This window comes from Amia ocellicauda, chromosome 12, assembly GCF_036373705.1.
Source record: "Amia ocellicauda isolate fAmiCal2 chromosome 12, fAmiCal2.hap1, whole genome shotgun sequence".
Lineage (NCBI taxonomy): Eukaryota > Metazoa > Chordata > Actinopteri > Amiiformes > Amiidae > Amia > Amia ocellicauda.
In genome coordinates, this window is record NC_089861.1 from 22,744,696 (window position 1) to 22,887,270 (window position 142,575).

The 142,575-nt window shown below is 40.6% G+C and overlaps 5 protein-coding genes and 1 long non-coding RNA gene across 8 annotated transcripts; 5 read left to right on the forward strand and 1 right to left on the reverse strand.

Annotated features, from left to right (window-relative positions):
• Positions 1-14,360: 14,360 nt before the first annotated feature.
• Positions 14,361-17,067, forward strand: LOC136764108 (osteoclast stimulatory transmembrane protein). The gene is made up of 2 exons (XM_066717929.1): positions 14,361-15,353; positions 15,855-17,067. The coding sequence occupies exons 1-2, from the start codon at positions 14,385-14,387 to the stop codon at positions 16,269-16,271; spliced, it is 1,386 nt and encodes a 461-aa protein (XP_066574026.1). The 5' UTR covers positions 14,361-14,384; the 3' UTR covers positions 16,272-17,067.
• A 7,179-nt stretch (positions 17,068-24,246) lies between these two features.
• LOC136764576 (cytosolic phospholipase A2 gamma-like) lies at positions 24,247-40,641 on the forward strand. Of its 2 annotated transcripts, none has more exons than XM_066718753.1 (15): positions 24,247-24,286; positions 25,080-25,108; positions 27,371-27,513; positions 27,762-27,960; positions 28,301-28,412; positions 28,696-28,836; positions 29,822-29,887; positions 30,547-30,618; positions 31,746-31,853; positions 32,274-32,393; positions 32,697-32,744; positions 34,492-34,587; positions 34,996-35,150; positions 37,342-37,510; positions 40,013-40,641. In XM_066718753.1, exons 3-15 carry the CDS (start codon positions 27,422-27,424, stop codon positions 40,189-40,191), a joined length of 1,557 nt encoding a protein of 518 aa, XP_066574850.1. In that variant the 5' UTR covers positions 24,247-24,286; positions 25,080-25,108; positions 27,371-27,421; the 3' UTR covers positions 40,192-40,641. The 2 variants fall into 2 exon arrangements, with proteins under 2 accessions (XP_066574850.1, XP_066574849.1); XM_066718752.1 differs by lacking the exon at positions 24,247-24,286 and adding an exon at positions 24,631-24,893.
• A 6,732-nt stretch (positions 40,642-47,373) lies between these two features.
• LOC136764109 (cytosolic phospholipase A2 gamma-like) lies at positions 47,374-54,172 on the forward strand. Its single transcript, XM_066717930.1, has 3 exons — positions 47,374-47,479; positions 50,416-50,584; positions 53,534-54,172. Exons 2-3 carry the CDS (start codon positions 50,536-50,538, stop codon positions 53,710-53,712), a joined length of 228 nt encoding a protein of 75 aa, XP_066574027.1. The 5' UTR covers positions 47,374-47,479; positions 50,416-50,535; the 3' UTR covers positions 53,713-54,172.
• A 454-nt stretch (positions 54,173-54,626) lies between these two features.
• On the reverse strand, positions 54,627-72,506 carry LOC136764578 (uncharacterized). The gene is made up of 3 exons (XR_010821212.1): positions 72,438-72,506; positions 60,200-60,246; positions 54,627-56,172 (listed from the first exon to the last, which is right to left on the reverse strand). It is a non-coding gene; the product is annotated as an uncharacterized LOC136764578 (long non-coding RNA).
• LOC136764577 (cytosolic phospholipase A2 gamma) lies at positions 60,790-83,624 on the forward strand. Its single transcript, XM_066718754.1, has 16 exons — positions 60,790-60,855; positions 61,763-61,791; positions 62,945-63,056; positions 63,697-63,839; positions 64,088-64,286; positions 64,627-64,738; positions 65,028-65,168; positions 65,979-66,044; positions 66,816-66,887; positions 69,170-69,277; positions 69,698-69,817; positions 70,121-70,168; positions 71,890-71,991; positions 72,394-72,548; positions 80,029-80,197; positions 82,644-83,624. The coding sequence occupies exons 2-16, from the start codon at positions 61,769-61,771 to the stop codon at positions 82,820-82,822; spliced, it is 1,749 nt and encodes a 582-aa protein (XP_066574851.1). The 5' UTR covers positions 60,790-60,855; positions 61,763-61,768; the 3' UTR covers positions 82,823-83,624.
• Positions 83,625-98,622: 14,998 nt separating this feature from the next.
• On the forward strand, positions 98,623-140,057 carry LOC136764579 (bifunctional epoxide hydrolase 2). Of its 2 annotated transcripts, none has more exons than XM_066718755.1 (19): positions 98,623-98,830; positions 102,763-102,847; positions 107,557-107,716; positions 120,442-120,632; positions 121,078-121,200; positions 121,744-121,818; positions 122,213-122,308; positions 124,557-124,635; positions 126,572-126,606; positions 127,417-127,443; positions 129,302-129,387; positions 130,234-130,345; positions 131,195-131,269; positions 131,687-131,732; positions 132,169-132,271; positions 134,001-134,070; positions 135,359-135,439; positions 135,755-135,813; positions 138,959-140,057. In XM_066718755.1, exons 1-19 carry the CDS (start codon positions 98,727-98,729, stop codon positions 139,041-139,043), a joined length of 1,692 nt encoding a protein of 563 aa, XP_066574852.1. In that variant the 5' UTR covers positions 98,623-98,726; the 3' UTR covers positions 139,044-140,057. The 2 variants fall into 2 exon arrangements, with proteins under 2 accessions (XP_066574852.1, XP_066574853.1); XM_066718756.1 differs by having other exon boundaries at positions 102,790-102,847.
• Positions 140,058-142,575: the final 2,518 nt, after the last annotated feature.

Sequence of the window (142,575 nt, forward strand, 5' to 3'; positions counted from 1 at the left end):
ATTTTTAAATCAATTTTTAAAAACAATCAATTGTTAATAAAAGGTTAAAAGATATCGGACTCAGGCTCCAGCAGGGGGAGATGGCCGTCTCCGGAGGTGGGTCCCATCACGGGATCCTGAGCTCCCCCAGATCTTGTAGGTGCCAGTTCTTGAAGGCTTCCTCCTTGCCCCTCTGATGGACCTCCAGATCGACGTAGTCCCTTACTAGTACCATGCCCCTCTGCACAATAACAACTGGGTCCAGCTCCTGCTTGTTGAACAAACAGATGTTCCGTCCCTCCCACAGGGCCTGTTTCACTGCACAGACGACACGCCACCAGCACCTCAAGGCAGGAGATGTCTATCCTTTAGCTGGTCCATAGAGGATCTGCTGGGCGGTTGCCCGCACAGGAATGGCAAACCTGCTGAGGAACGGAAAAAACAGGAGCCAGACCCTGTGAGCGGAGGGACAATCCCTAAAGATATGAGCCTCCGTCTCCCTTCCCAGGCAACCCTTGTAGGGGCAGATGTCAAAAGGGGCCAGGCCCCTTCTGTGCATGAACACTCGGGTGGGGAGACACCGACTCACAGCCATCCAGGAGACATCTTTCTGCGTGTTTGTGCGGCAAACCTGCGAAGCGTTAGCCCAGATAAACCGGCAGGTTTCGGGAGGGAAATCTTCTATCCAGCTGGTCTCCGACTTTATGGAGGCCCACTTCTAGCGCAAAGGCTCGGAGCGCCCTGTAGAACGGCGGGGGATCCCATGAGTGCGGCCTGGTGTTATCCATGGTGCAGAGGCCGAATGGTCTCAGGCTGCTGGCAAAATAAAAGCGGTTCATGAAACTCACTTTCTTGCCAGCAGCCTGGATGTTCTTGACCACATATGCCAGCCCCTGCGCCTTTATAAGCCGCACAACGTCCGGGACCCCACTGCCTCAATCCAGGGTACACTTCACCATCTGGACTCTTTTCAGCCTCTCCATTTTGCTCCCCCAGACAAACCGAAATATAATTCTGGTCACTAATTTTGCAACGACCTTGTCTGGGGGGAAGATCATAGACAAGTATCGGGAAGAGGATGGCCTTTACGACCAGCACCTTACCAGCCATTGTCAAGGTCCTTGTGCTCCAGCCGTGGATCTTCCTTTGAACTTTGGATAAGGCTTCCTCCCAGCTCCAGGTGCCCATGTTGGTCCCGTCAATCGTGATCCCCAGAATCTTGATGGATGGCTTCACAGGGAACATGGTCGGCGGGCCCCGGCCGACAGGCCATGCCTTTGAGAGGTAGACCTAGCTCTTGGCCTTATTGACAGCGGCCCCCCTCACCCTGCAGAAGCCGTCCAGCAGTTCCTCAACCCTGGCCACGGACAGCAAGTTCGTGCAGACCACGGCCGCGTCGTCCATATAGGCCAGGGCTTTCAGTTGCTCTGCGCTGGAACCCGGGAGATGGAAACCTGTCACCCGGATGTCTCGGCAGATCGCCTGCATGAACGGCTCCAAACAGAGGACGTACAGCAGGGCCGACAGGGGGCAACCCTGTCGAACCCCCGACCTGACCGGAAATGGTGGCGGTTCATGAGGACCCTGCTGCTTAGGCCGCTGTAAATGATCTTAACCCACTTCCTCAGGCCAAGAGCGAGACCCATCCTCTCCATAACAAGCTGCAGGTATTCGTGGCCCACTCTATTGAAGGATTTCTCCTGGTCCAGGCTGATTAGGACCAGGGGAAGCCTTCTCTCGTTCGAGTAGGCCATGACATCCCTGAGCAGTATGGCATTGTCGGCCGCCGATCTCCCCTGGGCACCGCAGACCTGGTCGGGACCCACGACTTGAGGGAGTGGCCGCTGCAGCCGGAGCGTCAGCGCTTTGGCCAGTATCTTGTAGTCGGTGCACAGGAGGCTGACCGGCTGCCAGTTTCTCAGATCCTTCTGATCTCCCTTCTTATGAAGAAGAGAGAGGATACTCCTCTTCATAGAAGGGGCCAGTCTACTCTCTCTGTACATCGACCCCAAGACCTGAGCCAGATCTTCCTTAAGCACCTCCCAAAAGGTCTTATAGAATTCAGCAGGGATCCCATCGGGACCCGGTGTCCTTCCAGAGTTAAGACTCTTTATCACCTGGGAGAGTTCAGTGGTGGTGATATCTGGATCCTCCTCCGCCTCCTCGTCCCCCTCGTTGCGGGACTCCAACAGGGACAGAAAGTGATGGATCAGATGGAACAGCTCTTTATTAAAGTGTTTGCTCAAGTGCTCTTAAAAGAACAGCAGTGAACTGACACAGACAGGGAGGAAAACAAGAGGGGCGGTAGTGGACTCCTACCTCCTGGACCAGGGTGCTGCTACCTGACCTCCTTGAGGAGTTGAGAGCTACCTGGGACCATCCGGCAACAGCCCCCACCCTAACCAGGAGATGGGAGGCTTATGCCAGGACCCAGGGCACGGCAGAAGCGGGCTTGGTGGAGTTTCCGTGTGTGAATTCCACCATAGCCTCCGCTGTCCATGGAGCCACGTGACCTGACCTGCCCCAACAGGCAGTTGACTACTCCCTTCAATTTCAGGCATGTCCACCTTCCTTACAGGGCGTGGTGTGGACGTGAGTGAGGGATCTGTTGCAGTGTGCGGCAGTGCCCCCGCCGGGGGGATTTTATTCCCCATACTTCCTTGTGCCCAAGAAAGTGCATGGATGTTGTGTTAGCCCCCTTGCATTGTCAGGGGGTCCGCATCCTCAGCTATCTAGACGACTGGCTGGTTTGTTCTCACTCGAGGGAGCAGGTTCAGGAACACACAAACCTGATTTTAGGCCGCTTCTCCTCATTGGACCTTCGGGTCAATCGAGAGAAGAGCTGCCTGATGCCAACTCAGCAGGCACAGTTCCTTGGACTGCACCTCGATTCCGTTGCCATGCTCACCACGCAGCCATCACCGCATCTCATGTCCAGATTGATGGCGATCCCCCTGGGTCTCATTTCCTGGCTGTGCAGTTTTTAAAGGGAGCTCGATGGCTGCGGCCTCCTCGCACCCCTTCACTGCCCACATGGCGTCTTGATGTAGTGCTGTATGCACTTTCCCAAGCCCCATTTGAGCCACTGAACTCAACTGAGCTGAAGCTGGTATCACTTAAGACTGTGTTTTTGCTGGCAATCACCTCTGCATAATGCGTGAGCGAATTACACGCCCTGTCCGTACACCCATCGTGTGTCCGTTTTGCGGGAGATGGCTCCTGGGTCATGCTACTGCCTAACCCTGCGTTCCTTCCGAAAGTGCTGTCTCCATTCCATCTCAACAGGCCTATTGAGTTGATGGCTTTTCATCCTCCTCCCTTTGCTTCAGAGCAAGAGAGTCGGATTCACCTGCTCTGCCCTGTGCGGGCCCTCAGGTGCTATTCGGAACGCACTAAGGACATTCGGCGCTCAGACCAACTGTTTGTGTCTTATGGAGCGTGGACACAGGGCCAGGCGCTTTCAAAACAGCGCCTCTCGCATTGGATTGTGGACACCATTACCATGGTCTTCGAGTCCACCGGGCCCCCGGTGCCTGAATACCTGGTGGCCCACTCGACTCGAGGCGTTGCCACATCTTGGGCCCTTTTTCAAGGCGCTCCCTCGGCAGACATTTGTGTGGCTGCAGCTTGGGCCTCGCCGCTTACATTTGCCTGGTTCTACAGGTTGGACATGACGGGACCGGTCCCTTCCATTGGGAACCCGGTGTTGGCTGCAGTCGAGCTCCAGTTGCCTACGGGCTCTGGCTCCTGCCTTTTCCCTCTCCCAGTCTGCCCCTGTTAAGTGCATCCTGAGGGAGCTAGTGAACCGTGTCATCCCTTCCACTGGACTAGTCCAGTCGAGCACCCAAGCGAGCTGCTCCTGGATTTACAGACAGCCCTGTCAATGTGTTCCCAGGGTCTGTCATGCGGCCTACAGGCACGTTGTCTTATGAGGCCGTCCTGTATATAGTTTGTTCATTATACATTGTGTCGCGGTGGTGCATGCGTCTGGCCTGTTTAACGTGTTAAACAGCAGGACTGTGGCTCTGTCTGACCTGTGCAGCATGGAGCTCACTGCCGCTGTTTCCAGCTGATGGTGCTCAAGTTTCGCTGCCTCACTGTATATATAGTTCCTTGGTCAGCAGGTCTGTGGCCCGCTCTGGCTGTGTGTGCCATGGAGCAGGGGACCGCTGCTGTTGTCCTCCAGCGGAGGGCGCTTGAGTTTCTCCAGTGCCCCGTTGTGTACATAGTTAATTTATTCACACGGTAAGAGCTGTAGTTGCCCTGGGCTAGCTGCGCTATACGGCAGGTGTCAGCTGCTCCTGTGTTCCATGTGTGGTGCATGAGCTGGCTCCTGCGCCCCGTGATATATATAGTTTGTTTGTCACGACATGGTCAAGCTGGTGTGGCCTTGCTCCTAGCTGTGCTGTCCTAGCTGTGCTATTGGAGCAAGCGGCCACTGCTATGACGTCCCACATGTGGTGCATGAGCAGGCTCCTGCGCCCCGTGGTGTATAAATATATACAAAATCTATTTGTTATCACTCTTCCACTCTGTACTATTTAGTTGAGTTGGATGCTCCTGTGCTGCGTGCTGGCGAGCATGAAGGTCTTGCTGTCACGCGATATGTACATATTGTATATTGTTGTTAAGCTCGGCTACACTGTTGACTAGCCAGCTTTGTATTCTGTTGTTTTTTCATTGGGTCTGGGCCTCGCTACTACAGGATCAGGGATCCACTGCCATGATATGCGCGGAGGCTGCACAAGGTGCTTGATTGCCTGCACCAGATATTGTGCAAGTAGATTCGGCCTCGCTCCTAGCTGCAGTAGTAGAGCAGCCGGCCTTGCTCTTGTAAGCGGAGAGCGTAACAGTTGACCTCTGTAGCCCCGCCTTGTACATGCTGATTGCAGACAGTTCCCGGTAGATCATGACTATGGTCCTCGCTCTTGGGTGGCTCAGGTGTGGCCCTATGGGACCCCTGAGGTTACTGTCTGGAGCTGTGTTGCCGAGGCCCCTAGCGGTCACCTCGGGGAAGGCTCCCTTATCAGCTCGCTGCCTCCTCCCTTGCGATGGCTTGGTTATTCAGTAACCCCTTCCCCTTGGGCAGTGCTTCCGACTTTAAAGATAACGATAGGTTGCATATGCAACCCCAGTTATCTGAAAAAGGAAGCACTGCCCAAGGGTTGCAAGGTCGCGCGGAAGTCCTGGCTCCCAGCAAAAGAGGACGAACCTGCGCTGACGTCATGTTTTATAGAACAGGATGTGGGAAGGAACCTGTTCTGAGTGACGAGCACAGGGGCCAATGGCAGCTTTGATAAAGTGACGTTTCAATTGGGTTCCTACGGCAGTGCGCAGAAACCCCCTACCCCTTGGGCAGTGCTTCCTTTTTCAGATAACCGGGGTTGATAACCTATCGTTTGTTTGGCTATAAAGCTGATTGAAGTTCACCATAAAGAAACACTGTGTGCAAATCCCACTATTGATAAACATGCATGGACATACACATTGATTGGTGAATTGATGTTAAGGACAGAGATCCAGGAAGAATGAGAACCTCACTGTATTAACTGTCCCGCCATCCATCTTTCACTCTTCCTCTTACTCCCATCTCTCTCTCTCTCTCTCTCTTTCTCTCTCTGGTCCTGCAGACCATCAAGCCACAGAGTACTGTAAGAAGAACAACATTCCTTTCCCAGACATCCCAGCGGTGAGTGAGGAGGAGAAGGCCTGTCCCTCAGACTGCTACATCTACAGCGGGGATGACACGCCCACTGTGATGCACTTCCCTCTCTTCAACAAGGCCAACTGTGGAGGTGAGTCCCCTTCTCTGATACAAGGACACGTTTACTGATCAGTTCCTTATCCCTAGTTGTAATGACTTAGTACAATGTTTAAGAAACCAAACAGATTGGGAATGCGGAAGGCCACTAAGAAAACAAGACTCTGTTTCACCACCTTCCACTTGCTAGCGACTTGTATTGTACCTTCATATTGGGTGAATACTGTGCATCTTGAAATATTTTTGATTAATTCTAATGTCTCAAGCTCCTGTTGAAAAGAGAAACAGAAAAAATAATGTACATTTCAGAGTTATATACTGTGTTACTACACCCTCTTAAGCATTATTTGGCAGTGTTACGCGCAGCTCCTGTGCGTAAAAGTTACACTGTATTCCTACAATGTGCACATCATTTGAAAGCTTATTCTCTGGTTATGGATTTCATTGCACATAGGCTTGCTTTGTTCAGAACAACCTAACAATTAATCCAGTAAATATTATTTGATTTTCTATCAAACACAGAGAAGTTCAGATCAAATTATGTAAAATTGTTGTGTATTAGTACACTGTAAACAGAGTTTTCCACCTTGACATTTTGAGCTCTCTATGGGTGTGTGTTGCTTTTACCAAAGCGATGGTCTTGTTTTGATCAGTAGACTGTCTGGTTCCAGAATATGTCTTAATTGTCAATATTTTCTGAGAATTTGTATTCCTACTCAGACCAAATATCCCCCCAACCCCCATTTCAGAATGCGGAAGGGAAGGGGTATAAGCTTTCACAACAGTGAAGAATACACATGGGATTTAAGAGAAGCACATGGATCTGGTGCCCTTTTAAGGCGTTAAATTTTGTTAAACAAAATGATTCCATTAATTCTTTTATATTTCCAATTGTTTGTTTTTTCTCTGTTTTCATTTCAAAGTACATTGAGACATTAAACTGTGTGAATTTTTTGGTGTTCTAAAACTTTTGACCGGTAGTGTATATATAATAATAGTATGTTAATTATATTATAATTATAATCATTAATAATATAATATAAATTAATTAATGTGTTTACTAGAATTATAAGGCATGTGCTAGTTATTTTGTGTTGCATATATGGACAGCGTACTATTTGTTTTTACTGCAATCACATTATGAATATATAAGAAATAATGATCTGAAAAATAGAATATTACATTTGGTTATTACCTCAGTATTTCTAAAACCTCTTACTAGCGAAGCCCTGTGTGGGCTGTTTTTTTCATTGAGGAAATAAAATGGTTAATTATACATTTCTCTTTTTTTTCATATCCAAAACAATGTTCATCATTATTTTGTGAGTGATATTAATGCAATGGAGTGCTAGGTTGGAACAAAAACCAGGAGAAACAGGATGGGTTTGAGACACGCTGATACACAGTTACTACACTGTTGATTATTAATTCAATTAACAAATGAGGTACTGGGGTGGAATGAAAAACAGCAGACCCATGTGCCTCTCAGGATCAGGGGTCAGTTTCAGGATAACTTGATATAAACTCAGGATTTTCCGTCTCCAAAGCGAGTTTAAAGTTCAGCCAGCTATGTTACCAGGGCGACATGTCCAACATCTCAGACCTGTCTGAATATATATAATCTGCCCAATTAAATGAGAGCCAACACACCCCCAGCAATGACGTGTGTTCTTAGCAGATCCATTAGCTTTTCGTTGAGGGAGAATTCATAGATATTAAAGATTATACAGATGATTATTTATTTGAGCATTACAGGTCCAGTCGGCAAGGAATTATTTATCTAGTTGATCTATTAGGACTGAACATCACTAATGCCACCTGCCGCAGTCAAGCATTGATTCAGATCCACTGTCTATTATATTAGCAAATCTGCAGTGTGCAACGTTGATCGCAAATTTGTATATATTATTCTTTGTAAGTTAATTGCTTAATTGCCCCTCCCCCTGTTTATTCCCACCATTTATTTGAATTCAATACCCTTTGAGTTTTTGACAATAAGTATTGTTGTGGGAATAAAGTGTTAAAACATTGTGAGGGGGATATATTCATATCAGATCCAGTTGCTCCTGGTCGTTGTGGATGCCTGCTCAAAGTGGCCAGAAGTATTTCTTATGAACATCATCACTGCGCCACACAAAACTGATGTCCTACGGAGCCTTTTTGCCAGAACAGGTTTTCCAGAACAACTGGTGAGCGATAATGGACCTCAGTTTATGGCAGAGGAGTTCCAGACTTTCTTGAGAAAGAACAGCATTAGACACATCACTTCAGCTCCATACCACCCTGCCACAAATGGCTTGGCTGAAAATTTGTACAACCGCTCAAACAAGCACTTTGGGCGACGTCATCAAAAGCAGGCTCTTTGCAACATAAACTTATGTTATGGCACAGAACAACAGAGGGGAGCAGATGTGGATCTTCGCTACTCGACGAAAGAACAATACAAAAACAAAACGTTGAACCACCAGTTGACATAGGTCCTCCGATTGCCACCCAAGAACAGACAGTGGTCCCAGAGACCCACTACCCGCAACGCCTGCATAAATCACCACAGAGACTGCCATGTAGATAGTTATCAATAAAAAAAAATAAAAAAAAAATAATAATAAAAACCTGTCAACACACCTGAGAATTATATTAATGAGGTCACACATTAGTTGTGAATACCTGAGTGTTTCAAATCTAGAAGGGAGGAATTGTTATGGTGAATCTGCTGATGTAAACTGTGGAAGATCAATCATCTTCAATCAGGTTGGAACGTTAGTTGCAATGCCTTTAATACTCGCAGCGTGGAGAGGAACAGTGAATCAAGAAGATGACAAAGTCGCTCTGCCTTCATTTTAACAGTCAGAGCTTTTATACACAGAAATCAAAGAGCTGGTTATAATCAGAAAGTCATTACTATGTTATCTTAAAAGTTAGCTAAGCAGAATATATATCATTATAGGACAGAGTTCACAGATCAACACATGGATTAGGGAACAAGGCACTTAAATCATACTGTTTGCCTCCAAGATTATCAGCGTAAATAACAAACCGAAATCAAGCTTCCTTCTGGCCTGACCTTCTAGCTTGACCTTATCTTTCTTAAGTATACAAGACAGAAAAACAGGTATTAGAAAATAATTTCTAACTTTCCTTCCACAAAACTGATGTTAATTATATGTATTAATTGAATTCGTGTCTCTGTGTGCTCAATTAATAATAGAGTAAGTTGCAGTACTAACACAACAGTAAACAAGATCAAACCCAGTACATATTCCAACAGCCTAGAAATAATATGGACGGCTAAATGGTATTGAACACCGCCATGTTTCGGGGTCATTGACATTGATGCAATTAAAAAAACATAAACTTAAGAATTTAACTTATTTGGAATTGTTTGCCAGTCTTCTTCACTTTGCAGACACAGCATTAGTAGCTTCATTCAATATAATGTTCTTTCCATAATAACCGCTGAAATAAGCAGCACACACTTTTGCCATAGCCATATGATAGTTTCATCGCCATTGTCTGTCCTTTCATATCTAAATGTGAATGTTCACTTTTCCTCGATGAGCAATGTCAGATTTATGATTACGACTAATTAAATCCGAGATAAGTTCTTATTTTCTTAAGGGTTGGAAGAACGTAAAATCCCGGATATCAGTTAGCGTGTTAGCTCAATCCAGGATAATTTAATATATCGTCCTTAATTTTTCCAATGTGGCAGAACCTTTAAATGCCCTTAAGAAAAAAGGAAAGAAGTTCAATTGGACTTCATGATGTCAACAAGCTTTTGATGTGAAAGCTTATTTTGTGACTTCTCCAATTTTGGGACATGTACATTTTCAGCTTCCTTTTGTTGTATATACAGATGACTGTGTTGTGGTCCTGAGAGCTGTGCTTGCGCAACCGAAGGGGTTGGCTTGTGAAGAAGTTGAGGTTTATGCGAGTTTCACACTACATTCAGCTGAAGGAAGTTACCACAGAAAGAATGTGTGCCTGTGGGTGGGTGCAGGGGGTGTTTAGAAGTTAGTGAGTCAGTTTCTCTATTTTAGAGAATCCCAAACTGCCAGTAAACAATTTTTCACTGTTCAGTACTTTTGTTGATTTGCCGTTTTGTTAATAAAAACACCAACAAACTTTTCTATAAATTATCAAGGTACATTTAGTTGTCTCCAAAAATACAAAATTGCACCGTGATGCACCAGAAGCATAAGACCATATACAGTACTGTGCAAAAGTTTTAGGCAGGTGTGAAAAAATGCTGTAAAGTAAGAATGCTGTAAAGAAAGTAGACATGTTAATAGATTATATTTATCAATTAACTAAATGCAAAGTGAGTGAACAGAAGAAAAATCTACAACAAATCAATATTTGGTGTCACCACCCTTTGCCTTCAAAACAGCATCAATTCATCTCGGTACACTTGAACAAAGTCAGGTATTTTGTAGTCATATAGTCAAGTGTATGATTAAACAATTATACCAAACAGGTGCTAATGATCCTTGCAAGTTTGGGGCTGCATTTCTGCAAATGGAGTTGGGGATTTGGTCAGAATTAATGGTCTCCTCAATGCTTAGAAGTAGAGGTCTTCATGGGTCCAAAGATATGTGCCCAAACCCGAATAGAGACCCGTAAATGTGCTACCCGGACCCGACCCGGACCCGACTATTATTTGAAATCTGGACCCGGATCTCGCCAACGCCAATAATGCACTTCAGTTTACGTCATCTGTCAAACAGCAATATGGCGGAATAAGTCCCGCCTTCTAAATATAAGAGCCAATCGTCAATTGATAAAGTCATCGCGTCACTCAGGTATTACACACAATGTTAAACAGACCCGGGACCCGAAGTACAAGAATGGGATCCTGGGTTGGGTGCCGGGTCCTCGGGTTCCGGTGGACCCGTGAAGACCTCAACTGAGAAGTACAGGCAGATACTTATCCATCATACAATACCATCAGGGAGGCATCTGATTGGCCCCAAATGTATCCTGCAGCAACAACCCCAAACATACAGCGCAAGTCACACAAGGAGTCTTGGAAGTGATGGTATGGCCCCCACAGAGCCCTGATCTCAACATCATCGAGTCTGTCTGGGATTACATGAAGAGAGAGAAGCAACTGAGGCTGCCTAAATCCACAGAAGAACTGTGGTTAGTTCTTCAAGATGTTTGGGCCAACCTACCTGCTGAGTTCCTTCAAAAACTGTGTGCAAGTGTACCTAGAAGAATTGATGCTGTTTGAAGGCAAAGAGTGGTCACACCAAATATGGATTTGATGTAGATGTTTCTTCTGTTCACTCACTTTGCATTTTGTTAATTGATAAATATAATCTATTAACATGTCTGTTTTTGAAAGCATTCTTATTTTAACAGCATTTTTCCACACCTGCCTAAAACTTTTGCAGAATACTGTATATATAGTATACCGTAACAAACCTTTGTTACAGGGGGCTACAAATTAATACAATAAGTAGTGTTCTGCTGCCATCACCTTTGTTCACCCGGGGGGGTCCGGAAAAAAATAATAATTGTAGGAAAGGAGGGGAATTTCACACCACAAAGGACACCGAGAGCGTCAAGTCGTATTAAATATTTATTATCTCGAGAAGTCAAATATTAAAATCCAAGCCAAACATTCGGACTGATGTAAAGATCTCAGTTTCAGGAAGGAGAAGACAATCACCCAAGTACATTCCCAAACCAAGAAAAGCATATTACATCAAAATGTCATCCAACAGATGCATAATAAAACAAATGCAATAATCACCCATACAAATAACCAAAATGCACACTAACCAAGCAAGATACAGAAAATAAAAAGCCACAACAAATCAATATAAAAACAAACCCCACCACAGTCTGGATGTGTCTGCTCCTTCCTGATCGGCGCACAACTCAATACTCTATAAATAGTAGAAGTTTTAAAATAGACAATACAAATAAACAATTAAGAATATTAAATGTGCTGGTTACTATTTCATAATCTAAAAATGGAAATGCTACCCTGGAGTCTACCCCTTTATCAATCCCTTTGTAAATGTCTCAAAACGAGCACCTGTGGCCCCGTCTTCACCGTTGCCCGTAATTTTAAAGTGCATCAGTAATTGTGTCCAGCTGTCCCAATGTTAATCAAGCACTTAAGGGGTTCAAAGTCCATTACACCATCCCCCTATGAAAGAAGAAACACGTCCTCGGGTTCAAGAGCTGGAAAGCAATCCAAAAATCCATGCAGGAAAGATGTGTTTACAATATCAAAGTCACTGCACCACCTCCTCCCAGTACATTGTATTTCAAAAGTTGGATCCACAAACATAATCCCATTGCCAACCAGGAGGACGACACAACCGTTAGTTGTCCCCACGGCTGGAGTATTTCCTGTTCCCCCATATTCCCAGGAGAGGAAAAGGGAGATTAATTTAGTTCAGGTACCAGATCGACAACTGATGGAACGACTCCCCCTGGCATTCTGCTGGGGGTCCAATTCAAAGTCCATTACAATACTATATATTATGTATTCATTATATCCTATATTATATATTATATTGAATATTGAATATTATATATACACATAAATATTACATATATTATATTATATTATAGTACTATTTATGTAAGGGTCTCACATAACATATGTATGGATCACTTGGTGTCTTCATCCATGGACGCTCTGAACCCTAAGCGCTTCGATGCCCACCGGGCTCAACTGCTGAAATAACAAAGAAATAACATGTAATGAACACTGGAAATTGACTCTGTCTTCCTGGCCACATGATGAGCACCAATGGAGCACAATGAAAGAACAATCGCCAGAGATATTAACATATTTTGGGATACCCTGAAGGACAATACTACTTCAAGAAGCAGTAGTTTCTTCAAAATATCTACTGGGACCATGGAATGAGAACTCTGCCTCTAAAAGATCAAACGTATAACAAGGAAATAAAGCCTCAGAAGTGGTAGAAACTGCTGTGTTTACAGAATCTGATCAAGAGGGCTTACTTTGTGATTAACATGTCCAAAATGTATTTTTATATCTAACGCAATTTTATGGAATTAATGTAACATGATCATGTTTCATTAAAGAGGGCAACTGTTGGGGTAGAATTGCCCCCTATGTGTTGTATATACCCACTGTATAATACTACCTCACTTTTTTGTCTGTATAATGCTGAATGTCTCTATGATACTGCTTTATTAGCACGCCTCGGGACAAGGGGGAGCCGAAATTTGTAACCTCTGCAGAAATAACACACTCACGCAAATCTGTGTTTCTGTGTAAGTTTAGAACTTGAACCCACAGCTTTCCAATCGACTCTATTCTGGAAATGTCAAACCACAACTCACTATATTTTGAGGAACAACTCAGAGCTGACTACAAGATACATGCTGCTTTTCTGAACAACCAGCAATAAGATCGAGTCTCACCTCATCTACTGCTAGGAAAACCGTGCAGATATGTCAACAGAAACTCTCGTGTTTCGTCCCTGTGTTAGGAATCTTGATAACAGACACATGCCATGTCTGCCTAGCAACTAGATCTGTAATATGTCCTGCTCCGGAACTCTTGGCAACCAGACTTCTGACATGTATAAAAGTGTGTACTGTTGCAAAAATGAACTGAAGCGAAAAGAAGTTCGTGAAGTTCGTGTCCGTGAGTTTCCTTCCCGAGCTCATATCCTGCGGAGGATCCACATTCCTGCACTGATGGCACTGGGTTAGCCTAGTCCAGGGAGCTCGAAGGGTTCACTTCTCCATGAAGTGTTTGTATCTTAACACCCAGGATATTCTGTGGTATGACCCTTCCATGGCAACTGTGCTATAAATCGGCAACCTGGTGCAAAATTTGCATAGTGAATATTACATAACAATTATGACAACTGTGTCATTATAAAACTGCCTTTGGGAACTCCTTAGTCATTGCTGAACTGTTCTTAGTCTATCTGTGAACTGCAAAGAAAATGGAGCGATTTCACAAATCCTTGTACGTACCATTCAGAGGAATTAGATTTTCTTATTAATCTGTTTGTCTTTTAGTGTCATTCGATATTATAAATGTCAATTGATCAAATGTGAAAGTGGAAGTCAGGGTGTTTTTTATGTAGCTGGATTGAAAAATTAATCTTAAAGGATGCTGTTAAGATGCTGTTTTCTCTTTAGCTGGTACTACAATATTATTTTAAGATTGTGTGTGTGTATATGTATGTGTTTATATACAGCATATATATATGTGTGTGTGTGTGCATGTGTCTGTGTCTGTGTTTATATGACTATTATATTAAATATGGAACTCCTCATTGTCTGGATAGATAGGATGTTATACAAAGTATGTAATATTATAAATGTTGTAATATATTAGCCTATACCTTGTTTTTGTATGATATAATATACAATTTTTGGATGCTATTTTGTAATCAGTGGAAATTATCTCAAAGGCTGAATTTAATATGGCATGCATCAGTTATTGGCACTTTTGTTACTGTACTGTTTGTGCCCATGAGAAATAAACACATGAATAAATACTTAATTTCATGTCATATTGATCAAGTTGCAAAAAATTGCTGTAGACTTTCACAGGAGGGGAAAAAATAAGCCTTTCCCCCATCTGTCTTGCAGGGAGATATTCCTCAGAAAAGTGAAGAGATATGGAACTGTTATGTGGGATGTTTATTCTAAACCCACTCCGTCAAACCTAAAGGAGGTCCTTGTCCTTTTTTTTATTTGCCTGTGTTTTGCATTGACAGCTGGGGGGCTACTTTACTCATGGATGATTTTTAAATTACATTACGAAGAACTCCCATCTAGAATTGTAGCTGGCTGTGTGTGCTTCAGTATCGTTCTGCTTATCTTCCTGGTCCATCCGGTTCGATGCATGTTCACTATCATGATACCCACCCTGGGCACCAAGCAAGGCCTGAAGATTATCATTTCGGCTGCTCTGGTGTTTTCGATCACTAGATGTGCCGCACATGTGGCCTTAAATATGGACATGATTGCTGACATAGTCAAATGTTCCACTCTGCAACCCATTGAAAAAATTCTGAATTCAACGACCCTAGTGAATTCTGCCCTTGATAACATTGTCAATGTTCTCAATAGAGTCCCAGCCATCATAAAGAAGGAGAAGCACTTAAACTTGGCCCAGAACTTAGATGTCTCCCAGCTGACACGTACCTTGGTGGAGCTTTCCACCAATGTCAGAAGAGACTTCTCTGTGATGGAAAACTTTCTGTGGAAAGTTTCAAGTGTCGTGGACAAGATCATTGGTGCGATTTTCATTCTCTATCTGGTTGGAGGTTCAGCTTGGTATTTAGCGAGCTACCTCACAGACCTGAAATTTGACAATATTTATATCTCTCAGAGCCTGTTGGAGCTAGCTAAGGCACGAGGTCAAACTGATATCCCATCATATGATAAAATAAAGTTGGTGAGAACAACTGGCTGGAAAATGACTCGGCAGGAGATGAAGAGAACCTTGTGGGGTATCATGATGCTAGTGCCTTATGTATTGATATCTGTGATGTTAATAGGAATGGACTATTTCATTTACTTCGTCTTGGAAGAAACTTTGAGCTGGACAGCAGGCATTCAAGAATCAATCTTCAGCTTTGAAACTGACCTTGAAGTAAGTGTTTATTATTTAATTTATTTTATTGATAACATTTTTATTTTATCTGCAAAATATCTTGGCACAATGTAAGGACACATACTGTGTGCAAAGGATTGCTTAGTATGGCTAATACAAGTTCTTTTGAAATTTAGTTCTAAAATGTTTTGAAAGATTTATGCCAGCCACTATAAAATCAGGCTTCTGGGTGTTCCTTTTATTATTTTATTTTAAACAAATAGAGACCTTGTCTGTATCGCTTTAAATTTGCATCTGCACAGTAGTATTAATAATCTCAAAGTATAGTGCTTTTACTAAAGGTTATTTCCATGTTATTAGCAAAAGATCAGTTGTTCTAATATACAAATGCTTTCTAAATGATTAATTCAGTATAAATAGCTTCATTAATATACATTTATAAATTGCAGTTTTAATTGTAGCCTGGAGCAAAGGTAGTAGCTTTGGATGAAGTCAAATACATTTCTGCAACTAACTGACACACCTCCATTTCATTTGCAGTTGAAGTATCACATTGATATAGTGGATGCATTACAGCCTGTGGCCGATGTTTTTGGTGCTAAGATAAACATCCAAACATACAAGGACAAAAAAGAGTACAGAATCTCTCATATGGATACCTTCTGTGTGGAGAAATCCATTTTGCACAGTTACACTGTAGGTAATTGCCCCATAGACCATTGCATTGTAGATTGTGGATCTGTAGGCTGTCGCACTGCAGACAATTACACTGAAGTTTTGTACCCTGTATCAGTAACAGTGGGGTTCCTGTATCTCATTGCCTTCATCATGGTACTGGGGCAGGTGTATGCCAGACGACTTTGCCGCAAAATCGCGGCTTCCTTTTTCAGGAAGCAAGAGGAGGAGCGTGTTGCCTACCTGTTTGAGGAGATTGTGGTGAGAAATTACCAGAAATAAGAAGTCAGCCTGTGAGTTCTCCAGTGTAGTGTAGGCGAACTGTGAAAATGTTATCACAGAATGTTTAGCAATTTTTGCCTTTTCTATTTTGTGAACGTTGTTGCTTATAATTTGGTTGATGTGCATTTTGGCCTAGTATCCCACTTAAGCATCCACATTGTGTCCTGCTGCAATCCAGTGGGTAAAACATGCAATAGTACACAAAATGAAGAGAATACTAAGGTGATAGAGGGATGTACATGGGTGAATTTGTACAATGTGATGTATAGTGTGTGACCTCACACACCAGTAATGCACTGGATTTAACTAGATTTATTCCTCAATCTTGAAGTGCTGCTTTTCTTTTTTTTTAACTTAAAAATGCATAATATTGTGCCTGCCATAGAAAATGATTGTATTATTAAAGAGCTTATATGCAATGAACTTGGATATTTGTTTAAATATCCTCTCTGAGACCCATTTCCTTTTGTCTGTGAAGAACTGCATTTCATTCCCAGGGTTCAACCCTGATACCTAGAAGATCAGGGTCTGATAAGCACCAGTTTTCACCAGCAATTTGGGCTCGATACATCATACAAGCCCCATTTATCCATATATGGGTCTTCCTTAGCAGTTATCAGGTAGAAACTGAGTGTCCACTCATCACGGGACAGACATGTAGGCCTGTTATCTTTCTCTCCTGTCTGGTCTATCTATGTAAAAGTGCTTATACTTTGTAACTTCTCTAAGACTGTTCTTGAGATTGGCTCTTGGACATCTTCCGTGCAGCCACTCGTAATAAATTAATTTTGATTCATGTGTCTCTCTCTCTCTCTGTTTGTAATGCATATATTTACATTTACTGTATATTCAGAATATATGGTGAGGTTGAATTTCTACCTGGTTCATTTAGAATCTGGACTAATTAGGACTATGAATGGCTAGCAACCTCTCCCTCAGCCTCTGAAGATATCTTCATTCAGGTCATGGTGTTAAGGCTGTGAAAATAGTATATATACATTTTGTGTAGAGAAACATTTATCAGTTTCTGTATTTGATGAGCACCTCATTATTTTGTATATATGTATTTTTTGCTTTCATTAGCAATCTGAAGTTATCACTATATACAAGCTTTTTTTTCTCTCTTCTTTCTGTAGCAATGTATGTTGAAATAAGCAAAAAAAAAAACATTTCCCGTTTCACTGAACATGTTCTTAGCTTAATGTTTTTCACTATCAATCTCACAAGTTTTGGGATTTGAAACAAACAAACAAACAGAACAACTTCCACAGGTGAGATCTTCCAAAACAATTCTAGGCACCAAATGAGTAATACCACCGAGCTACTGGCTATGTTGCCGTTGTTCCTGGGACAACAAAAAATGTTCCAGGATTAACAACTCCTTAACCAATCAAAATTTAAGATTACTAAAGCCTTGCAGTTGTGATGTCACATCAGAGACTCCTCCTCATTTTTAAAAATGAAGCAGCAGTTTTGCAAAAGATGCTGCAGCCCTGCAAAAGGTGGTAAAGTAATTTAATTTTTTTTTTTTAATCTGAAATGTTCATCTGAAATTAAGCAACACATTAAAGGTTTATTGTGCAAAGTTTGACATTACAACTCAAGCTATTCAACAAAGCTGTCTTATAAACTAAATAAATCCCATAATACTGCAATTTCTCTATGGTAAAATACTGAATATACTCAACATTTGAAAGAAAAATATAAGTGCAATAGAAAGTGCAAACATACAGTGCAGTTCAAGGCATAAAACATTACAAATTCAAATTTACACAAATGTATACAATATATGAGGTCTTACATCCTGTATTGTAAGAGCTGAGAGCTCAAAATAATGATACAAGTACAAGAAACACAAGTAGGCAAGTAGTATGATAAAACGTTGTAAAGTACTATCCTACAGGAGAGTAAAGGACTAAAATACGTACTAAAATAAAGTACTGTCTGAAAAGATGTGTCTTGAGTAAGCGCCGGAAGGAGGTCAGAGACTCTACTGTTTTGACTTCAGTGGGAAGGTCGTTCCACCACTTAGGGGCCAGGGATGAGAAGGAACGGCTCTGAAGGAAGGGGAGTGAAGAGGAGGCAGAGTTAGTCTTCTGCCAATCTAGAGTCTGGTGGGAGGCAAAGGCGGAGATGAAGTCGGCCTTGTTGGAAGCTGAGTGGCAGTTCCACAGGCCTCCAGAGAGGGGAATAGATGGGAGGGAGGAGGAGGGGAGAGGCAGGGAGATGAGGTTAGAGGGGTTAGGGAAGCAATGGCATGCAGGTAAACGTGGCCTTTGTAAACGTGGCCCTTCAGAAGAGGGGCACTGAGGCTGCTGGCGCTGGCTGTTGGCACAGAGGACAGGAGGGCAGATAAATACTCCACCTGTAGCTAATTAGAACAGTACACACCTGTGTTGCGATGAATGACACAAGGCTGTCGGGATGGCACAATTCCTCCCAGGCGGACTGCTAATAGTACAATTTATAGCTGCTTTGAATCTGAATACAGATAAGGACCATGCCAGACACATGCACAGATCAATATCTTGCAACAATACTAAATAATAACAGCCTAAAATGTAACCATGTTTTGTGTGCTTGTCACACAATAATTAATGTGTGAATGTTATAAATAAGCTTGTAGGGAAGTCATATATATAGTGTGTGTGTGTGTGTGTTTCACCCAGGCTACAACGATAGTCAGAGGATCTAAATACTGTGCATTTGTTCAGGATAATTTATATTGAGTAGTTTCCTATACATGCAAACATGTTATTAGACTGCATTACAGTGTACACTGATGGTAGTTTGTTTCGAGTTATTTAATTTGATTTTATTGCAATGTCAAACTTTAAAAAATGAAAAATAAAATTAAGTTGTTTTAAGCAGTCTGCACACCCAGACTTTTGGTAGATATAGATATACACACAATCTAATGTCATGCTTTTTTTCTCATTTATTTTAGCTGAATTAAGTTTGCTGCAGTATGTGTCAAGACCCCACACAATGCCTTACGGGGTCATTAATCGAGAGCCGAGTCTCATACTGTCATGGTCTCAAGGACCGCAGAGCATGGGAAAAGGGGACCCAGGTGCAGAACTTGTGGAGGGTGCAATTCGGGGCTAGGCAAGGACGTGGTCGAGGTCACAAGCAATGGTCATCAAGGAATGAGGAGACAAGGCTTGGAATCGTAGGAGAACTGACGAGACTTCACCCCAAGTGAGGGCAGTGAGGGGTTTAAGAAGAGGAGCAGGAACTGGGAAGACAGGTGCAGGGCCAATGGAAGCAGAGGTATGGAACAAACGTGCACATGGTTGAGAAAAATGTTAATGGAAAGATAGATAGAAGAAAGCAGTGAGGGGAGAGAAAAGGCAGGGAAACAGTGGCCTCTAGAGGTGATAGAGGGTACATACTGGGAACCATGACACATACTGGGTTCACTGGTTCAAATGATCTGTGACCGCTATGTCCAGTGACCACACCCCAAAAAAACAACCATTTAGTTCTGCTTTTCCCTCTTGACAGTTTGTTCTTGGTAGTGAGTCCGAACCAAACAGGTGCCCTGGTTAGAACCAATAGCCCAGTAAACACAATGGAAGGAAACTGGCAATTATCAAACTTTTACAGACACGTCCAGAATATGGGTCCAAGTCTCCGCTCCCGAGTCCACAGGCTTCTGTAGCATCTCATTGCCAAGGTTACAGCGCTCTTATCAGCATTTTCTGTTTTCTGTGTGAAACGGTACATCCTGCAATTTGCCGGCATTCAAAGCCAGTGTGAATGGGGGTGCAACAGGAGAAAAGCAGGCAAATGTTGCCTGCATTTTGCTGACATTTCAGTGTGAAAGGGGCTAATGTCTTGGATACTGATTTTCTCTTCTCCACCGAACCTGGCGCCACCGCAACAATGGCAGGTGGTGACAAGGAGCTGCAGGTAAATATATCAACTGTGAATACACACTACACTCCCACAGTTTGTAATAATGCTTTCTATTGACAATGTATTTTTTTCTAATTTCAGGACTTTGGCAGTCTTCGGCTGGCTGTTGAGACCCAACCTGGTATCAAAGGACAACTCCTGGGTTTATCCCAGTAGACGGCTTTTATACCCCTTGTAGAGCAGAGACAAGTGAAGTCAGTCGAGGGGGGCAGCAACGTTGACCAATCCACAGGCAGGGCTCGTTATAGATGGGGCAATTTTTCAGGAATGAAAACAGATACGCATGAAATCCAAATTTCATCACAACAAAGAACAATGCAATTAGTGAAACCCCACACCCAATAAAACCAAATCCCCACCATAACGAAGCTTCTAAGCATCCCCCCAAACACCATCCAGTCCATTCCAACACAGCAATATGCAGACATTGTACAATCTCTCCAAGCATAGCAAGCTGAAGATAATGCTTCCACAATCCAAAATATTATATTCTCAGATACACTATCAATGTGAATGAGTGATCTAAAAGTACAGAAAGAATAATTGACCATACTAAAACATCGCTAGTGATTGAAATCAGCAAACTGAAAAAGTAAAGTGACATTGTTTCTATGCCTGGGCATACCATAGACCACACTTTTATAGTGCAATACTGTTGTTGAAGATGCACTTATCTTGAAAAGGCAGATATTGCCTATAGAAAGATTACAGTCATTTGAACTTTTTTCAAATTACAAATGTGCTATTCTGCTATATTTGTTTAAACATTAAAAAAGTCCATTGACCTGAAGTAGAAATATCAAATCCATAATCCAAACTACAAGAAACTATCTGAGCAAACTTGCACATCTCTTTTTAAATTGTGATGATTTCCTTTCTGCAGTGTGTTACTGATGCTACACTGCTGCCCTGTGGTCATCTCTGTAAATTGCAGGCCTTGGTATTATTAAGGTGACTGGAGACACAGACAGGCAGTGATGTTGATATTTAGCCACCAGAGGGAGACAAGTCTCACAGCCAGTTCCTCTGCATGTCATTACTCAATTTCTTAACAGACACCCTTATCTGTTGTAATTTACAATTGTTTCAATATATTACATTTTCACATTTACACAGCTGAGCATTTACTGGAGCAATCTAGGTAAAACCCAAGCACCTGGGTTTGAGCCCATGACCCTCCACTCCACACTACTCCACAATGCTGCCCATGCAGAGCAGAGTCATTGGCTGATACCTACTCGAGCAGAGTAGACAGGCTGTCAGTGTATCATTCATTCAGTCGGTACAGTGAGCAGCAGCACTTGGATAATCACTGACAGATATAACAGTGTAGTAGTAGTTTTGATGGTAACCTAAATGTAATAATTTTTATATGTGAAGAATTCTACAATTTCACCTCAGCTATAAGTAATGGGACAAAGAAGGACCTGCTCTGAGATGGACAAGGAGCTGTAGGATGGATGCCAAGAGATAGGATTGGACAGAGGTTGAGACCAGGAGCTGTGCTGGAGACGAGGGAAACGAGGCAGCCTGGGGAGGCCTTCGCCCAGTAATGAGGGACACAGGCTGATGAGGGTGACTTATGAGGAATGTTCACAGGACACAGTGTTGTTGTGTGAAAAGTTTAATGTTATTTACATTTTATGTTAATGTTGTTTTACCATAGCAAGACAATTACAAATTGTCTACACAATAAAACGTTTTTTATATTAAAAACATACACAAACACACCCCAGGCCTTCAGCTGAACTCTATATGTATCATCAGACCAAATGTACAATGTACTTGCCAGGTATTCTGCACATTGCATTTCACCGTCCATTACATATACGATCCAATCATCCATCAATCCATTATAAATTGGGCTACCGCCAGTGGAGAGCCGGACGAGTCGGGGACACCGGACATTGCAACCCCTACCAAGGAAAGGTGAGGGACCTGGGGCTCTCTTCCTAGACCGCCAGTGCCGATCCCCGACCCGGCAGGCGGACTTCGATTGCTGCCTGGATGGTGGGCCCTGAGAGGGGCTGTGTACCGGAGATGGCGAGGCAGCGGCTCCCCTTTCATTAATATGCGGAAATCTGCGCAAGGGCTGCTGGGAAGAGGCTTAAAGACTGTAGAAATTTAATTACATGTTAATTGTTGTGAGCCAATTATGTTCTTTATTCCCCTTTTCTGCATGTCTGTTTTTTATTTGTGTTCAGTTATACTGGCGGCATAACTGCAAGGTTGTGGGTTCATATCCTGGGAGGGGCAATGCTGTTGTACCCTTGAGCAAGGCACTTCACATAGGTTACTCCAGTGAAATACCCAGCTGTATAAATGGGTACAAATGTAAGTACTGGCAACAAATTGTGTGCAATACATATTTGTGCACTCAATTTGCCCTGTCATGCACCAGACAAGATCATGCCTGAAAAACTATTTCAAACATGGCAGACAACCAATAATAAATACATAGCCAATTGACAAGTACATGCAGGCTGCAGGAGATCAGGTGGGTGTGGTGCATCAGGTGCAGATTAACTATTGCAAGTAATCAGGACTATCAAACTATGTGCATCAAACATCATATACACCAGAAGACACAAGTGACACTAATAATAGAAACAATAATAATACAATAAGTGATAAGAAACCTATTGTGACAGTAAGGAGGCTATATATTTAATACTGCTTTAGATATGCACAAATACACATTATCATGTCATGGAAATTAAATGAATGCTAGGTGTCCATGCAACTCTATGTACCACTTGAATTCTTAGGGTTAGATCAGTGGTTCTCAACCCTGGTCCTGGAGTACCACCTACCCTGCTGCTTTTTGTTCAAAGGAGCTCTCAATTAGTTAATTGAAGTATCAATTTCCTGAATCAAGTATAAAATTGAATAAGTAACTTATTATCTTATTAAGGAACCAACATTTTACCTGTTACACAATTTAAAGTGTCAAATGTAAGCAAATGATTACTTCAATGAAGGGTTCAATTAAGTAATGGAGAGCTAAATTTGAACAAAACCCAGCAAGGTAGGGGGTTCTCCAGGACCAGGGTTGAGAACCACTGGGCTAGACAGATGCACTGGACACTGTGGTGGCACTATGGAGGAAGCATGAGACAGCATTTGCCCCCACCCCAACACACACACACACGCACATGCACACACACATTAGTTTGTTTTGCTCCCCACTTACTCCCCACCATCCATGGAAAAACATGCACACACTGGCATGGTGCAGAAGGGTTTTAACAGGTTTATAATAAATGTATGAAGTGGTAAACACACAGCTCATAGTATTGTTCCCCTGTGCTGAATAATAAGACCAACATGACTCTACTGAGAATAGTTTCATTATATGGACCCAGGGCTGAGAGTGGATTGTCTCAGACATAAATGGAAAGGATCAAGTTTAACCCCCTAGCCTGCATAAACACATATGGCCTAGTATTTTCTGGGAGGGCACCATTGTGAGTTTGGCCAAGCCTTTACCCTACTAGTTCTCAATCCTGGTCCTGGGGACCCCATGCCCTGCTGTTTTTTGTTCTAGCTGAACTCTCAATTACTTAATTGAGTCAATTAATAATAGGGTACTTAATGAAACCCTAATTTAATTAATCATTTGCCTAATCTGAGATCTTAAATTATTTTAAACAGTTATACATATTAAGTATGAAACTGCACATGGAACTTGAAAGCTACATAATTTAAAATGAAGCAAATTAGTTCAATTGAGGGTTCAATTAAGTAATTGAGAGCTCTGTTGGAATGAACACCACCAGGGCATGAGGTCCCCAGGACCAGGACTGTGTGAAATACCCCCTTTAGCATCGCTCCCTCCTTTGCCCCTCAGCTTGAGTTTTCTGACTTTGTATTTCCTTTCTTTTCTTTTTATCTTATTGTAGCATATTTCAATGGAATTTTGTGTTTTCAAACCAGGTGGATTTGCCACTTGTCAATGGAATATTGGAATGTTGGAATATAGCCACACCCATTCAATGGGTCACATAAGGCACAGCACATTATTTGACTGATCCCATTTCTTTAGCAGGTCCACTGAAGCAAGTAAACAGGAGGACAAAATAGACACCCATAAGGTAACTGAGATTTTAAAACCTTGAAATAATTGTATAAAATCATAGATATAGATATTGATAGATATCATGTGATAGATATTGTGAGCAAAATTGCAGTTTAGAAAATCTAAAAAGCTATATATTATAAAATAAAGTAACTGAAGTAATTTAAACATAGCACAGTCAAAAATACAGGACAAAATTCCTGTTCTGGGATCACTCAGCAGTAGCGTGAGCAGACATGTGGAGAGAGTTAAACTGGTTCTACGAGCAGTGGGGTAGACATAATTACCAAAAGTAAAAAATCATTGAGAGTTAATTGTTAACTGCTGCAAACCGGTTTTATTAGCTTGTGTACCTCTACTGTTTACTCCTCTTCTATGAAGAGCACACAAATGGGCAGCTCTAACAAGATGGTCAATTTGCAAGGCAACAGCAATGCGCTGTGCAATTCCCTAGCAGTTAGAAAATTACTGAGTCAGAGAAGAGAGGTTTAGGAGATGAGGTTACAGGAAAAAGGGGACTACAGTTTATTATGTAAGGAACTGATTTATACCTGTGTGTTGAGAAGAAAGGAGAATCAGCTGTATAATGTGTAAAGTACTGTGGGATAGGCTACAGGGCTGCGGTAAGTGGTGTAGGAAGGTGAATGTAGGTCTCTGTCCTAAATTATGTAGGAAACCAGAATTCAGTCATCAGACACAATCTCATAGAAATCCTTGTCCTCCATGGTCTAAACTGTATGGGTATGAGTGTATAATGTTGTACACAGGGAGTGGCAGTTATTGATTTATGTTTCTTAATGATCTTACAGGAGAAAATGATAAGTGTTACTTCCATGAAGTGAGTATCTCTAAACTATCTTCTGTTAAGAATGTAGTTTTTGTTTGGTCATTTCCAAAAACTCCAGTATTTAGATATTTTTATAATATGACAAAGTTTTGAAAATTAATTTGTAGATGAATACCTTTGTTTGGCTATAACAGAATGTACTGGGTTTGTTCTCCTCTGTTTTCCTCCCATTATATTAAATTCAGTAACAGAAGCTTCCAGAGCTCATACATTTTCAATAAGTGGGTTTGACTTTAGCTCCATTGGTTTATTCTTGATAATTGCAGTGGCATACTGTCAAGGCCTTGTTGTATAATATGTTGTATAAGAAATGAATGTAAAGAGTAATATAGCATTTTGACATTATCATTAGCAAAGCCGAATTATAAGTGAATCCTCCCAAATATGGTGTTGACTCCTCTCACAAGGACCTTCAACAAAAAGCTGCTGTAACCTTCTAGTGATTGTATGACAATGATAGCAAGAAGATCAGGGTCTGAAAAGCACCAGTTTTCACCAACAAGTCATTGTACAAGTGTAATACATTCGTTGAACGAAGGACTGCTAACTTGCCAGCTTGCTAATTTACATCAGGGAAATGGTGCCCAAATATGATCATGTTATTGTCTTACAGATGCATTTAGTGTATCCGAGCAATGAATAAAACTGCTACTGCAGTTAAAAAATAAATAAATAAATTAAATAAATAAATAAATAAATAAATAATAATAATAATAATAATAATAATAATAATAATAATAATAATAATAATAATTTGATTAGGTTATAACCATATATAGCCAAATTATTAGCGTGTCTCTCTAGCTTTATCTATGGATGTTAAATATGACAGGCAAGTGCATGAGTGATGCATGGCTCACTGTGCAGGTGTAGAGATTGTCACAAGCATTTGTTTTCTGGTACTTGGATGAAGTTGTTTACTGTGTTGAGGTGTAGCGCAGTCGGGGTGTGTGACATGTGAATGGATGGGTGCGAGTATCTGTATTGAAGACCATGGCCAAAAGGCATTATGGAGATACTTGCAAGCTCGCAGACCATTGCAATACCTGCTTTTCTTAAAGCACGTCACAAGTACCATCGCATGTGCTCGTATTATTGCGATCTACGCTTGAAAAATCAGTGGAAAATCACTCTATACTATACGACCAAGTTTTATAAAGTAACAAGACTAAAAGCTTTATATACTTGTATAGATCACATAACCACATACAGTACACTTGTGCTTTTCTTCTGTAACAAATGTTTCTAGATCAATTTGGCTTTTTGCAATAGGTTATTTTCTAGTTATTGCCTGCATGTTTCTTGAAAATAATGAAATCAAAATATCAGTGAAATTAGTAGACTATTATTAAAAATTAAAGTGCTGTTGGCTGCAATATAAGATAAAAAATTATGTGCCATCCACCACAAAACACATTTAATTTGATCAGGGATGTGCAGGGGGGCTGGGGGTGCACTGCCCCCCAGGGACCGCACTTTGCCAGAGCATCCCCTGCCCCCCATAGACCACACTTCACCACCCCTGGGATGGCACTTCACCAGGACTGCCCCCTGCTCCCCCCCTCGGAACACACTTCTCCAGCTCCCCAACCCCCCAGACTAGGAGTGGCCCTTTTTTGTTTGAGCCCCTGCCCCACCACAAGGTTGTCATTTTATAATAATATTTTACAGCACAACCTGGAGTATACAGATTTGTGTTTCCAGAATGTAATGTTATTTTGTTATTGTATTACTTGGTTAGCTGGGTAAGGGAGGACAATACGAGCATGAATGGCTTGATTAGCCGTCACAATCTTCAGACTTCAGTCCAGTGGAGGTGGAGTCTTCTGCGCTGAAGAATGCCACAGTCCACACATCGTGGAGGAGCTGGGCAGGCTCAGGTGGTGGGGTATCCCTCCCGAGAATCGGATTAACCTGTTAGAAGGATACAGACACAGCACCGTCTCCTCCTTGTTATCAAATGTTTTACTAAGCACTGATAGATTTGAACATTGTGTATTAGGAAACTTAAAACTAGTTTTTGACATATGCAACATATACACTATTGCTAATCATCCAACCCTTTACTTAAAATCCCAAGTGTGCCACTGTGTTTCCTTTTTAGTTCCATTTTTTTAAGTGTCTATAGCTCTGGAGGCTACTATCTGGATCCGGATCTATACCTATATCTATATGCATGGATGGATGGACGGATGAATGTACAAGCTGAGTGTGTGAGACTCATTGATTTTCTCCTTGCCCTGTCTGCCTCAGGCTGATGTGCCTCAGATCGCAGTGCTGGGCTCTGGGGGGGGTCTGCGGGCCATGGTGGCTCTGATGGGGACGCTGAGTGAGCTGGGGGCTCAGAAACTGCTGGACTCAATCCAGTACCTGTGCGGGGTGTCGGGATCCACCTGGTGAGTTTGTAGCCCTGGGGTCAGAGGTCACGGGAGAAAAGTAAGAGCACCGTTCAGAGCCCATTCTATAAACCGGCAGAATGCTTTGACAGGCTCAGATTGAACGGATTGACAAACAAGATCACACACGGGATTTCACTAAGGGGTGGAAATGGCATGCAGAATAACTCATTTGAAATGTCTATTTGAGCGTCTCCTCCGAGTGTGATTTCAAAGAGAAATAGAAGAATGTGTATCTGTGATTGCAGGTGTATGTCTTCTCTGTACAATGATGAGAAGTGGTCCCTTCAAGTGGAGCAGAAAGAGGCTGAGATGGTTGAGAAACTCACAAGTAAAGAGATTACTTTCCAAGACATAATCGACAGGATAAATGAGGCCACAAGAGACAGTAACTTCTCTCTGACAGACATCTGGGCTGCCCTGTATGTTTATCCTGTCGTGAGAGATGTAAGCAATCTTGCCTGTGTTTCTGTCTCACTATAGTTGTCTGTCTATGTGTCTGTCTCACTATAAGTGTTCATGTGTCCATCTATTGCTTTAGGTGTCTGTCCGTGTGTCGGTCTTCCTCTCTGTCTGATTGCCAGTATGAGTGAAGTTTATTGGTAGCATCGAGGAGCAGAGCACCATAAAGACTGTGGAAAAGGAGTCTATCGCTGCACATTTCATTATTTCTTTCTCTCCTTCTGCTGATTCAAGAGAGCAGGACTTCTTTCTCACTGATCACCTGTCCCACCTGCTCTGGAAGATTACACTATTGGTCCCTCACAGATATTTGTGTGTTTTCCAGAAGGAAACAAAGAGTGTTTCTGATCAGACAGATAAGGAAATGCTGAATCCCTACCCAATCTATGCCGCCATTGACAGATGGAGGCTAGAGAACAAAGACAAACATGACAAGGGTAAGAAACATTGTGATGGGAGTGCTCAAAATAGTAGGGACCACTGTAACTATTACTGCAATAATCCTGAGAAAAAACAGGGCAATACGACTCCTAGTGTGTGAGCTTTTCATGGTGACATCATCCCTCCCTCTGCTTGGTAGAGCATTCAAACCCCATCGTGTGTCCGGCCTTATAGTGGTTTCTGTTGCTCTGCTGGGGGAGCTGTGTTGATCAGACAGACGCTGGGTCGGGGGTTCTGACCACGGTTTCTCTCTCTCCTCTCTCTCTCTCTCTCTTAAAGGAATCTGGTTCGAGATCACCCGCCATGAGTCTGGCTACCCGGGGTGTGGTGCCTTCATAGAAACGTCAAAGTTTGGCAGCATTTTCAAGGAAGGGGAAATCCTTGAGGAGCGGGATGAAATGGACCTGCTGTACCTGAAAGGTTTTTACTGCCTTTAAACATGCTGATCCCTAGATCAGGGAACCACAACGGCTCTGTAGCTCACTGTCAGCAGGCGGCTCTCCCTGTGTTTCTGGTCTTGGCTTGGCCTGGTCTCAGGAAGATGTCGCACTGTAGGAAATAAAACCTAGGCATGTTTGCTTATCATTTGCATTGTGAAGGGAATTAGATGTTTAATCTGACTAGCAACCTAAAATATAATAACTTTTATTACAAAATCATTTTTTAATGAACTTGTTCAGATGTCTGAACTTACTTTAAAGATTAAGTCAGTGAGCATTTGTATTTATTTCTACCAGGAACATAACACTTGTCAACAGGAATAATGTTTGGACACACAATGAGGTTCTTAATGTGCGGTTTCCCTAATTTAAGTTAAAAGAACCTGTTGGGTATTCTTGCAAAATAAGACATCTTTTCTCATTTAAAAAATATTACCCACATAATGATAATATCTAATTTGCTGATATTTACATGTAATTGACTGACTTCATGTACATTTCTTGAACCCATTGATTATTTTAAATTGAGTGTGTTTGGAGCAGGGGGTTTGCGCTCTTTTTCAAAATCTATATTATCTACAGGTTTCCATCTGATATCAATGCAAACTTTTTAAGAATGATAATAATAATATACAATTAGACTTTCCGATTTTTTGTGCATTTGGCCTTAATACAGAATCCCCCAGAATTGACAATAGACCACAGTAGACTAATAATAATAAATGTTATGTTCTGAACAGATTTTTAAACATATGTTTGCTTAAAAAAACTAAAGCAAATTAATCAAATCAATCTTGTTTTTGTTTGTGTCCTAATAATCATGCTAGAGTAGCCATCAGCAGAGCTTGAGTCACAAAAATACAATACTAACTAGTGGATTGAGTATTTGAGGAATTTCCACAGACTTTGATTAGTTATTTGATTAGTAAAACACATTCATCTCTTACTGCTCTCTCTTTCTCCAGGATTGTGTGGCAGTGCCTTAGGAAGCTGGAAGGAGAGCAAGAAATTTATCACATCACTTATCAAAGGTACAGCATTTAATGAATTATATTACCAAGGGATTACATCTGTCAATCAGTAAAGTCTCTGTTTAGTTGACACTTGGTCACAAAGTTCAGACACGCCCCAGCCAGCACACGGTTAATCAAGCAACACAAGGGGTGGGCAGCATTTCAGCTCTATGGGTTGTCAGTGAATGCTGCAAATGTCCTCCCTACAATGCCATGCTCTGCTGTTTACACTGTGACGATCAGTATGTTTCCCAGAGGATGTGTGCATTGTCTGACACAAGGGTCATCTCAACTTTGCCAACTCCTTCATCCCCTGACTGTACAACTAAAGCCACATTACTAACCCCTTAACTTGCTGATATTAACAATTAGTATTATGTATTAAAGCACTGGTCGCTGCTGTTTTTTGTTCCAGCCGAGCTCAGTTATTCAATTGAACTAATAATTTCCTAAATCAGAGCCTTTTAATTATTTTAAGCAGTAGCGGTTTAAAGTTAAGTATAGAACTGAAGAAAGAACTTATTAAAGAACCCACTCTTTTATTACACAACTTAGAGAGTTTGGTTGGAACAAAATCCATCAGAGAAGGGAGTCCTCCAGGACCAGGATTGTGGACCCCGTCTTAAAGTGTAGTTTTACTGTACTCTGTGTTCTAATCCGAATCCTCATTGTTGCAGGTTGGATTAAGTCCATTCCCGGGTTCAATCGAATGTTACGGGGAAGGGCAACAAATGAATCTGTTTCTACAGGTGAGGATCTGTGGTGATGTTTTCTCAAATATGAAATTCATGCAGTTAATTCCCGGCCAAACAGTTTTTCACTGCTTTGTGTTGGTGCAAAAGGATAAGGTTGTAGAATATCCAGAATGTTCTATTATGGCAAAATAATGGGATTCTTCTAAATGCTAATTTCTACACCACAGTATTGCATAACTGCAGATGGTGATCTGATACCAAACACTGGAAAATGGTTTCAAAACACAAAGCAGTTCAGAAAAGAACCAACAAACAAGAAAAGAAAAATTCCCATAGCAGGACAACTAACACTACTTTAGAGCTACCTCGACTACCTAGACTAGAGGCTGGATGAAATAAAAACTTTGGCCCACCCGATAATAGCAAACCACAAACCTGTACATCATAGCAGTTACATTTATGATTAGAAGAAAGAGTCATAATCAAAAGGAGTACAGTTCTTTAGTTTTCTAATAGCGAGTGGGTCAATGTTTTGATTTAATCCAGACCTAGGTTTACACTTACAGTTGTATACATTACACATATATACACTACCGTACAAACGTTTTATTGAAATGTATGCAGTTTAATGTCTCAAATGTTCTTTGAAATTAAAGCATAGAACAAATAAACAATTGGAGATAAAAAATAAATAATGGAATCATTTTAATTAACACATTCGAACCCCTTAAGGTGACAAATCCTTAAAAGGGCATCACATCCATGTGCTTCTCTTTAATCCCATGTGTATTCTTCACTGTTGTGTTTGCCAAGTGTTTGCTATCTCATGAAAGCTGAGACTCTCCAAACAAGCATCCCCAAACAAATGTGGCAGCTCCCACACCCCTGTTCAACCCAAAAGTTACAAGGCTCTTTTGTGTTTATATTTGTTGTTAATTGTACTAATCCAGTTAGTTGTCAAATTAAAGGATGGGCCTACTCCATCACATATAGTCTGAAAATAGAAACTCACAGTCAACAATGTAGATAGACCTTGACACGTATTAGTCTCAAAGCTGTATTATTTTGATCTCTGTATAAAAGTGTCTGGTTGTCACACCCCATTACTGCCCCTGATCACACCCAACAAAATCAATGTTTTGAGTAACTTTGTGTACTTTCTACACATCTATTGTTGACAGTCGACCCCAATATGGAATGTATGCTGTTACTGCTGGACCTCCACGAGGCCTTCAATGATGGGATGGACTGCAAACCCATTGTCAATGCCTTAATGGCCCTTCAAGAAGGTGAAACCTCACTCGCAATCATTAGTCTGCATAACTAATATGGATGCTTCTAACAAGGATGCTTTATCCTGAGGATTTTTGATCCAACTACACCCTGAAGTAATTAACTGAATCATAAATTGAAATAATAATTTGCTTTACTTGATCTTTAAAATTATTTCAGTTACAAAAAGTTGGATAATGTGGGTGCCTTATACTTTAATATTTAACCTGACATCTCTAATGGTTAAAAAAGATTAACAAGCTCTAATTAGGCAAATTATTAGGTCAATTAAGGAATTGAGAGAACAAACACCAGCAGGATATTGAGTAGCCAGGACCAGGAATACCACTGACTTAGACCCTTGCAGTGTATTTACATTGTGTTTACATGTGTATGTCTTTGTAATGCTGCATTTCCTTTTTATCTCCATCTCCTAGGCAATGAGGAGGCACAAAAGCAGTTGCAGCAGGTGCTGGAGAACTGGGACCAGCAGAGCGAGGCAGAGCAAGTGAAGACACTTTCCGACCTCTGCCAGGAAATGTGCTTAAACTACATAGGCAAGTGGATCTCACTGGAAAGGGAAAGAGAAAGAAAGGCAATGAAAGATCAAGAGTGTAGAAAAGTCCCTCTAGAGCAGTGGTTTCTGAACTTATGGCTGGTGCCCTATATACATTTGGGTCACAGCTCGCACCCCCATGTCTCACACTCATTTATATTACCATTTTTGTAATACACAGTATTGAATCAGAGTCTTTCACCTACATTAACTAGATTATAAAAACAAGCTGCTGTTTCTTTCTCCTGTTATTAAGATACACAGCTAACTTTGATCCCTTTTCTTTAATTTCTATGTTTCATAGATCAACCCTCTCTGGAAGAGGCTTTAACACTAAACAGCATCTCTAATGGTAAGTACCCCCACCGTTTAACCCAATTCAGGTGTTAAGAGACTGTTATATGAGAATGTTATCATGTTGCTTACTGTGAACTATATACAGGATTAAGATAAAGGGGAGGACGTTCAAAGTCTCTTTCCAACACAAACACTTCAGAGCAAAGGATGGCCGCCGCAGAACCTCCGTCAACCAGCAGACACACCTCACCATACCGACACAGAGACACAGATGCAGAGGTGCAGAGAGGGGAAGAGAGAGAGTAATATAGAGTAATATACGTGCACTGCATGTACTGTGATGTAGCGCTTGGTGGCACTGCGTTGTGCTTCCCTGGACCCAGGTGGGGGAAATCTACCAGGAGATGATACGGTGTTGCTCAATGACTGACTCCCCCCTTGATAAAACGGGGAACAGGGTATGGCTTCCTGTTGTGAAGAAGCAGAGAGAGGAGTATTGTTTGAGTTATCGAGACTTTATGAGCATTAACTTTATTAGGAGAACGAATCATGGACTGAAATGTTATCTGTGTAGGTTATGAATTTGTGCAACTGTGCTTAGTTTAGGCTCGAGACGCACTAATTTCACAACACAGTTCCATGAAGTAGCCACCCCACTTACAACAAAAACGATAAATTGCATATATGTTTGTTCTACTTTGGTGCTGGTTTGTGCCATTGAATGAAACATTTGTGCTGCTTTGGTTTTGAAGATATTACGATTTATTTATTTTCAGCGAGTGACATCACTATAAATCATCAATAAATTTAATAATAGATTAAACATTGATTTAATCAACACAAACCAGCACAAACGAAGCACTAATGAAAGAGAGGTATTTGGTTTGATTCTGTGTCGGGGTTGAGTGACAGTCACTTGTGCAGAATAAATAAATGTTAATATCTTCAAAACCAAAGCAGCACAACGGCATGTCAACGGCACAAGCGAATGTTATGCAATTTATCGTATTTACTGTAAGTGGGAGGGCAACTTCAAGGAGCTTTGCAATATCCTTGCCTACATGTTCCTCTGTAATGGAGAGGGGAGAGTCACAGGAAGGCCCTGTGCTGGAGACAATGGAGCTGCTAGTCTTCCACCCAACTGGGTGTGGAGTCACAGCCGTCATCTGACACTTAAGAGGAACCCGCGACACTTCCGGAAACTCAGCCAGAGGAAGAAATTATAGCTCTGTCAGAGCTAGAGTGGGAGAAAGAGTGGCCAGCAGCACCAGAGACAGAGGCACTCATAGAGCAAGACTGGATGGAGCAGTTAATCCTCCCAGTGAATTATGACAAACTGTCAGGAACTGTCCGTTGGATGGGCTAGAGTGGGAGGATGAAGCATTCCTCCACATGCTTGAAAGGGAGGACCTGGAAGATACTTAGACAGGACCAGGCCTATGTGATTACAGTGGGAGGGGGTTCTGCCAGATCCTCAACCTCCACCCCTGTGTGGCTGTCCTCCAGTGCCCCTGGCACAGCTAGCACAGCCTGGGGGGCTGTGTGACGCCACACTAGGTGGTCCTGGGCCGCCCTGCACCTCTCCAGACCCCAGGTGAGGGAGGATCCTGGTGGAACTGCTGACTAGCTGTTCCCATCATGACTGGCTCCCTGCCTCTATAAAACAGGAAGCAATCTGCGAGCATAGGAGGAGGGTGTGTTAGAGTGGAAAAAGCCAGTGGTAGTCGAGGCAAGGTCTCTGAATGTCGAGTGGAATTTGTTAAAGAGTGGAAAACAATCTTTAACTTGTTATTTGGCTTTAGTCATTTCATTGAAAGTTATGACGATCATCTTCTGCCTCCTCTTTGAATGGACCTGGGGAACCAAGTTCAACTTTCTGCACAAGCACCCTAACCCAGGTGAATATGTACTGAGCTGCAGTGCTGTACTATTAAAGGCAACCAAGGACAAGACCATTGCAATGTAGCAGAATACAATGAAATCCTGTAACACTTTCCTGTAATTGTGGCTCCAATTAAGCCATAGTCCAAGCAAGAGAAAGGCAGCTATAGCAACAGATCAATGTGAATTGTGACAGAGACAGAGCTTGGCCATATAACTTAATGCAATCAACGTAAATAACACAAATTAATATATCTGAAGCTACACTAGAATTATGGAGTCATATATGACAGTAGGCTAGAATACAATAATGTATAATGACTCACAGAACAGTTTAATACAGTGTAATATGTAACAATATAATATAATAAATCTCCAAGCAACACACCATTCTCTACAGCACCAACCCTTCACTCCCTCTCTAGAGAATGTTCTCCCCAGTGACCTGGTCCAGGATGAGAAGATTTACCTGATCGACGCTGGCCTGGCAATTAACTGTGGCTACCCGCTGGTCCTGAGGCCGGAGAGACAAGTGCAGCTCATCCTGTCCTTCGACTTCAGCGCTGGAGACCCATTCCTGGTAAATATGCTGACTTTGTGCAGTGCTTTACAGTTATGCACTACACTGTTATATAGTAACAGTTTCAGACTGTCATGGTTGTTTGCAAGGGAACACACTGCACTTTGCTTTAACAGGGACTGGCCTTTAATTCAGTAACCGCCCTTACACCACTATTACAAGAGCAATGGATTGTTCACTGAGACCTAAGCTGGCCTGGTAGGGTCGGGTGTTTCTCCACTGCAAGACGCGCGCTGAGGTAAATGATGTCTTGCACTGTGAATGTCGAGAGTTGCGTGCCTGATGCTGAAAGATAGGCAGGTTTTTGACAACATGACAACAATAGAAGATCTTGAGAGTATGGTGACTCTAGTCATTTTGTATTATAATTTAAAAAAAAAAAAACCTGGACCAAACTAAACACTGGCCCCACCCGCGGCCACAAATTACAAACTGGTTTTGAAAACAAACTGGTCTGGCTACCTATCTTTAAATAGTGAAGCTGCAAAGACACATAAATTAAACATTCTCAAATGCGACAAAAACAACATTTGACAGGCTCCAATTATTTTATTGAATTTCTATTTGGTAGGCTATAGTATTGTTTTGGTAGTCAGTGAACCCTGGTACATTCAATGTATTTTATTCCTGTATTAAGTATTCGTAATATATTTAAAGTTAGTAATAGGAGGATGATGACGGGTGGATGATTCACAGCCTGGCCAGGCTCAGCTTGATAGAAATGCCAGTGGGTAACACGCCGAGCTGTGCCAGGTTGGTTCCGGCTCAGGTCGGATATCCCAGTGGAAAAGGGGTATGTGTAGTTTGATGTGGGCTGCTTCCAGCATGCATCTGTCCCAAGATGGTGCCGCACCATTTCACTGGGACATTTCACATTGGTTGTGTTTAATTTACACGGAAAAAGCTGACAACAGAGCTCTCTGTAGTGGTTTTATTAAATCTCAGGATACACTGATGAAGAAGCAGCAAGGTTATTGTATGAAATAATAAATACTCTGAGCTCTGTTCTCACATGAAGTGAAGAAAAGAAATGGTGATAAGAGTTAAAGGAAGCCTTTTGTATCTCGTGATGAACAATGGGTTACAATCTTTTCTATTGGAAGTAATCTCATTAAAATCCAGATTACGACATGTATTCAGAGTATAATCGCTGTATACAAAGACAGGGTTGCATGCTTTTTGTAGACTTCTGTAATTTCCCACTACATCTCTTAAAAATACAGGGTGAAAGCATTACACATCAGGGTTCCCACAGTCATGGAAAAACCTGGAAAGTCAGGAAAAAAAAAACATTGGCCTGGAAAGTCATTGAAAAGTCAGGGAAAAAGGTCAAAAATGTTTTGAACCTGGAAAAGTCAGGGGAAAAAAAATATTCATTTCCAAAAACAAAACTCAAAACATGAATTCTAGGAAATGAAAGCATTAAATATGCGGGTCATCAATTAGCTTAATTTCTTGGAGATTTTTTTCTACAAAAATGTTTTTGCAGGAGTGCTTATCATATTTGTTTCTAACTATAACATTGATTTCATAACTCTGAGATGATGAGGGTTGAAATCCACATTTCTGTGTTAATTTGACATGGAATGACCCACTTACTGTACTTTTGAAGTAGTTTGGTAAGGGTGAGACATTTAGTATTGGCATCAATTCAGTAACATGCACCTTACATAGAACTGTTTACGTAGACCTTCAGTAATGGCAGCAATGCATCTGTGTACGAATACGATTATGCACACTGACTGTTATTATGCACATTATTAATGTTATTTTTGAGCATTGACTGAATGTCAAACAGGAACATATCTTGTGATATAAAAAATATTTAGTTTGAACTTTTTTTTTTAATGGAAAATGGAACCCTGAATTGAGTGGGAACCCTGACACATTCACACTAATTTGTATGTGTAATGTGAGTTTATACATATAAGTAGTTGTGGAATTCTGCTTGTTTTTAATTTGACCTGTCCCTCTTCATTTTTTTGTTTGGCTATAAAGCTAATTGAAGTTAATTGTATAGAAACACTGTGTGTGAATCCCACTATTGATAAACATGCATGGAAATAAACATTGATTGGTGAATTAACAGTCTATGTCCCACCCTCCATCTTTCACTCTTTCTCTTACTCCCATCTCTCTCTCTCTCTCGCTCTCTCTCTCTCTCTTTCTCACTCTCTCTCTGGTCCTGCAGACAGTCCATCAAGCAGCAGAGTACTGTCAGCAGAACAACATCCCCTTCCCAGACATCCCAGTGGTGAGTGAGGAGGAGAAGGCCTGTCCATCTGACTGTTACATCTACAGCGAGGAGGACATGCCCACTGTGATGCACTTCCCTCTCTTCAACAAGGCCAACTGTGGAGGTCAGTCACCATTTCTTATACCGGGACATGTTTACTGATGATTTCTTCTTCCCTAGGTTAAATGACTTAGTACAATGTTTAAGAAACCACACAGATTGGGAATGCTGAAAGCATTAAACAAGGCGCGGTTTCACCACCTTCCACTTGCTACAAACTTGTATTGTACCTTCATATTGGGTGAATACTGTGCGTCTTGAAATATTTGGATATGTCCGGATTAATTCTAATGTCTCACATTGAGCTACTGTTGAAAAGGGGTTTCATGGGACTCAGAATGAATGTGGAACTTTGACCTCTCCCTGGAAAACAAAATATAAACTTGTACCCCATTACATTTTTAGTAGCAGTACAAAGTGGTTTCTGACAATAAATCAAACTGCGACTGGCTACCAGTTTGTAATTTGTGGCCGCGGGTGGGGCCAGTGTTTAGTTTGGTCCAGGTCCCAGTCTCGCAAAAGAAATGGTAACAGATTGTCATTTGTGCAAGTTACTGGACATTTTTAAATCAGGAAAAGCATTAGAATGTATTTCTTGGTGGCTTAAGGGCACCTTGACGTATTCTTTGAACAGAGGAAGAGACTGCAACAGAAATACTGCATTCATAAAATGCTTACATGCTTAATTCAGAAGTGTGTGCAGAAGGCTTCAAGCTTGTAACAAGATGGTCACAATCCCAGAAACGTGACTTGATCAAGGTACTTTACCCAGGTTACACCAGTAAAATAACAGCCTCAAATATTTCAACAGCAAAATGAGTTACCTCTATTTCCAGGAGGTGCTGTAACCTTGTGGTATAGTTGAGACAGAGTAGGGCACTTGTAGTATACTCCACTCAGTATTACATCAAGCATCACGGGATGAACCTACTGTGGTAAACTGATCTTTTATTGATCACTAATTTACTTGTACAGCTCGGGCAGGCGCTCACTATAAACTAAGGGCAGAACAATAGAACTGCCGGGACATGACTTCCCCTGACTCATGACTCCGTATATTGGAGCTGCTCAGGGATCATGTTGCAATTACTGCACTTAATAAAAAACTTAACTAAACCCAAGGGGCTAACTATCAATATTCTACATCCCTTCTCCTTAGATAACACTAATCATGTTCTTAACATTTACTGACATTAAATTAGAGACAAGCTACACTACAGTTCCAGTCATTGTGGGGCTCTGCATACTCTTTGTGAGTGACACAATTCTGATACTGGAGTTCATGTGGATGCTGGCTCTGGGTCCACTGAAACCTTCTCTGTGGGGCACTCCAACTGCATGGGATTAGGGCTGTAGTGATCTTTCAAAGATACTTGTTCATCCTCTAGGCCCTCAGATGGTTGAACTTCCTCCACCTGGCACTTCCTTAGGTGGTCTAGATGATGGTGAATCAATCTGCGAGTTTCACTTGGAATGAGACTGGACCCATTGTCTCCAGTATAATACCTTGCAGCTACTTTTCATCTGCTCCAAACATTCGTGCTTAAACAGCATCTTCTACAGTCAATATGCAAACTTTGGCTGTTTGATCATGCTGCCACTTCTGTCAAGCTGGTGCAGCACTTACCCGTCCTTCCACTGCTGTTCTCGGCAAATCCAAACAAGATCGTGGTCTTCGTCCCATCAGTAACTCTACTGGAGATGAGGTGTAGTTTGAGATGTGATTCGGTAATGGAACAAAAATCTAGCCAACATGGTTTCGATTGTGCCAGTCCTCATTTCCTTAATTCCCTGCTTTACTGTCTTTACCGCTCTTTCAGCTAGCCCATTTGATGTAGCATGGTAGGTTGATGTCCTAATGTGCTTAATGCCATTTTTCTTACAGAACTCCTGAAACTCTTCACTAGTGAACACTGTTTTATCAGTCACTAGCAACTCTGGCAACCCATTTGTCAACCTCTGCTGGTTTATGGTAGCTTGAGAAGTAGTGGAAGACATGGCATAAACATTTATCCACTTGGAGTGGCCATCAGTGAGAACCAGGAATATCTTCCCCATAAATGCACCAGCAAAATTCACATGTAGTTGGGCTCACAGTCTGTAAGGCCACTCCCATGGATGTAGTGAAGTTGGTGCATGACATGTACTCTGGCAAATGGTGTATTCTCTCACCTTCTTTTCCAAAGCTTGATCCATGCAAAGCCACCACACTAAGCTTCTAGCTAGGCTCTTCATACAGCAGATGCCTGGGTGGGCTTCATAAAGTTCAGGGACAACTTTCTCCTGGAGTTGTGGTGGCACAAGGACTTGGTTTCCATCCTGTATCCTGATACACCAGAACATGTTGCACTTAATATAAAATGTAACTAAACCCAATGGGCTAACTATCAATATTCTACAGTTTTGTAATTGAGAATGTACTAATTCATGTTTCACATTTTAACCATCTATACAAATCCAGTGAAAAAGAATGGTGTTTGATGGTTTGCTTATCTAGCAATCTGTCTTGTATTTTAAATAGAAAATGTGTCCTGACCACTTTCTCTTTAATATGCTCCTGTCTCAGATGCAGAAGAGATTAAGGAAATGTGGAACCTTTACAGTACAGCTAGAAGATCCTACAGCAAGAAGGAGATACAAGATCTCTTAGAATTTTCCAAGAGCAACGTCCGCAGAAATGGAGACCAGATCATCGCCGAGATGCAGAAGGCTGTGGAGGCCGTACTGAAGAAGCAGCAGGAATAAAACACAAACCACTTCCCTTGTGCAGATTTTAAATATATATATATACACACAGCGTCGAGTTTTGAAATTCCCAGGGGGGTTGATTTACTAAGCCAAAACCCCTACAACCACTGTCAGAGAAAATAATTATCAAGAGCGGAGTGGCTGATGGTGCGGGAGGGGGAGGATTTATTTTATTTTCTTCCTTGAATGAATACGTAACTAATCAAAATTCAAGGGGGGGCTGAGCCCTACTACTTTATGTTCGGGTGAGGCTGAAGCCCTTGAGCCCACGCGTAGTCGGTGCGTATGTATATGTATATAAACATACATACATACATACACTACCGGACAAAACTTTTAGAACACCTCCATTGTTCCAGTTTTTATTGAAATGTAAGCAGTTTGATGTCTCAATGTAGTCTGAATGTAATGCATAGAACAAATAAACAATTGGAGATAAAAAATAAATCATGGAATAGTTTTGTTTAACAAAATTTAACCCCTTAAGCTGACGAACCCCTCTGGTACCCTTGAAAGGGCACAAAAACCGTGTGCTTCTCTTTAATCCCATGTGTTTGGTAGCCCATGAAAGCTGAGACTCTCACACACATGGTTCTCGGTTACGCTCCATTAGAGCAGTTCACCTCCCAGGCCTGTCCAACACGGTGATGGACCTCCTCTCACAGGGAGGCCCCCCGGTTTCGGAATGGTGTCTCCACCTGCTTGTGATACAATAACTGTGGAGCTGGTTCAGCAGAGCAGAAGTGGATTTCTTTGCCTGGGAAGAGTTCAACCACTGCCCACTATGGTTCTCCATCCAAGACCACTTATAGTGCTTTTTCACTGACAAGGAGCAGGTGCTGGAGCCAGAGCCAGTGCTCGGCCTGGGAACCAGCTGAATATTTTGCAAACCGGACTGCTTTACCGGAACCGAATGGTCACGTCACTGGATGGGGACATTCCCAAGCACGGAGTAGAAGTGGAGAAACACACGGCAATAATAATCAGCACCAAGGCGGACTGCATCTTTGAAACCCTATTTAACCATGAAAATTAAGCTCATTCAGCATCTACAAACAGCATAGATACATTGTAAAAAACAGAACAAAATTTACACCGATTCGCTTTTTCAGACACTTTTACTGTATTGAATAAAATACAAGATAGAATTAACATGCATTCGTCACCGCACACAGTTCATTATGAATATACTTTGTATGAGTGGATACATTTTCATTCATTTTGTGTCGTATTTTTACTTTTATTCTTGTTTGAAAAACAATGACTATTGGCTAGCCTATTGATGCCTACTGTTGTTGATATTGAATGCTGTTGCTTTGGGGGTATTTGCGGTGCAGTCATGTGCAAATCAATAAACTGACGGATGATCTCAGGTGACGTTAATGGTTTGATGGGAAATTCTGCTTTTTGACGAAGTCTGTGATGATGGTCCGTCATATCTCATCGCTGCCATTTGACAACTCCTAATGAGTTAGTTGACCTGGTGAGACCATATTGTCACTAAAGTGTCTCTCCTCGACACACCGCTGTACTCTCCTCACTGCTCGTGTCTCTGCTGGCATTTTAAACATGGCGGCTGCACTCCAGCAAATAACTTTTTGTGGAGATGACTTTACCACACGCCCTGGCCCCTGACGTCACTGATTCCTTGGTTCCAGACCAGAAAGTTTTTGGTGCCAGAGAAAGCGGCTCTATGCCTGCCGGGAGCCAGTTCTTTTGCGGTGGAAAAGCACGGAATGGTTCCAAATTTAGCACCGGCTCCTTGTCGGTGAAAAGGCACTATCAGGCACCCAAGCGCTGTCTCCTCTACGTGTTCCCACTGTTCCCCCTACTCCCGGTGGTCCTGGAGAAGTTCAGGAGAGAACAATAGGCCACACATAACTGAGTGCAGGCTTGTATTGGTGTCTGTTTCAGGTACCGGTAGGGAAGATCTGAGATGCATAATGATTTGTAAACGAGAAAAGGAGAAGCTGCACATTTTCTTAAGGCAAGACTCAAGACAGTGTAGAATCAAATGCCACAGCTGGGTCAATGACATCTGAGATGGAATGGAATGATATCACACCCTCATTAATCTTTTCCTTGGAAGGCTGTTCTTGATGGTTTTCAGTGAAGTTTATCAAGAAATCCAAATACTTCTTAGTCACACCAACTTGCGTACGTCACAGCTCAGTGGTTATCAGCCGCCCTGTGTACACACTAACAGTAATATAAATATAATCAGAAATGCAGAAAAAGCCAAAACACAGTGTGAAATTTTTCTTATTTCTGATTACTAATGGCACGTGATGCAACTTAATTGTGTTTTCTTTTGCTTATTCCTTTTTGGGTATTTTACATGTGTAATTCATTTTGTTTGTTTGTTAATTTTAAACAAAAGTGTATTTTGGGTCCTAATCTTCATGGAATTCAACAACTAAAAACAAAACTAAGAAAAATTAAATAGTTCTTAGGTAAGACTTCAGGTGTCAGAGCAGCAGTGGCAGAGATGAGGCAGTGGAAGGGGCTGGGTAATACCACTGGACAGCCCCGGTATCTCAAACCCAATAGAGAGGCAATCCTTGCATTTTCTAAATGAGGATTTTTATGATTTATAACATTGTATTGTGCATTAACCAAAATAATTGTACTGTTATGTTGTACTCAGAAATATGAAACTGATTGGCCATATTGATTTCACCTTTCCTCACAATTTGCCTCTCTGTTGGGTTGGCAATACAGTAGGGCTTGTTCCCAGAGGTTAGCATGTGGCACCATTCTCCTATTATGTCGGGAATTTAGGTACATTTTGACCCAATGCAATTTCTACTAAAGGTAAATCAAATTATTAAATTGGGTACTGCAGCTTATATGATTTCCAGAACAAAATTTGGGTAAAACGTCTCCCTCAGAGGTGGGGTCAATGATCTTGCCTGCTAGTATGGACTCAGATGAGAATCTGCTCTGCCATTGATTTTTTGCAGTCGTCCGTGATAAAAAAAAATAATAATAAAAAAAAAAAAAAAAAATATATATATATATATATATATATATATATATACACACAGAGGTTTTAACAATTGAAAAACGGATAACATGCCACAGGTTAACAACCAGTCCATTCAAATCCTAAGAGAGATCAGGATAAATGAAGAGGAGGTTGTAAAGGGACTAGCAGAATTAAAAACAAACAAATCACCTGGGCCAAATGGTATATTTCCAACACTACTTAAAGAAATTATTTATAGGCTGATAACTCAAATATTCCAAATGACACTTAGAACAGGGGATGTGCCAACTGACTGGAAGACAGCAAATGTCAGACCAATCCACAAGACAGGGGACAAAAATTACAGACCAATCAGTCTCACCTGCATCACCTGTAAAATGTGGGAAAAAATTTGACTGAAGATAGAGGAGCATCTTAATGAAAACCATATTATTGGAGATATTCAACATGGGTTTAGATGAGGCATATCATGTCTTACTAATTTATTAGAATTTTATGAACATGCAACTGCAGCTGTAGATCATGTGAAAGCATTTGATATGATATGCTTAGATTTCCAGAAAGCTATTGATACGGTTCCACACCAAAGACTGATCCTCAAATTGGAAGCTGTAGGCATTCAGGGTAATGTAAGTAGAAGGATTATGAACTGGTTGATGTCTATTAAACAGAGGGTGTCGATTAGAGGAGTTGCTTCTAACTGGAGTGGATTCTTAGTGGAGTTCCACAGGGATCAGTACTAGGGCCATTGCTTTTTCGAATCTATATTAACGATCTGGACTCTGGGATAGTTGGCAAACTTGTCAAATTTGCAGATGACACCAAAGTAGGTGGCTCAGCAGATACAATCCTTGACTACGCCGTGAAGGACTGAAATCCTGCAGCGCCCGCAAGGTCCCCCTGCTCAAGAAAGCACATGTTCAGGCCCGTCTGAAGTTTGCTAGTGAACATCTGAATGATTCAGAAGAGAACTATGTGAAAGTGTTGTGGTCAGATGAGACCAAAATCAAGCTTTTTGGCATGAACTCAACTCGCCGTGTTTGGAGGAGGAGGAATGACCCCAAGAACACCATCCCCACCGTCAAACATGGAGGTGGAAACATTATGCCTTGGGGGTGTTTTTCTGCTAAGGGGACAGGACAACTGCACCGCATCAAAGGGACGATGGACAGGGCCATGTACCATCAAATCTTGGGTGAGAACCTCCTTCCCTCAGTCAGGGCATTGAAAATAGGTCGTGGATGGGTATTCCAGCATGACAATGACCCAAAACACACAGCCAAGGCAACAAAGGAGTGGCTCAAGAAGAAGCACATTAAGGTCCTGGAGTGGCCTAGCCAGTCTCCAGACCTTAATCCCATAGAAAATCTGTGGAGGGAGCTGAAGGTTCAAGTTGCCAAACGACAGCCTCGAAACCTTAATGACTTGGAGAGGATCTGCAAAGAGGAGCGGGACAAAATCCCTCCTGAGATGTGAGCAAACCTGGTGGCCAACTACAAGAAACGTCTGACCTCTGTAATTGCCAACAAGGGTTTTGCCACCAAGTACTAAGTCGAAGGGGTCAAATACTTATTTCCCTCATTAACATGCAAATCAATTTATAACTTTTTTGAAATGCGTTTTTCTGGATTCTTTTGAATTTAATCTGTCTCTCACTGTTAAAATACACCTACCATTAAAATTATAGACTGATCATTTCTTTGTCAGTGGGCAAACATACAAAATCAACAGGGGATCAAATACTTTTTTCCCTCACTGTACATTGTGTTTACATGTGTATGTCTTTGTAATGCTGCATTTGCTTTTTATCTCCGTCTCCAAGGCAATGAGGAGGCACAAAAGCAGTTGCAGCAGGTGCTGGAGAACTGGGACCAGCAGAGCGAGGCAGAGCAAGTGAAGACACTGTCCGACCTCTGCCAGGAAATGTGCTTATACTACATAGGCAAGTGGATCTCACTGGAAAGGGAAAGAGAAAGAAAGGCAATGAAAGATCAAGAGTGTAGAAAAGTCCCTCTAGAGCAGTGGTTTCTGAAATTTTGGCTGGTGCCCTATATACATTTGGGTTACAGCTCACACCCCCATGTCTCACACTCATTTATATTACCATTTTTGTAATACACAGTATTGAATCAGAGTCTTTCGCCTTCATTAACTAGATTATAAAAACAAGCTGCTCTTTCTTTCTCCTGTTATTAAGATACACAGCTAACTTTGATCCCTTTTCTTTAATTTCTATGTTTCATAGGGGAAATCTACCAGGAGATGATATGGTGTTGCTCAATGACTGACTCCCCCCTTAATAAAACAGGGAACAGGGTATGGCTTCCTGTTGTGAAGAAGCAGAGAGAGGAGTATAGTTTGAGTTATCGAGACTTTATGAGCATTAACTTTATTAGGAGAACGAATCATGGACTGAAATGTTATCTGTGTAGGTTATGAATTTGTGCAACTGTGCTTAGTTTAGGCTCGAGACGCACTAATTTCACAACACAGTTCCATGAAGTAGCCACCCCACTTACAACAAAAACGATAAATTGCATATATGTTTGTTCTACTTTGGTGCTGGTTTGTGCCATTGAATGAAACATTTGTGCTGCTTTGGCTTTGAAGATATTACGATTTATTTATTTTCAGCGAGTGACGTCACTATAAATCATCAATACATTTAATAATAGATTAAACATAATAGATTAAACATTGATTTAATCAGCACAAACCAGCACAAACGAAGCACAAATGAAAGAGAGGTATTTGGTTTGATTCTGTGTCGGGGTTGAGTGACAGTCACTTTTGCAGAATAAATAAATGTTAATATCTTCAAAACCAAAGCAGCACAATGGCATGTCAACGGCACAAGTGAATGTTATGCAATTTATCGTATTTACTGTAAGTGGGAGGGCAACTTCAAGGAGCTTTGCAATATCCTTGCCTACATGTTCCTCTGTAATGGAGAGGGGAGAGTCACAGGAAGGCCCTGTGCTGGAGACAATGGAGCTGCTAGTCTTCCACCCAACTGGGTGTGGAGTCACAGCCGTCATCTGACACTTAAGAGGAACCCGCGACACTTCTGGAAACTCAGCCAGAGGAAGAAATTATAGCTCTGTCAGAGCTAGAGTGGGAGAAAGAGTGGCCAGCAGCACCAGAGACAGAGGCACTCATAGAGCAAGACTGGATGGAGCAGTTAATCCTCCCAGTGAATTATGACAAACTGTCAGGAACTGTCCGTTGGACGGGCTAGAGTGGGAGGATGAAGCATTCCTCCACATGCTTGAAAGGGAGGACCTGGAAGATACTTAGACAGGACCAGGCCTATGTGATTACAGTGGGAGGGGGTTCTGCCACATCCCCAACCTCCACCCCTGTGTGGCTGTCCTCCAGTGCCCCTGGCACAGCTAGCACAGCCTGGGGGGCTGTGTGACGCCACACTAGGTGGTCCTGGGCCGCCCTGCACCTCTCCAGACCCCAGGTGAGGGAGGATACTGGTGGAACTGCTGACTAGCTGTTCCCATCATGACTGGCTCCCTGCCCCTATAAAACAGGAAGCAATCTGCGAGCATAGGAGGAGGGTGTGTTAGAGTGGAAAAAGCCAGTGGTAGTCGAGGCAAGGTCTCTGAATGTCGAGTGGAATTTGTTAAAGAGTGGAAAACAATCTTTAACTTGTTGTTTGGCTTTAGGCATTTCATTGAAAGTCATGACGATCATCTTTGAATGGACCTGGGGAACCAAGTTCAACTTTCTGCACAAGCACCCTAACCCAGGTGAATATGTACTGAACTGCAGCGCTGTACTATTAAAGGCAACCAAGGACAAGACCATTGCAATGTAGCAGAATACAATGAAATCCTGTAACACTGTCCTGTAATTGTGGCTCCAAAGTCCAAGCATGAGAAAGGCAGCTATAGCAACAGATCAATGTGAATTGTGACAGAGACAGAGCTTGGCCATATAACTTAATGCAGTCAACATAAATAACACAAATTAATATATCTGAAGCTACACTAGAAATATGGAGTCATATGACAGTAGGCTAGAATACAATAATGTATAATGACTCACAGAACAGTCTAATACAGTGTAGTATGTAACAATATAATATAATACATCTCTGAGCAACACACCATTCCCTACAGCACCAACCCTTCACTCCCTCTCTAGAGAATGATCTCCCCAGTGACCTGGTCCAGGATGAGAAGATTTACCTGATCTATTAACTGTGGCTACCCGCTGGTCCTGAGGCCAGAGAGACAAGTACAGCTCATCCTGTTCTTCGACTTCAGCGCTGGAGACCCATTCCTGGTAAATATGCTGACTTTGTGTAGTGCTTTACAGTTGTGCACTACACTGTTATTTAGTAACAGTTTCAGACTGTCATGGTTGTTTGCAAGGGAACACACTTCACTTTGCTTTAACAGGGACTGGCCTTTAATTCAGTAACCGCCCTTACACCACTATTACAAGAGCAATGGACTGTTCACTGAGACCTAAGCTGGCCTGGTAGGGTTGGGTGTTTCTCCACTCCAAGACGCGCGCTGAGGTAAATGATGTCTTGCACTCTGAATGTCGAGAGTTGCGTGCCTGATGCTGAAAGATAGGCAGGTTTTTGACAACATGACAACAATGGAAGATCTTTAGAGTATGGTGACTCTAGTCATTTTGTATTATAATTTTTTTACTAAATGAAAGTGAAAACCAACTGGTCTGGCTACCAATCTGTAAATAGTGAAGCTGCAAAGACATAAATTAAACATTCTCTATTGCGACAAAAACAACATTTGAAAGGCTCCAATTATTTAATTGAATTTCTAATTGGTAGGCTATAGTATGGTTTAGGTAGTCAGTGAACCCTGGTACATTCATAGTTCAAAACATCCCCAGTTATCCAATAGATGTCACCATCACCCTTCTCTCCCAGTCACCTCTCCCAGCTCCCTTCATTCAATCTACATTCCTGAAACCCATGTGAACTTCTGCAATCACCTACTGCTCCCATTTGCCCTGCACCTCCCAAACTGGTTTTCTGTTCCACTTTTAAAATCTTCACTAACTCCCAGCATTTGTAAAGTTTTGTCAGTGTATTCTACATCTCTGAGCAGTCTACCCATGCCTAGCTATTGCCTTAAGAACATAAGAAAGTTTACAAACGAGGAGGCCACTTGACGCATCATGCTCGTTTGATGTCCATTAATAACTGAGTGATCCAAGGATCCTATCCTGTCTATTTTTAAATGTTCCCAAATTTTCAGCTTCAACCACATTACAGGGGAGTTTGTTCAGATTGTGACAACTCTCTGTGTGAATGAAGTGTTTCCTGTTTTCCATCTTGAATGCCTCCCCCGTTACTTCATCTAGTTCTATTCCTCCCATAGTGTAATTACAGTGGACATGTTTGATACCTACATGTAACAAATGCAGGTTCCTTGATTCTTTGACCTCTTGCTTGACTTCCTGACCACGACCTTGATCCTACCCCTGGTTGCCTGATCGCCCGACCCTTGCCTGTGACCATGACCATGTCTTTGCCTTGTCCTTTAATAAGGGAACTCTTCCCTCAATGTAGAAACATCTGTCAGGTCCCCTGTGCTACCTTCTCTCTCCACTGGATTTTCCCTAATGACTCGTACTTGACCAGGGTCTTCAATGCTTCCTTCTCCAGGGAGCTGGGACAAAATGTCTGCATTCTGATTCCAATTCTCCCACCATTTTCTGCAGCAGACGGCACTTCCAAGGCTGCAACTTTAACCCATAATCATCAAGCATCCTCTCAAACTCGTACAGCCCATTTGGAGTCGCACAGGCTGTCATCTCCCTATCCCTAGGATCTACTGCCACCTGCCAGTACCCACTGGCCAAATCAAGGGTCGAATACCACTCAGCCCCGGTCAAGCTGGTAAGAGACTCCTCAATGCGCAGAAGGGGATAAGCATCTTTGGGGGTGACCGAATTCAAGAGTCAATAGTCTACACAGAAACGAAGCGACCCGCCTTTCTTTTTAACTACTCTCCGAGATGACACCCTGATGACTACCTCCCATACTTAGTGTATCATTGCAGGGTCAAGGCTGGACAGCCGGGCCAGCGGACGTCACTGAGGCACATCTGTGGGCTAAGTACAAAGATTAAATAGTTTAACAGGAACCTTACCCTGGCGAACCCATGCCACCGTCTGCGCTACTTGCCACTCCTGCGTGTCGTCCAATGCCTCGATTGTTGGGTTACAATCTTTTCTATTGGAAGTAATCTCATTAAAATCCAGATTACGACATGTATTCAGAGTATAATCGCTGTATACAAAGACAGGGTTGCATGCTTTTTGTAGACTTCTGTAATTTCCCACTACATCTCTTAAAAATACAGGGTGAAAGCATTACACATCAGGGTTCCCACGGTCATGGAAAAACCTGGAAAGTCAGGAAAAAAAAAACATTGGCCTGGAAAGTCATTGAAAAGTCAGGGAAAAAGGTCAAACATGTTTTGAACCTGGAAAAGTCAGGGGAAAAAAACATTCATTTCCAAAAACAAAACTCAAAATATGAATTCTAGGAAATGAAAGCATTAAATATGCGGGTCATCAATTAGTTTAATTTCTTGGAGATTTGTTTCTACAAAAATGTTTTTGCAGGAGTGCTTATCATATTTGTTTCTAACTATAAAATTGATTTTATAACTCTGAGATGATGAGGGTTGAAATCCACATTTCTGTGTTAATTTGACATGGAATGACCCACTTACTGTACTTTTGAAGTAGTTTGGTAAGGGTGAGACATTTAGTATTGGCATCAGTTCAGTAACATGCACCTTACATAGAACTGTTTGAGTAGACCTTCAGTAATGGCAGCAATGCATCTGTGTACGAATACGATTATGCACATTATTAATGTTATTTTTGAGCATTGACTGAATGTCAAACAGGAACATATCTTGCAATATAGAAAATATTTAGATTGAATTCACACTAATTTGTATGTGTAATGTGAGTTTATACATATAAGTAGTTGTGGATTTCTGCTTGTTTGTGATTGGACCTGTCCCACTTCATTTTTTTGTTTGGCTATAAAGCTGATTGAAGTTAATTGTAAAGAAACACTGTGTGCGAATCCCACTATTGACAAACATGCATGGAAATAAACATTGATTGGTGAATTAACAGTCTGTGTCCCGCCCTCCATCTTTCACTCTTTCTCTTACTCCCATCTCTCTCTCTCTCTCTTTCTCACTCTCTCTCTGGTCCTGCAGACAGTCCATCAAGCAGCAGAGTACTGTCAGCAGAACAACATCCCCTTCCCAGACATCCCAGTGGTGAGTGAGGAGGAGAAGGCCTGTCCATCTGACTGTTACATCTACAGCGGGGTGGACATGCCCACTGTGATGCACTTCCCTCTCTTCAACAAGGCCAACTGTGGAGGTCAGTCAACATTTCTTATACCGGGACATGTTTACTGATGATTTCTTCTTCCCTAGGTTAAATGACTTAGTACAATGTTTAAGAAACCACACAGATTGGGAATGCTGAAGGCATTAAACAAGGCCCGGTTTCACCACCTTCCACTTGCTACAGACTTGTATTGTACCTTCATATTGGGTGAATACTGTGCGTCTTGAAATATTTGGATATGTCCGGATTAATTCTAATGTCTCACATTGAGCTACTGTTGAAAAGGGGTTTCATGGGACTCAGAATGAAATGTAATTTGAGGCCGCGGGTGGGGCCAGTGTTTAGTTTGGTCCAGGTCCCAGTCTCGCAAAAGAAATGGTAACAGATTGTCATTTGTGCAAGTTACTGGACATTTTTAAAAAAGGAAAAGCATTAGAATGTATTTGTTGGTGGCTTAAGGGCACCTTGACGTATTCTTTGAACAGAGGAAGAGACTGCAACAGAAATACTGCATTCATAAAATGCTTACATGCTTAATTCAGAAGTGTGTGCAGAAGGCTTCAAGCTTGTAACAAGATGGTCACAATCCCAGAAACGTGACTTGATCAAGGTACTTTACCAAGGTTATTCCAGTAAAATAACAGCCTCAAATATTTCAACAGCAAAATGAGTTACCTCTATTTCCAGGAAGTGCTGTAACCTTGTGGTATAGTTGAGACAGAGTAGGGCTCTTGTAGTATACTCCACTCAGTATTACATCAAGCATCACGGGATGAACCTACTGTGGTAAACTGATCTTTTATTGATCACTAATTTACTTGTACAGCTCGGGCAGGCGCTCACTATAAACTAAGGGCAGAACAATAGAACTGCCGGGACATGACTTCCCCTGACTCATGACTCCTTATATTGGAGCTGCTCAGGGATCATGTTGCAATTACTGCACTTAATAAAAAACTTAACTAAACCCAAGGGGCTAACTATCAATATTCTACATCCCTTCTCCTTAGATAACACTAATCATGTTCTTAACATTTACTGACATTAAATTAGAGACTACACTACAGTTCCAGTCATTGTGGGGCTCTGCATACTCTTTGTGAGTGACACAATTCTGATACTGGAGTTCATGTGGATGCTGGCTCTGGGTCCACTGAAACCCTCTCTGTGGGGCACTCCAACTGCATGGGATTAGGGCTGTAGTGATCTTTCAAAGATACTTGTTCATCCTCTGGGCCCTCAGATGGTTGAACTTCCTCCACCTGGCACTTCCTTAGGTGGTCTAGATGATGGTGAATCAATCTGCGAGTTTCACTTGGAATGAGACTGGACCCATTGTCTCCAGTATAATACCTTGCAGCTACTTTTCATCTGCTCCAAACATTCGTGCTTAAACAGCATCTTCTACTGTCAATACGCAAGCTTTGGCTGTTTGATCATGCTGCCACTTCTGTCAAGCTGGTGCAGCCCTTACCCGTCCTTCCACTGCTGTTCTCGGCAAATCCAAACAAGATCATGGTCTTCATCCCATCAGTAACTCTACTGGCGATGAGGTGATTGAGATGTGATTCGGTAATGGAACAAAAATCTAGCCAACTTGGTTTCGATTGTGCCAGTCCTCATTTCCTTAATTCCCTGCTTTACTGTCTTTACCGCTCTTTCAGCTAGCCCATTTGATGTAGCATGGTAGGGTGATGTCCTAATGTGCTTAATGCCATTTTTCTTACAGAACTCCTGAAACTCTTCACTAGTGAACACTGTTTTATCAGTCACTAGCATCTCTGGCAACCCATTTGTCAACCTCCGCTGGTTTATGGTAGCTTGAGAAGTAGTGGAAGACATGGCATAAACATTTATCCACTTGGAGTGGCCATCAGTGAGAACCAGGAATATCTTCCCCATAAATGCACCAGCAAAATTCACATGTAGTTGGGCTCACAGTCTGTAAGGCCACTCCCATGGATGTAGTGAAGCTGGTGCATGACATGTACTCTGGCAAATGGTGTATCCTCTCACCTTCTTTTCCAAAGCTTGATCCATGCAAAGCCACCACACTAAGCTTCTAGCTAGGCTCTTCATACAGCAGATACCTGGGTGGGCTTCATAAAGTTCAGGGACAACTTTCTCCTGGAGTTGTGGTGGCACAAGGACTTGGTTTCCATCCTGTATCCTGATATACCAGAACATGTTGCACTTAATATAAAATGTAACTAAACCCAATGGGCTAACTATCAATATTCTACAGTTTTGTAATTGAGAGTTGTAGAACCGTCTCTGAAATAAGTGGAGAGTCGCGGAGACAAAGCAAACAGAACTTTAATCGAGCCGCTCGGAAGCTCCACTGTCATAAATAATTACTTCAGTGAGGCTTAATGTTTACAGACATGAGTACAACTTTATAGGAAAAATGACGTAACATCTTATGGCCGTTCATCCAATCAGAAGATACAGGTCCGGGTCCGTTTTACGATCTGTACTCCCATGAAGAGGTGATGGATACAAAAAGCAGATGTCCGTCTTTGATGTTTACTAGGAAGATGCGATCCCACGGTCGTCATTTACCTAGTGTCAATCGCTCTTTAACAGAAACAATTCCTCCCTATCTGGAGAAACGATAAAGTCATAAACAAATTCACAGCAGACATCTGTAGGCTATTTCGGCACTGTGTAATCTTTCATTACTGACAGGAGATTCTAAAAAAATCGACCTTGTTGACCCTTTACTTGTCCTGCTAAATCTAATCTGGTACCAATGCTAGTACCAATACAAAACATTATATAATTTTCACAAAACACTTTCTTCAACTTCCTGTACAGAGTCTTCAAGAATGTACTAATTCATGTTTCACAATTTAACCATCTATACAAATCCAGTGAAAAATAATGGTGTTTGACAGTTTGCTTATCTAGCAATCTGTCTTGTACTTTAAATAGAAAATGTGTCCTGACCACTTTCTGTTTATTATGCTCCTCTCTCAGATGCAGAAGAGATTAAGGAAATGTGGAACCTTTACAGTACAGCTAGAAGATCCTACAGCAAGAAGGAGATACAAGATCTCTTAGAATTTTCCAAGAGCAACGTCCGCAGAAATGGAGACCAGGTCATCGCCGAGATGCAGAAGGCTGTGGAGGCCGTACTGAAGAAGCAGCAGGAATAAAACACAAACCACACACATATATATATACACACAGTGTCGAGTTTTGAAATTCCCAGGGGGGTTGATTTACTAAGCCAAAACCCCTACAACCTCTGTCAGAGAAAATAATTATCAAGAGCAGAGTGGCTGATGGTGCGGGAGGGGGAGGATTTATTTTATTTTCTTCCTTGAATGAATACGTAACTAATCAAAATTCCAGGGGGGGCTGAGCCCTACTACTTTATGTTCGGGTGAGGCTGAAGCCCTTGAGCCCACACGTAGTCGGTGCGTATGTATATGTATATAAATATACATACATACATACATACATACATACATACATACATACATACACTACCGGACAAAACCTTTAGAACACCTCCATTGTTCCAGTTTTTATTGAAATGTAAGCAGTTTGATGTCTCAATGTAGTCTGAATGTAATGCATAGAACAAATAAACAATTGGAGATAAAAAATAAATCATGGAATAGTTTTGTTTAACAAAATTTAACCCCTTAAGCTGACGAACCCCTCTGGTACCCTTGAAAGGGCACAAAAACCATGTGCTTCTCTTTAATCCCATGTGTTTGGTAGCCCATGAAAGCTGAGACTCTCACACACATGGTTCTCGGTTCTGCTCCATTAGAGCAGTTCACCTCCCAGGCCTGTCCAACACGGTGATGGACCTCCTCTCACAGGGAGGCCCCCCGGTTTCGGAATGGTGTCTCCACCTGCTTGTGATACAATAACTGTGGAGCTGGTTCAGCAGTGCAGAAGTGGATTTCTTTGCCTGGGAAGAGTTCAACCACTGCCCACTATGGTTCTCCATCCAAGACCACTTATAGTGCTTTTTCACTGACAAGGAGCCGGTGCTGGAGCCAGAGCCAGTGCTCGGCCTGGGAACCAGCTGAATATTTTGCAAACCGGACTGCTTTTCCGGAACCGAATGGTCACGTCACTGGATGGGGACATTCCCAAGCACGGAGTAGAAGTGGAGAAACACACGGCAATAATAATCAGCACCAAGGCGGACTGCATCTTTGAAACCCTATTTAACCATGAAAATTAAGCTCATTCAGCATCTACAAACAGCATAGATACATTGTAAAAAACAGAACAAAAAAACGCGAGATCACATGTACAAGCAGAAAGAAAATACAGCTATACAAATATGTTAAGATAACCCAGCCTTTTATTTTTATTTATTTTTATTGATGCATTAGGGATTTACACAGATTCGCTATTTCAGACACTTTTACTGTATTGAATAAAATACAAGATAGAGTAAACATGCATTCGTCACCGCACACAGTTCCAGACCAGCAAGTTTTTAGTGCCAGAGAAAGCAGCTCTGTGCCTGCCGGGAGCCAGTTCTTTTTGCGGTGGAAAAGCACGGAACGGTTCCAAATTAAGCACCGGCTCCAAATGGGCACCGGCTCCTTGTTGGTGGAAAGGCACTATCAGGCACCCAAGCGCTGTCTCCTCTACGTGTTCCCACTGTTCCCCCTACTCCCGGTGGTCCTGGAGAAGTTCAGGAGAGAACAATAGGCCACACATAACAGAGTGCAGGCTTGTATTGGTGTCTGTTTCAGGTAGGGAAGATCTGAGATGCATAATGATTTGTAAACGAGAAAAGGAGAAGCTGCACATTTTCTTAAGGCAAGACTCAAGACAGTGTAGAATCAAATGCCACAGCTGGGTCAATGACATCTGAGATGGAATGGAATGATATCACACCCTCATTAATCTTTTCCTTGGAAGGCTGTTCTTGATGGTTTTCAGTGAAGTTTATCTAGAAATCCAATTACTTCTTAGTCACACCAACTTGCGCACATCACAGCTCAGTGGTTATCAGCCGCCCTGTGTACACACTAACAGTAAAATAAATATAATCAGGAATGCAGAAAAAGCCAATTGCATTACTAATGGCACGTGATGCAACTTAATTGTGCTTTCTTTTGCATATTTCTTTTAGGGTATTTTACATGTGTATTTCATTTTTTTTGTTTGTTAATTTTAAACAAAAGTGTATTTTGGGTCCTTATCTTCATGGAATTCAACAACCAAAAACAAAACTAAAAAAAATAAAATAGTTCTTAGGTAAGACTTCAGGTGTCAGAGCAGCAGTGGCAGAGATGAGGCAGTGGAAGGAGCTGGGTAATACCACTGGACAGCCCCGGTATCTCAAACCCAATAGAGAGGCAATGCTTGCATTTTCTAAATGAGGATTTTTATGATTTATAACATTGTATTGTGCATTAACCAAAATAATGTATGTTATGTTGTACTCAGAAATATGAAACTGATTGGCCATATTGATTTCACCTTTCCTCACAATTTGCCTCTCTGTTGGGTTGGCAATACAGTCGGGCTTGTGCCCAGAGGTTAGCATGTGGCACCATTCTCTCTTCTTTCTGCCAACACATGAAGTCCTTTGTTGTAGGAAATGTATGTGGCAGCACACACATTGAATTTATGATCTGTGAAAGAGAAAAACATTAAACAAAGTGGTAGGAATGGAAGTATCCGCTGCCTAATCGCATCTACTAACCCCAATGTTTTTACAAGTGGATTACAAACAGAAAGTTAATTTTTATGATACAGTTAACTGACTTTTCTATGTAATAGCACTAAAGTAATTCCAAACAACTGACTTACTGACCCAGTGAGGTCTATATTGAGGTCCTAGATGCTAATGTTCAGCTCTTTTTTGGGTGTTTATGGTGCTTTTCCTGGAACTTGACAGACAGTGGTGTCCCACACCCCTCAACTTCCTCATTGTGGTTAACTTCAAACTGACACCCCTATTGAGCAGAGAGGTGTAACGTGTGTATAATGTATCATAAATGTACAAGCTGTCCTGCCTTGCCATGCTACACTAGGCTGTTAAAATGTAAAATTAACCCTCCAATTATGTTGGGAATTTAGGTACATTTTGACCCAATGCAATTTCTGCCAAAGGTAAAACAAATTATAAAATTGGGTACTGCAGCTTATATGATTTCCAGAACAAAATGTGGGTAAAACGTCTCCCTTAGAGGTGGGGTCAAGGATCTTGCCTGCCAGTATGGACTCAGAAGAGAATCTGCTCTGCCATTGATTTTTTGCATTTGTCAGTGATAAATAATAAATATATTATCCTATATATATGGGAATAAATATATTATATATTATATACACAGAGGTTTTAACAATTGAAAAACGGATAACATGCCACAGGTTAACAACCAGTCCATTCAAGTCCTAAGAGAGATCATGATAAATGAAGAGGAGGTAGTAAATGGACTAGCAGAATTAAAAACAAACAAATCACCTTGGCCAAATGGTATATTTCCAACACTACTTAAAGAAATTATTTATAGGCTGATAACTCAAATATTCCAAATGACACTTAGAACAGGGGATGTGCCAACTGACTGGAAGACAGCAAATGTCAGACCAATTCACAAGACAGGGGAAAAAAATTACAGACCAATCAGTCTCACCTGCATCACCTGTAAAATGTTGGAAAAAATGATTTGACAGAAGATAGAGGAGCATCTTAATGAAAACCATATTCTTGGAGATTGTCAACATGGGTTTAGATGAGGCAGATCATGTTTTACTAATTTATTAGAATTACACGCAACTGCAGTTGTAGATCAGGTGAAAGCATTTGATATGATATACTTAGATTTCCAGAAAGCTATTGATAAGGTTCCACACCAAAGACTGATCCTCAAATTGGAAGCTGTAGGCATTCAGGGTAATGTAAGTAGATAGATTATGAACTGGTTGATGTCTAGAATACAGAGGGTGTCGATTAGAGGAGTTGCTTCTAACTGGAGTGAGGTTGTTAGTGGAGTTCCACAGAGATCAGTACTAGGGCCATTGCTTTTTCGAATCTATATTAACGATCTGGACTCTGGGATAGTTGGCAAACTTGTCAAATTTGCAGATGACACCAAAGTAGGTGGCTCAGCAGATACAATCCTTGACTACGACCTGAAGGACTGAAATCCTGCAGCGCCCACAAGGTCCCCCTGCTCAAGAAAGCACATGTACAGGCCCGTATGAAGTTTGCCAATGAACATCTGAATGATTCAGAGGAAAACTGGGTGAAAGTGTTGTGGTCAGATGAGACCAAAATTGAGCTCTTTGGCATCAACTCAGCTCAACCGTGTTTGGAGGAGGAGGAATGCTGCCTATGACCCCAAGAACACCATCCCCACTGTCAAACATGGAGGTGGAAACATTATGCTTTGGAGGTGTTTTTCTGCTAAGGGGACAGGACAACTGCACCGCATCAAAGGGACGATGGACAGGGCCATGTACTGTCAAATCTTGGGTGAGAACCTCCTTCCCTCAGCCAGGGCATTGAAAATTGGTCGTGGATAGGTATTCCAGCATGACAATGACCCAAAACACACAGCCAAGGCAACAAAGGAGTGGCTCAAGAAGAAGCACATTAAGGTCCTGGAGTGGCCTAGCCAGTCTCCAGACCTTAATCCCATAGAAAATCTGTGGAGTTAGCTGAAGGTTCGAGTTGCCAAACGTCAGCCTCGAAACCTTAATGACTTGGAGAAGATCTGCAAAGAGGAGTGGGACAAAATCCCTCCTGAGATGTGTGCAAACCTGGTGGCCAACTACAAGAAACGTCTGACCTCTGTGATTGCCAACAAGGGTTTTGCCAACAAGTACTAAGTCAAAGGGGTCAAATAATTATTTCACTCATTAACATGCAAATCAATTTATAATTTTTTTGAAATGCGTTTTTCTGGATTTTTTTGTTGTTATTCTGTCTCTCACTGTTAAAATACACCTACCATTACAATTATAGACTGATCATTTCTTTGTCAGTGGGCAAACGTACAAAATCAGCAGGGGATCAAATACTTTTTTCCCTCACTGTAGATGAAGTATCGCATGAGAAAGACCTAGGAATCCATGTGGACTCCTCACTTTCTCCATCCAAACAATGTGGGGAAGCAATGAAAAAGGCAACAGAATGCTAGGGTATATTGTCAAAAGTGTAGAATTTAAAACAAGGGCAGTAACGTTCTGTACAATGCACTAGTTAGAGCTCATCTGGATACTGTGGACAGTTCTGGGCTCCACACTTCAAGAAAGATATCGCTGCTCTAGAGGCAGTTCAGAGGAGAGCAACCAGACTTATTCCAGGTCTGAAGGGAAAGTCCTACTGAGAGACTGAGGAACTGAACCTTTTCACCCTGGAACAGAGAAGACTACGTGGGGACTTGATTCAAGTCTTTAAAATCATGAAAGGCATCGACCACATCAAACCAGAGGAGCTTTCCAGATCTGCAGGGACACACGCACCCGGGGACACAAATGGAAACTGGGCTTCAAGGCATTCAGGACAGAAAACAGGAGACACTTCTTCACACAGAGAGTCGTCACAATCTGAACAAACTCCACAGCGATGTGGTAGAAGCTGAAAGTTTGGGAACATTTATTAATAGACTGGATAGGATAAGAGGAGGAGATTATGCTACAACTGAGTGTTAAGTGACCTGTGAGCAATAGAGGTCATGATTTGTGCTAACCATGACTCTATTTCCATCAACCATTCCAGATATTTGACCTTTGCCACCAAGTGTTGACCTGTTCTGATGATGAACTGAGGGTTTATAGAATAGTAGTTAGGTGACACATTGGGGTGTGCACTGTGCTGATGCAGATGAGATGTTTAAAATGGCTAGGGTTAATGGAACATGGAGGGAGGACTTTTTGTCACAGAAATTCAAGGTCTAGAAGGTGAAATGTATGAAATGATTAGTTTAATTGTCTGAACATTCACATATGAGATAAGGTGGACCTGGGCAGCCTAAACCAAGTGTCAACAGGGTCAAAGATAATGTGCATGTGAAAGTACTCAAGTGAGATTTAATTTATACTTAATCTTAAAGAGGTAAACAAGGTTGATTGTAGCTCAAACTGTAGATTTGAGAGAGAATACAGGCAGTCTCGGTGCAGTGCTAACTCGCACAATCCATGTATGTAAAGTCACAATCACATAAAACCTCTTCTGCTGTGGATCATCTGCTCTTCCCATTACCTGGGAATGGCAGCAGTGTTTTTCAATGAAGGACGTGCAATAAAGTTCCCCTCTAATTTCATATATATATATATATATATACTCTGATTCTCACAAAGAATAGACTCCACACCAGTTGCCTGGAGAAGTTTCACTTAGCTATGCCTCCACTGGACCTCTGACATCTAGGAGCAGATTAATACAGCTGTAGCTCCTCCACCTCCTCTTTCTCCTCACTCCCCATACACTGCTGTTAGCCCTGTCTACTTCTGTTACTTTCACACCTTTTTGTAACTTTAAAGCTGTGCCTTAGCACCTCACGTGACACTAAAATGTATTTGTTTTTCCCACCCCTCTGCTCAAAAGGCTTGTTAGATGTACTATGTGTTGGGGTTTGAAGCCTTCACTAAAATAAATAACTGTATTTACTGTTTTTAGATCCATTTGGAGAAAGAACAAGAGCAATTTACCACGCTGAGGAAGTTGCAGGAAGTTGCAGTGCCAGAGGTTCCACATCCTGTCATAAAAGATGGTAATATTAGTGGACATGTCATGGACATTAAATGCATGCTAGGTGTCCATGTATCACCAACTCTCTGTAACACCTGGATTCGTAATGTGCACAAACTGGCATGGTGCACTTGGGCTTTTCACAGGTTTATAATACATGTATAAGGTGGTAAATGCACAGCTGTATACAATGTTTCTGTGAGCTATTTTTCGAGTGAGGTTGGCCAAGCCTTCCTGCCTTATGGAATCCACTGTGTCTAATATTTCCCTTGAAGAAACTCACTCCTTTGCCTCTGTCTGTGATGGTAATCTGTGACGGACAGCTGGAGTTTTCTAAGAATCATACACCTCACATTTCTATCTAATTCTGACTCAGTATTAATTTTTACTATCTTATTGTAGCACATTTCACTGGAATTGTGGACAAGTTGGGGGGTTGGCCCAGAGCCTTCCATATCTAAACACAAATTACTTGTCTATTTGACACCCCTTTTGGAATTCAGCCACACCCACTCAATGGATATTATAAGGTGCAACACTGGGAATGTCAAGCCCACTGAAGCAAGGCAACAGGAGAAGCTCTTGACTGACACTGGATGAAATAGCCACCCAGAAGGTAAAAGGTTTTACAATTGTGAAATGATTGCCATGTCTTCCCTAACCCATAGATAATGTGAGTAAAATAGCACTTTAGAAAATCCACCATGTATTTTTTTTACTTCTACTTCTCCTAGTGTGCAGTTTTGTGGAAAATATAATGATGATATTCATATTTGACAAAGGAAATGACAAAAGAGCAAACAATATATTTTAAAATAAAATCTTAATTGAAGTCCTTTAAACAATCCTTTACTGGGATCACTCAGAAGTTGCCTGAGTAGAGATGTGGAGAGAGTTAAACTGGTGCTAAGAGCAGTGGGGGCAAAGTAGACATAATTACCAAAAGTAAAACAGCTCTGATAGTAATGCAAACTGACTTTATGACCTGTTCCTCTACCAATTTTCTACCAAGGGCACACAAATGGGCAAATCTAAGAAGATGGGCAATTTTTAAGGCAGCAACAATGCACTAAGTCACAGTCATTTCCTCTGGGAGTTATAAAATTACTGAGTCACAGAATAGGAGATGTGTGGTTAAGAAGTCAAGGATACAAGAAATAGGGAATATGAAATAGGGGACTACAGTCCTTATTATATAAGGAACTGATTTATTCCTGTGTTTTGAGAAGGAAGGAGTATCAGGGTGAGAAATGGGGATATAGAACGACAGTGACTGTAGTGTATTATGTAGAGCAGCTGTATAAGGCGTAAAGGACAGTGGGATAGGCTCTAGTGGGCTGCGGTATGTGGTGTAGGAAGGTGGATGTTGGCCTCTGGCGTATAAGATGTAGGAAACCAGAATTCAGTCATCAGACACAAGCTCATTGAAATCCTTGTTCTCACTGGTCTGTATGGGTATGAGTTTCAAATGTTGTAGACAGGGAGTGGCAGTTATTGATTTATTTTTCTGAATTATCTTACAGGAGAAAATGGCAAGTCTTACATCTAGTAGGTGAGTATCTCATAACTATCTTCTGGTAAGAAATGTTTGTTTGTTTGTTTGTTTTTTCATTTGCAAAAACCCAGGAGCATAATAACCAGTTTTTTTTTTTTTCAATATTAGAAAGTTAGTATAAATATTACAAATTAGAATTAAGGTGAATAACTTTGGTGATTATAAAATGTTTTTTAGGATTGTTCTTAAGTTTTGTTTTTCACTGTATTTTCCCCACATTATATTTTATTACGGAGGTCAGAGCTCATAAACATTTAGTAAGTGGGTTTGGCTCTAGCTCCATTGACTTGTGTATAGAAAAAGTGAGAATTCTCAACAAATGTATACATGTACATGACCCTGGAGTTTCCTCTAGCTAGCTCAGTAGTAAATATACAGCCCTGTGTTTAGAGCAGTTGAAGTGAATGGAGCTGGAAGCTTGTAGAAATGTTCTGTATGCAGGGAATTAGAAACATCAAAGACAGCAGTTGATTGAATCAGCAGTCATACCTGGGCTACCATAGAGTTCAATAACGTTATATCTAATATGTATACTTTGAGAATTTTAATTTAGTATAAGCTACAGAGGCTTTTTTATTAGTTCATTTAATTATTGAATACAACTTTGTTGTTTAATTTTACTGCAGTTGCTACCTATTTCATTTGCCGTTCTCACTCATGCCATATCGAGCCTATAGCGTCCACTGAGATGTTGGAAAGGGCTTTTAGGTTATTTACTCCTTGGTCATGGAATAGTGATCTTGGCTTGATTGAAAGTATCTATATATTGCTAATTTTATTCCAGATCATTGTTCTTTCCATTATATTTGAAGATAAGACTTTGATCTGAGTGTTTGATTGCGTAAATATATTTGCAAGGGTGATCTGAAGGGTTGCATTGTAATGATTTTCTGAATCATTTGTATTGAACTTTGAAAAATCCATTGAAAACATTGACAGGAAAGCTAATATTTTCTCAGTGTGTGTGTGTGTGAGTATGTTTGTGCATTAAATTGTCACTGTGCCTAAGATGTGCATGAGTAGCAATAAGCCTGTGATCACACTGTGTGTGTGTGTGTGTGTGTGTGTGTGTGTGTGTGTGTGTGTGTGTGTGTGTGTGTGTGTGTGTGTGTGTAAAATACTTGTAAATCCTGTGAGATATTTTTTTCAGCAAACCTGTCCGAGTTTCCAAATCTCTCTGCAAGGAGGAGATGGAGGCTGTTGAGCAGAGAAAAATCAAAATACACAAGTGCCTGCAGGAACTGGGAATTCCCTGTGAATTGGTATGCAGTTTTATAAAACATGTCTTAATATTACTGTGGTGTGGTATGTGCTGTGATCTGGCACTTACTGTGTTGGACTTTAGACTGACAAGGGCATCTTAATTTGCATGATTATCCAACACGTAATAACCCTTTTCTGGCCCCTCTCTGTCTGTAACTTTGAATTGTACAGGGAAGTGCAGGAGGGTGTAGGAATGTGAAAAGAAACAAGAGACAAGACACATTGGATATCCCAGCTATGACCCCATTTTGTGTGAAGACCCCATTTGTATTACCCCCCTGCTCAATTAGATCTCTTACAGATTACCACTATTAGAAGGATACAGACACAGTACCCTCTCCTCCTTGTTATCAAACATTTTACAAAGCAATGATAGATTTGAACATTGTGTATTAGGAAACAAATTTTTGACATATGCGACATACACAATATTGCTAATCATCCAACCCTTTACTTAAAAAGTGTGCCGCTGTGTTTCCTTTTTAGTTCCATTTCTTTAAGTGTCTATAGCTCTGGAGGCTACTATCTGGATCCGGATCTATACCTATGTCTATATGCATGGATGGATGGATGGATGGATGAATGTACAAGCTGAGTGTGTGAGACTCATTGATTTTCTCCTTGCCCTGTCTGCCTCAGGCTGATGTGCCTCAGATCGCAGTGCTGGGCTCTGGGGGGGGTCTGCGGGCCATGGTGGCTCTGATGGGGACGCTGAGTGAGCTGGGGGCTCAGAAACTGCTGGACTCAATCCAGTACCTGTGCGGGGTGTCGGGATCCACCTGGTGAGTTTGTAGCCCTGGGGTCAGAGGTCACAGGAGAAAAGTAAGAGCACCGTTCAGAGCCCATTCTATAAACCGGCAGAATGCTTTGACAGGCTCAGATTGAACATATTGACAAACAAGTTCACACACGGGATTTCACTAAGGGGTGGAACTGGCATGCAGAATAACTAATTGGAAATGTCTATTTGAGCGTCTCCTCCGAGTGTGATTTCAAGGAGAAATAGAAGAATGTGTATCTGTGATTGCAGGTGTATGTCTTCTCTGTACAATGATGAGAAGTGGTCCCTTCAAGTGGAGCAGAAAGAGGCCGAGATGGTTGAGAAACTCACAAGTAAAGAGATTACTTTCCAAGACGAATTCAACAGGATATATGAGGCCGCAAGGGACAGTAACTTCTCTCTGACAGACATCTGGGCTGCCCTGTATGTTTATCCTGTCTTGAGAGATGTAAGCAATCTTGCCTGTGTTTCTGTCTCACTATAGTTGTCTGTCTATGTGTCTGTCTCACTATAAGTGTTCATGTGTCCATCTATTGCTTTAGGTGTCTGTCCGTGTGTCGGTCTTCCTCTCTGTCTGATTGCCAGTATGAGTGAAGTTTATTGGTAGCATCGAGGAGCAGAGCACCATAAAGACTGTGGAAAAGGAGTCTATCGCTGCACATTTCATTATTTCTTTCTCTCCTTCTGCTGATTCAAGAGAGCAGGACTTCTTTCTCACTGATCACTTGTCCCACCTGCTCTGGAAGATTACACTATTGGTCCCTCACAGATATTTGTGTGTTTTCCAGAAAGAAACAAAGAGTGTTTCTGATCAGACAGATAAGGAAATGCTGAATCCCTACCCAATCTATTCCGCCATTGACAGATGGAGACTAGAGAACAAAGACAAACATGACAAGGGTAAGAAACATTGTGATGGGAGTGCTCAAAATGGTAGGGACCACTGTAACTATTACTGCAATAATCCTGAGAAAGAACAGGGCAATAAGACTCCTAGTGTGTGAGCTTTTCATGGTGACATCATCCCTCCCTCTGCTTGGTAGAGCATTCAAACCCCATCGTGTGTCCGGCCTTATAGTGGTTTCTGTTGTTCTGCTGGGGGAGCTGTGTTGATCAGACAGAACTGGCGTCTCGAAGCCGGGTCGGGGGTTCTGATCACGGTCTCTCTCTCTCTCTCTCTCTCTTAAAGGAATCTGGTTCGAGATCACCCGCCATGAGTCTGGCTACCCGGGGTGTGGTGCCTTCATAGAAACGTCAAAGTTTGGCAGCATTTTCAAGGAAGGGGAAATCCTTGAGCAGCGGGATGAAATGGACCTGCTGTACCTGAAAGGTTTTTACTGCCTTTAAACATGCTGATCCCTAGATCAGGGAACCACAACGGCTCTGTAGCTCACTGTCAGCAGGCGGCTCTCCCTGTGTTTCTGGTCTTGGCTTGGCCTGGTCTCAGGAAGATGTCGCACTGTAGGAAATAAAACCTAGGGATGTTTGCTTATTTTGGCCAAATCATTTGCATTGTGAAGGGAATTAGATGTTTAATCTGACTAGCAAACCTAAAATATAATAACTTTTATTACAATTTTTTTTTTAATGAACTTGCTCAGATGTCTCAACTTAGTTTAAAGATTGAGTCAGTGAGCATTTGTATTTATTTCTACCAGGAACATAACCCTTGTCAACAGGAATAATGAGACACAATGAGTTTCTCAACATGCAGTTTCCCTAAATTATGTTAAAAGAAGCTGTTGGGTATTGTTACATAACCCATTATGAAATGCTAGGACCTCCGGGAACTGGACAAAGGGTACGGATGCCTTTACGAATCTCTTATCCTCCAATCAAATCTCCCAAATGAAAATAACTCTGAACTTATTAACTGTCTAACAGCAAGTAACATTAACTGTAAATGTTTAAATTAACAAATTAAATACATATAGATGACAGCATAAGAATATCATGGCATTGGCTGGATGACATCATCAGAAAAATGTGTGCCTTGCTTGGCCATTGGGTAGCGGTCGGTCACAATGTCTTATATATTCATATATATTTTTGTTTTAGATTTTTTTTTTCCTTCTAACAAGTTGGCCACTCTCCATTAACTCCCATATCCATTATCTCTTACTGCTCTCTCTTTCTCCAGGATTGTGTGGCAGTGCCTTAGGAAGCTGGGAGGAGAGCAAGAAATTTATCACATCACTTATCAAAGGTACAGCATTTAATGAATTATATTATTAAGGGATTACATCTGTCAATCACTAAAGTCTCTGTTTAGTTGACACTTGGTCACAAAGTTCAGACACGCCCCAGCCAGCACACGGTTAATCAAGCAACACAAGGGGTGGGCAGCATGTCAGCATGTCAAGTCTGTAGGGTTGTCAATGAATGCTGCAAATGTCCTCCCTACAATGCCATGCTTCTGCCGTTTGCACTGTGGCTTCGTTGTGTGAAAACGATCAGTATGTTTCCCAGAGGATGTGTGCATTGTCTGACACAAGGGTCATCTCTGGCGATTCCTTTAACAAATGTCAGCTCCAAAGTAGGAGTAACATCCAGGGGATTTTTCCTTTCCTTTGATAAACAGAACTGAGATCACTTTGCCAACTCCTTCATCCCCTGACTGTACAACTAAAGCCACATTACTAACCCCTTAACTTGCTGATATTAACAATTAGTATTATGTATTAAAGCACTGGTCGCTGCTGTTTTTTGTTCCAGCCGAGCTCTGTTATTTAATTGAACTAATCATTTCCTAAATCAGAGCCTTTTTATTATTTTAAGCAGTAGCGGTTTTAAGTTAAGTACAGAACTGAAGAAAAAACTTTTTAAAGAACCCACTCTTTTATTACACAACTTAGATAGTTCGGTTGGAACAAAATCCATCAGAGAAGGGAGTCCTCCAGGACCAGGATTGTGCACCCCGTCTTAAAGTGTAGTTTTACTGTACTCTGTGTTCTAATCCAAATCCTCATTGTTGCAGGTTGGATTAAGTCCATTCCCGGGTTCAATCGAATGTTACAGGGAAGGGCAACAAATGAATCTGTTTCTACAGGTGAGGATCTGTGGTGTTGTTTTCTCAAATATGAAATTCATGCAGTTAATTCCCGGCCAAACAGTTTTTCACTGCTTTGTGTTGGTGCAAGAGGATAAGGTTGTAGAATATCCAGAATGTTCTATTATGGCAAAATAATGGGATTCTTCTAAATACTTTAACTGAATAACTGCAGATGCTGATCTGTCTTCTGTGTCCATACAGTTTCACAGAATCTGTAGATTTCAGCAAAACTATAATCATTTTTCACTTTCAGAAGACTAAGAATGATGAGTCTCAGTTACCATAGGAAGAAATGGTACCAGATTATGACACTGAGCACTTATTCTGTAGTCATGAAGTACTGTAGTACCTTAAAGTTAACATGCTTATTAAAGGACAAGTAAAATGTGGTAGTTTTTTTAAAAATCAACAACAAACCAACCAGTACATATTCAGATTATTATATTGAATTAAATATTTTAAATTACATTATTCTTGTTTACAAATGGAAGAATACTACTGATCTGGAGAAAATCAATAATAATATAATCCCCCCTTTTAAAGAATGTGAGATACGGGCAGGAAACAAACATTTATTCAACACTGTCTTCTGCAGTGCAACAATAGTTTCCTGAAAAACACCAGTCGGTGGCAGCCCAACAACCTAATGCAATAAGAGATGGAAAGGGAGTGCTCCTAATCTCAGCTCATTACCTGTATAAAAGACACCTGTCCACAGAAGCAATCAATCAATCAGATTCCTAACTCTCCACCATGGCCAAGACCAACGAGGTGTCCAAGGATGTCAGGAAATGTGCTAAAACTACATAGGCAAGTGGATCTCACTGGAAAGGGAAAGAGAAAGAAAGGCAATGAAAGATCAAGAGTGTAGAAAAGTCCCTCTAGAGCAGTGGTTGAGGTCTTTTGAGGATCTGCAAGGAGGAGTGGGACAAAATCCCTCCTGAGATGTGAGCAAACCTGGTGGCCAACTACAAGAAACGTCTGACCTCTGTGATTGCCAACAAGGGTTTTGCCACCAAGTACTAAGTCAAAGGGGTCAAATACTTATGTCACTCATTAACATGCAAATCAATTTATAACTTTTTGGAAATGCGTTTTTCTGGATTTTTTTGTTGTTATTCAGTCTCTCACTGTTAAAATACACCTACCATTAAAATTATACACTGATCATTTCTTTGTCAGTGGGCAAAAATACAAAATCAGCAGGGAATCAAATACTTTTTTCCTCACTGTAGTGTTGTGAACCCACAGTCAGATGTAAAAACAAAACAGGAACAGTCATAGACAGAAAAAGATGGTTTCCAAAAAACACGTAATTTACTGGATGTTAAAAAAATTAAAAAATAATCAAATGGCAAATACCAAGCACTGGAAAATGTTTTCAAAACACAACACAGTTCAGAAAAGAACCTACAAACAAGAAAAGAAAAACTCCCATAGCAGGACAACTAACACTACTTTAGAGCTACCTAGACTACCTAGACTAGAAGCTATAAAAACTTTGGCCCACCCGATAATAGCAAACCACAAACCTGTACATCATTGCAGTTACATTTATGATTAGAAGAAAGAGTCATAATCAAAAGGAGTACAGTTCTGTAGTTTTCTATTAGCGAGTGGGTCAATGTTTTGATTCAATCCAGACCTAGGTTTACACTTACAGTTGTATACATTATACATATATACACTACTGTACAAATGTTTTATTGAAATGTAAGCAGTTTAATGTCTCAAATGTACTTTGCAATTAAAGCATAGAACAAATAAACAATTGGAGATAAAAATAAATAATGGAATCATTTTAATGAACATGTTTGAACCCCTTAAGCTGACAAACCCCTTTGGTACCATTAAAATTGCATCAAATCCATGTTCTTCTCTTTAATCCCATGTGTATTCTTCACTGTTGTGTTTGCCAAGTGTTTGCTATCTCATGAAAGCTGAGACTCTCCAAACAAGCATCCACAAACAAATGTGGCAGCTCCCACATCCCTGTTCAACCCAAAAGTTACAAGGCTATTTTGTGTTTATATTTGTTGTTAATGCTACCGATCCAGTTAGTTGTCAAATCAAAGGATGGGCCTACTCCATCACATATAGTCTGAAAATAGAAACTCCCAGTCAACAATGTAGATAGACCTTGGTACGTATTAGTCTCAAATCTGTATTATTTTGATCTCTGTATAAAAGAGTGTCTGGTTGTCACAGATACCCCATTACTGCCCCAAATTAATGTTTTGAGTAACTTTGTGTACTTTCTACACATCTATCGTTGACAGTCGACCCCAATATGGAATGTATGCTGTTACTGCTGGACCTCCACGAAGCCTTCAATGATGGGACGGACTGCAAACCCATTGTCAATGCCTTAATGGCCCTTCAAGAAGGTGAAACCTCACTCGTAATCATCAGTCTACTTAACTAATATGGATGCTTCTAACAAGGATGCTTTATCCTGTGGATTTTTGTTCCAACTACACCCTGAAGTAATTAACTGAATCATAAATTGAAATAATAATTTGCTTAACTTGATCTTTAAAATTATTTCAGTTACAAAAAGTTGGAGGATGTGGGTGCCTTATACTTCAATATTTAACCTGACAACTCTAATGGTTAAAAAAGATTAAAAAGCTCTAACTAGGCAAGTTATTAGGTCAATTAAGGAACTGAGAGAACAAACACCAGCAGGATATTGAGTAGCCAGGACCAGAAATAACACTGACTCAGACCCTTGCAGTGTATTTACATTGTGTTTACATGTGTATGTCTTTGTAATGCTGCATTTCCTTTTTATCTCCGTCTCCTAGGCAATGAGGAGGCACAAAAGCAGTTGCAGCAGGTGCTGGAGAACTGGGACCAGCAGAGCGAGGCAGAGCAAGTGAAGACACTTTCCGACCTCTGCCAGGAAATGTGCTTAAACTACATAGGCAAGTGGATCTCACTGGAAAGGGAAAGAGAAAGAAAGGCAATGAAAGATCAAGAGTGTAGAAAAGTCCCTCTAGAGTAGTGGTTTCTGAACTTTTGGCTGGTGCCCTATATACATTTGGGTCACAGCTCGCACCTCCATGTCTCACACTCATTTATATTACCATTTTTGTAATACACAGTATTGAATCAGAGTCTTTCGCCTTCATTAACTAGATTATAAAAACAAGCTGCTCTTTCTTTCTCCTGTTATTAAGATACACAGCTAACTTTGATCCCTTTTCTTTAATTTCTATGTTTCATAGATCAACCCTCTCTGGAAGAGGCTGTAACACTAAACAGCATTTTTAATGGTAAGTACCCCCACCGTTTAACCCAATTCAGGTGTTAAGAGACTGTTATATGTGAATGTTATCACGTTGCTTACTGTGAACTATATACAGGATTAAGATAAAGGGGAGGACATTCAAAGTCTCTTTCCAACACAAACACTTCAGAGCAAAGGATGGCCGCAGCAGAACCTCCGTCAACCAGCAGACACGCCTCACCATACCGACACAGAGACACAGATGCAGAGGTGCAGAGAGGGGAAGAGAGAGAGTAATATAGAGTAATATACGTGCACTGCATGTACTGTGATGTAGCGCTTGGTGGTACTGCGTTGTGCTTCCCTGGACCCAGGTGGGGGAAATCTACCAGGAGATGATATGGTGTTGCTCAATGACTGACTCCCCCCCTTGACACAGGGAACAGGGTATGGCTTCCTGTTGTGAAGAAGCAGAGAGAGGAGTATAGTTTGAGTTAACAAGACTTTATGAGCATTAACTTTATTAGGAGAACGTATCATGGACTGAAATGTTATCTGTGTAGGTTATGAATTTGTGCAACTGTGCTTAGTTTAGGCTCGAGACGCACTAATTTCACAACACAGTTCCGTGAAGTTGGCCACTGCACTTACAGCAAAAACGATAAATTGCAAATATGTTTGTGCTATGTTTGTGCTGGTTTGTGCCATTGAATTAAACGTTTGTGCTGCTTTGTTTTTTAAGATATTACGATATCGGCGAGTGACGTCACTATAAATAATCATCAATAAATTGAATAGCATAATAGACTAAACATTGATTTAATCAGCACAAACCAGCACAAATGAAGCACAAATGAAAGAGAGGTTTTTGGATTGATTCTGTGTCGGGGCTGAGTTACAGTCATTTGTGCAGAATAAATAAATGTTAATATCTTCAAAACCAAAGCAGCAAAACGGCATGTCAACGGCACAAACGTAGCACAAACGAATGTTATGCAATTTATCGTATTTACTGTAAGTGGGAGGGCAACTTCAAGGAGCTTTGCAATATCCTTGCCTACATGTTCCTCTGTAATGGAGAGGGGAGAGTCACAGGAAAGTCTTCCACCCAACTGGGTGTGGAGTCACATCCGTCATCTGACACTAAAGAGGAACCGGCGACACTTCCGGAAACTCAGCCAGAGGAAGAAATTATAGCTCTGTCAGAGCTAGAGTAGGAGAAAGAGTGGCCAGCAGCATGAGAGACAGAGGCACTCATAGAGCAAGACTGGATGGAGCAGTTAATCCTCCCAGTGAATTATGACGAACTGTCAGGAACTGTCCGTTGGACAGGCTAGAGTGGGAGGATGAAGCATTCCTCCACATGCTTGAAAGGGAGGACCTGGAAGATACTTAGACAGGACCAGGCCTATGTGATTACAGTGGGAGGGGGTTCTGCCACATCCCCAACCTCCACCCCTGTGTGGCTGTCCTCCAGTGCCCCTGGCACAGCTAGCACAGCCTGGGGGGCTGTGTGACGCCACACTAGGTGGTCCTGGGCCGCCCTGCACCTCTCCAGACCCCAGGTGAGGGAGGATACTGGTGGAACTGCTGACTAGCTGTTCCCACCATGACTGGCTCCCTGCCTCTGTAAAACAGGAAGCAATCTGCAAGCGTAGGAGGAGGGTGTGTTAGAGTGGAAAAAGCCAGTGGTAATTGAGGCAAGGTCTCTGAATGTCGAGTGGAATTTGTTAAAGAGTGGAAAACAATCTTTAACTTGTTGTTTAGGTTTTGTCACTACATTGAAAGTCATAACGATCATCGTCCGCCTCCTCTTTGAATGGACCTGGGGAACCAAGTTCAACTTCCTGCACAAGTACCCTAACCCAGGTGAATATGTACTGAGCTGCAGTGCTGTACTATTAAAGGCAACCAAGGACAAGACCATTGCAATGTAGCTGAATACAATGAAATCCTTTAACACTTTCCTGTAATTGTAACTCCAATTAAGTCCAAGCATGAGAAAGGCAGCTATAGCAACAGATCAATGTGAATTGTGACAGAGACAGAGCTTGGGCTTATAAGTTAATGCAATCAACGTAAATAACACAAATTAATATATCTGAAGCTACACTAGAATTATGGAGTCATATATGACAGTAGGCTAGAATACAATAATGTATAATGACTCACAGAACAGTCTAATACAGTGTAGTATGTAACAATATAATATAATAAATCTCCGAGCAACACACCATTCTCTACAGCACCAACCCTTCACTCCCTCTCTAGAGAATGTTCTCCCCAGTGACCTGGTCCAGGATGAGAAGATTTACCTGATCGACGCTGGCCTGGCAATTAACTGTGGCTACCCGCTGGTCCTGAGGCCGGAGAGACAAGTGCAGCTCATCCTGTCCTTCGACTTCAGCGCTGGAGACCCATTCCTGGTAAATATGCTGACTTTGTGCAGTGCTTTACAGTTGTGCACTACACTGTTATATAGTAACAGTTTCAGACTGTCATGGTTGTTTGCAAGGGAACACACTGCACTTTGCTTTAAAAGGAACTGGCCTTTAATTGAGTAACTGCCCTTACACCACTCTTACAAGAGCAATAGACTGTTCACTGAAACCCAGACAGAGAGGAGAGGCTGTGTCAGAGGGAGACAGACAAAGGTCAACACAGAGACGCTCAGGATGCACAGGACAAATCTCCACACACAACTTAAAATTTGCAAGTATTTACAGAGTAGATACCCACACCCTTTTTTCCCTCGGGTCCACCATATCCCCTTTTCCACTGGTTCATCCGACCCGACCCAGAACCGAGCAGGAACCGATCTAAGCTGGCCTGGTAGGGTTGGGTGTTTCTCCACTGCAAGAAGCGAGCTGAGGTAAATGATGTCTTGTGCTGTGAATGTTGAGAGTTGCGTGCCTGATGCTGAAAGATAGGCAGGTTTTTGACAAGAATGGAAGATCTTGAGAGTATGGTCATTTTGTATTATAATTTTTTTACTAAATGAAAGTGAAACCCAACTGGTCTGGCTACCAATCTGTAAATAGTGAAGCTGCAAAGACATAAATTAAACATTCTCAATTGCGACAAAAAAAACATTTGAAAGGCTGCAATTATTTAATTGAATTTCTATTTGGTAGGCTATAGTATTATTTAGGTAGTCAGTGAACCCTGGTACATTCACAGTTCAAAACATCCATAGTTATCCACTAGATGTCACCATCACCCTTCTTTCCCAGTCACCTCTCCCAGCTCCCTTCATTCAATCTACATTCCTGAAACCCATGTGCACTTCTGCAATCACCTTCTGCTCCCATTTGCCCTGCACCTCACAAACTGGTTTTCTGTTCCACTTTTAAACCCCTCACTAACTCCTAGTTTTGTCAGTGTGTTCTACATCTCTGAGCAGTCTACCCGTGCCTAGCTATTGCCTTAAGAACACAAGATAAAGTTTACAAACGAGAGGAGGCCACTTGACGCATCATGCTCGTTTGATGTCCATTAATAACTGAGTGATCCAAGGATCCTATCCAGTCTATTTTTAAATGTTCCCAAATTTTCAGCTTCAACCACATGACGGGGGAGTTTGTTCAGATTGTGACAACTCTCTGTGTGAAGAAGTGTTTCCTGTTTTCCATCTTGAATGCCTCCCCCGTTACTTCATCTAGTTCTATTCCTCCCATAGTGTAATTACAGTGGACATGTTTGTTACCTACATGTAACAAATGCAGGTTCCTTGATTTTTTGACCTCTTGCTTGACTTCCTGACCTCGACCTTGATCCTCCCCCTGGTTGCCTGATCGCCCGACCCTTGCCTGGGACCATGACCATGTCTTTGCCTTGCCCTTTAACAAAGGAACTCTTCCCTCAATGTAGAAACATCTGTCAGGTCCCCTGTGCTACCTTCTCTCTCCACTGGATTTTCCCTAATGACTCGTACTTGACCAGGGCCTTCAATGCTTCCTTCTCCAGGGAGCCGGGACAAAATGTCTGCATTCAGATACAGATTCCTCTTCCCTGACCGATGTTTAATATCGAATACATAATTGGCCAGTTGGGCAGCCCATCGCTGTTCAACCGCTCCCAACTTAGCCGTACGAAGATGTACCAAAGGGTTATTATCAGTGAAGACCGTAAAGGTCATCCCCCAAAGATAGTCTTTACATTATGCCCACTTAAGGGCCAACAGCTCTAATTTAATAGAGCTGTAATTCTGGTCATTCCTTTCTGCAGGATGTAAGTTATGACTAGCATAAGCAATAACTCTCTCCTTCCCTTCCTGTACTTGGGACAAAACTGTCCCCAGCCCATCCAGGCTGGCATCAGTACATAAATTGAAAGGCTTGGCAAAGTCTGCATACGCAAGGATAGGGGCACTCACCAGTCAAGCTCGTAACTGCTCAAAAGCCGCCTGTTACTGCGGCGTTCAGGTAATGGGGGTATTTTTCTTTAAGGGCGCTGCTCCCACAAACAACCCATGTAGAGGGGCAGCGATCTTGGCAAAGGCAGGGATGAACCATCGATTATATCCCACAAAACCCAGAAAAGACTGCACCTGCCGCAGAGTCCCGGGGACAACTCAGTTCTCCATGGCCGCAATTTTCCTCTGGGTCAGAGGCCACCCCAGCCTTACTTACTCTATGCCCAAGATATCCCACCTTTTTCTGCAGCAGACGGCACTTCCGGGGCTGCAAATTTAAGCCATAATCATGAAGCAACTGAAAGACCTGTTCTAGGTGAGACAGATGTACAGTAAAATCAGGTGAATAAACAATAATATCATCAAGATATATTAACAAAGACTTGTTCACCTGATCTCCTAAGCATCGGTGCAGCAGGCGCTGGAAAGAAGAGGGAGCATTACATAAGCCAAACGGCATTCTCTCAAACTCGTACAGCCCAATTGGAGTCGCACAGGCTGTCATCTCCCTATCCCTAGGATCTACTGCCACCTGCCAGTACCCACTGGCCAAATCAAGGGTCGAATACCACTCAGCCCCGGTCAAGCTGGTAAGAATTCAAGCATCAATAGTCTACACAGAATCGTAGCGACCCAACGTTCTTTTTAACTACTCTCCGAGATAACACCCTGGGTCCTCATCTGTTGAATCAGGCCCCGGAGCTCTTGGAATATTGCCGGGGGTACAAGCCGATAATGTTCCCTCGACGGGGGAGCAGCTCCTGTAGGGATATGATGATATACTGCCTCAGTTCGGCTAAAGTCCTCATCATGAGCCACAAACACACAGCGCCACTTCTGCAAGAGCGCTTCCAGCTGATCCTGCTGTTCAGTGGACAGTCCCTCCACACCGCGGACCCACTCCACCGAGACTCCCATCTCAGTAGACTGGACTGGGCACACATCCACTTCCACTACATCTGGGAAGTGATATTTAAATACTACCTCCCGTACTTAGTGTATCATTGCAGGGTCAAGGCTGGACAACCGGGCCAGCGGACGTCGCTGAGGCACATCTGTGGGGTAAGTACAAAGATTAAATAGTTTAACAGGAACCTTACCCTGGCGAACCCATGCCACCGTCCACGCTACTTGCCACTGCTGCGTGTCGTCCAATGCCTCGATCAGGATGTAATGTTCAGCCCGGTGGGAAAACTCAGTAACGTGGGCCCACAGCACCATCTCACTGCACAGAGGGACCCTACGGTAACGGACCACCTGCCTCTGTCTCCAACACACAGCAAATGCCTGCTCCCAAATCTCAGTGCATCTGGCTGCTCCCCAGAACTTAGCCCACTGGGTCGTCTGGCCCTCAAACAGCTGCTTCCAGACCGACCCGATCACATTCATACCCAGTATTCCTATAGTCGGGCTAATGTTTCCGTCGGCCACAATAACCACCCTCTTTTGCAGGACAATCATTTCCCCAATCTCAAAGTCCAAGAGGACGTAGCCGATATCGGTGATCTGCAAACTGTTGGCAGCCCGCAGTTTTAACCAGGCAATCTCTTCAGGGCCCCCATAGCATGGCATCCCAAATATTTCCTAAAGAACGTCTCACTAAACAAAGTAACTTGGGACCCCATATCTAATACACAAGGCAGGGAGACCCTTTTTACCAGCACCTCCACCCCTGGACAGTCCCCCACCAAATTGGGCTTACAAATGGCCAAGTCCTCTCTCGCCGAACCCCTGCCCACGTGCCCTACCATGGTCGAGGATAGGAGTTTAAAGCTGGCTCGCTACTTCGACGTGCAGAGCAATGCCGACACATATGCCCTACTCTTCCACACTTCAGGCATATAGGCTGCCCTTGCCTCATCCAACGAGGCTCCACAGATGGCCAATGTTGCTCTTCTTCCACTCGGCTGCCTCGGTCCAACACCCTTGGTTCTAGGACTTCCACAGAGCTGGGTCGACCCAACTCTCCCTTCAAAAGGTGGCACAGCTCCTGCACTTGTTGTCGTATTCCTCTCTCAATTCAGCTCTCAAGGCGGATCTCCACGAGGTGGGGCTCACAGGGGGCTTCTGTTCATCCGGGGCCAAAACCACAGCTTGAGAAGTCACCTCCTCACTTTCTCTCCACCTTTCTGTTTCTAAGGCCCATGCTTCTTTTCGTACCTGGCCAAAAGTCATCCCTGGCTCTCGATGGACCAGTCGTAGAGGCTCCTGCTTCAAAGGACCCCCCCCCAACAGGCCTGCGATGTACTGATCTCGCAGTGACCCCTCATTCTGGGTCAAATTACCATTTCCCTGGACTTAAATATTGAATACTGAATAGAGGGATAATGTGGGAATTAACCCAAATAACAAATTAACCATAAAAAATAGAAACAATAAGTAAGTCAAAAGAACATACTTCATAAAAAAAATCGTGAAAAATGAGCACAGTGCGCAAACAAAAACTACGTGAATAAATTTGATAATAAGTAAATAAATAATAAGTGATAAATTAATGCTAATGGCCAGTCACGCCCCACCCATGACATATAATCTCTAGCAATGATGACAGACAGTAATTCCTTTCCATTGCTCAGTACCTGCACGCCAGCAAAGATGCAATTTAATAAACCGCACGTTTATCTGCTATACGCAGCAACACATGCAGGTCTCTATTGCAAATCATTTCAACATAAGTGAATATGTTGTTATTGATGCAACTGATGAATACTTATCTAAAACAACAACTTTGTTAAATAAATATCTATATAAAAATACATTAGAAGACCTATGCAAATGGCTTAATAGCAGACATTTCAACTCTCACGCATCTTGTATCAGACTCTCGTATTATTGTCCCGACATTAGCGCAACTTTTTATTGTTACAATTGCAAACTACTGTTTTATAAAGGAATATTTTGCAATTTCAGCTGTAATTGACCGACCAATATAATTTTATTTTTCATGTTTTATACATTTTCATTCAATTGCCAGTTTAGCAATGTGAGCTGCAATGAAAATGCCTAATATTAGCATCCTTGTGGCAATGTATTCCGGTCACAACAGCGAAATACAAAATGTATAAGATCTATGTATGTATGTATCAATCTATGTAATTGATGCCATCTACTTGACTGCACGCTTGGCTCTTCCTCTCCACAGCACAATCAGACTCCTCTCTGCGTTCGGAAACAACTGTGCGCTCAGGTTCCAGCAAATACAGAATCAACAGCACTAGCCGTGTTTGTTGCTTCTCTTTCCTTTTCTGTCATATTATAATTCTGAAACACTTTGATCCAGTTCATTAAAAAGTCAGTGATTATGACTATGACATGTAATTAAAAGTAATTATTTTTCCACATCCTTAACCACCTTATTTCTGCTTTATTGCTCACCATGAAATATGTCCTCCTGGACTGAAGACTGTCCAGATGTCATACGTGACACAGTAGCATGACCACAGTAGAACAAAAGGAAACAGAAAATATATCAATTAGTCGCTTTGAAAAAAGGTACAATTCACTACACACACAATACATTCATATGTATTTTAAAATCTTTCCCATTACATTCAAACTCTTATGTACCAGTTTTATTCACCGATCGCCACAACTAATCAAAACTACTCAGCACTTTTAAAGTAATCTTTTGCATCCACTGATATACTTTTTGGATGTTGTAAAATAAAATACCGGTCCAATCTCATTAAAACAAAAATATCACTATTAAGTATTAGTCCTACCGCACTACCAGTATTGCTTACTCTTGATACAATGATGTTTTAGTACAATGATATTTGCTGATGATTAAAAAGAAAACGAGTTTTTAAGAAGTAATCGGATGTTGGAGGTTAAAGACTTTCAGCTGAAGAAGGGCTATCGCTCAAAATGTAACAGATTAATTTATTTAAACTCGTGTAGATCAATCCTATGATTTTTTGCTAGTAGCCTATATACATAGCAGTAGTACTTTAAGTATTTGTAATGTATTTTATTCCTGTATTAAATATTCAAAATATATTTAAAGTTAGTAATAGGAGGATGATGACGGGTGGATGATTCACAGCCTGGCCAGCTTGATAGAAATGCCAGTGGGTAAAACGCCGAGCTGTGCCAGGTTGGTTCCGGCTCAGGTCGGATATCCCAGTGGAAAAGGGGTACGTGTAGTTTGATGTGGTCTGCTCCCAGCATGCATCTGTCCCAAGATGGTGCCGCACCATTTCACTGGGACATTTCACATTGGTTGTGTTTAATTTACACAGAAAAAGCTGACAACAGAGCTCTCTGTAGTGGTTTAATTAAATCTCAGGATACACCGATGAAGAAGCAGCAAGGTTATTATATGAAATAATAAATACTCTGAGCTCTGTTCTCACATGAAGTGAAGAAAAGAAATGGTGATGAGAGTTGGAAGAAGCCTTTTGTATCTCGTGATGAACAATGGGTTACAATCTTTTCTATTGGAAGTAATCTCATTAAAATCCAGATTACGACATGTATTCAGAGTATAATCGCTGTATACAAAGACAGGGTTGCATGCTTTTTGTAGACTTCTGTAATTTCCCACTACATCTCTTAAAAATACAGGGTGAAAGCATTACACATCAGGGTTCCCACAGTCATGGAAAAACCTGGAAAGTCAGGAAAAAAGGTCAAAAATGTTTTGAACCTGGAAAAGTCAGGGGAAAAAAATGTTCAATTCCAAAAACAAAACTAAAAACATGAATTCTAGGAAATGAAAGCATTAAATATGCGGGTCATCAATTAGCTTAATTTCTTGGAGATTTTTTTCTACAAAATTGTTTTTGCAGGAGTGCTTATCATATTTGTTTCTAATTATAAAATCGATTTCATAATTCTGAGATGATGAGGGTTGAAATCCACATTTCTGTGTTAATTTGACATGGAATGACCCACTTACTGTACTTTTGAAGTAGTTTGGTAAGGTGGAGACATTTAGTATTGGCATCAGTTCAGTAACATGCACCTTACATAGAACTGTTTGAGTAGACCTACAGTAATGGCAGCAATGCATCTGTGTACGAATACGATTATGCACACTGACTGTTATTATGCACATTATTAATGTTATTTTTGAGCATTGACTGAATGTCAAACAGGAACATATCTTGCGATATAAAAAATATTTAGTTTGAACTTTTTTTTTTCATGGAAAATGGAACCCTGAATTGAGTGGGAACCCTGACACATTCACACTAATTTGTATGTGTAATGTGAGTTTATACATATAAGTAGTTGTGGATTTCTGCTTGTTTGTGATTGGACCTGTCCCACTTCATTTTTTTGTTTGGCTATAAAGCTGATTGAAGTTCATTGTAAAGAAACACTGTGTGCGAATCCCACTATTGACAAACATGCATGGAAATAAACATTGATTGGTGAATTAACAGTCAGTGTCCCGCCCTCCATCTTTCACTCTTTCTCTTACTCCCATCTCTCTCTCTCTCTCGCTCTCTCTCTCTCTCTTTCTCACTCTCTCTCTGGTCCTGCAGACAGTCCATCAAGCAGCAGAGTACTGTCAGCAGAACAACATCCCCTTCCCAGACATCCCAGTGGTGAGTGAGGAGGAGAAGGCCTGTCCATCTGACTGTTACATCTACAGCGGGGAGGACATGCCCACTGTGATGCACTTCCCTCTCTTCAACAAGGCCAACTGTGGAGGTCAGTCACCATTTCTTATACCGGGACATGTTTACTGATGATTTCTTCTTCCCTAGTTTAAATGACTTAGTACAATGTTTAAGAAACCACACAGATTGGGAATGCTGAAGGCATTAAACAAGGCCCGGTTTCACCACCTTCCACTTGCTACAGACTTGTATTGTACCTTCATATTGGGTGAATACTGTGCATCTTGAAATATTTGGATATGTCCGGATTAATTCTAATGTCTCACATTGAGCTACTGTTGAAAAGGGGTTTCATGGGACTCAGAATGAATGTGGAACTTTGACCTCTCCCTGGAAAACAAAATATAAACTTGTACCCCATTACATTTTTAGTAGCAGTACAAAGTGGTTTCTGACAATAAATCAAACTTTGACTGGCTACCAGTTTGTAATTTGAGGCCGTGGGTGGGGCCAGTGTTTAGTTTGGTCCAGGTCCCAGTCTCGCAAAAGAAATGGTAACAGATTGTCATTTGTGCAAGTTACTGGACATTTTTAAAAAAGGAAAAGCATTAGAATGTATTTCTTGGTGGCTTAAGGGCACCTTGACGTATTCTTTGAACAGAGGAAGAGACTGCAATAGAAATACTGCATTCATAAAATGCTTACATGCTTAAGTCAGAAGTGTGTGCAGAAGGCTTCAAGCTTGTAACAAGATGGTCACAATCCCAGAAATGTGACTTGATCAAGGTACTTTACCCAGGTTACACCAGTAAAATAACAGCCTCAAATATTTCAACAGCAAAATGAGTTACCTCTATTTCCAGGAGGTGATGTAACCTTGTGGTATAGTTGAGACAGAGTAGGGCTCTTGTAGAATACTCCACTCAGTATTACATCAAGCATCACGGGATGAACCTACTGTGGTAAACTGATCTTTTATTGATCACTAATTTACTTGTACAGCTCGGGCAGGCGCTCACTATAAACTAAGGGCAGAGCAATAGAACTGCCGGGACATGACTTCCCCTGACTCATGACTCCTATTCTGTTGGAGCTGCTCAGGGATCTTGTTGAAATTACTGCACTTAATATAAAACTTAACTAAACCCAAGGGGCTAACTATCAATATTCTACATCCCTTCTCCTTAGATAACACTAATCATGTTCTTAACATTTACTGACATTAAATTAGAGACTACACTACAGTTCCAGTCATTGTGGGACTCTGCATACTCTTTGTGAGTGACACAATTCTGATACTGGAGTTCATGTGGATGCTGGCTCTGGGTCCACTGAAACCTTCTCTGTGGGGCACTCCAACTGCATGGGATTAGGGCTGTAGTGATCTTTCAAAGATACTTGTTCATCCTCTGGGCCCTCAGATGGTTGAACTTCCTCCACCTGGCACTTCCTTAGGTGGTCTAGATGATGGTGAATCAATCTGCGAGTTTCACTTGGAATGAGACTGGACCCATTGTCTCCAGTATAATACCTTGCAGCTACTTTTCATCTGCTCCAAACATTCGTGCTTAAACAGCATCTTCTACAGTCAATACGCAAGCTTTGGCTGTTTGATCATGCTGCCACTTCTGTCAAGCTGGTGCAGCCCTTACCCGTCCTTCCACTGCTGTTCTCGGCAAATCCAAACAAGATCGTGGTCTTCGTCCCATCAGTAACTCTACTGGCGATGAGGTGTAGTTTGAGATGTGATTCGGTAATGGAACAAAAATCTAGCCAACTTGGTTTCGATTGTGCCAGTCCTCATTTCCTTAAATCCCTGCTTTACTGTCTTTACCGCTCTTTCAGCTAGCCCATTTGATGTAGCATGGTAGGGTGATGTCCTAATGTGGTTAATGCCATTTTTCTTACAGAACTCCTGAAACTCCTCACTAGTGAATGCTGTTTTATCAGTCACTAGCATCTCTGGCAACCCATTTGTCAACCTCTGCTGGTTTATGGTAGCTTGAGAAGTAGTGGAAGACATGGCATAAACATTTATCCACTTGGAGTGGCCATCAGTGAGAACCAGGAATATCTTTCCCATAAATGCACCAGCAAAATCCACATGTAGTTGGGCTCACAGTCTGTAAGGCCACTCCCATGGATGCAGTAATGCTGGTGCATGACATGTACTCTGGCAAATGGTGTATCCTCTCACCTTCTTTCCCAAAGCTTGATCCATGCAAGGCCACCACACTAAGCTTCTAGCTAGGCTCTTCATACAGCAGATGCCTGGGTGGGCTTCATAAAGTTCAGGGACAACTTTCTCCTGGAGTTGTGGTGGCACAAGGACTTGGCTTCCATCCTGTATCCTGATACACCAGAACATGTTGCACTTAATATAAAATGTAACTAAACCCAATGGGCTAACTATCAATATTCTACAGTTTTGTAATTGAGAATGTACTAATTCATGTTTCACATTTTAACCATCTATACAAATCCAGTGAAAAAGAATGGTGTTTGATGGTTTGCAAACTGTCTTGCTCCTCTCTCAGATGCAGAAAAGATTAAGGAAATGCGGAATCTTTACAAGACAAATAGAAGATCCTACAGCAAGAAGGAGATACAAGATCTCTTAGAATTTTCCAAGAGCAACGTCCGCAGAAATGGAGACCAGGTCATCGACGAGATGCAGAAGGCTGTGGAGGCCGTACTGAAGAAGCAGCAGGAATAAAACACAAACCACTTCCATATATATATATATATATATACACACACAGCGCCGAGTTTTGAAATTCCCCGGGGAGCTGATTTACTAAGCCAAATTTTCTTCCTTCAATGAATACGTAACTAATCAAAATTCCAGGGGGGGCTGAGCCCTACTACTTTATGTTCTGAAGCCCTTGAGCCCCCACGTAGTCGGCGCCTATGTATATCTATATATATAGATATACATACATACATACATACATACATACATACACTACCGGACAAAACTTTTGGACACCTCCATTGTTCCAGTTTTTATTGAAATGTACACAATTTGATGTCTCAATGTACTCTGAATTTAAAGCATTGGAGCAAATAAACAAATAAACAATTGGAGATAAAAAATGTATCATGGAATAGTTTTGTTTAACAAAATTTAACACCTTAAGCTGACAAACCCCTCTGGCACCCTTTAAAGGGCACCAAATCCATGTGCTTCTCTTTAATCTCATGTGTACTCTTCACTGTTGTGTTGTTTACCAAGTATTTGGTATCCCATAAAAGCTGAGACTCTCAGCTGTCTAACGATGTGAAGCATTCTCTGACGTAATACATGTGTTTCATTTACGCCCCCTAGGGCAGGGATGGCGAACCTGTGGCACGCAGAGCGGTGTAGGTTGGCACGCTTGTGAGCGACTATCTGGGTTTATTTTTTGCCAGCCAGCCACTCAATTGTCTAAACTGATTGGCACTTTAGAAAACCACTCAGTATATTTGGCAGTGACGGCACGGCCCCCAAGTCATTGAGCAGCACTCACGTTTTCTGAGTATTCATATTTTAGGTCGGGTTCTTGTGCTCAGATTTTCGCATATTGCGCAGAACTGCAGAATCCTCCGCTCCCATTTATGGAGCTGCGCAGATCCGCACAGAACTGGGAAAATCTGAGCACAAGACCTAAAACATGAATACTTCACGAACGAGATGTTAATGTTATGATGTTTATGATGCTCTGGGAGCAGGAGCAAGATGACAGAAACTGTAAGTCTGTGCTGTTGTGATCAATTGTGATCAGCAATGGACGTGTCTGTTGAACAAGCATTTTGATTTCTGGTATCTCCTGTATCACATGGAGATATGGCTACAATCATTCATATTTAACACTCTGACAATTTAAAAACTTCATAAAGTTGGCAAAAGAAAGATACATTCTCAAATATAAGTAAATTATGCCTTTGATGTGTAGAGTACATTTGTGCACATTCATACTCACGGTAGATTGATACCACTGCATTTTGCATTTTGCAAGTGCCACACAATGTATATTCATCTACCAGTTTCAGTTATTTTACAAAATGTAAAAGCAGTAGATATTAAGTAAATATACATTGAAAAAAACGAAGGTGCATTGGTAATGTTTAAATGCAAGTGCAAACAAAACACAAAACAATATGGAAGGGTTACTAATGCAGCCAAATGAACAAACTTAAACTTCTTGTAACGGCAGGGCAATACAATACTGCAACATTTAAATTGTTTTCAATGTATGATGCACTTATTCTGTATTCTTTAATGTTGTGACATGCTTTGGCATGATGTTCCACTATATATAATTAAGATTGATTGATTTAATTTGAATGAGGATTAAAGATTCTCATTGTCCAAAATAAAAAGGGACATACTCCAAAAATTATCGAGCTAGTGAAGTGCTATTACTATTGCTTTGTATATATGTAAATTGACAATGATCTGTGAGCAAAAATGGAATCTGCATATTTATAATATTTTTTGGGAAGAATATGTGCCTCACTTCATTCAGCTTCATATTCTGCAGTAGACTCCCATTAGTAGACTGGGGGTGGGTTCAAGGTGGGGGGAGGTTGGTAGTGGATGCAGTTGGTGGGTGGGTGGGATCTATCTGTCCATATTTTTTTATTTATTTTTTCTGTTTTGCAGTTTGCTTAATAACTTAATTACAATACATATATATATATATATATATATATATATATATATATATATATATATGTGTGTGTGTGTGTGTGTGTGTGTGTGTGTGTAAAATAAATAATTAGCCCCTATATAAACTTTTATAACCCTAATTTATCATTGACACCCTTTGGCACTTAGCAAAATATACAAAGCTGACTTTGGGCACTCCATTCATAAAAGGTTTGCCATGCCTGCCCTAGGGTGTTCTAAAACTTCTGACCCGTAGTGTATATTAGTGGTGCAAAGGCTTACAATTCTACATTTAAAGCATTCAAACCTAAAACATTTTAATACATAGATAAGACATACAAATTGGAGCTCTTATACCTGCTACAAATCCACAGCAGAATGGTATTTTCATAGTATTTTGAACTCAACTCAAAGTAGTAATGTCTATGTCAGCAGTGAACACACAACACAATTCTGGGATTAGGCCTCAGTAGAGCTTTTGACACAAGCTCAGGCATAGCATTGACTGTCCAGAACTGTATAGAAAATATCCACCCCTGAATCATATTTCCTGGCCTCAATTCATGGCCTGTAATTATTCATAAGAACATAAGAACATAAGAACATTAGAAAGTTTACAATCGAGAGGAGGCCATTGGCCCCATCGTGCTCGTTTGGTGTCCATTAATATCTAAGTGATCCAAGGATCCTATCGAGTCTTTTTTAAATCTTCCCAAACTTTCAGTTTCAACCACATCGCTGGGGAGTTTGTTCAGATTGTGACGACTCTCTGTGTGAAGAAGTGTCTCCTGTTTTCTGTCTTGAATGTCTTGAAGCCCAATTTCCATTTGTGTCCCCGGGCGCGTGTGTCCCTGCTGATCTGGAAAAGCTCCTCTGGTTTAATATGGTTGATGCCCTTCATGATTTTGAAGACCTGGACCAAGTCCCCATGTAGTCTCTTAATTCATGGCTTCATTAAATTTCCAAAAGTGTTTTTGGTGCAGAATTCTTATTTTGTTCATTATGGCTCTTTGTGATTTGAGTTTTGGCTTCTCTCAGAGTAGCATTGTCTGTGTCAACTGATAATAGTAAACAGACAACACAATACTGATATCAGCCCTGGCAGGCCTCAGACTGCCACAGGTCATACAGGCACTAATTGTTCAGATTCTTACCATGCAGGTCTCTCCTGTTTCTGTATGTTTGCTTTCTTTCTATATTCCCTAATAAGGAGATGATTTCCTTTTAGACAGTGGAAGGTACTAGTTGAACTATATATAGTTTTGTCTTGTTGTGAAGCTATCTTAACTAAGGTATTGTATGGGGACTGCCCTCTGTGTTGTGTCTTGTCTCTCCAGAGGTGGTGGCTCAGCAGATACAATCTCGGCAGCACAGGTTATTCAAAGGGATAATATTCAGTTGTGGGCCGACACCTGGCAGATGAAATTCAATGTGGACAAGTGCAAGGTATTACATGTAGGCAATAAAAATGTCTGCTATAATTACACTATCAGAGGAATAGAACTGGAATAAGTAACACATGAGAAAGTCCTGTAATGTTAAGACTGTACAACATACTAGTTAGACCTCATCTGAATACTGTGTACAGCTCCACACTTCAAGAAAGATGTCGCTGCTCTAGAGGCAGTTCAGAGGAGAGCAACTAGACTTATTCCAGGTCTGAAGGGAATGTCCTACTGAGAGACTGAGGAACTGAACCTTTTCACCCTGGAACAGAGGAGACTACGTGGGGACTTGATTCAAGTCTTCAAAATCATGAAAGGCATCGACTACATCAAACCAGAGGAGCTTTTCCAGATCTGAAGGGACACACGCACCCGGGGACACAAATGGAAATTGGGCTTCAAGGCATTCAAGACAGAAAACAGGAGACACTTCTTCACACAGAGAGTTGTTACAATCTGGAACAAACTCCCCAGCGATGTGGTTGAAGCTGAACATTTGGGAACATTTAAAAATAGACTGGATAGGATCCTTGATCACTTGGTTATTAATGGACAACAAACGAGCATGTTGGGTCAAAGGGCCTCCTCTCGGTTCTTATGTTCTCTCTCTCGCTCTCTCTCTCCTTCACACACACAAAGTGAGCATTCTAAAACAATTTCTCCCTCTCTCCACATCTATAATGTTTATAAGATTCAGGTTAAGATTCCTGCAAATTACTTTTGTGTGTACACCTATGCATTTAAATGGATATTTTATTATCTATACACCATACTCAGCACGATGAGTCAAATGGCCTCCTCTTATTTGTAAACTTTAATTTGTTCTTAAGTACTTTAATTCAATAAAATCAAGTAACACATTAAGCCATTTTTATGTCTCCAACTCACACTTTTACTTCATCCATTACAGGAGAATGCATCTGCAGAAAGGGGACATATAGACTTCAGCTCAGGAAACATGTTTAACACTCTGGACATGTAGTCAAAGAAGTTAAGAGGTTTTGACATGAGTAATCCAGCCTGTTACTGTTGATAATATTCCCTCCTGCAGTTTATTCTCAGTTTAATGGTGGTATTTTTTGCTTTTGTCTGTTTTAGTTACAAGAAACAGGGTAATGTTTCAGTTACAAAACAAACTAAATATAATCCATATTTCTGAAAATATGCAGCTGTTCAAGTGAACACCCTGTAATTGGCTTTATAAACAAAATAAAAAGTTGTCTAGTGAGCATGATGTCTTCCTAAACGAAGTATTTGCCGCAGCTGCTGACGAAGACAACATACCAGATTAACCAATGTTATTACAGCAACATGCTAGTACAAGGTGTGTTAAATAATGTATACTTATGACTCTCCCGCTGTACCCAGTAGAGTTGGGGGATTGTATGGTGGATGGTGCACAGATGGCCACAAGGTGATTTCAATGGATGGTGATTTTGTGGCTAGTGCTGACCAAATGGATGATATAGTTCCTAAATGTCAACAGGTTCTATGACATCACAGGACCTCACCCAGGCGCTTTGAAGTCTAGGGGACCCCCCTTGCACTTCTACAGTCCTATTTGTTTTAAAACATTGCACATTCTGGGTGCTAATAATTCCCTGTTATGGATTTAATGTACTGCCTATGTTTCACCACATCCTCCATACATGTCAATTTTGTGCTTCTCGTTCTTTTTTATGGAATCAGGGTTATGATAAGACAACCATTAATGAATGGGAAGGCTATACCAGAACTGTGAAAAGGTTTCACAGCCACCAGCTTCACACAGATTCTAACTGTCCTCATTATTATAATTATTAATAATAATAATATTGTGCATAAGTTCTTTCATCAGCTAAATATTATTAATTTCTTGGCAGACACCCATATCCAGGACAAATTACAATTTAAACAAACATTACCAAAGTGCAATAGTGTAAATCAATAACATTTAAATTGAAGCAAAACTTGCCCCCCAAACCCCACAATCTCATTCTGTCTCACACGTGCACACACAACCTCTCTGACACTTGCTGGTGATCTCAAATAGCATTGTACCTGTCACATTCAACAAAAGGGATTTCTACATCTGGTAACCGAACAGTAATCAAACAAAGAGCATTTTAAATTTTCTGAACTGTAAATAATGCTAAAGTTATATGGGACTCAATGTCTAAACCAAAAGGTATTTTAGGTGGACATTTGAACATCCGAAGTGCAATATGAAAGGCTGATCTAGTACAACATCTATTGACTGAATCTAACCTAGACTTTGTTGGTCAAATGAAACTTGGCTTAATAGTAATATCCTGACTAGAATGATTGATGTTCCTGGTTATGTCTGTTATAGAAAAGATGGACCTGCTTAAATTGGTCAATTGTCATGTGGAGTGTCTCTTTTTTGGAGACTACAACATAAATTGACTTAAAGTTTTAAACATAAAAAGAAAACGGTCATGTCGAAACACAATTTTCAACAGATGGTTAATGAGCCAATTAGGAAAACTACAAAGAGTAAACCCTGATTGATCTGATTTGCACAAATAAGGCAGAAAGAGTGACACAAACATTATTCATTAACCGGTCTGTCTGACCATAACATGACCCTGATTGTTAGAACATGTTCAAAAAAGTTTCCCGAATTTCATTCCTAAGAACAAAACACAGTTATTTAAAACAAACTAGAGAATACTGATTGACTGAATTAATAAATAAATAATTATTTTTAATGCAATCAATGAAATGTTTCTCTACCAGAATTAAATAAGGACATTTGTCAGTTATGCTTATTTTATAGTTAAGATTGAGGCAGAGGATATAGAGGAGGTTAATGATTTTTTTTTTTTAGGTATTGTAACGTTTCTCAAAGGCAAGGTGTATAGATCCAAGTGCAGGCTCTTTAGGAAATCCAGAAGGGAAAACATGAACAGTTCATGGTCGCTCGATCAGGCAAACAGGTTAAACTGGGAGATCCAAAAGAGGTGGTCAAGGACAGGAAAACAGGAGTTTAAACACGGTAGGTAAACAAGGAAGAATGCTCAGAAATGTTTCAGGAGAGAAGACAAGACTTAGCGATTATACTATGGAACAAAGGGGTTTATATACTGTGTTTAGGGAGAAAGGGATGACTGGGTAAAGGGTGAAAGACCAATGGGGAGAGGGGAAAGACAGAACAAGTGCACGTGAATAGAAGGAATGTAATGTGACTGATTGATCCAGGAACTGAGAGAAAGAAGCACAGGGATTAATACTCAGGAGAGAGAGACCTCTGGTGGTGAGTTGAAGGAATAGCAGGTGAGACCATGACAATACCCCCCTCCCTAGAATGGGTTTCAAGAGGGAGACGTGGAAAGAAGAGGCAATTCTGTAATGAGGGGGTAACTGGAGGCGATAAGTAACAGGATTAATCTGGCGGAGTATGGGAAAGGGTCCAATGAAACACGGACTTAACTTTCTAGATGGGAGATTCAGCTTGATATCCCATGTTGACAACCATACCATCTGTCCAGGGTGATATTGCAGAGTGGGGTGTTGATGGCGGTCAGCGAAGATCTTTTGTCAATGAACCGCTCTGTGGAGATGGACATGGGCTGCATTCCAGACAGTAGCACTGCAGAGGAACCAATCGTCAACAGCTGGAATGTTTGTGGTTTCCTCGTCCCACGGAAACAGGGGTGGCTGATATCCTAGCACACACTGAAAGGGAGTAAGGCCCGAGGAAGAACTGGTTAGAGAATTTTGTGCATATTCTGCCCAAGGTAAGAATCGATTCCATTCAGTTTGGTTGGTACTGCAATATGATCGAAGAAACCGAGTAATTTCTTGATTCAAACATTCAGTTTGTCCATTAGACTGAAGGTGATAACCAGAGGTTAAACTGACATTTACATTTAATGCTGAAAAGAATGCAGAACATACACGAGAGGTGAATTGAGGACCCCAATCTGAAACGATGTCTTCAGGTAAACCATAGATATTGAAAGAGAGCCTCAGCAGTCTCAATTGCAGTAGGAAGGCCTTTCAGAGGTATAAGTCGGCATGATTTGGAAAACCAATTGATTGCCACTAAGACAGTAGTAAACCCTTGGGAACTGGGAAGATCAGTTACAAAGTCAATGGAGATGTGAGACCAGGGGCGCTGAGGTATAGGCAGGGGCTCCAGGAAACCTGTTGGGAGGTGCCGGGAAAATTTGGATTGGGCACAAGTGGAGCAGGAACGAACAAACTGGGTGATGTCTTGAACCAAGGAGGGCCACCAAAACTTCTTCCTGACCAAGGTAATGGTAAGATGGATTCCAGGATGTCCTGAAGTAGGGGTTGACTGAAGCCATTGTAGGAGGGAAAGGTGTACGGAAGATGGTACATAGATTTTGGTAGATGGACAATTGATGGGGGCAGGGTCCGAAGTGAGCTCTCTGAATTTGGTTCAGGATATTCCATCGTATCGGGGCGACAATGCAGGAAGATGGCAAGATGGGATCCGAAGATGAGCGTTCATGTTTAGAGTCAAACTGTCGAGACAGTGCATTTGCCTTGATGTTTTTTGATCCTGGACAATAAGTTAAGGTGAATTGGAAACAATAAAAAAGAGAGCCCAGCGTGCTTGACGAGGATTGAGTCTTTTGGCTGCCTGGATGTATTCCAAATTTCGATGATCAGTTAGTACCAAAAAGGGGCTTTTAGAACCCTCCAACCAATGTCTCCATTCCTCGAATGCCAACTTCACAGCCAAGAATTCTCGGTTTCCAATGTTGTAGTTCCTCTCCCCTGGAGATAGTTTCTTAGAAAAGAAAGCACAAGGATGAAGTTTAGATGGTTGTCCATGTCGTTGTGAAAGTACTGCTCCTACTCCGGTTTCTGAGACATCCACTTCTAAGATGAAAGGAAGGTTAGGGTCAGGGTGTTTGAGAACTGGCGCAGTAGTAAACAATGTCTTGAGTTTCTTGAATGCAGTTCCTGCAGTTTCTGACCAAGAAAAACTTTGAGCAAATCCTTTCAATAAAGAGGTTAACGGAGAGGCAACTTAACTAAAGTTACGGATTAAACGGCGGTAGAAGTTAGTGAAACCCAAGAAATCCTCTCCACTCTCCTTCCTCCAGAGCCGCTCCTTCTCATCCCTGGCCCCTAAGTGGTGGAATGACCTGCCCACTGAAGTCAAAACAGCAGAGTCCTTGACCTCATTCCGGCGCTTACTCAAGACGCATCTCTTCCGACAGCACTTGTAATATTAGTCCTCTATCCCTGCTAGATTGCACTTCAGTTTATTATGCTCCTCGCGTTCTTGATTGTTCTCCTCCTTGCTCCCTTTCCCGTAGCCCTAGTCTGTAACTCTACATCTTGATAGCCATTAGCTTTCACCGTCCAGGATGTAAGAAGTCTTTTAATGTACTTGTGTAAATTGTAATTGGAATTTGTAAAATGTATTTTTAATTGCTGTATTTTAGCTAAGTTGAATTTGTTATGATTGATACCTTGTACTTTTCTGTATTTTTGCACTTATGTTGTAAGTCGCCCTGGATAAGGGCATCTGCCAAGAAATAATAAAAAAAATAATAAAAAAAAAAATAATAATAATAATAATAAAAAGAGGAATAGACCAGGATATCATCAATATACGCAAATCAAAAAACAGTGGAGATAAGGTCGTAATACCTCATTGACGAAGGCTTGGAAGACCAAGGGTGCATTGACAAGGCCAAAATGCATTACTAAATACTCATAATGTCCTGTATGAGTAATGAATGCTGTCTTCCATTTGTCCCCCTTTCTTATCCGGATTAAGTTATAAGCACTGCGTGAATCCAGTTTCGTGAAATAACGGGCTCCTCTGACTTGTTCCAGGGCCACCGGTACTAAAGGCAAAGGATAGCAATATTTATCAGTTATGGCATTGAGCCCCCTGTAATCTATACAAGGTCATGGACCACCATCCTTCTTTGCGACAAAAAAGAAACTAGCCACGGCAGGTGATGTAGAAGGACAAATTATGCCCTGAGCCAAGGCTTCTTGAATGTAGTCTTCCATGGCCTGCGCGACTCTGGAAGAGAAAGAGGATAAATGCATCCCCTAGGAGAAGTGCCTGGAAAGAGATCAATGGTGCAGACCCATGGGCAATATGGTGGTAAGGAGGAGGCTCGGGTTTTGCTGAAAACGGCGGCCAGTTCCTGATACTCAGGTGGAATCTCAGGCAGTGTGGAGAGAAGAGGACTTTCAATGGGAGTAGCTCTACAAAGTGAAGACAAGCAATGTGAGGAACATTGACGACCCCAGGATATAATTTTCCACTCAGACCAAGAAATAACTGGATTGTGATGATCAAGCCATGGGAATCCAAGTATAATGTCAACTCCAAGTGACTTGATTGCTAGAAAAGGTAACTGCTCAGTGTGTTGTGATCCAATAGACATAGTGACGGACTTGGTCTTCTGGGTAAACGGGCCAGAACCAATGGGTTGATTATTGATAGCTTTGATATTAAGGGGTGGTAGGATTGGCACCAGTGGAATTTTCAATCGTTCAGCAGTTCTTTTATTTATGAAGTTCCCCGTGGACCCCTAATCTATGAGTGCAGATAGAAACACTTGTTTTGAACCAAACAGAAAACTGGCATGGAAAATCCATTGTGCAGGAGAAACTAAGGGAGAAAGCTCAGTACTCACAGATTTCTCTAGGGAAGCTGAGGAAGATCCAGCACATTTAGGAAAGGAATCACGATAATGTCTCGACTGTCCGCAGTAAAGACAGAGACGTTGTTGAAATCTTCTTAGTTTTTCTTCAGCAGAAAGTCGAGTTCAGATTCAGCATTGGTTCAGATTCAGAGACATGACTTAGAACATGGTATGTGTCCCTTTTCTTTTAATAAGGTTATCTAAATGAATGGCAAGCTGGATAAGGGGTTCCAAGCCGAGTGCTTCGCCCTTACAGGCTAATTCGGATTGTAGATCATCATTCAAACCGAGACGAAAAACAGTGATAAGTGAGCGCTCACCCCATCCGCTAATCTCCGCCAGGGTCTGGAACTTCAGAGCATAATCCGCTGCTGATGAATTGCCCTGATGAAGAGAGAGCAATTGTTCCCCAGCATCTTTCCCAGCTGTTGGGTGGTGGAAAACGTCTTTGAAATGTGACAGAAATGTTGAAAGTGACCGGGTTACCTCCCCCTGGCGAGCCCAAACAGCAGACGGCCACTGAAGTGCTCTTCCAGTGAGCAGTGTTATAATGAATGCTATTTTTGTTTCATCAGAGGGAAAGGAGTGGTGAGAGAAGTAGAGAGAGCACTGTAGAATAAAACCTTCACAGCAGTCGGGAGAGCCATCGTATTTATCTGGTGTTGCCATCTGAATAGGACCATCTGAAACAGCGGGAGTGGGTGGAACTGGAACAGCTTCTGTGGTAACATCTGCGGAGAGATCGGAAGATCGTTTACTTAGTTTCTTGAGGACTTGATCCAAGGTTGCTTCTATTTGTTTCAGCATTTGATCGTGTTGACCCAACAAGGTTCCTTGAGCTGACAAGGCTGCAGCTACGTCAAATAGAGCCGCTGGATCCATTATAGTGGCTAAGTCATCTGAAACGTTTCTCAAAGGCAAGGTGTATAGATCCAAGTGCAGGCTCTTTAGTAGCAAAGCAGAAAGGCAAACAATCCAAGAGGGGAAATCCAGAAGGGAAAACAGGAACAGTTCAGGGTCGCTCGATCAGGCAAACAGGTTAATAAATTGGGAGATCCAAAAGAGGTGGTCAAGGACAGGAAAACAGGAGTTTAAACATGGTAGGTAAACAAGGAAGAATGCTCAGAAATGTTTCAGGAGAGAAGACAAGACTTATCAATTATACTATGGAACAAAGAGGTTTATATACTGTGTTTAGGGAGAAAGGGATGACTGGATAAAGGGTGAAAGACCAATGGGGAGAGGGGAAAGACAGAACAAGTGCACATGAATAGAAGGAATGTAATGTGACTGATTGATTCAGGAACTGAGAGAAAGAAGCACAGGGATTAATACTCGGGAGAGAGAGACCTCTGGTGGTGAGATGAAGGAATAGCAGGTGAGACCGTGACAGGTATCACATTGGACTCTGAATTGAAATTTGATCAACATGTTAAGACACCTGGCAAAACAATCAAGGCAAATTTAAATTGTTTCCGAATGTTAAGATATTGTATCCCTCTTAATTCAGCTCAGTTGTCTATGCATGCCATGGTATTCTCATATTTATCTTATTGCATTACAGTCTGGAGCCAAGGATCCCAGTCAACAATGAAACCTATGGCGTTATTATATAAACAATAGTATTTAGTAAACATATATTTTGCCAACTTGTTTTAAAACTTAGCAGTGATGGAGTTGCCACACAAGGCTTGGTGAAGGGCAATTGCAGAGTGGCACAATGTAAAACAACTTTTGGGCCATCATCTTTCTCTATGAAGACACACATCTGTGGAATACTTTACCGACTGAAATGAAAATAAAAACAGAATTCAAGGATTTTACCAAAATTTGATTACACAGAATCAGAAGTGTAATCATTGATCCATATGGATGTATGTACATATATAATATGCATATGTTTGTACATATGTGCATGAGATATAATCATCAGTAAATATTGCTAATGTGTCCACATGACTAGCAATGGTAACAGTTGTTTTATAAACAAGTGCAATTGCGTTTCAAAATACTTTTACTGTCTTTCTTGCTCATTTATTGGAGTGTCCCCCCCACAGGCAAGTTAGTATTCAAAGCCTCTGTAAAGACTCACTCTCGGCTCGGTAGTGCCTCTGGATGTCGGCATTAGTCATTGTAATCCAATGTGACATGTTTACTGCTCTTCGTCAGTCTGTTGTGTCCGTCAGTCGCAGAACATCACAGCCTCGCCGGCGGTCCGGGTTGCTAGTTTACCACACACGTGTCTTCCTCTGTTATGATGTCATTTAGCGAAAAGACAATAATGCATTGTATTACTGTACTGTGTCTACTGTGTCAGACAGGGTGAGTGGATTTTCAAAAGTACAAACCAAATATGTATGGTATTTGTTAAAAAAAATATATAAAATAAAAGATGCCTGCTGCTGTTTCATCTAGTTGTCCTACTTTTTGAGCAGTGCGTTTCCATCAATAACAAATGCTTATGACTTCTCCCTGCATCATGTTCCTGATTACAGTTTTTCACAATCATTGAACTTGATTTGGTGGACACAATATCCCAAACCATTAGTATAGGTCCCAAAAGAAAGACTATTTCAACAAAACTATAACCATTTTCACACAGGTTTTGACACAACTTTCAGATTCATTAAACTGTTTTTGCTAACCCCAACACACAGTTCTCTACATGAACCATAACTTTCATCAGTGACACCTAAGAACATAAGAAAGTTTACAAATGAGAGGAGGCCATTCGACCCATCATGCTCATTTGGAGTCCACTAATAACTAAGTGATCCAAGGAGCTCATGTGTTCATGTAGAAAGCACTGCCATTCAATATACCAAGCTTTGATCACTAAAACTCAACACTAACAACACACTGCCCTCCAGGTGCAAACACTATTAAACTGATTTGTTCAATGAGCAATCAGAACTTTGGCATGAATGAAAGGGCCACAGGTGAGCTCACCTGCGTTTTGCAGAAATCCCCTGTGTTTTGCAGCATCGCTCTCTGTGCAGCTGTCAGCCACCAGGTGTCCTCCAGCATGCCATCCTTGGCCCATATCACACAGGCCATCTGCTCATATTCCTTGATGGTCCACTGCATGCTCTGTTCCAACAGGAGCAAAGGGATATAGGGGTGTTTCTCTGCTTTTCAACATGTCCTCTGTTTGTTGCTCTTAAGGAGTTGGTTGCTGGCTGGGTGTCCTGCTCTCTGACACATTTTATTTTCGGGGTAAAGCACTGTAAGAATAAGACAGTGCAGCTGGACAACTTCCTCCAGGGCCAAGCCAAGCTGGCCATCCAGTCACATGACAGCAACAGGGGTGTGATCCTTCAGTGTGTTAAAACTGTTCAAAACATATTCGCGTTGACAGCAGAAGCACTTTATGGGCTTGCACCTGTACATACATACCTCAGTCACCAAATCCAGTGAAGTGAAGGCTCTTAGCACAGAGGGCTTCCTGTAAAGAAAACAAAATGAGTCTGATTAATCACAGGCTGCTGAATTTCCACAGTAGCCCAGTATCGCTAATATGTTTGCAGGCAAGATTAACTGCTGATCCTTTTGTCAGTAGTTTACTTTTAAAGTAGTAAAATAACAGCTTTATGCTGTATTTGCAAAAACAGTAGCAAACTGTAAATTTCAGCTACAGCAAGATAACGTTAATTTTACAGTAACTTGCTGGCAACCCTGGGAATTTTTTTAACAGTTGGTGAATGTAGATCAGAAAGATTTTATAATATTATAACCCAAAATAATGCATGTTGAATTGTTATTATTATAAATTGTATCTCCACCACCATCAAATACTGCTACTACAGCTAACTATATTCATACGCCATTGAGGTTTTTATTTAAGGACTTTTTATTTATTTTTTTAGTGTAAATCATTAACACACATCCTTTAAATGTATACTCCCCTCATTAATCATTACAATTCACCTCAAATTTGTAACCTAAGCAGCGGTCATTCAATCATTTGACAAACTTCTACCAGAAATGTAGTTATGCTTATACTTGCACTGTTAATACTCTTGATAAAGAGGAACCAGCAGAGGAAATGAAGGCATAAAATGTACCATGTATTTGTACAGTTACATGACTGATCTTTTCGTGGTTTGTAGTCACCAAGAATAATCGTTATACAGTGAGGGAAAAAAGTATTTGATCCCCTGCTGATTTTGTACGTTTGCCCAATGACAAAGAAATGATCAGTCTATCATTTTAATGGTAGGTGTATTTTAACAGTGAGAGACAGAATAACAGCAAAAAAATCCAGAAAAACGCATTTCAAAAAAGTTATACATTGATTTGCATGTTAATGAGGGAAATAAGTATTTGATCCCCTATCAATCAGCAAGATTTCTGGCTCCCAGGTGTCTTTTATACAGGTAACGAGCTGAGATTAGGAGCACTCTCTTAAAGGGAGTGCTCCTAATCTCAGCTCGTTACCTGTATAAAAGACACCTGTCCACAGAAGCAATCAATCAATCAGATTCCAAACTCTCCACCATGGCCAAGACCAAAGAGCTGTCCAAGGATGTCAGGGACAAGATTGTAGACCTACACAAGACTGGAATGGGCTACAAGACCATCGCTAAGCAGCTTGGTGAGAAGGTGACAACAGTTGGTGTGATTATTCGCAAATGGAAGAAACACAAAATAACTGTCAGTCTCCCTCGGTCTGGGTTTCCATGCAAGATCTCACCTCGTGGAGTTTCAATGATCATGAGAACGGTGAGGAATCAGCCCAGAACTACACGGGAGGATCTTGTTAATGATCTCAAGGCAGCTGGGACCATAGTCACCAAGAAAACAATTGGTAACACACTACGCCATGAAGGACTGAAATCCTGCAGTGCCTGCAAGGCCCCCCTGTTCAAGAAAGCACATGTACAGGCCTGTCTGAAGTTTGCCAACATCTGAATGATTCAGAGGAGAACTAGATGAAAGTGTTGTGGTCAGATGAGACCAAAATCGAGCTCTTTGGCATCAACTCAACTCGCCATGTTTGGAGGAGGAGGAATGACCCCAAAAACACCATCCCCACCGTCAAACATGGAGGTGGAAACATTATGCTTTGGGGGTGTTTTTCTGCTAAGGGGACAGGACAACTGCACCGCATCAAAGGGACGATGGACGGGGCCATGTACTGTCAAATCTTGGGTGAGAACCTCCTTCCCTCAGCCAGGGCATTGAAAATGGGTCGTGGATGGGTATTCCAGCATGACAATGACCCAAAACACACAGCCAAGGCAACAAAGGAGTGGCTCAAGAAGAAGCACATTAAGGTCCTGGAGTGGCCTAGCCAGTCTCCAGACCTTAATCCCATATAAAATCTGTGGAGGGAGCTGAAGGTTCGAGTTGCCAAACGTCAGCCTTGAAACCTTAATGACTTGGAAAGGATCTGCAAAGAGGAGTGGGACAAAATCCCTCCTGAGATGTGTGCAAACCTGGTGGCCAACTACAAGAAACGTCTGACCTCTGTGATTGCCAACAAGGGTTTTGCCACCAAGTACTAAGTCGAAGGGGTCAAATACTTTTTTCCCTCATTAACATGCAAATCAATGTATAACTTTTTTGAAATGCATTTTTCTGGATTTTTTTGTTGTTATTCTGTCTCTCACTGTTACAATACACCTACCATTAAAATTATAGACTGATCATTTCTTTGTCAGTGGGCAAACATACAAAATCAGCAGGGGATCAAATACTTTTCCCCCCCACTGTATATGTATATTTAACAAGCGCCTCCCTCCCAAGATTTGCCCACACGCTGCATTCACAAACCCTGCTTTACCAGAGGGGGAGGAGAGAGAGACTACTTGATAAACTAGTTGACTTTCACTTTACTGATCAAAAATCTTGGATCAAAATAACGTTGCAGTGATGTCGGTGAAAACAGCGGTGGTTTTCGGTGGGGGGGCAGTCCTGCTGACTCCCAGGATGCCGGTCCTTTTGCAGAAGTACGAGGAGGCCGTGGGGCTGCGCAGGTAGGACCGCAGAGATGCGCCCTGATCCGCGGTGAGGCTGTGCGGTGACAGGTCTGCGACCTAATGTGCGCTGCACAGATTACTGCACGAACAGTTCTCCCTTAAACATCACCTTCTAACGATTACATCATTTTTGTTTACATGACCTTTTTAATATATATATATATATATATATATATATATATATATATATATATATATATATATATATATTGCATTTAATATGTATAGTTCTTTTACGTGCGTTCTTGTTTTTATTAGCATACGCTTTATTTTCTCTGAGGCTGCCTGATCAAATTAGTATTAGTAATACCGATCATCTGATATCTATGACTAAACCGATTTATATGACTGAGTGGGTGGAATGGGGAGAGTCACATGACAAAAAAAACAAGTTCAACACCTCCAGTTTGATCTATACTCTTCCAGAAAACACCATCTGTAAGCCTTTTGTGCACACACAGGCACAATCACATTAATCTACTCCTATGGTATGCAGTGACAAACAATTTGAGCAATACCTCAATATGTAACACTGATTCACACGTTGTATCCAGAAAGTACTTTTAATGTAAAACAGCGCACACTTTTTTCCCCCGAGTGTCTTTTTTCCACACATATACATTTCTTCCACATTTAGTAAATACACAAGCTGTTTTTCCCACATTTATAAAGAATACGTTTTTTTTTTTAAAATAAATGCTTAATCTCCGTTTTTGAAAAATAAATATGTATCGGTTGATTAAATATTTAACTAAATCCTAAATCTCTTAGTCACAAAATAAATATGTAGTTTTTTAGATAAATATTCAGTCTAAATATAAATGATTAAATATAAATGTAAATGTTAAATATAAATGTTAAATGTAGAGTTTGCAAAATAAATATATAGCTAACATGTACATACAGTCCGGCCCCCGTCAGGTCAGCTTCTCACAGCAGTGGGGGGCTTGATCCCTTAAATGGCGGTAGTGCGATGCATTATGTGTCTGTAATTAAGAGAAGAGATCCTGTCCGCACACGGCACTGACAATGAAACAAAGTCAGACATTTATTTCTTTGTGGAATCGGGTCTGAAAAGGCTCAAGAGAAAAAGCAGCAAACGTTTCAGGTTCATCATTGCTTAGCAAGCGCAGCTCACAAAGCCCAGTGTTTCTGTTATGACATTAACTTCGGGGAAATTAAAAACATGTTGAAACGTCATAAATGCATATCTTACGTGCCATTCTAAATTAAACTTGACTGAATCTCACAATCTTTCTGTCACGGGTTCACCAGATCCTACCTCAGTTCACCACCGAGGTCCCTCTCTCCCAAATACTAAACCCTGTGTCTCACATTCCCCAGCACCTGGACAATCAGCTACTTAACATCCTTTCACCCATGTGCACTTGTTCCATCTTGCTCCTCTTCCCATTGGTCCAGCACTCTCAACCCAGGCATCTGCTCCCCTCCACACAGTATACAGTATATTCCCCTCTGACCCTCAGTCAATTTGTGAAGTCTTGCATTCTCTTTAGAAGTATTGCTGAGTATTTATCCTGGCTTTGTAGCCTACCTGTGTTTTGACAATTGCCTTCTTGTTCTCGACTACCTCTTTTGGATCTCCTTGTCTAGCCTGTCTGCTCAATCGATTGACCCTTGTATTGTTCCTGTTTTTGCCTTCTGGATTTCTCCTTGTCAGATTGTTTGCCTGTCTTCCATCTTATTATGAGTGGACCACTGATGAGCAGGACTGTGTGTTATTTATTCGAAATCCAATATGCTGGTGTGATTGTGGGCCAGTGTCTCAAAGGGGGAAACTATTCTCTGTGAGTTTATACTACACACCCTGGTCTGCTGCTCCGCTGGCAGCTCACTGTATATAAAATCCTGCCCTGACTCTCCTGCCACATCCACAGTTTGGTGATTGTTTTGAATTCATTTTTTACTGGGAGCCAGTGTCCACTCAGTGGATCAGTGACCAGTAGCTCCACTGACCACATCACAGAAACACAATCAGACAATTTGATGCCCCGACACACCGAAACGCAGCTCTCATGAAATAGGTTACCTTAGCCCCGCCCACTGCTGTGAGAGGCTGACTGACCAGAGGGACAGGACTGTATTTGCATGTTAGCTATATATTAATTTTGCAAACTCCACATTTAACATTTATATTTAGATTAAACAGTTCGATTTAGAGTAAATATTTATTTAAAAAACTATATATTAATTTGCCACTCAGAGATTTAGGATTTAGTTTAATATTTAATCAAACGATAAATATTTATTGTTCAGAAACGGAGATTAAGCATTTATTTAAGTATTTATTTAAAAAAAATGAAATCTTTATAAATGGGAAAAAACGGCTTAAGTGTTTACTAAATGTGGAAACAAAAAACACATGGTTAAAGTTAAATGTGTTAAAAAAGACACTAAAAAAACATCATTCATTCTATCCCAATTAGTGGCATTTTAGTTTTTTTCTGAGGGTGAAGAACACAAGGTACAGTTTTACAGCATTTTCAGCAGTTAAAGGAATACATTGTATGCCACTTTATAACACAGAATGCCTTGTTAACCATTTACAATGCCTCTGTTAAAGATTTGGGGCCAGTTACATTGGTTAATATAAAATGATTTCATCAACAGATTACAAAGTAAAGAAAAATAGAAAAGAAAGGTATAATTATACATTTTGAGCTGTAAATTTAGAAATGTATGAATTTAAGAGTTTCATTCCATCAGGCATCTCAGTTACTTTATTAAAGTTACGATTTGCTTAATTTGTCAAATTGAATAAAGGTCTTCAATCACCAGTGGTTAAATGATGATACCAATTGAAGAGTAGATTATGACAACAGTTGACAACCACATTCAATGATGAAAACACCCATTGCTGCTTCATAATGTAATGTTACACAAATCAGTTGTGCTGTTCTATATTTATGACAATAGTCCAGCAAGAAAATCTTGAGTTGTGTGTTAGATTATTTGTTTTATTTGTTATTTTTAAAATGTTGTTACTCAAATTGCAGTTTGTTAGGAAATTCACAAATGCAAAGAAATAGGATTAAGTTTGCATGGATTTGCTGCTATTTCTTCTATAGCATATACATATAAACAAAATTGGAGGTTTTATTTGGGCAAAGCATATTGCCTTCTTAAGGGCTAGTAAACCATTGAGAAATACCTCAGCGAAGGTTGTCTCAGGGTGCCTAGAACTGATCTTACTTTAAATCATTGATATGCTTCTTTAGAACTATGATGCAATAAATTTTAAATAAGTGGTTAAGACGCATTAGGTTACTTAATCATTATGTAGCAATATGAGCTTGTTTGGCACCAAACATTAATTCACAACTCCAAATTTGGGAATTAAAGGATGTTAAAGAAGCGTCTGGGTCTCAGTTAATGAAATTGACACTGCCGGATGACTGTTTTTACTCTGTCTTTGGCCCACTGCTATCATGTATTTATTTGATGTTCTTCTAGCTTGGCTGATTTGGTACGTGGGAAATTTTTTGGACAGATTTATTCCACACACCCCACTGTTGAAAACAAAATGGATGTTTTCTCCACTGTCTGCTTTTTTCCTTTTCCTAATTTCTGGATCCTGTGCTGAACACAGGAACATGAGAAAATAATATTGGAATATGGGATGTGAAACAGGGAATATGTGGATGTGATCATTACGGACACCTGTATCAAAACTTTCTGATGTCTTCTTTATTTTACACCTGAACAGGTTCACTGCAACTTGACAAAGCAATGGAGTGGATTAGAATTATATCTCTAGATTTCATAACTTAATGTCAATGTTTTCTAACCTGTTTTCAGATTCTTTCATATTGTGCTTTCTTTTTACCCTGCACAATGATATGTGTCAGTGTGTTGTGGTGCTGGGATCAATGTCAGACCTCTACTGCTGTCTTGTTTTCCCTTCCCAGGGAATTCCTCCAAAATACCATTCTCAGAGGGGGTCCAGATAATATTTTTGTTCGAGCTGAGAAAGGACAGCTGACACTCACCCAGGTTAGAATGCACTTTGACTGTTGTGTAAAAGGGGGCAATAACTTTGCCAAATGTAATTAAATCTTGAAAATCAATGAGAAATACTGGTATGAAATGTATGATTATGGTTTATTATAAATGTATTCATTGCATTTATGGAAAATGTTGCCTTTATTTTAGAAATGGAGAATCATTGATTGTGTTTACTGAAAAATGTAATGGTTAGTCAAGGGGTTTAGAGTTGAATAAGTGGTAGAAAGAGTCAGTTGGCAGTTTGCAGTGGTGGTGTGTATTAGAGAGAATAATGCTGTGTAGAAGCAGAGTGAATAGAGCTATAAGCAGAAGCACTATTCATCATTGAAGGTGTTATTTAGAATTTAGTTTTTTGTAGTTTTTCTTGTAAATTAATTATTTTTATTTTTGGTGAATATTTTTGAATGTATAATTTTCTTCATTTTCTTTGAAGAAGAATTAATTTGATTTTAATATTTATTTGTACTGTATTTGTGTGCATTTTTATTGTAAAAATTGGCTATTGGTACACTATAAATAAATCACACCATCACTTTATGTATTACCATTGTGAACTCCGAATTGTTCAGTTTTTGTCGGCACATAATATATACGTTGAGCAGTCCACTAGTTTTCAGAATACTGAATGTTCTGAATATATATTCCACCATGGAAATTGGAGATTTGGGATATTCTGGAACTGAATAATTAGTGTGAAATATCACTTAGTATTGGGAATACTAAAGGAATTCTGAGGCAGAGGAATGTACAACATGGGAAGAGGTTCAAGGAAGGGCTGCTACTTTTGGTTGGGTGACAAAACATGGCTCAAGTGGAATATGTTTATGTAAATCTCAATTTATCTCCACACTATCAGTAATGCATACATTTTGACAGTATTATTTGTACTGAAAGACACATAGGTGACAACACATTGAGAAAATATTAATTGCATAACTGAAAACCTACAAAAAATCAGAAGACTGTTGCTTAAATATTATGCTACAGGAACAACCCAGCTCCTTTCCGAATTGCAGGTGAAAACCGAAAACAGGTTTGCATAAAACTCAAGCTGGGCAGACTTAATTTAATAAACATACATTTAAAAAATATTTATGAAGTGATTCAATTAAATAGATGACATAGCTGTTTTAAAAAATTGCAGGTGCGTGTTACTAAATTATTCAAATCCACAAAGTGAGTCAAAAATATGTTTAAGCACATGTTCCTTAGCTGCAGTGAGACTGACAGCCCCTCCACTTGTATACCGTATTGATAATCTTATATCTGTTTAGACTTACTATTTTAGTTCTAAAAAAAGAGAAAATGATAAAAAGGAACACAAAATAATTTTTGTAAAAAAAAAAAATCCAAAGTCGAGGCCTGAAGCGTAGCATTCTTTTAAGCAAACTTACTTTTCGTAAATTGGTGATAAGAACATAAGAAAGTTTACAAATGAGAGGAGGCGATTCGACCCATCGTGCTCGTTTGGTGTCCATTAATAATTAAGTGATCCAAGGATCCTATCCAGTCTGTATTTGAATGTTGTCAGCTTCAACCACATTGCTGGGGAGTTTGTTCCAGATTGTGACGACACATACTGTAACTAATAAGACTTACAGTAACAGTTACATAATAGGATATGAAGATACTTTCTCTAAATTAATAGAAATGCCTTTCATGATTTTGAAGACTTGGATCAAGTCCCCACGTAGTCTCCTCTGTTCCAGGGTGAAAAGGTTCAGGTCCTCAGTCTCTCAGTAGGACATTCCCTTCAGACCTGGAATAAGTCTGGTTGCTCTCCTCTGAACTGCCTCTAGAGCAGCGATATCTTTCTTGAAGTGTGGAGCCCAGAACTGTACACAGTATTCCAGATGAGTTTTAAACTTACTTCCCTTGTTTTAAATTATACACTTTTGACAATACACCCTAACATTTTGCTTCCCCACGTTGTTTGGATGGAGAAAGTGAGGAGTCCTCATAAACTCCTAGGTCTTTCTCATGTGATACTTCTTCAAGTTCTATTCCTCCCATAGTGTAATTATAATGGACATTTGTATTGCCTGCATGTAATACCTTGCACTCGTCCACATTAATTTCATCTGCCAGGTATCGGCCCACAACTGAATATTATCTAAGTCCCTTTGAATAGCCTGTGCTGCCGAGATTGTATCTGCTGAGCCACCTATTTAATATCGTCTGAAAATTTGACACGTTTGCTAACTATCCCAGAGTCCAGATCATTACAGTTTTGCTTGATTGCTTAAACACTATAACCAGGCTTTTGAACTAAAATTTCAAAACCATAACGCCATTTATCAAAAAGCACACCCAAATCCCTAAACTATAAACACTATTCCCCTGTTTTGACACATGAGTCAGATTTGTTGAACTGCAAAACTCTACACACAAATCCCTTCATTTTTCATTGCCTGAACCATGTGGTCATTTAGAAAGCACTAGCATTCAATATTGTTCACTCAAGTCAGCACAGCTTGAGTACAATTAGCACACAATTAGCACACAATTACCCAGGGAAACACTAAGAGTCAAAATTTTTCTCACACCAATCAGAACCATCAATAGATAGATAAAAGGGCCTGAATCAGTTTTGGAACAATGGATCCAGAGAGACATGAAGGAAGAGGTCAAGGACACCAGAGATGAGGAGGAGGAGGAGGAGGAGGAGGAAGAACAGTAGGGAGCGGAGGAAGAGGTGAATGAAGAGGAAGAGTCAGAGGAAGAGGAGGAGGAGGTGGAGGAGGAGGACGATGACAAGGAAGAGGAAGGGTGAAGGAGACAAGCAGTCTCGGATGAAATTCGTGCCACTCTAGTTGATCATGTCCTTGTCTATGGTATGATTATGAGGGAGGCTGGGCAACGAGCACAGGCTATTCAAAGGGTATTAGATAATATTCAGTTATGGGCTGACACCTGGCAGTGAAATGTGGACGAGTGCAAGGTATTACATGCAGGTAATAAAAATGTCCACTATAATTACACTATGGGAGCAATAGAACTAGATGAAGTATCACATGAGAAAGACCTATGAGTCTATGTGGACTCATCACTTCCTCCATCCAAACAATGTGGGGAAGCAAAATGTTAGGGTATATTGTCAGAAGTGTAGAATTTAAAACAAGGGAAGTAATGTTAGAGCTCATCTGGAGTACTGTGTACAGTTCTGGGCTCCACACTTGATCGCTGCTCTAGAGGCAGTTCAGAGGAGAGCAACCAGACTTATTCCAGGTCTGAAGGGAATGTCCTACTGAGAGACTGAGGGAACCCAACCACGGAGGGCACCCCACCACGGAGGGCCAAAGGGGCATCCACACCCAAGGTCTGACGAGCCATCACAACCCAAAGGCTGTTGATGGTACAACCCCCCCACCCCCGATGGCCAGCAAGAGGCCTCCTCCAGAGGGAAGAGCACAGCCAGCAGCACCGATAAAGAACTTTCTGGTCTCTTTGCTGCTGTAATAACTATACTGCCTGGAGGGGAGGCAACCATTAGGACTGGGCCCTAAGCCGTGGACCCCAGAGATTCATTTTCTCCTACATGCCATCCATGGGAGTTTTTAGTTTTTCTCTTCTCCGTGGCTAGATGGTTTTGTTCACTTACTTTATTCTAGATCATGTAAAATGCTTACAGGTCTATATTTATTTTACTTATTGTATTTATGTATTATTTTATTTTGCTGTACGTTTGTTGTATGTTTTCCAGTCTGTAAAGCGCTCTGTGGCTACTCTGCAAAGGACGCTATACAAATAAAAATTTACTGATTGATTGATTGATTGATCGATCGACCAAGTCTTCAAAATCATGAAAGGCATCGACCACATCAAACCAGAGGAGCTTTTCCAGATCAGCAGGGACACACGCACCTGGGGACACAAATGGAAATTGGGATTCAAGGCATTCAAGACAGAAAACAGGAGACACTTCTTCACACAGAGAGTCATCACAATCTGGAACAAAGTCCCCAGCAAAGCTGAAAATTTGGGAACATTTAAAAATAGACTGGATAGGATCCTTGGATCACTTAGTTGTTAATGGACACCAACACAAGCATGATGGGTCAAATGACCTCCTCTCGATTGTAAACTTTCTTAGGTTCTTAAGTTCTTATACCACTAAGGGCATACTTGAACTTTACTTTACTTTTCCTTTGCGTTGTCTAGAAGGAATCTCATATTCGTAAGTCTCATTATTAATTAAATCACTCTAACATGGATCAATTTATTATTCCATTTGATGTGTTTATGTTTAGAAAAACTTGATTGACTGGCTTGACTAGCTGAACTAGCTTCTCACAGTAGTGTGATTTCAAGCTATGGGTGCAGTCATTCTTAATTTAGAGAAAGTATCTTCATATCCTATTATGTAACTGTTACTGTAAGTCTTATTAGTTACAGTATGTGTGCTAATTGTTTTTTAATGTTTTTAATGCTAATTTAAATTTCACTCATTTCTTAGGTTGATGACATAAAGATTCCTATTAAAACCTGATGGATTTCGGGGTTGCTTTGAAGAACACTGCTTTTTATTGTAATATATCCACTATCTTGGTTGTTAATCCAAGTTGATAAATCAGACCGCAACATTCGATTTCTCCCCCCCCCCCCCCCCAGTGATGGTGTAACCTGCATTCCACTCCATTGTAGCTGTCTTTATTGAGCATTTTGCTTCAATGTGTTTGTATTGGCCTGTTTTTCAGATGGTTTCACAGTTTGAGGCAGAGTGCCAAAAGAGTGCCACCAATGAGGGGTTCTCTCTGCCAGCTCAGTTCTCCATCCAGAAGCTCTTTAAGCAGCTCAGCACAGCCTTGAAAGTCAACCAGCCCTTGTTGAATGCAGCAATGAAGCTCCGCAATCACGGTACACACTAAATCTGCAGAAACCAAGATAAGGTCATCTAAAAGGTTACACAAACAAATTGCTTGATTTGTTGTTAATTATTTATAGATCCAAGAATATAATCAAGCTTAGTGATGGATCTTAGGGTGTCTGCTTCAATTATATGTCTAATCAATTTATTTGTATATATAATATATAATAAAATACTTTAGAAACATATAAATAATATGACTTTCGTTTGTATAGCTAAGTGCTATGATTCTGTCAGGTTTCTAAAAGTGTTTTTTTTTATTTATTAACTTTTTTTTCAATCTTTAAAGAAGGTGATGCATTAATGCAATCTCCCTAAGGTAAAACAATGCAGAAACTAACAAGTGTATGAAAAAGAAGAGGAAAAAAGTGAAAAACATACTTTGCTTTCATGTATTATAAAATGTGCATAACTAATAATAATACAAAAAATGCATAGTAACTGCAAATGTAAATGAGGGAATATGTTGATAAATGTTTTAAGTCCTACGTGAAGATGTTACACTAGGTGTTTGTAATGTGAGTTTTCAATAATAGGCCTTAATTCCTCATGAATTCCGATTGCAAAATGGACAACACAGGAAAAACACATGAACACATGTAATTCTTGTGAACTCAGATTAACTTAATTCGTAATTCAAGTATGTGAATTCATAATGATTTAAAGGCTCTTATTCATATTATTATTATTTTATTATTTAATTTTTATTTTTTCTTGGCAGATGCCCTTATCCAGGGCAATCAATCATTACAAATTCAATTTAGCTAAAACAACATTTCAAAATAATACATTTTACAAGTTCCAGTTTACAATCTACACAAGTACAGTAAGTGAGGAAAACATTTCATATGGAATTCATGTTTAATAAATTAAGATCACAAGAGTTAAATCATGTATTAATGTGTTTTTCCTGTGTTGTACTATTGGAATTCATGAGGAATTAATGCCCATTATTGTAAAGTGTTACCGTTTAGATATGTGACGGGTGTCACGGGACACTCAAAATATTTGTAGCCAGCTACGCCACCTAGTGGTTAGAGGCACTAGGACCCAAGACACCGGTCTACAACCTACTAATGTTTCCACACTCCACTCTGGATGTAAAACCAATGGCCGGCATGACCAAGCGACAGACAGCACCAAGTTGCAAGTATAAAAGGCAGTTTTATTACTAGATAACGGGGTTAAACAATTGTAAACACATACAAGTAATTAAAACCTGATACATGAAAACCAACACTTAAAATAAACCCACTAATTTACTAGGGCATGAAGTAGCAAATAAAAGAACACCCACTACATTGCTAGGGTGCAAAGTATCAAATAAAATAAAAAAAACAGAAGGGAGAAAAGTGTTGAGGGTACATTGTCTGATGCAGGTTCAGGATCACCTGCAAACTCTTCTGCCTGTGCCTCTGGTCCTGTGCCTCCAGTAGCTATATAAAATAAATGACAGTGCTAAAATCCTATATATTAAATCAGCCTTGCCTCACTCTTCCTTGTCCTTATTTCCCAAAGATAAAATGCTACTTTAGAATTAAAGGCAGATTAAAAGATTAAAAAATAGATAAGTTAAATTTAAAATACTATCAATTAAACCATAAAAGAACTGGGAAAGCAGTGACTTGATATCAATCTTTTTGTGGGTGAAACCAGGCAACAAGAGAATAAATGGTGTTACTTCCCATTTAGATTTTTGGTTCACTGATTTGCCGTCCTGCAACCTGTCTCCTCCCTTGGATGTTGCTGACGTTTTATGGTGGCTGATTGGTTCTTCCACCCCTTTCGCCCTCTACTCCACAGTGCTCGTTTCCCCTCCACAGAGCCTTTCCCACAGCTCTGCTCGATTGCACTGTGTGTCCACTGCACAAGCCTTCCTCGGCTCTCTGTCACATTACATTACATTATTTGTATCTAGGGCGATTTACATTTGTACCCATTTATACAGCTGGGCATTTTACTGGAGCAATCTAAGTGAAGCACCTTGCTCAAGGGTACAACAACACTGCCCCACCTGGGATTTGAACCCACAACCTTCCAGCTATGAGTCCAGTGCTGTCACAGGTGTCTTCCAATCTTTGGTTAAAAGTTATTATCGGGTTCTAAATCAATTAATTAACTGCAGGTGTTTTCTTTTTCGCACACGGACATGCCCAAATTAAACTTGCTTCGTGATTGTGATAAATCAAAGTGTCAAAATAAAGTGCAATACATAAAGTTTCAACAAACAAGTGATTACACAATAAAAGTAATTAGGTATAAAAAAAAGTGATAGTGCTTATAAAGGCCATGCATGTGCAGCTGTGACACACTCCCCTACTTTATCGTTTCCCGTCCTGGAGACCATCTTGTTACCATTGATTCTTGGAAATTTCTTTGGGGTCAGCTACTTAATCTTTATAGCGGGCTGGGGTCTACCTTGTGTGGATCGTTGCGAGCATCTCACAATTTCATTTTCTGGGGTGTCATCCAAGTGGACGAGTGAGTCAGTACTTCCGACTTCTCCTTCCTGAGGGTCAGTAACTGGGATCCATTCTGAGAGACAGAGGACTAGGTCTAGCTCTAGCCGCTGGTCCACCTGACTTTTCCAAGGGGCCGGGATCCATGTCCATCTCATCTGGAGGACCAGTGACACTGGAGACTTTAACCTGAGGGAGAGCAGAACCATAGGCACCTCCAAAGAACATTAACAATGGGTCCTGGTTAAACTGAGGTTGTACCTGCCCGTCTGGCTGTATAGCTCAAGGTGGAAAGACGCATGCCCAAGTCAGTTATGGTGGATAGCCTTTATGGGTCCGTCACTTCCTTCTGGTCGTACCCGATAAGTAGGCGTATCAGGTCGGGTCTGGCCTACTACCACCCATGGCCGATGATCCTATCTTTCAGCCAGCTTACCGCATCCATGCCTTCGATTGGTCTGCATGAGGACCCTCTCACCTGGTAATAAGGGCAAATCTTTCGTACCTTCATCATACCTGGATTTGTCCCGTTGGCCAGCCGCATGCTCCCCTACTTTACCATTAGCCAGGGACAATCATTCATGATGGGACTGTACCCACTCTTCAGTACGGACCTCTTCTTGGCCTACCCAAGATCCCAGCGACACCTCCACTAGTTTTGTATTGGGATAAATCATCAGGAAAAAGGGGATGCATCCGGTAGTTGCGTGAACTGCATTATTGTAGGCATGCATTCTTTCGGGCATGTGGCACATCCATTGGCCTTGCTGGTCAGTGCCCAACATATTCAGCAGAGTTTGATTAAAACTCGCAACTGCGTCAAAACTCTAACTGTCTCTCTGGATTCTCCATATCATTCCTCAGAAGAAGTAGGTACTTCCTTTCATCCTAAATACAACCTTACCCGGGAGAGCATAGAATCTGCTTCTTGGAGTCCTTTCCATCGTTCTGGGTCCCATGATGACAGCGGGCTATCCCCGCAGCCACCTGAACAGAGGAGCTCAATCCACACTCCAGACCTTCCAGCTGTTCTGTCTCTTGAAATGGTAACAGAGACAATTCATCAGCATTGACATTGGCTCTCCCTGGTTGATACTTTAGGTCAAATTGGTAGTTAGCCAGTTGAGCTGCCCATCACTGTTCTGTTGCTCCTAACTTAGCCATTTGCAGGTGGACCAAGGGGACTTGCAATACGCCACCACTCTCTCTTGACCATCCTGTGTCTGAGCTAGCACTGCCCCTTCTTACTTGCATCAGTGTACTATAAAAAAGGTTGAGAAAAGTCTGCAATTGCGAGTATAGGTGCTTCCGTCAACTTTTGCTATAAGGTCTGGAATGCCTGTTCACAATCAGAATTCCAGGTAATATGGTTGACTTTCTTACCTCGCTTGGGCACACCGATCAACAATGTGTGGAGTGGTCATGCAATTGCTGCAAATCCTGATGAAATGGCGAATATAACCAGCAAACCCTAGAGACAAACTGTCGTACAGTTTGGGGCACAGTCCAATCTCACACACTGTCCACCTTCTCAGGGTCTGGGGAAACACCTTCGCACCCACCACATGTCCCAGGAACTTCACCTGTTTCTGGAATAGGCGGCACTTTTCTGGTTTCAGTTTTAGCCCATACTATGACAGCCGTTCGAACACAACCTCTAAATCACAGAGATGAGTCTTAAAATCTGGGGAGAACACAATAACGTCATCCAGGTAAACTAACAAGGTTTCAGTCAGTAAGCTGCCCAAACAGCTTTGCAAGAGCCGTTGTAAAGTAGCAGGGGCATTACATAACCCAAATGGCATCCGGTTAAACTCGTATAAACCCATGGTAGCAAAAGCAGTTTTCTCCTTGTCACAATCATCCACCTCGACCTGCCATTAGCCACTGGTTAGATCTAGGGTAGAGTTTAAGGTTGCTTTTGACAGTGGGGTCATGGCCTCCTCTATCCGGGGCAAAGGGTCACTGCGTTCAACTTACTTTAATCAACACAAAACCGCCTTGACCCCTCCTTTTTGCAAACTAACACAATAGGTGCTGCAACATAGCTTCCAGTAGCCCACGCTCTTCCTGGTAGAGAGTAGGAGGAATCGGATGATAATGTTCGTGAACAGGGGGAGCGTCGCCAGTCGGGATTTGATTTAGTACTCCACATGTACATCCAAAATCATCCACATTAAAGGCAAAAACATTACCCCACTTGTGGAGAAGAGACAACAGCTCCTCTTGCTGCCCCTTAGACAGCCCCTCTCCTTGCAAGGCCAGACTGTTCACTGCTTCCTGCTGCCCCACCTGAGCCTCTACACTGCGAACTCCAACTTCCAACACTCCAGGACTCACGACTATCAATTCTAGATCATTAGGCCCCCTCATCGCCACAGGGCTGCAGGTCACGTCAGTGGCGAGACGTTGGTAGCGGCCTAGTGAGAGGGGGAATTGCTTTAAATTTCTTACACGATCCATGACATGACCATGCTTTACCCTGCCAACAGTTCTTGCATCATGAATTTCCCCCATTTGATCCAGAAGGTCCACCAGCACACACTGCCCATTCTTCACTCCCGAGGGGACTCTGGCCCACAACACCAACTCACTCTGAGCAGGCACTTGAACTGGATGATGATATGCCGAACGCAACACCCCTTGAATCTCGGCAGGGGACTGTGCCTGAACACATTGGCAGTTCTGGAATGCAGCCTCCCATGCTCCACGAGTGGCTCCATTACACTGTCTAGAGAAAGAGGCATCTTGCACCTGCGGGTCAGCAAACAAGACTTCCCAGCATATAATAACAGTCATTCCCAATATTGGCAATTTGTCCACCCCACCGTCTTTCATGACCACAACACCTATACCAGGAAGTTTAACTTCCCCAACCTGAATGTCCATAATAGCGTACCCCACATAAGGCATATCTAGACCATTAGCATCTCTCAAAGACTACCAGCCTACATCCCCCTTTGAACCCAAACCCTGTTTAAGGAACACCCTGTGGTAGTATCTTTCAGTCATAAGGGTCACCTGAGACCCAGTGTCCAATAAATAGTGCATTCTCTCACCATTAAACTGTACTTCCACTTGAGGGCATGTTCCTATAAAACCTTGTTGATTAACATGTGGAGGGTCCAAAATGGGGCTCCCAGTCAACTGACCCACTGTGACTGGCCCCTCTAGTTTAAAAGGCAGCACTGCCTGGCTACCAGTAGGACAATACCTAGCTATATGTCCCACATTTATTACCGGGCAACCTTGATTATCCCATTGGAAGGTAGAGGGTCTAGAATTACCTGGGGGGCCATTTCTGGATGATGGTTCTGCTCTCACCTCAGTTGTTCTACATCTCCTCCAGTCCGGTACAAGTTCTTGCCGCAAAAGCTGAGTAAGGTGTATTTGGGGTGCAAAGCTCTGCCTCAGTTGTAGTTTTCTTAAACACTGTCACATGGTTTGTAATCATCACAAACACAAGAATATATATATTTTTTTTAACTAAAATGGCTCAATTGTTGTCTGCATTAGTTATTCATTGTAAACAGAAGTTAGACTTTGATCAAGAAATAAAACATTTAGATCGTTATTTACAATTTCTTCCCCATGTCAAGTTTGAAACACTGTGTCTAAGCACACAATTTTGTTGCCCATTGTAGTATTGAATAGAAACTACAGAGTCATGGTTATATCAGATCCATATTATCACACACATATACACTCATCCAAAGGATTATTAGGAACACCATACTAATACTGTGTTTGACCCCCTTTCGCCTTCAGAACTGCCTTCATTCTACGTGGCATTGATTCAACAAGGTGCTGAAAGCATTCTTTAGAAATGTTGGCCCATATTGATAGGATAGCATCTTGCAGTTGATGGAGATTTGTGGGATGCACATCCAGGGCACGAAGCTCCCGTTCCACCACATCCCAAAGATGCTCTATTGGGTTGAGATCTGGTGACTGTGGGGGCCAGTTTAGTACAGTGAACTCATTGTCATGTTCAAGAAACCAATTTGAAATGATTCGACCTTTGTGACATGGTGCATTATCCTGCTGGAAGTAGCCATCAGAGGATGGGTACATGGTGGTCATAAAGGGATGGACATGGTCAGGAACAATGCTCAGGTAGGCCGTGGCATTTAAACGATGCCCAATTGGCACTAAGGGGCCTAAAGTGTGCCAAGAAAACATCCCCCACACCATTACACCACCACCACCAGCCTGCACAGTGGTAACAAGGCATGATGGATCCATGTTCTCATTCTGTTTACGCCAAATTCTGACTCTACCATCTGAATGTCTCAACAGAAATCGAGACTCATCAGACCAGGCAACATTTTTCCAGTCTTCAACTGTCCAATTTTGGTGAGCTTGTGCAAATTGTAGCCTCTTTTTCCTATTTGTAGTGGAGATGAGTGGTACCCGGTGGGGTCTTCTGCTGTTGTAGCCCATCCGCCTCAAGGTTGTACGTGTTGTGGCTTCACAAATGCTTCGCTGCATACCTCGGTTGTAACGAGTGGTTATTTCAGTCAAAGTTGCTCTTCTATCAGCTTGAATCAGTCGGCCCATTCTCCTCTGACCTCTAGCATCAACAAGGCATTTTCGCCCACAGGACTGCCGCATACTGGATGTTTTTCCCTTTTCACACCATTCTTTGTAAACCCTAGAAATGGTTGAGCGTGAAAATCCCAGTAACTGAGCAGATTGTGAAATACTCAGACCGGCCCGTCTGGCACCAACAACCATGCCACGCTCAAAATTGCTTAAATCACCTTTCTTTCCCATTCAGACATTCAGTTTGGAGTTCAGGAGATTGTCTTGACTAGGACCACACCTCTAAATGCATTAAAGCAACTGCCATGTGATTGGTTGGTTAGATAATTGCATTAATGAGAAATTGAACAGGTGTTCCTAATAATCCTTTAGGTGAGTGTAAAGTCAGTTTCATAAAAATTGGATGATAATGCATGCAGTGTTATGCAATCATTAAAAACAAATAATTTATTTGAGATTTCCATGTCCTGAAATCATGTTTGATCGGTACCTGAAAGGATATATTTTTTTTCCACTCGGCATCCAATTGGAGCATTTATTCTGCATTATGCAATTACCTATTGGAGGGAAAATGACAGTTGCTAAATTTAGAAGGGTTAATATGTGTCAGGAGTGGAATGAGTGATTTGGTTCGAGGTGTCTCACTTCAGACAGTACTTGTAATTTTAGTCATTTTAATCCCCGTTAGATAGCATTTCACAGAGTTGTATTATGTTTCTTGCATTTTTGATTGTTTTCCACCTTGCTCCCTTTCCCATAGCCCTTGACTGTAACCCTACAGAGCACGCTCCTTTTTAAAAATGTGACATCCACCCATTTAGACCATGAACACACACAGATATGTTAAAATGAATATAACAGACAACCAAGAACACAAGATAATATTTGTTTATATATTGTTATACTTTGTTCCAATCAAGACTCTAGGAGGCTGATTATATTTTTACATACAGATGTCTTTAGATAAGGCATTTCATAATTTAAAAAAACACAAGAATATAATAGATAATTGCATGTACATTTTTTTAATAAATGTGGTAAAACTAGTGGTACATGTTTTGGGAGAATGATCCATATATATCAGCTCTGGGGAAAAAACAAGAGACCACTGCAAAAGTATTAGTTTCTCTGGTTTTACTGTTTATAGGAACGTGTTTGGGTAAAATGAACATTTTTGTTTTTATTCTATAAACTACTGACATTTCTCCCAAATTCCAAATACAAATATTTATTTGCAGAAAATGACAACTGGTCAAAATAACAAAAGAGATGCAGTGTTGTCAGACCATGAATAACACAAAGAAAATAAGTTCATATTCATTATTAAGCACAATACTAATGTTTTAATTTAGGAAGATTTTAGAAATCAATAGTTGGTGGAATAACTCTGATTTTCAGTCACAGCTTTCATGAGTCTTGGCATGCTGTCCACCAGTTTTTCACATTGATTTTGGGTGACTTTATGCCACTGCTGATTCAAAAATTCAAGCAATTTGGCTTTGTTTGATGGCTCGTGACTATCCATCTTCCTCTTGATCACATTCCAGAGGTTTTCAATGGGGTTCAGGTCAGGAGATTGGGCATTGTCCTGCTGGAGAAACCAATCCTCAGAGTTGAGGAACATTGTCAGAGCAGAAGGATGCAAGTTTTGTTTCAGGACAACCTTGTATGTGGCATGATTCATGCATCCTTCACAAAGACAAATCTGCCTGAATCCAGCCTTGCTGCAGCACCCCCAGATCATCACCGATCCTCAACCAAATTTCACAGTGGGTGTAAGACACTGTGGCATGTAGGCTTTTCCAGGTCTCCATCTAACCATTAGACAACCAGGTATTGGGCAAAGCTGAAAATTGGACTCAGAGAAGTTGACCTTACTCCAGTCTGCTATGGTCCAATTCTTATGGTCTTTTGAAAACCTCAGCATGGCTCTTCTTTGCTTCTCAATGATGAAGGGCTTTTTTCTAGCTTTGCACGACTTCAGCCCTGCCCCTAGCAGCTGTTTCAGCCATGCACTTCACCCCAGCTACCATTTGCCATTCTTTTTGTAGGTAACTAACTCATCCTATGGTTGTTGAGTGACATTCGAATGAGTTGGCAGTCATCTTGGTCAGTGGAGAGTCATTTTTGCCCTCTGCTGGTCTGTAGCTTTGTTGTCCCTAATGTCGGCTGCTTAACCTTATTCTTATGAACCGTCGTCTTCGAAATTTTAAGGATTGAAGCAGCCCGACATTAACTGTATCCCTCACTAAAAACTTTCAGGTGATCACCTAATCAGTACCTCATACATGTAGAGATGCTGATTTAAGAAAATTGCAGTCATATAATACAGTGAGGGAAAAAAGTATTTGATCCCCTGCTGATTTTTTACGTTTGCCCACTGACAAAGAAATGATCAGTCTATAATTTGAATGGTAGGTTTATATTAACAGTGAGAGACAGAATAAAAACAAAAAAATCCAGAAAAACGCATTTCAAAAAAGTTATAATTTGATTTGCATGTTAATGAGGGAAATAAGTATTTGATCCCCTATGAATCGGCAAGATTTCTGGCTCCCAGGTGTCTTTTATACAGGTAATGAGCTGAGATTAGGAGCAATCTCTTAAAGGGAGTGCTCCTAACCTCAGCTCATTAACTGTATAAAAGACACCTGTCCACAGAAGCAATCAATCAATTAGATTCCAAATTCACCATGGCCCAGACCAAAGAGCTGTCCAAGGATGTCAGGGACAAGATTGTAGACCTACACAAGACTGGAATGGGCTACAAGACCATCGCTAAGCAGCTTGGTGAGAAGGTGACAACAGTTGGTGTGATTATTCGCAAATGGAAGAAACACAAAATAACTGTCAGTCTCCCTCGGTCTGGGGCTCCATGGAAGATCTCACCTCGTGGAGATTCAATGATCATGAAACGGTGAGGAATCAAACCAGAACTACACGGGAGGATCTTGTTAATGACCTCAAGGCAGCTGAGACCATAGTCACCAAGAAAACAATTGGTAAAGCACTACGCCGTGAAGGACTGAAATCCTGCAGCGCCTGCAAGGTCCCCCTGCTCAAGAAAGCACATGTACAGGCCCGTCTGAGCTTGCCAATGAACATCTGAATGATTCAGAGGAGAACTGGGTGAAAGGCCAAGGCAACAAAGGAGTGGCTCAAGAAGAAGCACATTAAGGTCCTGGAGTGGCCTAGCCAGTCTCCAGACCTTAATCCCATAGAAAATCTGTGGAGGGAGCTGAAGGTTCGAGTTGCCAAACATCAGCCTCGAAACCTTAATGACTTGGAGAGGATCTGCAAAGAGGAGTGGGACAAAATCCCTCCTGAGATGTGTGCAAACCTGGTGGCCAACTACAAGAAACGTCTGACCTCTGTCATTGCCAACAAGGGTTTTGCCACCAAGTACTAAGTTGAAGGGGTCAAATACTTATTTCCCTCATTAACATGCAAATCAAATTATAACTTTTTTGAAATGCATTTTTCTGGATTTTTTTGTTGTTATTCTGTCTCTCACTGTTAAAATACACCTACCATTAAAATTATAGACTGGTCATTTCTTTGTCAGTGGGCAAACATACAAAATCAGCAGGGGATCAAATACTTTTTTCCCTCACTGTGTATATATTTATGTCATTTGATTAAAATATTTGATTGGTTAACCAATAAGGCATTAGTTGACACTGTAATACTAGGCATTGATATTACAGTAGCCTATAAAAACACTGAATGGCACTGAAAAAAATATATATAGAAAAGTATTTTGTTAAATAAAACACTAAATCACAGAAAATGCTCCACCAGCAAATGCAGGAGCTGAGAGGGTGCATGCATAGTTATTGAGCGGTGGGGGGAAGGGGGACCGTACAGAACCTTCTGGGACAAATGCGTGAGATTTTATCAACAATGCGTGTGAGATGGGGTATTAATGCGTGAGACTTGAGAACTTTGCTAAAGAATTATAATAATAAGGCAAAATCAATTACTTTTTATCCTGTTTAGCCATAACATTGCCAGAGTATTCTCCTTCCCCTCTCACTACAGCAAATGGGTATTTTGTTGCAAATTATATTTTAAACTACTCACACTGCCCTTGTAATGAAAGCACTGCTTGCAAATGAAAATGAAAACCTTTCCTTTGTCAATGTTTCCTTCCAGTTTGAATCCATAGCTAGACTGTTGTTTTCCATTTAGCAGCTTGTAACCCTCAATATTGTGCACTGATACTGTAGGTCTTGTGATGTGATGTAATTTCTCACATGACTAGCCTACTTTATAGTTTATCTGTATACTTGCCAGTTATTATAATGAAAAAAAAAAAAAAACTAAATAGAGACAATATTGATCGCCAATCAATTCATTAGATGATTAAGAAGTCTGATTAATCAAGCCAGGCCTATATATATATACACTCACCTAAAGGATTATTAGGAACACCTGTTCAATTTCTCATTAATGCAATTATCTAATCAACCAATCACATGGCAGTTGCTTCAATGCATTTAGGGGTGTGGTCCTGGTCAAGACAATCTCCTGAACTCCAAACTGAATGTCTGAATGGGAAAGAAAGGTGATTTAAGCAATTTTGAGCGTGGCATGGTTGTTGGTGCCAGACGGGCCGGTCTGAGTATTTCACAATCTGCTCAGTTACTGGGATTTCACGCACAACCATTTCTAGGGTTTACAAAGAATGGTGTGAAAAGGGAAAAACATCCAGTATGCGGCAGTCCTGTGGGCGAAAATGCCTTGTTGATGCTAGAGGTCAGAGGAGAATGGGCTGATTGATTCAAGCTGATAGAAGAACAACTTTGACTATAATAACCACTCGTTACAACCGAGGTATGCAGCAAAGCATTTGTGAAGCCACAACACGTACAACCTTGAGGCGGATGGGCTACAACAGCAGGAGACCCCACCGGGTACCACTCATCTCCACTACAAATAGGAAAAAGAGGCTACAATTTGCACAAGCTCACCAAAATTGGACAGTTGAAGACTGGAAAAATGTTGCCTGGTCTGATGAGTCTCGATTTCTGTTGAGACATTCAGATGGTAGAGTCAGAATTTGGCATAAACAGAATGAGAACATGGATCCATCATGCCTTGTTACCATTGTGCAGGCTGGTGGTGGTGGTGTAATGGTGTGGGGGATGTTTTCTTGGCACACTTTAGGCCCCTTAGTGCCAATTGGGCATCGTTTAAATGCCACGGCCTACCTGAGCATTGTTTCTGACCATGTCCATCCCTTTATGTATATATATATATATATATATATTATATATACACATACACACACACACACACACACACACACACACACACACACACACAATGAACTTATAAGCCCCTTGTCTGGTCAGGATCCCCTAGGGCCCCTGATATACTGGACCAAGAAACAGAAGTTATTGACCTCTGGTGCAGGTGCCAGTTACATCCCAGTTAAACAACTAAGTACCTGTCTTTCTTACATAGCCAGACGGCCCCAACCTTCATATTCAGAGAGAGCTAAGTACTCTGGGAAGTGTAGTTTTGTTTTACCCATCAGCCATTTTTTTAACGCCTCCATGCCCTATTTCTCGCAATATATATATATATATATATATTCAACCACAAGTTCTTGGGGAAACAACTATTCACACAGCAAATCAAATTCACATTATTTAACCTGCAGTTGAAATAGTATAGCTCTAATTACTATTCTATTAACCCTGCAGGGTTTGCCACTTGTATGCTGACCAACAACTGGGTGGATGACTCAGCTCAACGAGAACAAACAGCACAGATGCTGTCCTCTCTCAGCGGACACTTTGATCTGATTGTGGAGTCTTGCCGTGTGGGGATGAGAAAACCAGAGCCCTCCATCTATTCCTACACTCTGGACAAACTGCAGACCAAACCCCAGGATGTAAGGGCCTCATTTACAAAGTAGAGTGAAAGCTATGACCATTGCTCTGAAATATTGTCCGCTCGTTAATCAGGACTCTTCATTAGATAGGTGTATATATTGAATGATACAGAGTGATGAGAGTGACTATGTCAGTTTTTAAATATATCCCCTTCCACTTTAATTTAGCATTTTTCACATGCAAATGCTACCACGATAAGTAGTAAGTTTATTGTGGGTAAATGAAGTTGCTGATGGACATTCAATTTCAGCTAATGTTACAACATGGTTTGTCACAGGTTACTCAGAATTATCTCTCTTAAGCACCACTTTTACCACTGGTTGTTTCACCCATATCTTGCAGTGTTCTGTTACAATTCAGTTAATGTCTGTAAGACTAGCTTTTCAGTGACTTTGCATTATTTGCTCCCAGAGTAACAGATACTAGGTGTTGTTGCTGTTGCAGGCCATCTATCTGGATGACATAGGAGCCAACCTGAAGGTTGCTCGCAACATGGGCATGGCCACCATTTGGGTCAGGGACACCAGCAAGGCTTTGAAGGAGCTGCAGACACTTTCAGGAGTGGAGGTAGGAGTATGAGTATGGGGGACTTAGTAGTGTTAGCTGTCTTTGAGCAAGAAAACATTGTTATTGAGGTATTGCCCCTTTCTGCAGTCTGTTGAATAGAATATTATGTCTTCTCAGGGATGAATCTGTGCCCCACAATAAATATTATAAGCTGAGTTTTATGAACAACATTAATTCAATTAAATGTGTCACCCATTAACATTCCCTCAAATTAAAGTTGTTCATATACTTTGGATGACAACTGATTGTACTTATTTGCACTTATGTTGTAAGTCACCCTGGATAAGGGCATCTGCCAAGAAAAAAAATAATAATGATAATAAATGTATCTCCTCAGAGAAAGTCCTGTGAGCGCACTCTAAGGTAGAGTTCCAAGAATTTGCACAGATGCAGGTCTCCCTTCCTCTCTCTCTCTCTCTCTCTCTCTCTCTCTCTCTCTCTCTCTGTTCCCATTCCCTCACTCTGGATATGTATGTGTATAATGTTTTTGGATGTTTTGCTTACATCAGTTTACACCTTTCTGTGCATCTTTGTGTCTCCAAGCTGCTGAACCCAGAAGAAATGCTTCCCTCTTTCTGCTGTCCTGATGATGTCTCTCATGGGTTTGTATCCATTAAGGTAATGACCATTGAGCTAAGATGGGGTCTTTCTCTTTTTTTGGTAATCATTCTGGACTTATTCTGTATATAACTATTCTAGTGAGATGGAACAGAGAGGCTTTACATAACAACAACAACAACTCATTAATCAGGATACAAACACACCTCAATTAGAGGGCTAGCTAACAGCACCTTGTCATGCCAGTGTGACTTGGCATTTGTCTGAGGGAATTTACTGGTTCAGTGGCTCATCAGTGTAATTTGTTTCAGAGCGATGGCAGGTGTTGTGTTAAAGAGTTTCAGAATCACAGATTCCCAGACATCCACTAGACATCCCCTCCAAAACCTTTTCCTGTCTATAGAGATGAATATCACATTTTTCAGTATCTGATCTCTGTCGCTCTTTTCTTCAGCCTGGAGTGAAGACCCATTATGTTGAAAAAGGAAATGGGCCCCCTGTACTACTTTGCCATGGATTCCCTGAGTGCTGGTACTCCTGGAGATACCAGGTACACCCGAGCTTCTTAAACCTGCTGAGAGAGAAATCTTTTAATGCCTTAATCTCTGCACAACCAAACACATGGTTTTCAAATGGGGTGGGATCTGCAGTTAGTCCAAAAGGTATTTTTAAAGTCGAATTTATGAAGCTTCATTTAAATTCCTTTATTGTGTTGAGTTTAAGTAACAGTAATCCTTATCAGGGAATACTGTACACTGCTCTGTTTTCCAAGTGACTACTGTTTTTTGATTACTGTGATTATTTGTAATTGTTGTATACTGATTTATGAAATTTATTTATGAAAAAATGGGCAAGTGTAAGGATCTGAGCGACTTTGACAAGGGCCAAATTGTGATGGCTAGACGACTGGGTCAGAGCATCTCCAAAACTGCAGCTCTTGTGGGATGTTTCCAGTCTGCAGTGGTCAGTACCTATCAAAAGTTGTCCAAGGAAGGAAAAGCTGTGAACCAGTGTTAGGGTCATGGGTGGCCAAGACTAACTGATGTACGTGGGGAGCGAAGGCTGGCCCGTGTGGTCCGATCCAACAGATGAGCTACTGTAGCTCAAATTGCTGAAAAAGTTACTGCTGGATCTGATAGAAAGGTGTCAGAACACACAGTGCATCGAAGTTTGTTGCGCATGGGGCTGCGTAGCTGCAGACCAGTCAGGGTGCCCATGCTGACCCCTGTCCACTGCCGAAAGCACCTACAATGGGCATGTGAGCATCAGAACTGGACCACAGAGCAATGGAAGAAGGTGGCCTGGTCTGATGAATCATGTTTTATTTTACATCACGTGGATGGCCAGGTGCGTGTGTGTCGCTTACCTGGTGAACACATCACACCAGGATGCACTATGGGAAGAATGCAAGCCGAAACCTTGGGTCCTGCCATTCATGTGGATGTTACTTTGACACGTACAACCTAGCTAAGCATTGCTGCAGACCATGTACACCCTTTCATGGAAATGGTATTCCCTGATAGCATTGGCCTCTTTCAGCAGGATAATGCACCCTGCCACAAAAAATGGTTCAGGAATGGTTTGAGGAACACAACAACAAGTTCAAGGTGTTGCCTTGGCCTCCAAATTCCCCAGATCTCAATCCAATCAAGCATCTGTGGGATGTGCTGGACAAACAATTCCGATCCATGGAGGCCCCACCTCGCAACTTAAAGCATCTGCTGCTAACGTCTTGGTGCCAGATACCACAGCACACCTTCAGAGGTCTAGTGGAGTCCATGCCTCGACGGTCAGGGCTGTTTTGGGAGCAAAAGAGGGACCTACACAATATTAAGCAGGTGGTCATAATGTTATGGCTGATCGGTGTATATCTTGCATGTGAAGGTAGTGATTGTTATAATGCATCTGTGTAGAGGCTGGATTAGAGCAGACATGGAGGATGAAGGTTCATGAGGCTCAATTTCTTTTTACCTCGGTGGCTTTACATGTGTCCTGATTAACAGGAACTTTCTAATGGGCGTCTCCAGACTTCTGGTGTCCAGACTTCTCTGTAAACTTGGCTTTAGTTTTCTCAGTTTCTCTTCTGGTTAAACCAACACCTTCTGAATGCTGCTGACATTTTTCAAATGTTACCACCCCCTTTCTCTCCCATGGTTCTGCAAAGTGATTTAACTAGGCTAATACAAACTGGAATACTGTGTAGCTCTCATAATGTTACACACTAACAAAACAACAAGTTAAATAAAATTTGCTGCAATAGCCTTTTTTCAATGGGCAGGCATTTTATGAATGTATGTATTTAGGCTAAACACAAATATATGTGTCTGTTAAATAAATCCTAATGTGGATAATGCTTTAATCCATGGTTTTAATTTGAATTTTAAAATTGTCCTTATTTTTACACTCTTGTTAACTTATTCAATTTTCTTTTTAGATTATGGTTCACATATCTGTCAAACGGCAATGTGATTACATTATTGGCCAATAAAGATGCATTGTTAAAGATGGTCACTTGTAAGGGGAAAATACTCAGAAGTGGACTGTATTTAAAAAACATCAATGTCAAAGCATCCTGTCTTTATTTTCATAAAAAGCTCTGTCAGCCTGGTATAGATGGGGATAAGTTATTATGCTGAGAAGCTCCTCAAGGTGATTGTTGCCAGAAAGTATAAACTACACAGCAACACGGCAAGAATGCTCTTCGGTCGCATTGCTCTTCAATTTCAGTTGAAAGCGGAGTGTAAATCTGCCTTTTTAGCCTTATTAACAAAACTGGGGCTCCACCCACTCTTTTGCAGATCCCAGCACTGGCAGATGCAGGATTCAGGGTTCTGGCTTTGGACATAAAAGGTTATGGGGAATCGACAGCACCCCCTGGTGAGTTCATCTGCAACAACATCAGCTCCTTGAATTGAAATTAAAAACTGACTATCGTCCAATTTAATTGATGAATCCATACAATGTAAATGTGTATATCAGAACTGCAGGCTGACAAAGAGGAAATACATGTGAACCTTTCAGTGGGATGTCAGGGAGATTCAAGGTTATTATCCATTGTGTTGCAAGTGCTGCAGGAGAAAAAGTTTTATACATCTTAGACTTAGACATTCAGTTTATGAATGAAAATGCTTAGCAGTCATGACACTTAGAAGAAGATATGTGTTGTATTATTGGGACTTAAAAGCTTCTTAGTATGGAAGTAAAAATGGATGGAGCAAAGTACAGACAAATACTAGAGGGAAACTTGTTGTCAGAAAGTCCTGAATTCTATAGAGAACCTGTGGAAAGACTTGAAAACTGCTGCCCTTAAGTGAACCCCAAGAGCTTAAGCAAATCTGACCAAAACTATGTGCAAATTGCACCAAGCCAGTGTGCAAAGTTGCTAGAGACTTACCCAAAAAGACTTGCAAATGCTATTGCTGCCAAAGATGCTTCCACCAAATATTGAGTTGATGGGTTTGAATAGTTACTTCTCTTTGTTTTTGCTGATATTTACTGTAACTTATCTTCCCCTTAAAAGTCTTCTGTTTTGAGCATTCACATTTGGAATAGTATTAAGTTTTTAAAAAATGTGTATATATAATTTTGTAATTTCACAAAATGGGACATCATAGGAAGGGTCTGAATACTTTTTGCAAGTCACTGTTCGATATTTAATTTGACTTATTTTGGTCTTTACCTTTAATTTATATTAAGACTTTAACCTATTAAGAAGCCCTTAAAAACCCAACATCTAAGACCCAGGTGCGGGGTGAAATATAAAGGAGATAGACAAGTTCAAAATTGAGAGACAGGCAAGAGGTGTAGGGATCAGGCAACCAGGGTATTGTAGAAAATCCCATAATCAAGAATGAGGGACAGGCACAATGTTAAAACACACAATCAGGTAGGCAAATACTAAGGCAGAGGATCAGAAATGTCACAGGTGTGTAAACAAGACTTTGTAATAAACTTCGTGGAAGGAAGACATTTAAATACACAGCTCAGAAGTGTGTAGGTTATGGAGAAGAGGTGTATGTGAAAATTAGGTGATAAAGATTAATGAACTTGAATTAACAATGGAAAGTATCTAAAATTCAGGAGACTGTGACCTATAGAGGTGATCTGGGGAAGTGCAGGGTTAATACATGACAAAGACATTGCCGATGTATAACACTAAACTTGAGTTAATCAGGGTTGAAGACCTTCGTTGTATAAATCGTTTTTAATTTAATACTGTGACTGAAGCAGAAAATGTTATTTCATGCTCATTTTATTCAACACTGTGGCTTTAAAGCACAACTAAGAAGACAAATTAAAACAAAATGTTATTAAATATAATTAAAATAATTAAAGGGTACATATATTTAAATTCCTTGAAGGATTTGATAAACATGGTAACTGTGTTCCTCTGTTTGTATACCTTTTACTTGCATTAAAGAATTGCCCTGTTATTCAATACAAATCAAATTAAATGTTCTCAAACTTTGGGATTGCTAGATGTTCCTCTTAGCCAAGCCATTATTACCCAAAATATCACCACATATTTGGAAATCACTGTTCTGATCACTGAATGAGTGAACATTTAATATAGTGTTTATTGTACAATGTATATTTTATGCAGCACTGAACTACATTTAAAAAGTCATCAGTTGGACAGACGTCGAGTCACACATTTCTTTCAAACTTTACTGAAGGTTGTGTGTAAGGTTTTGTGCAATAATGTCTAACTTGTAATACATTTAAATGACCACCCTTTCTGTGGTTTACCATCATTTTGATTGAGATACCAGAATCAAGCTGAGATTTTTCACTTTTTTGTTTTTCTCTGCAGACATAGAGGAGTATTCTCAGGAACAGATTTGCAAGGTATGAGTATAGTCTTCTCAGTGGTGTATGGTAGAGTTGTGTGGATCCAAATATACACAGCAAGGTTAACTTACTTCAATTAATATCTTCAAAGAATATCCTCTTTTATTTTATTTTTTTAATTATGGTTAATCCTGTGCATTAAAAAATAAATGTTAAATAAGAGCAAATCTTACCATGCAGTTGCTGCAGCTGAAATCCTGTACATAATGGGAAAGAAAAAAAAGACTTTCACTGCATTGCAATACAGTCCACTTTTGTTTACAATAAACTGATCTAAGTATACTGCTACAGCAGTTATAAGACAATGCAAAGTGCTGCACCTGCATGGGATTTGCCAATTTGCAAGTTCTGCATTTTTGTATCCTCAGGGTGGGACATGTACCATGTGTTATTCATTTTTACATGGCTATTTATCTTTCAATGCGTCTGAATACCAGCCTGCCTCTCTCCAGAACAGTAGTACTGTAAATGCACTGAGAAGTTGTCTGTCAGAATCGCTTCCTGTTGTCATCAATTTAATAATTTCCTGCCCTAACACATGGTGTGTCCAGGATGTGGATCAAGACGATTGATCTTGATAAAGGACAGGGAGCAATTAGACCTGCAGATGTTTTAACTTCTGCTTAAGCCATGTTGGAGTCAGAGCTGTTTTAACATCCTTTTTCAAGACATCATTATTTTATGCAAGGTTGACTTTCACTGCAGCCTCTGTGTTAAGTGTGGATCCAACTTTTTCTGTGCTGGGTTTCTGTGAATGTTTTTAATTGATAGAACTGTAATCTATTTGTGTTCCTTTCTCTTTTTTAGGAGTTGGTGACCTTCATGGATAAAATGGTAAACATGCTGTTTTGGGTTTGAGTTAGAGAGAGGGGTAACAAATTCATCAAGAGAAACACATTTGGTGAAACACCTATTCCTTCAGTAATTCTGAGCTAACGGTCACACTCCACCGTGAGCAACTGCCTCAGGCCTTGTGTGAAGTAGGTGTTTCTTTGCGTTTACAATGGCTCTGTTTCTGTGCTTGCCATTGTTTCATGTATGACTTGGCTGCTCAATTTAAATACCACATTGGTCTTGCTTTTACACCCCTTCTCATTGAAATGTGCATGGGATAAATGTAATCTCTTGCCATAAAATGTGATTCACAGAACAGACCCTGGAATGTGTATCATTGCTGCTTGGGTTCATCTTGAGAGGTATGGCTTGTTATCTGATTGTCGGGGAAGCTGTTTAAAAGCATGCCAAAGAAGCAACTGAAAAGAAATGACAAAAGCCTTCAAAGTATGAGAAAATACCTTAATATGGAAAGCATAATTAAGACAAATGTCATGGAGAAAGCGGTTTCAGAATGTATGTGTAACATCCACTAGAACCAAAGGAAGGGATACAAGTGCAGAAGCTAGAAGTTGAAGTAGATAATCCAATAAGGGGAAAACGAGAGAGAGTAAACAGAGACAGTCCAAGGTCAATCGATCAGGCGAACAGGCTAGTGGGGAGATCCAGAAGCGGTAACGAGAGAAACACAAAACAAGGCTCAGAATTGATTCTAGAAAGAAAGAAAAACTTTGCAATGAATCTAGGAAGCACGGGTTTAAGTACTGTGAAGGAGAGAGGGTTTGAATGAGGTGAATGAAAGATTGACCAATGATAGGAGAGGAGGACAGAACAGGGGCACCTGGTAGGGAAGAATGTGGAAAGACTGGTTTCACTGGGCAAAGGAAAGGAGAAGCACTAGACTAGTATTCAGGAGAGGGAGACCTCAGGTGGTGAACTAAGGTGGAACCAGGGGAGACCGTGACAGTATGGTTCAGATGGGAAACTAGCAAGGTGTCAATTGTATTAAATCCTTAGTTTATTTCCAACTAGAAAAAGGACATTTGTCTTTACACAAACAGCTATGGGTGTATGGAACAATCACATTTTTGTAACAGTAACTACATGTAGCAAGTAAGAGATCATAATAAAGCGAGAATTAAATGTTGGGACAGATTGATTGGAATTATATTCGAGTGATTTATTTCTCATTGAGACTGTCAATGTCTCAGTAAGGGACTTTTTATTTTTTTAAATAACAAAAGAGAGTTGGAGTAAGGAAGAGAAGTAGAATGCAGTAAGTCATCAGCTGTTCTTATATTATCTCTTTGTACAGTTATCTGACTTGATATCCAAGATGGCCAAATGAATTCTCACTTAAAACCAGAGGTAGCACCCCTAGTTATAAAATATCTATGGCATCCTGTCACATGTGTCCTTTCTGGCATCCATTTCTGGCATCCATTTCTACTTCCGAGAGACGTTTTGGAACACGCACACCTATTTTTAAATTGCGTCACCTGTATTTTAGCCACCTCTTTTTTAATTTCACCCTGTTTTTAATTTCACTTTGCCCTTTAGGCCACAAACCTGATTTTCGGTCAAATGGATTCAGGCCAAACGTGCATGCACATCATCACGTCACAAGTTAAAAACACTGCATGTAAACTCCCCCATTGCTCTGGAAGAAAAGCAATGCTATTTATTCAACTACTAATAAATAAAGTGGTGAAAACTAATTAATTTAATTTACCTCCATGTTTGTACTTGAGAATTTTGAAACTGACAGAGTATATTTTATATATGAATCCATAGGTGAACACAAGAAGGTGTTATAAAGAAACAAAAAAAATGTTAAAACAATGTTCTTTTCTTTTAGGGCATTCCCCAGATTACATTAATTGGCCATGACTGGGGTGGTGCTTTGGTGTGGAATATGGCACAGTACTATCCCGAGAGAGTCCGGTAAGAAATAATTGTACATCAGAAATATACGAACACCTTTTGACCTGCCCATTTCCAAAATGACTGGAAATAATCAATCTAAACTAAGCAATCAGAATAATCACAAAGTAGGTTTAAACAACAGCGTCTCTTTAAACTGGAACACAGAAAACTCTGGGGAGATTTGATAGAATTATTCAAAATCCTAAAATCAGTCCGAAAGTCTTTCTCAAGGGCAAGACTGAAGTTCAGAACCAAAGGTCATACATGGAAACTGAGTGTAAGGACACAGTGGGCGATTTGAGGAAACGCGAACAGGGCAACAGTTTATTCAAGTTTATTCCACCAGTTCTGAATCTTTGATTTGTTGTAAAATAACCAAATAGTTATTGTCATATTCATTATTTCCAATTCAACCTATTTGAAATGTGTCTAAAAAGTATTTTACATAGGATTTCACAATAATATGCACCATCATAATCTAAGAAAAAAATAATAATAATTAAAACAAAGCAATACTTATTGTACTATTCGTCCTTCATATAATACCAAACCAAATACTTATTAAAGGCAGCAATACTTGCCTATGGCTTGATTACTCTGGGTAATTCTGGTTATTCTGCCACAGTCATGGCTGAGTAAGTTATTATCCATTGCAACTGGCTGATCAACAAATGTCAACAAAAACATTTTCTACAAATAAATGAAAACATATATTCAGCCTTAGGCATGGCAGCTGTTGAGATAATATATGCTTGCACCTTCTTCAAGGGTATTATTGTTATTATTAATTTACTTCAATACTAGTTAGCAGATTAGCATCACCATGTGACTGCTGCTCATACAATGTTTCTTCTTATGATGCAGAGCTGTGGCTTCACTGAACACTCCGCTGCTCCCAGTCCAGCCCGATGTGAATCCTTTAGAACAAATTAAATCTCTACCTGCCTTTGATTACCAGCTTTACTTCCAAGAACCTGTAAGTGGACTTAGATCTTCCTATCTTGATGAAGAACCCTGTGCAGAATCCTTTAATTTGATTTCAGTTTCCTAATTAAATGAAACCTCACATACTGCATGACAGGGAGGTAAATTCGCAAAAACTCATTTATTCCACCTTAATTAAAATTATTTGGCTATAGAGAGGATATACAAATTAATCGTACTGTACTATTTAATGAAAGTACTGTAATGCTTGCTTAATCATCCCCCCCTTTTGATTGATTTGATGTAGATGTGTCTTAAAATATCTTGCTGTGGTTAACCAGTTGAATACATTTATTGAACTGTTGAATTGTACCTTTAATAATACATGATACCACAGATGTAAACTGTACAATATCACACTGTACCTGGAAAAGCCTCTGCAAAGGGTGGCACAGGTAAGGGTTGAGGCTAGAGATGCACGAATCAATCAGCCACCGATCGATATTGGCAACATTTACAATATCGGCTATTGGCCAGTTGCTTTCAAATGGCCAATATTTCTGACTAATGGTGCTGTTTATATTGAAAAGCTGTTCTTTGGGTGAAAAGGACTTGTTATAACATTGAGTGATGCAACTTATTACTCCCTATAAAATAGACATTGAAATTAGACAGCCCTATTGATAGAGTATTGTGCCCCTTAATCTATATTTGAACAGTGCAATGTATTAACCTATACATACTGATACATTGTCTCAGTTTTCATGTGCAAATGTGTGATTTAGTAAAATGGCAAATACAACTGTGATTTGCACTGTAGCAAGTTGTATAGATTTGGATTTAAGGATTTTGTCTTAGAGTCATCAAGTGAGAAGTAAAATATGTTGTTTTCTTACTACAGGGTGTGGCTGAAGCAGAATTGGAGAAGAACTTGGAGAGAACCTTCAAACTGATGTTTCTGAGCAGTGAAGATGAGGTGAGGAACATCGGCAATCTATTTTCACAGATGTATTATTTCACAGATTAATGAAAATCAGCACAGTTTGCATGTATAGTCCATTTGTCATAGTCTGTTACCTTAATTATGGTCGGATTAAATAAAAACTTTGACCCACCCGACCATCTTTAATAGCAAACTACAAACCTGTACATCAGTGGTTACATTTATGATTTGAAGAAAGTGGCATCTTACTAAAAATGCAGCCACAACTGAGTACAGTTCTATAGTTTTCTATTAGCGGGTGGGTCAAAGTTTTGATTTAATCCGGCCCTTTGTCAGGATTAATATAATACATTTTTCAGTATATACTGCCTTAATTTTAGTAAAAGTTTAGCAAATGATCTAATTGATAGGTCATGTGACAATTATAACATTCTAAATTGTTTTTTATAGGGTCCAAACAGGCCTCGTATTGATACATCCAATGTCCGCAAGAGAGGTAGATACCCTACATTCATGTGTGTTGTGACAGCTTGCATTTTAGTTGTTTTGGCAGGCCATTTACATTTAAGGTGCAAAACTACACCTTTACCGATCTATTCTGTTTATCATAGAGATATGTCATTTTAATTGTATTATTCCAACCCCCCCTAATAATTTTGATATTGTAATCCATTTTTATACAGAAATGTATATTATGTTGGTCAGTTTCAGGATTATAAACCAGAATTTATAACAGAACTTTCTTTGAACATAATCTATATGGAAAGTAACTCTTCAAGACAATAACATAAATATTGAGGTTACACTTGTACTACTGGTACTGTGTATTATTGAGAACAACTTTAATTGGAGCAGTGTACCATTTCTGTTATATTTGTCTACCATTTGTAAAGGACGCACAGTTGCTAAGATGGGTTTGGTTGTGTTCACAGGGGGCCTGTTTGTGGGAATGCCAGAGAATCCACCCCGAAGTCCAATTCTCACTGAATCAACTCTGCAGTACTATGTCCAACAGTACAAGAAGAGTGGCTTCAGGTAGGAGAAGCAAGCTGGTCTTTCACTTTTACTGTCAAACCTGCTGTGTTCAGAACAGGGAGGTGCTATTTACTTTACTTTTGTTTAGTTGTTGTTTTCAGAAAATGCTAAAGTATATGCTTTGAAAATCAATAATAAGATTTTTTAAACTGAGAAATATATAGTTCTTTAGACAACTAATGGTCTAGAATTTTTCAGATTACATTTATTATATGAAAACGTTAGTCAGGGGCTTATTGAACATCGTTATGAGATAATGTCATAATTTGGACAGAAATTATGCCCTAGTGTTATTTTTTACCCCTTTTTATGCTAGGCTAGAGGGAAGTATAGACAATGGAAGCACAAATACAATTTCAGTGACCACATCTCCAAAACACTGGGTGGTTTAATCAACCTTAACCTGTTATACAGCATTTCCTTATAATTTATTATTATTACTAGGGTTGTCAAAAATACTGATACTTCGATACTACTGTGATACCAGTTTTCATAAATGGTTCTGAGGTATGCATCGAAAAACAGAAAGTATCGGACCATTCTACATGTATAACGAAACTCGCATTGATTGCATCCGAAAAACAAAAACGGCTTCTCTTTTTGTGTGAGCAGAGACACCATACACCTCAGGTGGAAACAGGGAAGAGATAGCCACAATTCACTATCCTCTTGGATTCCTGTATATCCTAACACACTGCAAATGGACTGACCACAATTATAAACACCAGACTCTGGGTCTCCAACAATACCTTTTGGGCCCTCTGCATGAAGAATTGACTTGAGATTTCTAGTTGAAACATTTCAAGCTTGCTGCAGTCAAATTTTTGTGTATAGAAAGGTATTCTGTTATACATGCATTGTCATGTGTTGCTGCCTATTCAGATGTAATATCTCCCAGGGAATTTAAGTGGGTGCCATAATCATTTTCAGTCTTCTCCCATAACATTTAAATTGGGTCAATGTTAAGAATCTGGGGAGGTCAGTGTGAAAGTGTTTGGACTTTTTTGGATATATCATGTTTATGGCTGTCCCAAAGATCAGTTGTTACCTTTGAGCTTTTGGATCACATTACCAAAGGGATGTTCGAAGCTACGTTGGTGCTAATTTGCATTATTTTCCAGATGACATCTCATTAGCTACTATACTAGATTTGAATGAAAATCCTACTTTTACAGGTAATACATATACACGAAATAAAACATCCCCTTTTACTTTGAAATAAGTTATCTATAAAAGTAATCATGTTTATTTTTCTTTTTACAATCACATGGTTTATGTACAGGTATTTGATTGAAAAAGTGTCAGAAATGGTGAATCATTGTAAAAACCTGGATGAATATCCTCCGGTGTTCAGTAAAATAAAAAATACTAAAGACACCAGAATATAGTACCCTTAATAGTTTGGATAATAAAAAGACTCCCTTCTACAGTTCAGAGTTTATGTAAAAAATTATGTATTTTTGTCAATAATAAGCTTAATAAATAATACATAATTATAATTTACGCTGGTCAAATGATCCCGGAGATTGGTGTTCCTCAATTAGTGCCACATTTTTTTTTTGTGTGTGTTTCCATAAATTCTGGGCTCAGTGCTGCTAAAGAAATAGTAAGCATATAGCCCTACAATTTATCAGTTCCTTTAGGTTCCCCACTGGTATTATAATGCAATTTATGTTTGGCTTTTTGAGCTACAAGCTATGGTCATTATGTGTTTCCTCCTTCCCCATAGAGGTCCTCTGAACATGTACAGAAACTTGTTAACAAACTGGAAATGGCAGTTGTCCAGACCAATATCAAAGGTAATCCACATTACTTCCCTTTCAGTATCAACATAAATCATATTGTTTTTTATACCATTTGGGCCCTCTGCTTGAAGAATTGAATTGAGATTTCTAGTTGAAACACTGACAGGATCAAGACTGATATAACCCACATTGTAGAAACTCGGGTTATGATTTTGTTAGTGTAAAAGCATGTACACACACTACAGCAACCTACCTCAGTCATCACTACCCCGGGTAAAGTGAGATGAAAGCCACGATGGGTGTGTTTCAGAGTAACATGTAACCACAGCTCTGTGACAGTAGCTCTAAGCTGTATATTGAAACTGTAGCGTGAAATCACAAGCCCAACCACATCATAACCTTGCATAGCTGTTATCTCTCATTTGTCTAGCTAACCAAACAACCAGCAAAATCACACACTTGGAGGTGGAGGTGGCAGTGCTTTTATTATAATTTGATTTCTGAGCAGACACCCTTATAAGATATGATAATACATTATTTTTTACAATTATCCATTCATACAGCTGGAGCAATCTAAAGTACCTTGCTCAAGGGTACAACAGCAGTGCCCCCACCATGTCCTCCACAGTCCAGAGCACTAACCACTACTCCACACTAGTGCTTCATGGCTCCATGGCTGTTCAGTCTTTAGGCTACTCTCATAATAATCCAAACATGTGAAATTACACAGTTCTTGACTGAAAAAATGTAGACTTAGCATTAAAGCGATACACCTTTCATAACCGCTGTTGCTGTGAGCCAGGTTTTAATTCAGGCCTCCATGGGTGAAAGCCTAATGAATTATTCAACAGTTTCATGGATTCCTTTGGACTGTAAAAAATCCTGGCATAGAAGCTGTGACCTGTAATACCGCAGAGGAGTTCAGGTTTTGGATACTATCTCCCATTGTTGCCCTATTATGGTAACAAAGTTGCTTAATTAAATGTCTTTTGTGTTAATTGAGTTTGAGGCATGCATTGTTAAGTGGTATGTTTTTTTGTTTGCTTAGGTTTTTACATTTTGTTCAAATACAAATGACGTTTAAAAATCACGGAAGAAAACTAAGGGCTAGCTTTCTTGGCCAAAAGTTTACTTCTTAAAAACGTATGATCAATGTGTTACCCCTTCTTACACCAACATACATGTTCTTGACTGTTTTTTACATTAACAAAAGTAAGCCTTTGTGTAAAAATGCCATTAGAAATCTTTTCAAAATGTATGTGAATAACAGCCTGCTCTGAAAAGCTGAACGGTTCTGTGCGGTGCACCTTTGTGATTTCTGTTCACTGATCTGTGTCCTTAGATCCAGGTTCCAGCTCTGATGGTGACTGCAGCAAAAGACCGTGTGCTTTTGCCTGCCTTTGCCAATGGCATGGAGAACTTGGTGAGCACAAAGAGCAGTGTTGAGATTCAGGTTTGCTTTTGCATGAGATTTGGTTGTAAGCTGATCTCCTTTTGAAGAGGGCCAAGGTAGATTCATATTATTATTCTGCTAGCAAAATTAGTGCCTTACTGGTCAGAATTAGTAATCCCCCCAAAACTTCATACATTCATAAATTGTTAATTACACACCTATATTAACCTTGTTAGAAATAGGATGTTTTCTTTTCTCCTTACATTTAACCCTTTCTTCAGGGATTCTCAAATCTCTCTTCAGTTGTTTTTCCTTTCTTGACTTCATTCTTCCGTGTTTTTTAAGATTGCAGACCTAACAAGAGCACAAATTGAGGATTGTGGACACTGGACTCAGATGGAAAGGTAGGCCCCACAATTTAATCTGTGTTGCTGTCTGTGTACATTTGGTTGGAACTCATTAGGGTGTTCATATACACTGAGGTGGGGGAAAGTAGTGCTCCTTTGGATAGACAATACCAAAGTTCAGTCTGACTGCATTTTACCTGACTAGTGACCATGCTTCTTGATATGATGCATAATGATACACTTTTCAAATCCTGTCTCCTGCAGTTCAAAAGCTGTAAGTAATTTCTGTGTTTATGTGCATTATAGGCATACAACCTGACCTTGCACTGTTTGATTCTCTGTTTTCCTCACCTGCCCATCTTCTTTAATGTTAAACAATTTACATAATAAGTGGACTACTACCCATGTGTTATAAATATATTGTTGCATATTGAAATAGCACATAGAGCACACACCTCCTGGTCAGGCATGCAGACTTTGTGGCAATAAGGCGGTAAGTGCAGCTGGGCAGAAGGACGTGGGGGAGCCTAATCATTACTATGCATAGAGAATTGTGACACCTTGGAAGCCTCCAATCCACAACACTGTGCAGCAATCCAGTTGACTTTCCCACCCATGGTGTAAATATCTGCATCTGCAACAGAGCCTGCTCACTGCACAAGGTTACTGGAGAACAGTATTTGTGTGTCCTCTTGTGCCATGCCTTGCCTTGTGTCACATACGATGTCTGTGTCAAAACTGCAGCTGACAATGCTGGTGTGTGAAATAGGGAATTGCTGCTTATGCATAAGCATGTGTAACTCTAAGGGGGGAATATGTGATCGGCTTCTTGGTATTTCAGTAATATAAAGGCATGGCTGGCATGTGTTACCTGAGCTCTTTAAGCTCCACTTAGGAATGGATGTCCATTTACATTTGCAAGTGCTGAAGCACCATCTGCTTGCAGTTCTGAAGTAAATTAAATCCGTTATTGGTGGGAGTCGCTTTAGATTTGTATGAACACTGTAAACCAAATTAGCTTTTCATTTAAAGTGTAAGACATGTTCAGACTGAGGACGCAAATGGGAAAGACATACAGTCACATTACCGCCTCCTCCCCCAATCCCTACACTATACATGTAATGCATCATCTACAACATTTGAATACATCAAAGGTCAATTTACTGATATTATTGTTATGCATTTATTTGTTCATGAGTTTTATCTGCCTTTGTTGGTTAAGATAAGAGCAGGATAATCAAAATGTAATACTATATTTACAGCATTATATTATATTAGACCAGGGGTGTCAAATTAGAGTGTACACTTTGGTTTGCTTTTTTCTCAATGAATACCACGCCTATAACATTGATATTAAGCACACAAACAACACAATTGAGATATATAACCAATCATTTTTAAGTGAACAGCCCAGTGAATAGAGAAACCCATTCTGTATAACTTATTTTAAGTGAAAATGAGTAGGCTATGGAAATATAATGAAAGGGATGTGTAGCGTAGATAATGAAAAACAGACAATGACCACTTTTTAAAGTGACCAGATTGTTTTTTAAGTTTCAAGGTTTAAGTGAGTCTAAACAAGGGAAAGTGTGAGAATTATCGGCATGTTTAATTAAAATCCCTGACCTAATGTCTCATATCAGACTCAGATATTATTACATATAATATCCCTTTTTAAGATTTGTGGGTTGCAGCTATCAAAACTCATCACAATCATCATACATTATGCCATAAGGGGCCAAACATGTTCTTCTGAAAAAATGGGCTTTCAATATATGACCTTGAATTTGACCTCTGACCTCTTGTTCCAGGTCAAATTCCATTCCAGTGTTTTTATCCTAGAAGCAAAGCTATGGGCTCAAATTATCACCATAAGTAACGAATTAAAAAATATATATATTGTAAACAAAAAAGAAAGTTGAGAAAAAATGTATGTTGAGATCAAAAATAAAACAATCAAAAGCAAAATGTATAGAATTGTAAACCAAACAATATATAAAAAGCAAAAAAAATTAAAGACTTGAAAGCAAATAATGTTAAATCGAGAGCAAAATTCAAACTCATTGAATCCATTTCACTGACGCGTTCGCCTACAGTCCCTGTCTGTGCTTGCGATGCTGCAATTTTTGCTTTCGCCCCCAGTTTCTTTGCTTTTGATTTTTTTTTTTCATTTATGAGTTTTGCCGTGAGGGCAGGATTTACAGGGAGGTGTGGATCATGGGTCTCCATTGGTCCAGCAGGTTTGAGTGACGTCCAAACCCAATCAGTGAGCAGGGTGGGCTGGTCTGGGTGATTCTGTGTGGGATGGGAATCAATTGTCTCAGTTTCAACAGAAGCACAGATTCTAGCAACTCCTTAAACAATAAATGGATTTCAGATCGATTCCTGGAAAGGTTAAAATTATATTTGAGAATGGCATTGCTTAGTATGTGATTAGAATGGCTTTAGTCTCCAATTTTCCAAAGGGATGCATAAATACACTGTGAATCAACTAAATGTGAAGGAATTATTCAGTGCTTGATAGAGCTAGACTAGTTCAGCTTTATACCAATTGTTTATGAATAGGAATATTTTGGAATGACACAATAACTGAAGCTTAAATACTGTCCACGAGTTTTGAAATGTATCTCTTGTATTTATGTGTCAAGCAATGTATAGCAGTATATGCAAACATTTACATTGTGTATCTGGTAAGCATGTTTATGTGAAGACCAGGCAAGACATGCCTGTAGTGGGGTTAAATAATAAGTCAGCTTTTATACTTCGGAATGCCTCGGTCATTAATGATTTAATACAAAATGTGCTATTTGATATACCGTAGTACTATTCATAATGAGATGAGGTCATATAATTGTCCAATAAGAGCATTAACTGGCCCATTGTAGCACGGGGGGATTCTTTGAGAACCATTTGTCCTCAAAATTACACAAGACTCATAAGAACCATAGGTTACTAATAAGATGAGGCTCTTCAGGAGATCTGGGCATTTTGATTGTTGTTAACTTTATGAAAGAGGTGTGGAATTGTCGTTGTCTACAGTGGATCATTAATCGAATCCAGTCACTTGTTTATTATATTTATTATTGATAATACAAAATGTAATTTAAGTATTTATTTACTTATTGCATCTAAGTATTTTCCTTTTCTTTACCAGGACAACTTTATTTATTTTTCTGATTGATGTACCTGCTTTATTTTAAAGGCCTGCTGAGCTGAATAAGATCCTCATCCCTTGGCTGAAGGACATACACCAGAAGGCCTCGATGCCCATAAAAACCAACCTGTGAGGAAATGCCAGAGAGGACTGATTACAAACAGCAAAGGGGATATTAAGTGTGGCACTGACAATTAATCAAAGTACTTCTAATAGAATACAATCTAGTCTACATATAATTTAACAGAGTATAATAAAAGCAATCAGACCACCTGTTTTAGTGCTTAAAATGCAGTTTGCTCTGCATGTTTTTCTAACGATGACAACAGGTTGACCTCATGATCTTTAAGATCTACTGTTACATTCAAATCAGTTAAGTAGGCTAATGCAATTTTTAAAACTCCTCTATTTCTCTATGGGTGTATTATGTATTTGCTCTAATCTAAGATCAGCATGTTATAATAATCATTTGTATTCTGAAAAATGTAATTTCAGCATCCTGTGTCTGACACACACATCAGCAAAAGCAAATCTGAAAGGCTAGCTATATAATTATAGTGATACATTGCTGTAATAAAAATATAAAGATTTTAATCCGACACATATTTTACATTCCTATCTTTTGCATTGCTTGCCTACCTTTTACCAACAAAATACACCTACATTCTCCTACTTTTATTTCAGGGTACATCGGAGAAACCGAAAGGCCTTGTGTACAAGGACAATATTAATTTATTTCAAAAACAGCAAGATATGTTTAATTTAAGAGGTAGGGGACTGATGAGAACAGAATACAATCAGGTGGTTGGGCCTCTTTTCAGGGGATGAGGTAGACCATGAAATTGATAACAAAATTTCCTATTGTCTTTATGAGTTCTCCACAATATCTCAGAGGTGGTGTGGTGAAATTATTAAATGGGCATGACAGAGGGGCACCATATTTACTCATTATCTATATTTTGTTGATTATTCAATAGCCATTATAATATGTTCAAGTTGCATATTAATCAGCATTTATCCCATATATAGAACTTGGCTTTAGGTCTCAACCTATAAATGGGAACACCTGTTTTTCTCAGGGCTCCTCTGTATCTCTGTCACATGTTTCTCTGTATAATTTTATTACCAAATAAACATCTTATGGATACATTTTTGTCCTGTGGATTCCTTACACTAGACAGCATTTAAGTTTAAGTTGGATATTTACAGTAAAGCTTAAAAAAAGTGGACATGCAGAAAATGGGGACAGGTGTGAAAATTGAAAGAGTTTAACAGACCATGAAAAGACACAAGAAAAAGAGGATACTGTAGAAAACTGCCACAATGTAGAGTGATGTTACCAGTTGCACAATACTCGATGTAGTTAATTAGTGGATTTAATTAACATTTCAGGTATGTACCCAGTTAATCCATTTTATAAAGAAATAGGCTTTCAAAGTACAGAGAATAATATATTTATTTGGCATCCCTACATGGGAGCCCCCAGCCTCAATTGAGTCTCAAAGATCTATAAGTTCTGTCATAGGTTTTATACATTTTTGGGCTGGACATCTAACCGTTGGTTCCTCGTCATCAAACAGATGTTTTCATGAGATTGGACTTTTTGGATGCGATAATCAGGATTTCCTAACAATAGACAATGAGGTAATCAATGAATACAATGTGATATCTACAGACTTGAGAGAAAAACAGGAAACCCACAAACAGACACTGAGAGGCAGTTTGCTAAGTCAGCTCTGGTAAAACAGAATGGTTAGCATTTGCTTGCTTAACAATTAATACAGCTGACTGATAAATACAGTATTAATAATCATAATCATCATAATATTAATTTAACACATTACACAGGTTTCTTCAACCAAAATTTTAATTGGTTAATGATCCTCAATTAATTCATATAATCTTACTCAGATGATATACATTCAAATAATTTTCTATAATCTCTGCAAATCGATTGTTATAATGTAGGGTTACAGAAAATAAAAGCCAAATTGGAAGCTCAGGCTATATTTGATTGTGTTATTGCCTTGGTAAGTAAGCAACAATATAATTTTGATTTAATACCGTACTGGAATTAACTAGGAGAAGAGTCGTGTTGCACCGACACAACAGGCAGTGTTGTCCACCTTCCTGGCCTCACCAGAGCTCCAGAGTCCACATACAGGCCACTGTGGTTCTCCATCCAAGGACTGTTGGGGATTGACGCACTGACGCTATGATGTACAGGTTTGTAATTTGCTATTAGCGGGTGGGTCAAAGTTATTGATTGGGACAGTAATTACACAAGTTATGGCAATTTAATAAAGTATTTAATACATTAAACTACTTTAATGTATTAGAGTCTGCATATGAACAAAGGAAATATTACGATTAATAATAACAAAATACATAAAAAGTATTGTAAATATATACATTATTATTATTATTATTATTATTATTATTATTAATAATAATAATAATAATAATAATAATAATAATATCATTACATAAACCGTGTTTGCAGTCTTATTAATTTGAGAGTGTAAGAGCTAATTAACAGGTTAATTTATCAGGTTAATTTAAAAAGTCTGTCTTAAAAGTGTGCCGGGATTACAACAGTGCCCCCACTGCATATTAAACAAATCAAATTAAATAAAATGTGTATGTCATCCTGTTCTCCTGTATCTGATGTTAGGGACTGTGGGGGTGAATTGTCCTCCACTGCAACACTTTCACACAAAACATACGACCCAGTAATATTGCTTTCTCTGTCATCTGCCATTGATCCAAGTCTTCAAAATCATGAAAGCCATTGACCACATTATGATGATGATGATGATGATGATGATGATGATGATGATGATGATGATGATGATTATTATTATTAACATCAAACCAGAGGAATTTTTCCAGATCAGCAGGGACACATGCACCTGGGGACACAAATGGAAATTGGGCTGCAAGGCATTCAAGACTGAAAACAGGAGACACTTCTTCACACAGAGAGTTGTTCAGTCTGAACAGACTCCCCAGTGATGTGGTTGAAGCTGAAAATTTGGGAACATTTAAAAATAGACTGGATAGGATCCACCAGACTAGCACAATGGGTCGAATGGCCTCCTCTCATTTGTAAACTTTCTTATGTTCTTATGTTTTTATGATTTAAATCAGTGAACTACCTGGTGTGATGTCACGCACTCTCACTCTTCCGGGTACAGGAGTCAAAGTTTTTTTTTAAAATGGTCTAACAAAGAAATTGCTTATTTTGCCCATCTTATAAGCAATGGATGTGAATGAATGAACTCTCCTCTTTTCTTGATCGGTAAAACTTATATTGTCGAATATTGTCATAACTTTTAAACAACGAAATATACGTAAATGTGCCAAAATTATGATATTATGGGTAAAATGCAATTTGGGGGATTTCTCACATAATGCACACGCATGCAAATGGTCTTGTCCTCATGCATTGCGCATGTATTAGGAAAAATATGGTATTTTCTTATTTTTATGTATCACCTTATAAATTATTTATTTATATAAATTTATATTATAAAAGCATATAGAATACCAGAAAGAGAAAAAGGTCATGCCAATAAAGCTCAATTTGAATTGAGAGAGAGCAAGAGAAACTGAATGTGACTGGCAATTATTGACTACCTGGCTACAAACCTTCTCGATTGTTT

Coding starts and splice junctions, on each gene's coding strand:
- LOC136764577 (XM_066718754.1), top strand. CDS start 61,769: ATGGCAAGTCTTACATCTAGTAG. Junction 64,739..65,027: donor CAAAGACAAACATGACAAGG/GTAAGAAACATT, acceptor TCTCTCTTAAAG/GAATCTGGTTCGAGATCACC. Junction 69,278..69,697: donor CTTAATGGCCCTTCAAGAAG/GTGAAACCTCAC, acceptor TCCGTCTCCTAG/GCAATGAGGAGGCACAAAAG.
- LOC136764108 (XM_066717929.1), top strand. CDS start 14,385: ATGTGGGATGTTTATTCTAAACCCACTCCGTCAAACCTAAAGGAGGTC. Junction 15,354..15,854: donor GCTTTGAAACTGACCTTGAA/GTAAGTGTTTAT, acceptor TTTCATTTGCAG/TTGAAGTATCACATTGATAT.
- LOC136764576 (XM_066718752.1), top strand. CDS start 24,857: ATGTGTAAAGTACTGTGGGATAGGCTACAGGGCTGCG. Junction 29,888..30,546: donor TATCACATCACTTATCAAAG/GTACAGCATTTA, acceptor TCATTGTTGCAG/GTTGGATTAAGTCCATTCCC. Junction 34,588..34,995: donor GCACAAGCACCCTAACCCAG/GTGAATATGTAC, acceptor CTCCCTCTCTAG/AGAATGTTCTCCCCAGTGAC.
- LOC136764579 (XM_066718755.1), top strand. CDS start 98,727: ATGTCGGTGAAAACAGCGGTGGTTTTCGGTGGGGGGGCAGTCCTGCTG. Junction 102,848..107,556: donor GACAGCTGACACTCACCCAG/GTTAGAATGCAC, acceptor CCTGTTTTTCAG/ATGGTTTCACAGTTTGAGGC. Junction 120,633..121,077: donor TGCAGACCAAACCCCAGGAT/GTAAGGGCCTCA, acceptor TTGCTGTTGCAG/GCCATCTATCTGGATGACAT.
- LOC136764109 (XM_066717930.1), top strand. CDS start 50,536: ATGCCCACTGTGATGCACTTCCCTCTCTTCAACAAGGCCAACTGTGGA. Junction 50,585..53,533: donor CAACAAGGCCAACTGTGGAG/GTCAGTCAACAT, acceptor CTCCTCTCTCAG/ATGCAGAAGAGATTAAGGAA.